Source organism: Monodelphis domestica, chromosome 6, assembly GCF_027887165.1.
Source record: "Monodelphis domestica isolate mMonDom1 chromosome 6, mMonDom1.pri, whole genome shotgun sequence".
Lineage (NCBI taxonomy): Eukaryota > Metazoa > Chordata > Mammalia > Didelphimorphia > Didelphidae > Monodelphis > Monodelphis domestica.
In genome coordinates, this window is record NC_077232.1 from 53806093 (window position 1) to 53950271 (window position 144179).

The 144179-nt window shown below is 37.3% G+C and overlaps 2 protein-coding genes across 2 annotated transcripts; both read right to left on the bottom strand.

Moving 5' to 3' along the window:
- Nucleotides 1–27330: 27330 nt before the first annotated feature.
- LOC130455004 (neprilysin) lies at nt 27331–30494 on the bottom strand. The gene has a single exon (XM_056802013.1). The coding sequence runs from the start codon at nt 30282–30284 to the stop codon at nt 28032–28034; it is 2253 nt and encodes a 750-aa protein (XP_056657991.1). The 5' UTR covers nt 30285–30494; the 3' UTR covers nt 27331–28031.
- A 14727-nt stretch (nt 30495–45221) lies between these two features.
- SLC17A6 (solute carrier family 17 member 6) lies at nt 45222–115496 on the bottom strand. Its single transcript, XM_003341467.4, has 12 exons — nt 113958–115496; nt 110231–110483; nt 108204–108322; nt 71365–71479; nt 69030–69117; nt 68852–68938; nt 61805–61947; nt 57763–57912; nt 51654–51786; nt 49854–49964; nt 49029–49156; nt 45222–47631 (listed from the first exon to the last, which is right to left on the bottom strand). Exons 1-12 carry the CDS (start codon nt 114041–114043, stop codon nt 47296–47298), a joined length of 1749 nt encoding a protein of 582 aa, XP_003341515.1. The 5' UTR covers nt 114044–115496; the 3' UTR covers nt 45222–47295.
- Between the last annotated feature and the right edge of the window lie 28683 nt (nt 115497–144179).

A 144179-nucleotide genomic window follows, 5' to 3' on the forward strand; every position in this document is an offset into this window, starting at 1 on the left:
ACCTCACTTTCTTCCTCTTAAAAAAGAAAGTGTTTGGACTAGAAGATCTCTAAGCTCCCTTCAGTCTCCAAATTCAATGAGCTTCTTGTTGAGATCAGTCAAAGGGAAACAACCACTTGTCTAATGAACAGTCAGGGCAAAAACACATCCATACCATTTCTGCCTCATGTTCAGGCTTCCAAGTTTATTATTAAAGAAACTAGGATTCTGGGAATTCATAGCTGATACCAAATGCAATGTCAGAAGAAAAAAAGAATCATAGAAATCATAGACTTCATTTATTTAGGGGATCTGGATGTTCACGATTTCATTCCAAACATTCTGTACATTCTAAATCATTTGCATTTTGATGGATAAAGCTCTCCTCCCTCTCCTTAATCTCATGGAATTGTAACTGAAGCTTTAACTGAAGGCTTCTTTGTCTCTTTGAGATTTAAGTTTCTTAAAAATTCTTCTAGACTCTAGTGACTCCTTGTGGAGTTTAACCCCATGATTCTCTGGAGGGTTATAGAATCTTCCAGGTTTGAAAGAAATTTAGAAATAAACATGAACAAACTTTGCTCATGTAGAAATCCCCTCTGTAGCATCACCGAAAGGCTGTCTCTGTTTCCTGTCTCTTTGACCAACTTTAGCTAAGAGAGGGGCTTTAGTTGGGAGCCACTGTCATCTCAGGGTACTTTTACATGGACCCCAGCCCCTGAATGCTTAGCCAAGTAGTATCTTAGCCTTATAAGTGGGAACCTTCCATTTTCCTCTCTTTCATCCTTCAAGAAGGGGCATCTCTCTCCTCTTCTACTTTATTGCATTTAGAATAGAATAGAATCATACAAGAGAGAGAGACAGCACACAGTGAATATGAACTTAAAGTCTGGAAGGGTTTGAGTTCAAGTGTTGCTTCTGATGCTGTTTGTGTTAACGGTGGGCAAGTTATTTAACTTCCCAGTGGAAAGGCAGTTAAGACTATAAATTGCGGGGAAGTTGCCAATTTTTATTAGATTGAGAGCTCTGTATTACCATAAAATCCTCAAAAGGTTCGGGTTCAGTTAAAAAAATAATAATATCAATAAGATTTTACTGTAGATTAATTTCTCGAAGTAGAACTCAAATTACAAGTAATAAAGGAAGGGTTGAGGAGTGTGGCATCTACTTGGTCCCTAAGGTGTTGCCTTGGCCTAACTTCTGTTAGGCTCTTCTTAAAGGAATGACCAAGGTCAGCTAGGCAATTAAGTGGATGGAGAGCTAGGCCTGGAGGTGAGAGGTCCTGGGTTCAAATGTGACCTGAGATACCTCCTAGTTATGTAATTCTGGGCACGTCACTTAACATCATTTATCTAACCCATTGTCCTCTTTTGCCTTGGAACTGATACTTAGTATTGATTCTAAGACAGAAGATGAGGATTAAAAAAAAGAATGATCTTATTTGGGGGGACAAGTTCTATAACCTACCTCTAAGATAGGAATATCAAGGTCTTTCCCCAAAATCCTCAAAATATCACTGCTTCAGAGCTTTCCCAATATCTGAGATTTTATTATTAAAGATATTATTGAAGATTCATTCATAACCCTCTTGTTAAAATGCAGACTCCTAAGAAGGGGATAATGAATGGTTAGCCATAAACATCTTTAAAAAGATACTTTTACTTTCTATCTTTGTAACAGCTCTAAGAAAGAAGGAAAAGGGTAAGCCAATGGGTTTAAATGACTTGCAAGAGTCACACAGAGCTACGCAGTGTCTGAGGCTAGATTTGAACCCACATCCTCTCAATTCTAAGCCTGGTGCTTTATCCACTGTGCTACTTAACTTCCCCTAGCCCTAAATATTTAAAGACAAACTTTAGCAAATCATCCTCTTCCCTTCGCTACCTCAAAGAACTCTGGTCTCTGTTCCTGGAGCTATAAGCTGCAATATGTGAGTTTTGATCTCATCTTGCCCAGAGCCTGCCTCTATACAATTTCCTGGATATTTCTACACTGTGAACTATCTCCTTCCCCATCCCCAACCTCAGCTTGTCTGTTCCTTTTCCTGTGCTGTCTTCCATCATGAGAATGCAAGGTTCTTATAAGATTCCTTTTAAGTTAAACTCATTACTCAGAGAATTGACTTACATGTAAATCATCTAAATTTAGTCAGCTAGCAATTATCTACCAAGATTGAGGAATGTAATGTTCTGATCAACTATTCTTGATTCTTTGAATTAGCATCTATTCTGAAGACAGGTCACTAATTAACAAAGGTTTAAAGTAAAATAAACTATATTATACCTGATCTATATAACTGTGAAGAACAGAATCTAATTTCCCCTGCATGATTAAAAAACACACTTCAAGGTTCTGTATTCCTGGATCATTAAGCAGGAGTAGCAGTTAACAGAGAGTTCTAGTTAAAAGAAAAAATGCCAGAAAATAAAGAGTAATAAGTATGGCTAAGTTGGTGTTCTGAGCCTCCAGAAAGATACCCCAGTTTTGAGGCACTTTGTGGGACAGCATCCATTCAATACATAGTGTATGAGCCCCCACCAGTGGGTTCAATTTTATGAAATCAACTGAAGGACACATTAAGTCAAAAGACATTTAATCAAATAGCAAAACAAAATAAGTGATAGGAAAGATTTCTCCCAGACACACAAGGAAATGCTATCCTAATAATTACCATATAGTTAATGAAGGAGGGGACATGCATGCATAGGGAATATGTAAGTATAGAATATGCATGCATGAGTGCATAGGTAGGGTATAGATATGACCAAGGAATAAGCATGCCTAGAGTAGATCCTGCTCCTACTGAAGAGTGACAGACATCCTCAAATAATACCATTATTTTATTCTCTGCTAGATATTACAACTGAGCTACTGTCTTCTGGAAATTTGCTTTCTGTTAGGAGTCTTCACTGAGCTCTCAACTGTCATATTCTGGTCTCCAGGTTTAATATGCCTTCTTTCCTTCACAAGAGGAATAGCTTATTTCACATTCTAGTAAACTATATCAAGCCAGCTAGCAAATAAGAATATTTTATTAATTTTTAATTAATTTAATTTTTAAAATAAATTTAATCAATTTAATAATTAGTATATATTATATAACATTATATATCTATAATGTTATATATAATACAAACTCACTTTTGCAGAGTGCCTGAAAGTGCAAAGCTCTTTAAATATATTATCTTACTTGATCTCTCCGAAATCCTATAAGAGAGAGGCTTTTATTATGCCTATTTAGGAATGTGAGAATTGAGACCCAGAAAAGTTAAGCATACAAGGTCACACAACTTGTAAATATTTGATGGGAGAATTTGTTCTAGGCCTTCCAAATTTCAGAACTTCAAATCTAACACTATCCATTACATCAAAACCTTTAGACATTTCTATATTTGACTTCTGACCATCTTGACGCTTCCTGAGACGTTTCAGTCTTACTTTTGGTCCAAAATTCCTTTTTATTTCTCTCATAACCTCAGTTGCAGAAAGATGGATATCTTTCCTGATCCTTAACTTAGCAAATATGGAAAAAAATCTTGAAAATGCTGGAGTCTAATTGTCCTTTTCAGCCTTATCCCTCATTGTCACACAAATTGATGAGGAAGTCAGAATGAAAATGTCTGTGGGATTGGTGTAGCTTGGTTAAAAGAAATAGTGCTAGATAAGAAAAAGAATGTAAAGTATGGTTAAGTCAATGTTATGTGCCTCCAGAAAGGTACCCATTTGGAGGTACCCCCAAGTCATCAAAATTGTTGCACTCTCTATGGTGAATTTCCTAGTTATTGAACCAGCCAAATCCTCCAGACTAAAATTGAAGCCCATGTCTGCTTCTTGAGAGAACCAGAGAAAATCTTTTCAGTCTCTTCACCAAGATAGACTCCAGAGAGTGTCCTTTTATTGGCAAAGTTTTGCCTTACCAAAATGTCTTCATAAAACCATAACTTACCCTTCCCAATCTTCACCTGTGCATATGATGTTGACCTGGGTCTGATGCTAATTCTCTCTGTGGTCAGGCCACACAATGACTCTTTAGGCTTTATTTTTCCATTCTACAAAATGGACATAATAACATCTCCTTCCAATAAGATAAACACATCAATTACCTTTTTTCTTTTTTCAGAAGAAGTAAGTCAGAGAGAATCATTAAGTGTCTTAATAGGTTGAGTAAACTACCGACCTCAGAAGAACCTCCCAAACTATTACCTGTCTCTAAGCCAGTTATTCCTTCTACTTTTTATTTTTCAAAATGAACTATGATGAAATAAAATGAAGGAATTTTACAGAGCTAAGGGCCGAGGCACTAATATTTCCAAGGTGATTCAACCAAGGGTTTAGCTCAAATACCTAAAATGTGCATTTTTCATTTTAATAGTTCTTCTATTATTGACATTAGCGCATTCACACTGTGCTCATTCATGAAATAAACGCTTAATTTGAAACATATTTTCCATTAGAGAAGTGATTGTGTAAGGAAAGGGAAATAGTTCCCCGAGTCCCTCTGTGTATATAGAAGGAGAAGTCTGGTTCTATTATATGGTCTACGCTTAAGATTTTGATTAAAAGATACCTTGAAAATCCCAAGAGATTCCACTCCAAGGCAAAGGATTTGAAGTGAGCACATTGGAAAAAGATCAGAGCCCTAAATATCACTTTTTAGTATCTTTTCTCACTGAAAAAATATAATAAACAATCCCCGTGAATGGTAAAACCAGCAAGTGCTTGCTTAATGATACCATCTGTTTTCCAAGCCAGCCTAAACCTCCTTTCTATTTATATGAGAATAATAGAATGTCAGAATTGGAAAGAACCCTGGGGATCACATAGACCAAACCACTCATTTTATAGAGGAGGAAACTGAGGCCCAGAGATGCAAGATGATTTGCTCCAAGGTTGTGCACTTTAAAAGTTAAATTCCACAGTACTTCTCTGCAAAATGAGTTGAACTACTTGATCTTTGAAGTTGCTTCCATTTTCAAAATTCTTGACTGCCATTCTAGTGCCCCAGACTGCCTTTGTTACCTTCTATAAATATTCATTCTGATATGTATATTCATTTATATATATATATATATATACATACATCTCTCTATCATCTACCTTTCTATCATTCTCTCTCTCTCTCTCTCTCTCTCTCTCTCTGTCTGTCTCTCTGTCTATCTCTGTCTCTGTCTCTGTCTCTGTCTCTCTCTCTCTCTGTCTCTCTCTCTCTGTCTGTCTCTCTCTCTGTCTGTCTCTGTCTCTGTCTCTCTCACTCTCTCTCTCTCTCTCTCTGTCTCTCTCTCTCTCTCTCTCTCTCTCTCTCTCTGTCTCTCTCTCTGTCTGTCTCTGTCTCTGTCTGTCTCTGTCTCTGTCTTTCTCTCTCTCTCTCTCTCTCTCTCTCTCTCTCTCTCTCTCTCTCTCTCTCTCTCTCTCTCTCTCTCTCTCCTTCTCTCTCTCTCTCTCTCTCAAAAGCTTTGTCATGGAATTCCAGGTCCTAATTTGATGGTGAAGAAACTCCTATAATGGAGATTTTAATGTAGCCTTAGTCCTAAAAGCTGAGTTGCCCCTCCAGAACAAGTGACCAGAATCATCCCTTAGGATTTTATATTAAGGTACAGGTCTGACCATACCACTCCCTTCTTCATTAAAATCTGCTGATTTCCCCATTACTTCTGGGATAGAGCTTAAACTTTTTTGTTTGGCTTTAAAGCTCTTTCTAATGTGTTATCAAACTATCTCCATAGATTGTGTGGGTTGCTCCACATTGCACATTCTTTCAAACAGCCAAGCTTGCCCTCATGCTATTTTTCACAACCAATGTTCCATTTTTTATCTCCCTAACTTTGCAGTTAATTCCTCATTACTGGATTGTGCTGTGTCTTTGCTCTTACTCTTTAGAATCCCAAGTTTCCTTCAAAGCTATGCCCAACCACTACTTTATATATGAGCCCATTCCTGATCCCTCCACCTTGTGTTTACTTGTATATCTTTAATATGTGTGCATGTAGTCTACACCTCTAGAATGCAAACTTGATCTCCTTGAGGACAGGGGCCATTTAATTTTTGTTAAAATTTTTGTTAAAATTTTTGTTAAAAAGAAGCCTTGTCTGATCAAACCTAAGAATCAAGTGTAATTGTGGGATTTTGACCAGTGATGTGAGAATGACCCAGGTTCCTTTGGATGTTATCAAAGCAAAAATGAGATACAAATAAAATCAGAATCAAATACTTTTAGCTACTCATGCATCTGGTGGTAAAAACAAACAAATAAATATACCCAAAAGGATTCCTTTCCCAGATTTCAGAAGCACAAACTTTTGTAGTTCAAGGGACAGGAGAATTGATTTGTTTTAACCCTGACCTGTTGTTTATTTTAATATTTCTACAATGAAAATAAGCATACAGGGAAACCTATACATAAGCAGAAAATGTTTGTTGAACTGTAGAATCTCTCTTCCTGCCACCAACTTCTTATAAATAGCTCTTATGCAGAAGTGTCATTTGAATTAAGAGTTAGGAGAATGCAGGATAGAGGGTGAAAACTGGGCTACTGAGAAACACAACAAAAAGGGATAACTAAAAAAAAAGAACATCTGGAATGACATGTGGTTTATATTGTTCAATGTTCTGGACAGTTCTGTGTAGAAATATATGTATATTTATGTGTATATGTCCAGTATAAATATATATATATATCATAAATAGACACATATGTATGTATATATATGTGAAGAGGCAAAGAAAGGAAGAAAGGAATGAATGAAGAAAGGAATGAATGAAGAAAGGAAGGAAGGAAGGAAGGAAGGAAGGAAGGAAGGAAGGAAGGAAGGAAGGAAGGAAGGAAGGAAGGAAGAAACGAAGGAAGGAAGAAACGAAGGAAGGAAGAAACAAAGGAAGGAAGAAACGAAGGAAGGAAGGAAGGAAGGAAGGAGGGGAGGGAGGGAGGAAGAGAGAGAGAGAGAGAGAGAGAGAGAGAGAGAGAGAGAGAGAGAGAGAGAGAGAGAGAGAAAGAGAAAGAAAGAAAGAAAGAAAGAAAGAAAGAAAGAAAGAAAGAAAGAAAGAAAGAAAGAAAGAAAGAAAGAAAGAAAGAAAGAAAGAAAGAAAGAAAGAAAGAAAGAAAGAAAGAAAGAAAGAAAGAAAGAGGGAGAGAGAGAATTAAACAAAGAAAGAGAGAAAGAAAGAAAGAGGGAGAGAGAGAATTAAACAAAGAAAGAGAGAAAAAAAGAGAGAAAAAAGAAAGAATTAAAGAAAGAGAGAGAAAAGGAAGGAAGGAAGGAAAGAAGAAAGAAAGAGAAAGAAACAAAAAGAAAGAAAATTCTCCTTCCTTAAATTCACTCTTCCAACTGCCACAAGTACTAGAGGTTAGGTCCCCAAATAACAAAAACTCCTGATTCCATCATGGTTTTTAGAGTAACTGAGAGTTTGAGGATTCAAATATTATTGTTCCCCAGTCCTAATTCATTTTAGTTCAGGGAACCCCACCCCCATTATCAATTAATCAGGAGAAATTTATTAGCATTTAGAAAAGAAGGTCATTTATTAAGCAGTTATAGAAAAGTCAGTTGTTACAGAAAATTTCTTTCTCTCTTTTCTTGAGTCATTTCAGTCACATCTGACTCTTCATAACACCACTGAGGTTTTCTTGGCAAAGATACTGAAATGGTTTTTCATTTCCTTCTCCAGCTCATTTTGCAGATGAGAAAATGGAGGCAAATAGGTTAAAGTGACTTGTCCAAGGTCACGCAGCTAGTTTAGTGTTGAGATTACATTTGAACTTAGGAAGATGTCTCTTCTTTGACTTCAGTCCTGACACTCTATCCATTGCTCCACCTGCCTGGCCCAGAAGTAGTCCCCCCAAATCAGGGGTATTACCTACACAAGCAGGCTGAGTGACAGCATATTTAAACTAAAGGTCCAAATTGTGTGTGTGTCCATATACATGTGAATTTGCATGTATACCTGTATATGTCTTTTGACTAAGTACATTCTTCTTTTCATCTACAGAGAAGATTAATTAAGGTGAAAGATGAAAAAATAGCAAGGCAAGAAAAACCTGCATAACAATGAAACTATTTTTGCCTTGGAAAAATGAGCTATTGTTTTCACCACTATCTCCCTTTTCCAAATCTCTCCTTCATGACCATGATCTCAACCTATAGCACAGAGACAACCTACAGCACAAAGAGTCAGGAGACAGTTTTATCTCCTGGTCTGCCATGAGGTGACCTTGGACCAGTCAGTTAGACTTTTCTATTTTTTTTTTCATCCGTATAATTGAGATATTAATACTCAGCCCCTCAGGGTTGATGTGAGAGTAAAATGGAATAATGTACATGAATGATAAGTGGAAATGGTTCAGTGGATTGAACACTGGACTTGGAATCAAAAAGATCTGATTCAAGTGAAATTTCAGGTATATATTCGCTGATCCTGATCAAGGCATGTAGTTTGTATGCCTTGGTTTCCTGATCTGCAAAATGAGGATAATGATAGAACTCATCCAAACCATAGGTTGTAGTAAGGCTGAAATGAGATAATATTTGTAAAATGCTTTGCAAATTAAAAAAAAAACATTAGTTCTTGTTATGTTGTCATGAACTAGTTTCTTTGTATATTGTTGAGTTAGAAATTAAATAGAAAAGGAGTCTGATTCACTGAAAATTATTTTCATTTTATCTTGACTTGTGATTTATAGGAACTCCATTTGTGAAAATTCCCTCCACCAATACACATGGACAACTCTTCCTGTAATTTCTAATCTTGGACATTTGCCTGGAGTGCTGAGAGATTAAGCAACTTCCACTGGCTGCACAGCTAGAAGGTGTCAGAGGCTCAACTGGACTCTAAGTCTTTCTGGCATCAAGCCTGGCCCTTGAGCTATTATGCCATGCAATCTATCACAAGAGCCCCTTAGTAAGGCCCATATGGTGTTTTTGTGGGTGATTGTGCTCTAAAATCTTTGGTCGGCTGTTGTTCAGACAGATGATTAGATTAGAAAGTTGGCTAGCAAAGGACCATATGATGGATATAGCATTGAACTGTTCCCTCAGCAGACAATCTTATGAACATTAAGAATAGAATAGAAAGGTGAAAGCAAATTGGATTGCATTTGAGAAGTTGTTTGTGTTTTTAATGATCCCCAAGATTCTTCTTGAAATAATGTCCCATCTTTTTTAACCTTGATATTTTTGTAATTCGATGAGGCAGTGAGTAGTCTGATGAATCACAATTGGCAGTCACTCAAAAGAAAACAAAGAGATTCATAGTAGGTATGAATAGACTGCTGCTTTGAACCTATGATTTACATAGAGGAGTATCATCAGAGTTGTCATCAGAGTGAGGCATAACCCAAAAGAGAGAGCAAGAAATTCATGTAGTGAGAGTAAAATAAAAACAACTGGATGTTCCATGTATTGGAGTAGTAACCATGTAATATGAAAAAATTCCTGATGGGTTTTCAAATGAAGATATCATTTAATCCAGCCAAGAACATTAAGTGACTTGTTCAAGGTCACTCAAATAGTACTAGAATAACAAGGATTTGAATCTAGGTCTTTGACCTTCAAGCCCAATCATTTTCCATTTTCTATTACTATGGAATGTATCATATATGAAGAGTTATTTAACAAAAGACCATGAGAAACAGTATAATTTCTATTGTGGATTTTAAATTAATTTATTGAAATAAAGACAGGCTCAATTTTGGTAACATAATGTTTTTGTTGTTGTTCACCTTTTGTTTAATTTTTTTTTAAATTTTAATTGATTAGAGCATTTTCCAGGATTACAAAAATCATGTTCTTTTCCTCACCTTCCCCAACCCCCTCCCATATCCGATGCACAATTCCACTGGGTTTTACATGTGTCTTAGGTCAAGACCTATCATTTTTAAAGAGGACCAGAGACATAGTGGATGTTTTGATTTGCTCATCAGTTTGGATTTAAGTGAATCAGAGTTGCACAGTCATTAATCTCATTCTCTCTTCCAGAATCATTAAAGTCTAGTGACAAAAAAAGGCAAAAGGACTGGTGATGGGCCAACATGCAGTGGATGACCTTAGATTGTTGTTTTTTATGTATGACCAAACTCTAAGTGTTTCATAGTATGCTATTTAACTGCCTCCATGGCCTTTGGAACAAATATTATCATACGTTCATTCTTCCAGGGAAAGTTTTTTACATGTTTGGGAAAGACATTCTTCCTAACCCACTGAGAGGTTGGAGGCTTGTTGGTTACTCTCAACCTGGTTTAGCCAGTCTGCTAATATGGTTTTCCTGGGCTGTGACTGCTTCCCATTTTAAAGCCATAGGTGAGAGTTGGATGAAAGGTGGACACCAAAGGTAGATAGTAGCCCCCAAAAGGATGTGGCAAGCCCTCACATAAAAATGCTAGTGCTTCCTTAACATCTCATATCCCTTTGGTGACATAATGATTGCAGAAGGAAGAACTGGGGCTAAAGACCCACTCTGGGGAAGTTACTAGCCTCTTTGTGTCTCATTTGTCTCATGAGAGAGTTGGACTCAGGGTCTTCTATAATCCCTTCCAGCTCTAAATCTATGATCCTATAACCAGTGAATGTATTATGGGAAAGATGTATCTGGCTAGCAATGCAAATGAGGTAGTGTGGAAGTGAGAAATTTGGAATGGTTTGGAGCAGGAGCTGGAGTAGCTGGGACTGATGACCTGTCATTCAAACGAGAACATTCTGTTCAGAATCTGACCAGGAGAAACCATTGGAAGAAGGGCCTCAGACCAACTGAAGTCTGAAGTCTTTGGCTTTGAAGACAGAAAAGTCAGGACTCTCTTGGCTTTGGAGACAGAAAGGAGGAGGGTCTCTTGGCTTGGAGACAGAAAGAAAGAAAGAAGGACAAAAGTCCAGCTCTCTCTGATTTGCTCTGTTGTGATACAGTGACTGAACTTCCAGACTTGTCAGCCCATTTTCCCAAATTGAACTATATGCCACCATCCTCCAACCTAAGACTTATTCTAGTATTAGGGAACCCCCAAACCCTCTTTCCCTCCATTTCTTATCTTTCCTTTCTTTCCCAATAAATCCCTTACTTAATTTAGAGAAGAGAAAGAGTATTTTATTTGAGACATCATGAAACTCACCCTGAGTTGATTTAAAGAAACCAATAGAAGAATCATCAGGAAGGGGGAGGGAAGAAGGGAGGGTGAAGGAAGGAAAGAAGGAGGGAAGGGAGGAAGAAGGGAAGAAGGAAGAAGATTAACAGCCCTGATCTTTATTTATCATTTACCATTCAAATAATCCCTTATTACAGTAGGCAGAAGTAAAAGGAAACCAATGCCTCTCCTAGTTTTTTTTTTAAATAAATCAAGAATTCATTAATGATGAGACTGAAATGAAAAAAATCCTTTAGTCATCAACAGTCAGGTTATAGCATCATTGGCAGAGGTAGGCTTAAAAACTATCTGGAAGAGCAGCATCATTAGGAGTAACTGTCCAATTTACTCCTTTTCCAAAGGCCTAGGGTTACCATGTTTACTGATATCATCTATTGCAGATACTGATAGACTTGTTCAGGATTTTTTTTCAAGTGTCTAACTTCCCTCTACAAGACAATCATCTTTCCATCCTTGACTTTGAAGAAGTGAGAAAGTAGAATATATGCTCTAAGTGATAAGAACTGGGTTTTTGTCTTTGAATGCCCTTCAGCTTCCTGACCATAGCAAATATTTCATAAATAAAGGTTAAATCAATGAATGAGGAAGCTAGCAAAGGCAATTGACTTTTAAAAATTATGTTTTTGTATTTTTTTGGTCCATTAGTCGGAATTTGTATCATATATTAATTTTTAGATTCTATTTATCTCTGAACTTACTGTGACTTTATTATACTCTTTAAAAAATGCTTATGCTCATAGGTTCAGACAGATTAACACTAGATTTCTCTCTCTCTCTCTCTCTCTCTCTCTCTCTCTCTCTCTCTCTTTCTTTTTCTCTCTCTCTCTCCCTCTCTCTCCTTATCTAGTACCTTTTTTGAGTTGGTCATTTAACCAGCTTCAAATTCTCTAAACTCCACTATTGTCTAGTCTTCTTTCCATCTGTTTTTCATCGATGTTTCCCTTTCCCCAACCAAGACAAGCATCTCTCCATGAAACTGCTATGATCATGAACTTCCTAAGCCTCATTCAGAGTTGCTAGGTTTATCTGTGACATTGAGGTAGAAGTAGATTCCAACTTTTAAAAAAGATTCTGGAAAATTCTCCATGTGGTATAGTGAGCATAGAGATGGACTTGGAATCCAGAAAATATGTTTAAATACCTCCTCAGACATTTATGAGATATGTGACCCTGGGCAAATATTAAAAGAGCTAGCATTGTATTTCTTTTTAAAATTTGCAAAGTACTTTACAAATATTGTCTCATTTTATTCTCACAACACCTCTCAAGGGTGGAGGCTATTATTATCCCCATTTTATAGATGAGGAAACTGAGGCAATCACTTGCCCAGGATCAAACATCTATTAGAGTAAATTAGGTCAGATTTTAAACTCGGATTTTATAGAATGTAAATCCAATTTCCCAACATTCCACCTATTTTCCTCTGTCCAAATTATGTCATGTGTAAAATGAGCATAAAAATAGTTCCTTCTTCATACAATTGTGTAGATTAAATGAAATAGCAGGCAAAAGTACTTTATGTACTTTATAACTATATATGTTAGCTATTATTATTAACTATCATTCATTCACATGAAAGCTTCACACAATTGTTTCTATTCTTAATGGGAATGTAACACACATATTGATGTTTTATATCAATTATACCCTTACAAGAAAGTTTCTACAAAGGGAACAGAATTGATTGGAAGGTAGAATTTTCTGGGGGCTACATATGAACCAACATTAGACCTGAATTGCCAAATTCACAAGAAATATCCCATCTTAACAACCAATTAGAGTTTTTCAGCTTTGTAAATGAAAATAATATAGCCTATTCAAATTCTGGCTCACCTCTTATTTTCTGAGTCATTCTTACATTCAGGAAGAGAAAGAGTATTTAAAAATGAGCTTGGCCAAACAGACTTGTATTCATAAATCTCTTGTGGAAGCAGCCTGCTGTACTGGATAGAGCATGAACTCCAAGTCAGGAAGATTTAGGTTGTTTCCTTCTCAAACTCTAACTAGCAAGGTAGCCCTAAGCAAATCTGTTAATTTTTCTGAGCTTAAGGTCACTCACCTGACAAATGGAGATTGTAGTTACCTGATGGGATTGTTGTGAAATCATTTACATGAAGTGCTTTACAAATCATAAGGGGCTATATAAATGGTAACCATTATTATTAGTTTATATATGAATCCTTTATAATTTTTAGAGATTAAATAAAGCCTATCCATCTTCAGTCTTGAGTACTTATTTGCCTGGGAACTGAGGATCTTTTTCCTGTTGTGGAAACCTACATATGAACCAGATTCTGATACTTCCAGGGGAAGCCCCGAACAGGAGCACAAACCAGCAGAATTCTTGAGAAATAGCCCTAATACTGAGCCTGATCCACATGTCAGAGTTTCAGTTCTGGGACACAGGTTTTATTTAGAATTTCTTAACCCAAATTCAAAGAGAAACCTGTATCTGGCTATACTTGCTGGCATTGTCAATCCATAAAAAAATTAACTTCACCCCTATGTGAAAGCTAGATTTAGAAAGTGAGATATGATTCCTCCCCCCCCCCACTTCCATTTCTTTTATGTTCCACAAAAAAAAGGAAGATGACTTTGAACTAGGAACTGGATTTATTTCAAAGATGTGATAGTCGGTGTTCTACCTTCTTCTTCCCTGGGTGTTTTGAGATGAAAGTAGACACCAGACTCAAAGTTTATATGCTTAGTTTGGAGCAGTATTCTATTGTCACCTGACCAGTCTTTCCCAGGTCCTTCCTCCTACCCTATAATTCAATGGAACCACTACTCCGGGTTGGCACTCTCCTGGGACCACCCAAACAAGATGTGCCATCTTAGACCAATTCTGGATGGGTAGATTCCAAGCTAACCCAACAGTAAAGAACAAGACCCATTGGCAGACGATAGACAAGGAATTTCACTATTCATATGACCTTGCCTGAGCTTCCTGCCTGCAAAACCCAACACTTTCTGCAGCACAGTTAGATGACTGTAATAATGGTCAACATTCAACCAGATTAGATCAATGGAAACTTCTTTCCTGAGTATGGTGCTATTTATTTCTAATACAGAGAATGGCTGGTCATAAAATAGTTAATTTTTGCTGCATGAGATAACCTTAATGCTCAGATGCCTTTTCTGTTTGAAAAAAGACACAGCATGTCTTTTTTGCAGATTACATAAATTTATTCCATCTCTGTTGTGGCCTTGGGGAGCTCACATATAAAACACCTATGCTATTTTGATTTGCTTATGATAATACATAGATTCTCCCACAACTCTTCAGAGGTTAGCTTTCTTCCTTTTCATTCAGGATCGTGCCTGATTAGAGTGGGGAAGATTGACCTTGTTTGCACAATGAGCATCTCTCCTCTTGGCTCACACAATCACAGAACTGAGGCAAAAAAGGACCACATAATTCCAAGAATTAATTTATATCTTTCCCAATAAACCAGAATAGGACCAGACCAGGCAAAGTTTCTCCTTGAGAACCTTTTATTCACTTTGCCCCCCTTACCCTTCAATACTCTTGTAATCAGCAGAAAGCATCTGATAAAATTAATTCATTTAAAAATAACACAGACCTACATGTAAATATTTACATTTGAAAGGAAGATGTCTGAGGAAAGCAAAGCTTAACTGAAAGGAGTGAATCTCTCTAATGGTGAAATTTCAGACTTTAATGAGAGAAACATTTTTTATTTAGTAGCTTCTTTGCATCTCTTGCCTTCTCATCTATGTAAAAGGCTAACTCTGTGCCTAGACCACAGATTCTTGTGGGGTTTTGTGATTTACTCAGATTAAGACACATCAGAAACATCCAAGCCAGACTCATGTACTAAAGGCATATTCTTGGCTGCTTTGAATCAGAGGACAGTGAATATGTGCTTGCAAGTATGTGTGTCTATGTGTGTCAGGAGGAAGGAGAGCAGAAAATAAGGCAGATTCAATCTGGACATTGACTCTCATATCATGTAAATCCTTAGAATAGAATCCAGGTGATTCATTCTAATAAACAAAGGATAGGGAGCACTGACCTCTCTCCACCAATACAAATCAGAGCTTAGCTTTGGCAGGAAAAGGTTAATTAAGTGAAGCGAGGAAGCTCCAGAGACAGAATTCAAGACATCTTTTGGGACTCCAAGCTCAGCACACCAGTCTCAATGCCATCCTGCCTTACTCATGCTGTTTATAATCTTTTAATTCAAGGTTGCAAATCATAAGCATTGTTGTTCATTAAATTATCTCTAAGGGTAAGAAATCAGTCAGCTCTGGCCTTTCTTCATTGGCATCAGAAGAAATAGAAAAGGGGGTGACTGGGTGGTTCAGTGGTCTGAAAGCCAGACCTAGAGATGGGAGGTGCTAGCTTCTGGCTTCAGATATTTCCTAGCTGTGTGACCCTGGACAAGTCACTTAACTCCCACTGCCTAGCCCTTACTGCTCTTCTGCCTTGAAACCAATACACAATATGATTTTAAGACAGAAGGTAAGGATTAAAAAAAAAAAGAAACAGAAAATACCTTTCTACATATGTTTATGTGTGTGTATATATAGAAAGTGCATATATATATATATATATGTATATGTATATATCTAGAGAGTTTCTATATACATCTAGGAACAGAGACAGAGAAGTAGAGGGGCAGAGACAGAAAAAAAGAGACACACAGGAGGGACAGACAGACAGAGGAGCCCGACACAGACTAGTCTGACTTCAGAATACATCATAAAGGACAAGTGGAAATGATGATAGTTAAGGAGATAAAAATTTAATGAACGTGTTATAATTAAATCTTTTTTTTTTCTCTCAAGCAAAATGGAGAACAATTGAAATGGGTGCCGAATTGAGCTATTTCCCCCATCACCTTTCCACCGTATTTTAGCTTTTAAGTTGCTGTGGCTCATGCTTCCACCTGGCAGATACTTCCCCATCCCTTTTCTTTTGGATGCCACATAAGAATGCATGCGGGTGCTAGTTAAAGTCCCTAGTTTCAGAATTTGGGGTGGATTGGGCTGAAGTTGGGGTCTTATTTCCTACAACGAAAACCTGGAAGATCAAATCCTCCAGACAGAGGGGTTTCAGAGTCAGCCACACTGGGAAGGGACTCCTCCAGAGCCCTTGCCGCCGCCCCTCCCTCCCCCCCGAAGTTTTTCTTTGCTCCAATTGGATACTGTGAGAATGGAAGAAAAGGAGAGCACTTCAGCACCACCAAGGATACCGGAAACAAAGAGACCCACGGAGAGCGAGTGTGGCAGCCTAGCTACCGAATGCGAGGAGATACCACATCAGAGCTCAAGAGCTCAGGGTCGGGGAAGCGGTATTGCAGAGGGAGAGAATAAAAAGTCAAAGCCATTAACGCAGGGAAGAGACTTGAATTGAACCAATGTATCCCTCCATCAGTTTCAACGTTTTATTTTTTTTTCCCTTTCTGGATCACGAGGGTTATTGCATTAATAAACCGTTAGCAAGCCGTGTTCATATTCGCTGAAACATCATTACTGAATGTCGCCATTTCTAAATTGTGATAATATAGGGAAAAAGCTGTTCAATTGTGACTGTTCATTTGGGTATAATGTATGGGTGCTTGCTCGTTTTACCAATACCATCTATCATAAAGGGGGCTAAGCTGAAGAGATAAATTAAACGGATTTTTGTTTTTATTGCTTTAAAGATAACAGAGTTGCTCAGGAATGAGCTGCAAACATGTTCTAATCAGAGCTCAAGTGTAAATCAATAATTCATCCTCATATATCTTCCTTCACTTTGCTGCCAATTGCAGACAAAATTAATGGGAGCCCCTGACAACCAAAAAGAGTAATAATTTTTAAAAAAGGCTCCACCTTATTTCCCCTGTAGAGCAGGAGATTTTTCAAGGCAAATCATTTCATGGCATCCATGGTATTTACTTGGGAAACAAATTAAACTGGGCTCACTGAGTCAGACCTGCTTTGTGTCGCCTTATCACTGAATAACCAGTTTTTCTGATTATGTGAAATTCCAAGTTCCAAAAGCTGGGGGAGAGTTACTATACCACCTGCTCTCACACAAGGAAGAGGCACACAAGAGAGATCATGGGAGCTTCCACATATTAAAGGAAACTCATTTCCCCAAATTTTCCTTTTGTAAGCTGCATTAATCCTTCTGGGCCACTAGAGGGATCAATTAGTGGAAACTTGGGGGAATAATATCTTGTCTAAAATAAACAGTGGTAGAGTGGTGGTCACCAGACAGGAATTAGGACTGGAAGGTAGAAAGAATGCTCTGTTTGGATTTAAAGGATCTGTATTCGAATCCCTGTTTGGACAGTACTTGTGTGATTTTGGAGAAATAATCTAACTTCCCTGGACCTCAGTTTCCTTATTTGTCAAATAAGGCAGATGAATAAAAAGATCCCTTCCAGCTCTCAAATCATGATCCTATGATCTTCTACTGTTCCTTTGAACCCAAGCTCTGACATTTACTATCTTTGTGACATCAGACAAATCATTTTAACTCTCTGGGCCTCATCGTTTTCAGAGGAATTGGCTCTACACACCTACCTCAATTCCAGATAATCCAGGCTTTTCAGTTAAATTGCTCAATCAGAGAGTTGGACTAGGCATCAATAAAATCTCTACCTTGCTATTGAGTCAATCAAAGCATAAACTGGATGGCAACAATCTGTCAAAGAAAGAGTAGGTATTTTTGAGTCATTAGATGAAAGTAAATTTAGCCACTCAGGATATACATTGTGTTTGGTTGAGGAGAATCAGTAAATCCTACAGAATTTAGTTAAAAACAGCAAGTTTTGTATTCAATTCAACCCAAAATTTCAATAAAAGGCAAATCTTCTATCTTCTCCCTCTGTTTCCCCCATGATTAAAGAATGGCCCTGTAAACTTCAAACCCAGATCCTGCATAACATAGAATATGAGGTGGGTGTGTAGGATGAGAACTATGAACCAACTATGAAAATGCCCATATGTAATTATTATAACTCAGAAGCCAGTAGTCAGTAGTCAAGAAAACCTAGCTGCACATAAGTGTGTTTCTTGCAATATTAGATGCTCCCTAAATATTCTTTTTTTTTTTTTTTGGTTGAGATCAGTAAGTAGCACAAGATTCCAGAAGAGGGAAAGGAGCAAATGGGAATTTGATCAGGATAGGCAAAGGTTCCTAAAAATAGAAAGTTTGAGCCACCAAAAATAGAAGCATCGTGCTTTGCCTTAGCCAAGAATTTCTTAATTATTTTTCCAACAAGAAGACCAATAGGTTCCAGAACATGAGTGTGTGTGTGTGTGTCTATGTGTTTGTGTGTGTCTATGTGTGTAGAAATGGATCCTTTTGGCTCAGAGAGGAGTGAGAAATAGTGACTGGAGATGGGTTTAGCTAGATCAACATTATTATTTTGCTACATTGCTGTGGAATAAAAGAAAAGTCAGGATCATATTGAAATGGATGAAACTTTTCCCTATCAAGGGGTAGAAAGAAGATAATAGATTAAAGAATTGCTATTTCCACTAAAGGAGTTTCTCTTTTTTTAATCTTTTCTAAAAAAAAAAAAAAAACTTTACCTTCTGTCTTAGAATCAACATTATGTATCAATTCCAAGGCAGAAGAGCAGTAAGGGCTAGGCAATTGGGGTTAAGGGACTTGCCCAATGTCATACAGCTAGGAAATGTCTGAGGTAAGAGTTGAACCCATGACCTTCTTGTCTCTGGGCCTGGCTCTCTATTCACTAAAACACCTGGCTGCTTGAGTTTCTTTTATAGAATGCCACTCTAAGGCAGTGGTTAAACAAAGTCGACTGTTAAATAGAATCAGGGGCTGCTAAACTATACATAAAGGTCCCAGTGAGCTACATGTTGACTTAAAAACCACATGTTAATATTATCTAGACTCTATTACATTTTAAGTAATTTTGGTAAATATTTCCTAGTAACATGTCAGTCTGGTTTGGACCACATATGGGAATATTATGGGTTGCATGAGTCACAAGTGTGATGCCTCTGTTCTAAAAGACAACAATTAGAGAGAGGTTTGGAAGATTGTTGCAAATGGGGACAGGCAGCATTTATTTAATTCATACAAAAACCTTTAAAAGAAGTTCCTACTCTATCTCTAGATTGAGGTAGAAGGAGAAGATTTTAGTTTCATACATTCAGGAAAACTTGATTAGTAAAGGTGGGTTTTAGAAAAATAGGATAATAGAATCATTTGTTGTTGTTCATCCTTCATTTTCAAAGAGGACCAATGATGATGTGAGGTGATGTCTTAACTCATTACAGGAACTGAATTTAAGTGAGATAGAGTTGCACAAAGTCACTAGCCTTATTCTCTCTTCTAGAATCATCAAAGTCCAAACAAAAGTCAGGACAACTGGTGACGGCTTGAAATTGGGTATATAACTGGCATCTTCAATGTCTGACCAAGCTCTAGGTGCTCCACAGCGCCTATTTCATCTACCTCCATGACTGTTGGAACAAATTGTTCTCATTGCTCCATTCTGCCAGAGAAAGACTTCATCTTCTTGGGGTAGTCATCCTCCTTACCCATGACCTGGTTTAGCTTGTCTTCTGCTGATATGGTTTTATTGGAATGTGCCTGCTGAGCATGTTACAGCTTATTTTGAACTGGAAGGAACCTTAGAGATCATCTGATCCAACCTTCTTATTTGGCAGATGAAAAAACTGAGTATCAGAGAAATTCTGCTGAATCATATAAATACAAATTAAAACTGGATGATTTTTCAAATTTATCTTTTGCAGAAAATGTACACATTTCTCTGTGAGGACAAATGAAGGATTCAAGAATAATTCAACAAGCATTTACTTAACATCTATTGTGTTTCAGGCATTGTGCTAAGTGCTAGGGATACAAAGAAGCCCAAACCTGTCCCTATTGTCAAGGAGCTCATAGTCTTATAGAGGAGACAACCTCTAAATAACAAAGTACAAATAATATATTTTCAGGATAAATTGGAGATAATCAACAGAGAAAAACCAATTGCCATTAAAAAAAATTAAGAAAGGATTTTTGCAAAAGGCAAAATTTTATCCAAGACTTAAGGGAAGACAGAGAATCCAGGAGAAGGAGATGAGAAGGGAAAAAATTCCAGGCATAAAGGAGGAGGGAACAATCAATGACAATATACAGTTGATGGGTTGTCTCAGGTGAGGAACAATAAGGAATCCATTTTCATTGGATTTCAGAGGAGAATAACGTGTAAAAAAATGCTGGAAATGTGAGAAGAGACCAGATCTTTAGGAAGATCTTTAAAAGTCAAACTGGATTTTATATTTTATTTTTAAGGTAATGGGGGGCCATGAGTTGATGGGTAGGAAAGCTAGAAGAGGAATGTGACATGTTCAGATCAAGACTTTAGAAAATCAATCAGACAGGTGAGTGGAGAATGGAATGGAGTAGGCAGTCTTGAATTCACTATTTCTGGAATATCTGGGAGAACTTGAGGCTTGCTTTTGATGTCATTATTTCACATATGGGAGAATTTAATCAATATTTAGAAGGGATGAATCCTGATAAAATTTTGAAATTGGTTATCCTGGCCTTCCCTTTTCAATATCCTTTACTTGATCCTCCAATTTTCATTCTTCATGCTGCGTCTGGTTTCACTACCCATTTCCTCCAAGCCCTAGAAGTGTTATCTTGGTAAATGTTTAACAACTAGCTCCCCAGGAAAAAAAGTACACAGGATATACTTTAAAGTTTAATTTTTTCCCATTACCCTCTTAAAGATAGATAATCAATAAAACAATAAATTAAGTCTGAATCTGTGTATTTCCAAGATGTAAATGCTCGCTTTAGACATTTAACAATCAGCTCTTGTAAGTTCCAGCATCCTTGCCAGAATATCCTAGAGCATATTTATTTGCACCATGGCTCATTTCTTTAAGATCCAAGGTTCTAAATAGCAGAACTGTTCAATTAATCTATGCTAATGTGGAAACAGTAGCACCTCTGGGCAGATGCAAGTTTTAACTATAGCCTTCTGGACCAGTATTTTTATTCTCTAACATTTTAGAAAAGGGGAGAAATTTCAAATCAGGCCAGAGAAGGAGCCAGGTCTAAACAAGATAGTTGGGGAAAAGGAGAACAACTTGCAGTTGCTAAAATGCTTAAGACTTATGAGTTATTCTTTTTATATATAAGGCCATAAACTGTCCCTGGGTATGTACTGTGGAATTCAGCATGGAAGGGACAACATTTTTTTCATCTCAATGGTGCCAGATCAGATTTTATGTTCTCTAGTCTTCAGCATTTTTATTAATGAAAACACAAGAACTCGACAAACATTTATTGAATGCCTTCTATATTACAAAGCATCTTGTAGTGCAAGGGGAGATAGTCTGTGTCCTGAAGGAGCTTACAATCTGCATACTAATTATCAGTAACCAAGCAAGAGCTGAAATATTGCCCTCTGGAAACTATTGATTAATAAAGGCAATTTTTCATTTCTCCATTTTTTCTTCCCATTTTTCTTGGAATAAATTCGATATTTAGAGATGATTACTCAACTGGACAGGCAAACCTATTGATATATTACCAGCTCAAACTCCCAACTTTAAAGCCTGAGTCATAAACTCTTGTGGCTATATCCTTGTAGGAAATGTAAAAGACCTTGTGCTAATAGACTACAGAAGTCTGAATATTAAAAATGTTCAGTTGCTTGGGTATTTATTTCACTTTGCTCATTTGCCCAATGTGAATTTTCTGATTTATGGTACCCCTATAATATTGCAATGAAAAATGTTCCATAAATTCAGTGACTAGATATATTATTAAATTTAATTATCCCTCTATGTTGTCTACAATCTTTAAATATTGCAGTATCTGGGATGTAGAAAAATGAAAAGAAATGGAAAGACTGCAAAAATGTTCATGTTCATCTAACCTAAGCAAAATTGAAAGTAAGAAAAAATTGCCTTTGGTCAGCTTTGCGGTTCTTTTCACATGCATGTAATAGGTATATAAAACAAAATAACAGAGTTGGAAGGGATGTCCAGGACAGATCGTGCTTGATCCAGAACGCCTTCTACATTCATTCATTCATTAATTTATTTGTTCACTTGGTCAGGCAACAAGGATTTATTAAGTATTTACTATTTTCTAGATGTTGTAAAAAGTACTGGGACTACAAAGAAAAGCAAAAGCAGTAAATTCCAGAAAGGGGAGACAGTATAGAAGCAACTCTCTGCTCAAATAGGATCTAGATAAACTCCCACTTTTGGAAGCCAAGATGGCAGAGTAAGGAACACCTTCAGCTTGCCTAAGCCATCTTCAGAAAGCCACAAAAGAGGGGGGAAACACCTCAAAATGAATTTTGGATCAGCAGAACCAACAGAAGATATAGTGATGCAGTGCCCCAAGTCCAAGTCAATGTGGAGAGAAAGCAAGATGGGTCATCTTGCTAAGGTGGGCGGGAAAATTGGATCCATAAGCCAGGGTGGAACACAGGTAAGGTCCAATACAAACTTCAGAGAAAAGAGGACAGCCCATGAAGGTCCACCCATGGTGGGAGGGGGCAGAACCCAACACAATCCAGCTGAAGCATCAACTAGACTGAAGAGCTGCATGTCTCCCCTTGGCAGACTGTAGCTCTCCCCATCAACGCTCACTCTGTGATCTACTAGATGGAAGAGCTGATTGCAGGCACTGGAATAGAATGCAATACAAGTTCAGGGTATCACTTTTTTTTTTCAGGAGTGGAGCTGAGCTTCAACATATAGGCAAAGTCTCTAAAAAGTCCCAGTCAATGAGCAAAAGACAAAGAAATGCCTAACCTTGAAAAAAATTTTCAGCAACAGAGAAGTCAAAATGCACTCAGAATAGGATAGATGTATGGACAGGTAGATGGGTAGATGACTAGATAGACATATCTCATCACTGAGAAGTCCTCTCAGAAAGAAGTGAGGGCACAGGACAAAAGAGCTGAGGAAGCGTAATGAGGAAAGTACTCTTGCAGAAAATAAGATTTGACCTGACTCTTGAAGGAAGTCAGAGAAACCAGGAGTCCTTCATTTAATCACTTGATAAATTTTAGTCACCTATAGTGTACAATACACTGTGATACCTGTTGGGAGTTAAATATTAAAAAAGATATAATCCCTATCCTTAAGAAGCTTGCAGTTAAATAGGTACAATAGGGAATATGCATAAATGTGTGTAATACAACATATATTGGGACAAAGGAGAAATTGAGGATAGTAAGATCATTTTCACCTGGAGGGATCAGGGAAGACTTCATGGATAAGGTAATTAAACCCCAATCTTGATCTTGAAGGAAGATTGCAATAGGAATATATACTACCAGTTGTTGGAAAATTAGTAGAAAGTTAGTAGACAACAAGTGAAAGTGGGGAATAAAAGAGTTCCCTAGGCTCCTTCTCAAAGAAAAGGCTTCATTTATATATATCCTTGGAGCTGATCTAGTCAATAACCATATAGTTTATTGGATTTATCTTCTGAACCAGACTAACCAATTATTGGAATGCCACTGCCATTTGTAACAATTAAGTATCTTAGCCACCCAAATTATGGATTCAAAGGGGCAGGAGGAAGATTGTAATTAATTGAAATTAGTGACACATGTAGCTGTTGCAGCTAGCATCCAGGATAAGCCTGTGGGGAGCTGCCCCCAACAAATAGACCTTTCCATGTGGGGTCACTAGAGCTTCTCTAGGAAGCATATGAAGACAGCTTTCTTCTTAGAACCATCAAAATGACTGCTAGACCCCCAGCAGAAAACCAAACTAGAAATCCTAAAAATTAAGGGAGAAATTAATAAAATCGAAAGTGATAGAACTATTGATTTAATAAATAAGACAAGAATCTGGTACTTTGAAAAAACAAACAAAATAGACAAAGTACTGGTCAATCTAATTAAAAAAAGGAAGGAAGAAAAGCAAATTAACCGCATTAAAGATGAAAAGGGGGACAGCACCTCCAATGAAGAGGAAATTAAGGCAATCATTAGAAATTACTTTGCCCAATTATATGGCAATAAATACACCAATTTAGGAGAAATGGATGAATATATACAAAAACACAAACTGCCTAGACTAACAGAAGAGGAAATAGAATTCTTAAATAATCCCATATCAGAAAATGAAATCCAACAAGCCATCAAAGAACTTCCTAAGAAAAAATCCCCAGGGCCTGATGGATTCACCAGTGAATTCTATCAAACATTCAGAGAACAGTTCATCCCAATACTATACAAACTATTTGACATAATAAGCAAAGAGGGAGTTCTACCAAACTCCTTTTACGACACAAACATGGTACTGATTCCAAAACCAGGCAGGTCAAAAACAGAGAAAGAAAACGATAGGCCAATCTCCCTAATGAATATAGATGCAAAAATCTTAAATAGGATACTAGCAAAAAGACTCCAGCAAGTGATCAGAAGGATCATTCGCCATGATCAAGTAGGATTCATACCAGGGATGCAGGGCTGGTTCAACATTAGGAAAACCATCCACATAATTGACTACATCAACAAGCAAACTAGCAAGAACCACATGATTATCTCAATAGATGCAGAAAAAGCCTTTGATAAAATACAACACCCATTCCTATTAAAAACACTAGAAAGCATAGGAATAGAAGGGTCATTCCTAAAAATAATAAACAGTATATATCTAAAACCATCAGCTAATATCATCTGCAATGGGGATAAACTAGATGCATTCCCAATAAGATCAGGAGTGAAACAAGGATGCCCATTATCACTGCTACTATTTGACATTGTACTAGAAACACTAGCAGTAGCAATTAGAGAAGATAAAGGAATTGAAGGCATCAAAATAGGCAAGGAGGAGACCAAGTTATCACTCTTTGCGGATGACATGATGGTCTACTTAAAGAATCCTAGAAATTCAACCAAAAAGCTAATTGAAATAATCAACAACTTTAGCAAAGTTGCAGGATACAAAATAAACCCACATAAATCATCAGCTTTTCTATATATCTCCAACACAGCTCAGCAGCAAGAACTAGAAAGAGAAATCCCATTCAAAATCACCTTAGATAAAATAAAATACCTAGGAATCTACCTCCCAAGACAAACACAGGAACTATATGAACACAACTACAAAACACTCGCCACACAACTAAAACTAGACTTGAGCAAATGGAAAAACATTAACTGCTCATGGATAGGACGAGCCAATAAAATAAAAATGACCATCCTACCCAAACTTATTTATCTATTTAGTGCCATACCCATTGAACTACCAAAATACTTCTTCACTGATTTAGAAAAAAACATAACAAAGTTCATTTGGAAGAACAAAAGATCAAGGATATCCAGGGAAATAATGAAAAAAAAAAACACATATGATGGGGGCCTTGCAATCCCTGACCTAAAACTATATTACAAAGCAGCAGTCATCAAAACAATTTGGTACTAGCTAAGAAACAGAAAGGAAGATCAGTGGAATAGACTGGGGGAAAGTGACCTCAGCAAGATAGTATACGATAAACCCAAAGATCCCAGCTTTTGGGACAAAAATCCACTACTCGATAAAAACTGTTGGGAAAATTGGAAGACAGTGTGGGAGAGACTAGGAATAGATCAACACCTCACACCCTACACCAAGATAAATTCAAAATGGGTGAGTGACTTAAACATAAAGAAGGAACCATAAGTAAATTGGGTAAACACAGAATAGTATACATGTCAGACCTTTGGGAGGGGAAAGGCTTTAAAACCAAGCAAGATATAGAAAGAATCACAAAATGTAAAATAAATAATTTTGACTACATCAAACTAAAAAGCTTTTGTACAAACAAAACCAATGTAACTAAAATCAGAAGGGAAACAACAAATTGGGAAAAAATCTTCATAGAAACCTCTGACAAAGGTTTAATTACTCATATTTATAAAGAGCTAAATCAATTGTACAAAAAATCAAGCCATTCTCCAATTGATAAATGGGCAAGGGACATGGATAGGCAGTTCTCAGATAAAGAAATCAAAACTATTAACAAGCACATGAAGAAGTGTTCTAAATCTCTTATAATCAGAGAGATGCAAATCAAAACAACTCTGAGGTATCACCTCACACCTAGCAGATTGGCTAACATAACAGCAAAGGAAAGTAATGAATGCTGGAGGGGATGTGGCAAAGTAGGGACATTAATTCATTGCTGGTGTAGTTGTGAACTGATCCAACCATTCTGGAGGGCAATTTGGAACTATGCCCAAAGGGCGACAAAAGAATATCTACCCTTTGTTCCAGCCATAGCACTGCTGGGTTTGTACCCCAAAGAGATAATGGACAAAAAGACTTGTACAAAAATATTCATAGCTGTGCTCTTTGTGGTGGCCAAAAACTGGAAAACGAGGGGATGCCCATCAATTGGGGAATGGCTGAGCAAATTGTGGTATATGTTGGTGATGGAATACTATTGTGCTCAAAGGAATAATAAAGTGGAGGAATTCCATGGAGACTGGAACAACCTCCAGGAAGTGATGCAGAGCGAGAGGAGCAGAACCAGGAGAACATTGTACACAGAGACTAATACACTGTGGTATAATCGAACGTAATGGACTTCTCCATTAGTGGCAGTGTAATGTCCCTGAACAATCTGCAGGGATCCAGGAGAAAAAAACACTATTCATAAGCAAAGGATAAACTATGGGAGTGGAAACACCAAGGAAAAGCAACTGCCTGAATACAGCGGTTGAGGGGACATGACAGAGGAGAGACTCTAAATGAACACTCTAATGCAAATATTATCAACAAAGCAATGGGTTCAAATCAAGAAAACATCTAATGCCCAGTGGACTTACGCGTCAGCTATGGGGGGTGGGGGGGAGGAAAAGAAAATGATCTATGTCTTTAATGAATAATGCTTGGAATTGATCAAATAAAATATATTTTTTTAAAAAAATGACTGCTAGACTCTTTTAGCCTAGAATTCTTGAGCTGGGCTTTGGCAGACTGTTGAGAGAGATATTCAATGAAAGAACTACCTGAATCAAATATTGTGATCTTGGAGTGCTTTGTTGGAATAAGATAAAAAAAGAAGCAGTTCCATCTCATAGCAATAAGCTTCCGTGTCCTCTTGTCAAGTTAATATAAAACTATTTGGGCTGTTGACATTACACACTTGTAATGACTGAGATCTTTTCCATAAAGAATGCTGAAGTTATAAAGAAAAAAATTTAAATGAAAGTTGAATGAATTTGCCTTCTAGACTTTTGAAGATTTAGGCATCCTTTCTTTTTTTTTTTTTTAATTTTCCTTTCTTTATTGAACATGATTATGACAAATTAATTGCCTTGGAATGAGAAAAAAGTGATTACAGGATAATGACTTCTTTTCAAAATGACTTCAAGCCCCAAATCCCCATTCTTCTAAGAACACTTTGAAGGGGTCTAGGTGAGGGCATAGATGGATCAGGAAGAAAGAAAAATCCAATACTTTCCATTGATAGAGGTGGCAGACCACACCTATTCTCTGGTTTCCAACTGTTGTGTCCTCATTACACAGCTGTTTTCCCACTCTATTCTTTGATATTTTCTTCCTCCCTTTGATTAAAAATATCCATCTACATTCATAGGCGATGAAACCTGTTTCCAAGTGAGAATATTCATTCCACTGACCAAATGGGAAACAGACATTAACCTGAAGCCACCATTTAAGAGTAAAGCATTATGTACACAGTTGTGATAGGTTTAGTGGATAGCAAACTGGGCTCTCCTTCACCCTTTCTTGAGCAGCTCACATACAATTTTGGCTGCACCGTCACTTTTCTTAACCTGAAATGAATACCTTGAAGCATCCCCCCTCTCAAACATCCTCTTATAATTACAGTGAGTTTGGTGCATATTTTTTTCCTGTGGTAGAAAGTTCCAGATTTTTTTCTGCTGTCCATGGAAGTCCATCTGTCCTTGGCCTTTGCTACTTCTTTCTAGCATCACCACACACGACACTTCTTTTCTGGATTCATATAATCATTCTTGCGACAGTTAAAGGCTTCTGAAAACTCTGGGGAGTTCTGCAAAGTTCCTATGATCCTGAAATTGCCTGGACTGTGAACATCGGTTTTGATGGAGTTGACAGCATATTCTGGCCTGTATGTCCCGCACCATACCTGAGCAAAGTTCAAGAAGAACAGCTGTTTGTGGTTGAGGTTAAGGCCAGGAAGTAACTTCTCTTTTCCGTTCTTTTTCACAAAATTCTGATAGGCCCTGTATGCTTGCCCAATGCCTCCATTGTCAGCAATGTTTTCACCCAGAGTGTTGATTCCATTGAGATGTTGTCCACCTGCTAAGTCCCACGAAAAGTTTCCATATTGGTATACCATACATTGAGACTGTTCTTTGAAATTGTTGGCTGATTCTTGAGTCCACCAATCAACAAGATCCCCATCCTTATTGAAGTTTCTACCATTGTCATCAAAGCCATGTGTGATTTCATGTCCTATCACCATGCCAATCCCACCATAGTTCAAGGAGCTGGGCTGTTGTGCACTGAAGAAGGGAGGCTGTAGGATTCCAGCTGGGAAAACGATCTGGTTTCGTCCTGAAGAATAAAAAGCGTTGACCACAGCTGCCCCACTTATCCACTCTTCCTTGTCCACCTTTTCTCGAAGCTTTTTGAGCTGCTTGTTTTGCGCAAACATCAGGTTTTTCAGGATATTCTCAAAGTATTCTTCCTCTTTGTAATTCAATTCGCTGTACTCTTTGTTCAATTTTTCTTCATTTGTAATGATGTCATCAGGATATCCAATCCTTTCCTTAATTGCCATCGCCTTATCTTCAGCTTTCTTTTTGGTCTCTGCATCCATCCAAGTGAGGTCGTCTAAAGTCTTAATGAAAACTTCTCGAATCTGTGCAATCAGATCTTCTACCACATGTTTACTGTTGCCAGCAAATGCTGCTTCTACGTAAAGCCGTCCAACAGCATTTTCCATGTTCCCATTGACATAATTAGTACAACGTCGCCAAGTGGCTGTTTCAGATGTTGTGCCATAAAGAGCCTTCCGGAAAGCATTTCTCGACTCCTTGTAGTTTCGGCTGAGGCTGCTTACGAGATCCATAATGAGCCGCCAGGACATAAAATTTTGAAGATCTCTGGCAGAATATTTGGTAAGAATGAACTTAAGTTTGGTTAAATATTCGGGAGCATACACAATCACATCTTCCTCATTTGCAACACTAATTTTCACAGTTGACATGATTGTATTTGTGTAATTTGCCCAGTTGAACGGCTGTCCATTGATCTCTAATGTATAGGTGTTTTGGATGTGGGCTAGGGTCATTTTATTATAGAGGAGCATTGGGTCATTCCGGTCTTCAGGTTTAGCTGTGGCGTTGGCAATCTCTTTTTCCAACTCCATGACTCGATTCATTTCCTGGGTAATATGGGTGTCGTTAATTGTCAGTCCTTTATCCTGCCGGATCAGTTTAGCCACAGCGATCATGAAATCCACATATGCTGTGCAGGCCTCCTTATATATGCCGGTGCATTCATAGTAGTCACGTGATGGCAGGCCAAGTCGAGGCTGATCAATATGAATAATATGATTTGTGGAGTTCTTATCATCTGTGCCAACAAAAAAATTGATCAGGACTTTTTTCCCAAATTTAGAGTTCAAATCTGCAATGGATTTTTCAGCTGTCCAAGAAGTACCATATACTGTTTCCCAGTTGTCCATTGTAACTGGCCAATCCTGGATCTCTGGCAAGAGTTTGAGCAATGGTTCACCACCTCTGCTGTCAATGGCAGATTCATTAATACAGGATCTGTACAATGTTTTGGCTTTCTGTACTGCTACTATATCTTCGGTTTTGGGCTCCTGGAGAACATCTTTCAGAACGACTTCTAGTTCATCTCTTAAAATGTCAAAGTTACTGTAACGTGAGCTGGTCTCTGGAATGACATTCCGCTTTAACCAGCCTCCACAGGCATATTTGAAAAAGTCTGTACAAGGGTTGATGTTGTCATCCATGTTCTGAATCAGCCGAGCAGCTGATTTTATGCAATCTGCTGATTTGCAAATTCCATCGTCATAGGTCGCATACAGAACGATCATGGTGATGGCTATGATGGTGAGCAGAAGCACGAGGACCGACAGACTGAGCTCCAGCGAGCTCCATCGATGCTTCGGCTTTGGCTTGGGGCTGTTGATTTCAGTTATATCCATCTGGCTTTCGGATCTGCCCATAACCTAAAGTCAGTCGGATCTGGGAGAAGTTCGAGGATGATGTAAATAGACACATCCCCAACCAATGAGATCGCGAAGACCCAGGGCTGCCCTGGGAACCCCGAGCCGTGCGCACGTTGGCAGCAGCGGGCAGCTGGGGGAAGCGCCGAGCACCAGGAGCCCGGGAGGAGGCGGTGGTGGCAGCAGCACCAGAGGAGGAGGAGGAGGAGAAGTAGGCATCCTTTCTTATCTTAAAAAAAGTCTCAAATATTTCTCTTCTTTTTATTGCCCAAGAAGGAAGGAAGGAAGAAGCCCTTGAGAAAATCCTTAACTTTTCTTTTTCTCGATCTCTCAGTCAAGAACTTAGAATTGTACCAATTGGTATTTGTATAAAGGGCTAAGCTTTGAACTATCTGTCTTAATCAAAACTCAATTTAAAATACACTTTGCTGATATTTAAATAGCACAAATTGCTGTGGTCCAGAAGTTTATCAAAAAGGTCACACACCAAGACATCTGGTGAATGGAAGAGAAGAAGAAAAAATCTGATGAACTTAAAAGCCCAGGAGGTAACAAATGGTTATAGTTGGCAACATGAAGTGATTTGGTGTGAAATAATCAGTCTCAGATGATGACAGCAGAATGAGGTCAGTGACTGTCTTCTATACTGGATAGTGAGATTGAACAAACCTAATACAACCTAACTTTTGTGTGTCATGGGCTTTTGGTGGTCTGATGAAACTTAAAGATATCTTTTCAGAATAATGTTTTAAATGCATAAAATAAAATGAATTGATTCAAAAATAAATCAATTACACAGAAAGATAATTATGAATATTTTTTCCAAGTTCATGGACCCCAGATTAAAAACCCTTACCTTTAGTGAAAGGCGTTTCCTGATAAGGAAATGCCTTCAATAAAAGATTTTTTTTGGTACTGTAATACATCTTTGTATTTACTACCAATAATTAAATCTTAGAGTCATGGAGTTTAGAGCCTAAAAGAGCCTTGGAGATCCAATCCCCACATTGTACACATAAAAGAGATTAAGTGATTTGCCTAAAATTACACAGATAGAATTAACAGATGAGACATGAACTCATATCTACTGACTCTGAACCCATAATTTTTTCATAATATCAAACTTAATTGGAAGTGGGATCTTATTGATATAGCTATTCCCTTCAACAGCAAATACTGAGACAAAAGGGCCAGATTTCATTTTCTACAAGGGAAAAACTTCCTGACAATATGAACTTTGCTAAAGTAGAATAGAAAGCTTGGGGTGGTAGTGTGATCACCCTCACTAAAATGTCTTTAATCCAAGGCTGAATATTATCCTACCTGTTTTGGACCTGTTGGGAAAGAGAATTTTATTTCCAGTACAAGTTGGACTAGAGCATTTCTGAAGTCTTTTCCAAAAATGAGACTATGACTTATCAGATGTATGATTGCAGAAATGTTACTTAATCTCTCTAAGTTTTAGATTTCTCATAGGGATAATGATACTTTTCCTAATTACATCACTCTCTTACCATACAAGAGGAATTTTATGAACTGAAATGCTTTATAAATAAAAGCATTGTCATTATTGATGATGGTACTTGTTGATCCAATACATTCCCATGCTGTTACAGCCTTACCCGAACTCATTTATAATCTATCTTCATCCATACTCCTCTTCCTAGACTCTGCCATATTGACTGCCACTAACTCCATTGCTTTCCCAATATCAAGTGCCTTTACTTTGGATATAATGAACCCATTCTTTACACTACTTGTCACTACTCCAGATTAGATGCCCACAGTGTCATGTAGTGGATAGAATGTTAGATGGGCTCAAGAAAGCTTGAGTTGAAATCTTACTTCATAAAGGTAACTGGGGCTTGTCCAAAGAATTGATTGATGGTTCAAACTGATTCTATTGTGAGGAAACAAGCTTTATTATAAAAGAATATAATAACAGAGTAGCTTGTAGAGTAAATAAGTAATTAAGGTAAGGTAAATATATAAGGAGGTAAAGTAAAAGTATTATTGAGTGAAGTAAAAGTAGAGAGTGAGAGAGAGGATGGGAGTTCTCAGGAATACTTTTTATCATGATTAGTGACTAAGGAAGGGGTCATTTGTTTGGGCAATTATTATCTTCTGTCTCCATGGAACTGATGTCACTTTACCCATGGTCCACTTTGATCTGCATGGCTTTACCCATGGTTCACTCTGTTTGCTGACTTCAGGGGAACAAACTATAATGTAAATGGGATGCTAATGATATATTAAATAATCTGAGGCAGCATTAAGTCAAGTCTTGTTCTTTTCTGTACAGACTCTAAAAAAGGCAGTGAATGTGGAAATTGAGAATTATTTGAACCTAGTCCTATGTGACTGGGCAACTGGACCACCTGTACTTGTTGTCCAAAGACTGACTCACAACCAAGTACCGAGGTTATGCCTAAAGACTGATGTGAGGAGTTTTCTCATAATTGTGGATCTAAGCAACTCATATATCTTGTCTGACAGGTAGCCTCATACTAATCAAATAGTTGTTTCTCTGTTATTTTGATTGTTTACAGCTACTTGGCAGGATTTGTGAGACATATCAGCCCACAGAGCACATGATAACTATAACGTTGAGCTTCTTTGGATCTCAGTTTTCTCATTTCTAAAATGAAGAAGGGGTATTTGATGATATCTGAGGCCACTTTTGACTCCAAATCTATGATCCTTTAATTTCTTTCATGAGGTATACCTGTGCTTGTTGAGAATTAAACATGGACACATGAAGGACCTTTGATTTGTGTCAGAGGTGGGAAATCCTCCCACCAGACAAATCACAACCATCTACAACTTTGTCATTCTATCCTTATTATCACCCTTGACGATATATGCTAATATTATCCTTATTTTACAGATGAGGTAATTGAGGAGGAGAGAGGTTAAGTGATTTATCCATATAGCTAGTAAGCATATAAGGCAGGATTTGAATGCAAGTCTTCTTGACTCCGAATCCAGCACTCTAACCACTGAGATATCAAAATTAATCATCTCTTTATTCAGGTCCCCTCTCTGACACTTATTGGCAATTCATAGGGGGCTAAATGCTTTGTCTTTCTGAGCCTAAGAAGACATAACATAGTCTTTAAGGTTGGCAAAACACTTTCCCATTTTTATTTTGGGCATTGAACTTGGAGTCAAAAAAGTCTGTGTTCAAGTCTATCCTCATACACTTGTTAGCTGTATGATTCTGAACAAGTTATTTCATCTTTTCCTGACTCAATTTCTTCTTCTATAAAAATAGCAATAATAACACCAAACTCAAGGGCTTGTGAGCATCACATGGGATAACATGTAAAAAAGCCATACAAATGTATGTATTTGGTTATCATTGTTTTTATCCACTACTCTAGGTATACACTCCTTGGATATTATTTCAAGGTCATTTCTTATTCAGAAGCTGGTATTGATTTTTATATGTTATTGACCAGCTTCAGCTCTCCCTCAAATGTCTGTAAGGTGTTAAGTCAGCTAGGATGGAAAGATCTAATTTCCCCAATGAAGCCATCCTTTAGATTAAACCTCCAGCTCCCTATAAACCTAAGTGCTATGGGTAGTAGGAGACTCTTTCATAGCAACAGCGACAGAAACCAAGCTCTTAAATGAATTAGGAGCCCAGTCACACAGCACTGTTCCACTTGTATTTTGTTCCTGTCTCCAGCGCTCAGTACACTGACTGCCCCTTTGTGTACACAATCTGCCTTCTGATCCTTGAGGAGATCAGCAGCCTACTTCGTCTGGCTGACTCCCTGTCAGCAGAATGGGGGGTGATACACATTTGGGATGCCTTCCATGACTCTAATACATGTACGTTGTTTTCCTCTTCTGGCCCTGGAGCAAGATGATCATGTTCTTGCATGTCTTTGGGAGAGGATGCTGAGTGACTGTCAACCATGTTAAACCAAGCCTAACATTTTTGGGGAACTAGGAGAGGGCATCATATGCAATGGCACTGAAATCTCTCTCTCCAAGAAGTAACAGGAAAGGGATTGGGTTTTGTTTTGTTTCCTTTTTTATCTTTCTTTCCCCTTCTTAACACAACGCCCAATACATGTACAGTGCTGAATAAATGTTTGATGTCTGAGTAAGGAAACAGCAGCAATATATAACCTCTACGCCTAATTGGGAAAACTCTTCAGGATGATGGAAAGTAAGACCAATCTTCATATAATTATATAATCGTAAGTTGTGTCTTGGGAATGGCCTTAGTAGTTGATTAGTCTGGTCCCCTCATTTTACAAAGGAGGAAATCTGACCCATAGTTAAATGATTTAGTCAAGCTTACCAAGCTGGTCTTTGGTACCACCTCTGTCTCTTCCTTCCACCATTAATGCTCTCTACTTTCTTTAGCGTATTCCCTCCTTCTTCAAGACACCACATTTGAGGGGCTTCCTTTGATATTGGTTAGGTCATTAGATTTAGAGTAAGGAAGACCTAAGCTGGAATCCCCCTTCAGACACTTACTAGCTATGTGACTTTGGACAAATCATTAGACCTCTCTGTCTCAGTTTCCTCATCTGCAAAAAAGAGGGATAGAATTCAATGTCTTCTTAGGTCCCTCCACTTCTAGACCTAGGATACTATGACTTGAGGGACAGCATGATGTAGGAAAAAAAAAAACCCCACTGAACTTAGAGGATGAAGAAGTGGGTTCAAGTTCTAGGGCTTATATCTAGGGCAGTTACGTGGCACAGTGGCTAGGGCACAGAGGCATTCACTATAAAGCTCTTAGCCCAGTTCCTGGCCTGTAGTAATTAGTAAGTAAAAGCACCAAATAAATATTGTTATTAATTATTATTGATAACTATGTAACCTCTCATTCTCATTCTCGTCCTGGTCCTTCTTCCTCTTCTTCCTCTTCTTCCACTTCTTCCTCATCTAGTCTCCCAGTTCTTCAGTTTGCTTGCATTGTGTGCCTCAGCTTTATTTTCAAGAAAAATGCTTTGTAAAATTTAAGATGCTATAGACATGTGAATGGCTGTGGACTCCCCAAGACCTCCACCCTATTGAAGCTTGTCTTCTTTGAATAAATTTCTTCCTGATTCTCTAACAGAATTAAATTCCCTTCTAAGCCTGTTCTATAGTGAAGGACAGCCAGCTAATCTAAAATGCCAATCTATACTAATCTGTTCTTGGCTGCTAATGACTTAATTGGTGACTTCTATCAAATGAGATTTTTCTCTTTTAACTGGGAGACCTCTTTGAGAGATAATCTCTTAACCCAAAAGACATGGCAGGATTTTCTGACATTTGGGGCAGATAGTCAGTGGAAGGGTATTTGGAGTTAGGCAGGCATTTAGGCACTCATTAATCACACCACATGTAGGTGACCACTTAGTCCACCAAAAGATAAAGCCATCCTTGATTGAAAAGTTAACTTGGGCCATTTGTACCTTAATATCAGGAAAGACTGCAGTATAAATCTTGTGTTATGGTCCCTTAGAAATACACCATTGACTGTCTGCCCTTTGATCCAGCCATAGCACTGCTGGGCTTATACCCCAAAGAGATAATAAGGAAAAAGACTTGTACAAGAATATTCATAGCTGCACTCTTTGTGGTGGCCAAAAATTGGAAAATGAGGGGATGCCCATCAATTGGGGAATGGCTGAACAAATTGTGGTATATGTTGGTGATGGAATACTATTGTGCTAAAAGGAATAATAAAGTGGAGGAATTCCATGGAGAGTGGAATGACCTCCAGGAAGTGATGCAGAGCGAGAGGAGCAGAGCCAGGAGAACATTGTACACAGAGACTAATACATGATGGCATAATCGAAGGTGATGGACTTCTCCATTAGTGGCAACGCAATGTCCCTGAACAATCTGCGGGGATCTAAAAAATACTATCCACAAGCAGAGTATAAACTGTGGGAGTAAAAACATCAATGAAAAGCAACTCCTTGACTACCGGGGTGGAGGGGATATGACTGAGGAGAGACTCTAAATGAACACTCTAATGCAAATACCAACAACATGGAAATGGGTTCAAATCAAGGACACATGTGATACCCAGTGGAATCGTGCGTCAGCTATGGGAAAGGTGGTGGGAGCGGGGGGAGGAAAAGAAAATGATCTTTGTTCCAATGAATAATGTTTGGAAATGACCAAATAAAATAATGTTTAAAGTGGAAAAAAAAAGCAATACACCATTGTCAGGATCTACTCAAGGTATCAATAGGCCATGATAAATAATAATAATAATAATCTCTCATTTCCTCAATGGGGAAACTCCCTTCACCTTTGCATATTACAACTAGCATATGACTTAGTAGATAAATGATGAGAAAATTTTCTGATCTATATAGAACTTTATTTTGTTTGACTAGACATTTTGTAATGGGTAGGAAAGGAAGGTGGTGATGGTGGGGTGGTATTTTCTTATTTTGTCACTGGTTGGGATGAGGGGGAGATGGGGAAGAAAAGAAAGCAGGTCTTCATAAAAGTAAAATTTACTTTAAAAAAAGAAAAAATATATATGAATTTTGCTTGAGTTCAAAAGAGGTTAAGTGCTTTTTTTGTTACCACATAGAGACTAAGTGTTGGAAGCAGGATTTGAACATACTTTAGTCAGGAAGACCTGATTTCAAATTTGCTAGTTATGAAACCAGGGTCAAACTGTTCCTGTCTCCAACAGGATTGCTTTCCTCATCTGTAAAATGATAATTATGCCAAGAAAAGCTAACTTAAAGGGTTGTTTTAAAGTCCAAATGAGACAATACATGTGAAGTGCCACATCATTATTAGTTATTATTATGCCATTCTGCCTATCAATGTTTTCAATATCATTATATTAATCAAATCCTGCTCCTGAGGCTTACTACTTTTGTGACCTTGGGCAAGTTATTCAATAGCTCTAAGCCTCAGTTTCCTCATATTTAAAATGAACTTGGACTAGATGGTCTCTGAGATCCCTTCCAATGTAGACCTATGATGTAATGCCTCATTTTATAGAACTTCATAGTTCACACAGTGCTTTCATAAATGTATGAACTCATTCAACCTCTCAGTTACCCTGTGAGATGGGCAAGGATTATTATGAGAGAACTAAGATTCAGAGATATTGAGTGACTTGCTCCTGGTCACACAGCTAACAAGTTACCTTATTGGAATTAGAACCCAGAAGTTCATCTGAGCTTTCTTCAAGTTCTCTTCCTATTATGATTTGCTCCCTGGGATTTATTTCATTGACATCCTGTCACTTGTTGGAAGTTCAACTAGTTAAAGAAAGGGAATTCCAAGATACTGGACACCACTAGATCCACCTCTGCCTTCCATTGGTTCAACCTAAGAAAAAGATTCTAGGCTACCGTGTGTGAATATGAAATGTCTGCTTCTGATCTTGTACTGCTGAAACAAGTCATTGTCACTAGGAATACAAGGATGGAAGAGGGCTCCAAGCAAAGAATTGAACCTGACCAAATGGGACAACGCCTCCAAGTATCCCCCACCCAGCAGAGATAATAACCCTAAGAATAGGTAGTTTACCTTTTCTGTTCATGTTGAGGGTGGCCAGGATGATATGTATGTGCATGGTTTGTAAGTAAAGAAAACCCAAGTGAAAAGAAAATGATGAGGTCTAAAAACAATGAATTCTAAAGAACTTACAATCGAGCTCACATTCAGATAGGATAAATTTCCCACTCTGTTGTCTCTATAGGTTTTATTGAGGGAATAAGACTAACTTGGAGGCAAGACTACTATCAGCATTCTCCCAAGAATGCTTGATCCTGTGATACTGTGTGTGTCTATGTGTGAGATAGAGACAGAGAGAGAGAAAGAGAGAGAGAGAGAGAAAGAGAGAGAGACAGAGAGACAGAGAGACAGAGAGACAGAGAGACAGAGACAGAGAGACAGAGAGACAGAGACAGAGAGACAGAGAGAAAGAGACAGAGACAGAGACAGAGAGAGACAGAGAGAGAGAGACAGAGAGACAGAGAGAAAGAGACAGAGAGAGACAGAGACAGAGACAGAGACAGAGAGAGACAGAGACAGAGAGAAAGAGAGACAGAAACGGAGACAGAGACAGAGACAGAGACAGAGAGAGACAGAGACAGAGAAAGAGAGACAGAGAGACAGAGAAAGACAGAGAGACAGAGACAGAGAGAGAGAAGGAGAAAGAGGGAGAGAGAAAAAGAGAGGAGAGTCAAAGAGAAAGAGAGAAGGAGAAAGAGAGAGAGAGAAAGAGAGAGGCAGGGAGAGACAGAGAGAGACAGAGAGACTGAGACAGACAGATATCACCAAGGACTCAAAACTTTCTCCTTTTTTTTCAAATTTGACCTTGATGCCTTACTCAGGTTATTGAAAGAAGGAAAACGGAGTAAGATAACATTTTTATTTTACAGTGGCTCCCTGTTATTCGCTCTCCCCAGAGGCAAATGTGACAGTTACAATTGGGTCATGCTAACTCCAGTCCATTATATAACAGAGAGAGAATGAATGCACTTGTCTACTTATCTCCAATCTATTTCTATGGCCTAGGTCCTTACCTCATTCCTGAATATTGTGTGGGTGGAAAGAGGAAGGATGAATATACTCTTTTTTCCCCTCTCTCTTAACATGCAGGAAGAAGCAGGCAAATGTGGTCTGATGGAACCAGAAGAAAGTATCTGTTCCTTCCCCCACCCTTTATTGCTCCCTTCCATGTCTTCTGTTAGAACTAATGGCCTTCAAATCTCCAGGAAGTTTCTAAAGCAGCATTAATTTTGAGAGAGGACAGAGCAAGTAAGGTGAGTAGTGGAAAAACTGCTAGTCTCCATTCTGCTTCTCCATCTTCCTTCTCTGTCCTCCCCATATCACTCCAGAAGATAATAGCAAGAATCAACTTTTATTATATGGCATTTTGAGATAATCACATTAATTGTCTTTTGCTAGGTTGGGACTAAAGCAAAACCATTCTGGACTCACTAAAATCCTATAATAAGACATCAATTAATCAGCAAGGGAAATAGAATAATATCTTTAGAACCACAAAAGACCTTAGGAGTCATCTAGTCCAACATCATCACCTTAATAATGAGGAAACTGAGACCCAGAGAAAGGAAGCCAGTTGGTCAAGAGTCATGTACATAGGAAGAGGCAGAATTGACCATCAAACCCCAGTTCTTTAATGTCAAATCCATCATTTTTCCTACTGTACTGTGGAAAGGAAACAAGACTGATAGTTGGTGGGGGAAGGGGCAACTGGGAGTGGCAGTTGGGTCTAGTGACTAGCACTTCCTTCCTGCCTGGCAAACTTCCTTCCTGGTGTTGGAGGTGGGAGGAGCATTGACTTGCCGGTCTGGATTAGGAGTGCCTCTACTTGGTTCAGCCTGAAGACACAGGCACAACTTGCTCTGAAAGTCAGAAGGGTTCTTGTTACTTTCTGTCTACTGCTAAGATTCTGAGATGGACAAAACCAGCACAGATATAGTGTAGACTGGAGTGGGAGAAACCCTCCACCAGCCTGTGAGGCCTGGCCTCAGCTCCAAAGCTGAGGAAGACTCCAACCTTATTTAGGGGCCTCTCTCTTCCCTTTTTCCTTCATACCTCTCCAATCTGAATTGGTTATTAAAATTTCTCTTATTAGAATATTGCAGTAAGATAAGTGGACTATCTTTTCTGGGCATAGAGGGAGCTGAACATCAGCTCAGTCATTCAGTGACAAAAGGCCTTATCGGACCCCTGCTGCTGCCTTTCAGCAGGGGGGCATCTCTCACCTTTGCCTCACCAGCAATAATATTCCATCTCTCCCTTAAACTCCTCCATTCCCTGCTACAAACCTTCCTCATCCCCCGTTTTTCCAAATTCCCCATCTTTCCCAATAATTATTACAGTACCATACTGCCTCTTGAGGAAATGTGGTATTTTATAGTATAGGTAATAGAAAACAAGAACTACATTATTATTTTCTCACTTGTAAACTTTTGTTGGCTCTCTCGGCTATCATACTCTAAACTCTTTCATATGGTATTAAAGAACCCAAATATTCTAGCTACTTCTTATGTATTTATACTATCTCTTCCAGCTTTTCTGTCTCCATTCTTCATACTAATCAGTTACATCTTCTCTACCCAGCAGGCTTCTTCCCATCTTTGGTTCTTTGTGTTTCCCTATAACCTCTTTTTTCTCCTAGTTCATCTTTCCAAACCTACCTGTTTGCCAAGAACCAGTTCAATCCCACTTCTTCCCCAGAGCTTTCCCTGACTACTTCATCCCATCCCAAGTTTCCCTCTTCTTAGAGACTCAATCTAGCATTCAAATAACTCTTTTGGTGCTTTAAGGACTTAGGATTTCATAAATGTTCGTGTCCTTCTGCTGACACAAATTATAACCTTTTAAGAAATTAGTAATTTCCCATTTCCTATAGATGTACAAATCATCATCCTATGACCAACCTGGTAATAATCCTCTTTGAATTTATGTAGGTAAGTTCTCAAAGGACAGAGTTCTTCACCAGGGCCATTTTAAGGTCTTTTCTAACTATTGTACCTTCCAGTTTAATGAGCAAAGTCTTTGATGACTTTAAGTCACTTCCTTACATGATGAAGCATCAGGGTAGAATTTTAAAGGAGGAATAAATCCCTTGGTTATATATATATATATACATATGCATATATATATATTAATATAAGGCTAATATAATGATATCATAATTATATAATGCATTATATGATTTATTCTGTCTCTGTCTCTCTGCCTATCTCTCTCTCCTTCTCTTTCTCTGTTTTATCTAACCCTGTGATTTTATTTGAATTCCCAGTAAGGGAACTGTCTTTATTAATGCTGACTGAGCATATTTCTGCAGCTTTTCCTCTTAACCTTGCTTGAGGCATTCAGAAAGAAAGTAATTTTCCCAAGGGTCACAGAGGTGGAACCCAGACCCAAGTTCCCAGTCTCTGAAACTGCCTCTCTAGCCACTATAGCATGCTACACCAATGCGATTTCATGTTATAATATAAATAACCACTTGACTCCATACTGAATTGTATTTATTCCCCAGTTGTTTTGTGGATAGAATTAGGGCAATCTCAAAGGAGAGACTCAAATAAAAGAGTTTATATTATTATAGATCTAGACAGATTAAAACTCTTTGAACTCAAAATCAGAAAACCATTACTTTGGTCTTCAATCAGTCATTAACTAATGTGTGACCTTAGGCAAGTCATTTCTTTCTAGGGGTCTGTCTCTTCCTCTGAAAAAGGAGAGTATTGGCTCTGATACTTTCTATAACATTTAAACTAGGCTCTTCAAAGAAAAAAAGGAAAACAAATCCACCTATGAATGCCATTCTTAAAACAACTACTATTTTCCCCGAAGTCAGCTAAATTTGACAAACATTTACTAAGCCCCTACCATGTGCAGTTAAATACTGAAAATACTGCTCGTTCATCACCATGACTGCAGATAGAGTCATGGAGAAGAACCAAAGTGAGGGCCATTTTTGAAGATCCCTCCAGCAAAGAATCCTTACTTTCTTTCAAAGCTCATCTCAATCACTTGCTTCATGAGGATTCTCCTGTTTCTTGTAGTCACCTTGTATCCAGTGAAATGTTATATTTTTGTGGGTGTTTGTATATTTACAGATTTACAGATTACCACCCTCAATATATCAGATCTTTGAGGGATTACTTTTCTCTATATATCCTCCACACCAGGCAGAGTATCTGGCTGTGCAGTAAGGGTTGTTGTTCAGTCATTGTTCACTGGCATCCTACTCTTCATGACCTTACTGAGTGTAGTTCTTGGCACAGTTGCTGGAATTTTTTGTTGTTTCTTTGTCCAGCTCATTATACAGATGAGAATTGTTGTACTTAAATCAATTACTCCAGATTTTACCTGGGTTGGACATTTGGTGATGTGCTTTAAGACTATAGATTTGGACATGAACCCAGTGGGGTAGGAACATAGCTGGGAAGGCCAAGGACCCATGCATGGGGCCATAATAGAGAGGGGAAGATACAGGATCAAACAAAATGGTGGTCATCCCAACCCTGACATCAGGAAGTTTCCTATTTTAAGTATTATCTTTGCTAACTAGATACTAACTAAGCAGTTGATAAATACTTGTTGACTGCTACAGCCTAAGTAATAGACTTAAACAGCTGTCAAAACAAGTGGGTGACAAATTATTTGACCAACATCCACAAATAAATCTATTTTGCTGGTCAGAGGTGGCTGCAAGGAACAGGAGAGCCCTCGTGAAGCAAATGATAATTGAGTTAAGCTCTGAAAGAAAATAAGGATTCTTTGAGGCAGAGGGGAAGGAAGAATGCATGGTGCTGGAGGTTGAGGAGATGACAAGCTGTCCAAAGACTCCAAGATAGAGTTTGATGCAGGAAGAATAGCAAAAAATATGTTTAATTGGATTGTAGAGTGTAAGATGGGAAATGTGTCTAATAGATCTGTGTTGGAAGTTATTTTAATAGAGCATAACTCAACAGAGATTTTTCTGTTCTTGATATAGCTTTTGCAAACCCAGGGGCACCTCCACAGGTTCTGAAATAAAGCTTTGTAGAGGAGATGCTGTAGATACAAACACAAAACTTACTTTCATCCCTACTTTTGATAGTCTTATTATATTCTACTGTACACTCTACATCCACACACTTAGATTCTATATTTCTACATGGGCACTTCTAATTTGTGTGTGTTGATTTTTTAAACTTAATGTTTAATAAGCAAAATTTAAAACTTCAAAAGAATGTGTGTGGGGGACAAGGAGGTGATTCAGTGAAATGAATGCTAGATCTGCAAACAAGAGGTCTTGGGTTCAAATCTAACCTCAAACACTTACTGTGTGACACTGGGAAAGTCACTTAATCCCTATTATCTAATCTTTACCACTCTTCTGTCTTCAAACCAATACACACAGTATTGATTCTAAGACAGAAGGTAAGAACTTTTAAAAATTCATGTGTAACTGTAGAATTTTTTTTTGCATAAACCCAGGAAAAGTCACTGAGCTTCTCTCAGTGCAAGTTTTACCCTCTGCCAAAAAGGGATAATTATAGTGCCTTCTTCACAGAGTTGTGAGGATCCCAACGAGAAAACATAAAAAGTTCCTTGTATGCTTAAATTATCATCATCATCATTATTATTACTGTTACTATTATTCCTGGATAGATTAAACATGGGGATACAAATATGTAAAAACTACTGGAAAGTATAATGATTTTGTCACCACACCATTAAAATGGCTAGAATCATGAACTGTTCTTAAAAGAGTTAATCTATCCTTACACTAGTGGCTATAGACTGGATATTTCCATCCTGTGTTCAAAGAACTGAACAAAACCTTTTCCTTTTTTATCTTCCAGAAGCAGTGGGTCCTGATACAATCTTTCAAAAGGAAAATCTTTTCTTTGTGACATTTCATCTCATTCTAGTGTCTTTTAGCTTCTCAGCTTCACATTGAAGGAGAAATCTATTCTGATGTATATACCCATATTCCCTGGTGCTTATTGTTCATTTTCTACCCTGACTTCTTAAAATATTTTTCCCTAAAGTGGCTGCTGTATTCAATTTCAGTCATCAAACATCCACAAAGGTGGGGATAGTTCCATCTGTGCATCAGACATGCATCGAACAAAATATCAGGTAGCTGGGGTTTGCATTCTCTCAGCTCACTCATAAACTCCCAGCCAAGCGATATGAATCGAAAACCATTTGGACTATGGAGACAGACCATTTGGATGCTTTGGGGCAAAAGAAAAGAAATTGGGAACCATTTCTGAAAAAGAGCAGTCTACTAGAAGTAACAATAGACCAAAGTTTCAAGCCATCCAAACCCAAGTTCTATGAATTTGTTTTCTATTAATTTTCATCTCTGTCAAAATTGACATCTCAGATTTATTCTTTAATGCTGATTCTTGGCTTCTAAGGCATATTCCAGATGCCAACATCTGTTTGTCAAATCGAGTCTAATGAATGACTTGCTTAAACTTATGGATCTAGAACTAAAAATATCCTAAATGGAATTTAGTCCAACACTATCATTCTAAGTGCAGCTAGGTGGTACAGTGGATAGAAGAGTGGCCTCCGTATCAGGAAGATTCATTTTTATTAGTTAAATCTGACCTCAGAAACTTCCTAGCTGTGTAATCATGGGCAAGACATTTAACCTTGTTACCACAGTTTCCCCATCTGTGGAATGAGTTGGAGAAGGAAATGGCAAACCATTCCAGTGTCTTTACTGTGCGACCCTGGGCAAGTCACTTAACCATACTTGCCTCAGTTTCCTCATCTGTAAAATGAACTGGACAACAAAATGGAAAACTGCTTTAGAATCTCTGCCAAGGAAACACCCAAATGGAGTCACAAAGAGTTGGACATGACTAAAATTACAGAACAATAGATCATTTAAAAATAATAAAACAGGCATGGAGAAGTAGAACTAACTTATCTCAAAGATTCAAGTAACATCACGAATCCATATTGCAACAAAGAATCTTTGTACTTAAATCAAGTACTCCAAATTTTAGCTGGGTTGGGCATTTGGTGATGCACTTTAAAACTATAGGTTAGGACACAAACCCAGTGGGGTAGGGACATAACTGGGAAGGCCAAAGACACAGGCATGGGGAAGATACAGGATCAAACAAAATGGTGGTCATCCCAACCCTGACATCAGGCAGTTTCCTGTTTTAACTATTACCTTTGCTACCTGGATACTAAGCTATTTCTGGAATGCTAAAAGGCTGTGAATGTTTTAAGAATCCTCTAAATCTGGCAGCCTGGACAAAGCTTTGGTCACCTTGCCCCAGTTACAGATATATAGGGAATGACATCTTTTCTGTGTCAACCATCAAAAAGAATCAGCAAAAAATGGAAAACCATTTCCTACTAGACATGTTTGCAGAGAATTAATCATAATCTAAACCCAAGTTCAACTGTAAAATAAAGAAATAAAACTAAAATGACTCACACTTTTTTATATAAAAGGATAAATAGAGCATTTTATTAACACTTTTTGCAGCAACAAAGATGACAGTCCACATCTTGTCATTCAACACAGCAAAAGCTATGACCACAGTTTACATCACTTTGAGGCACAAAGCAAAAGATTATCTGATTTTGCCCTTAAGGTCAAGAAGGGTTTGCATTATTTTTTAAACAATCTTCAAGTTTTATATTTGCAGTAGCAGGGCCTCCAGTCACTAGCACAATACAATGAACAGATAAAAACTCAGAATGGACTATTACACACACATACACACTGATAATCATTGGATTTGAGTTGGGAAATACACTGTCCTTATCCATTTTGAAAAGTTAGGAAATGATTTGGTGTTTACTTTATGGTTCTGATCATTCCAGCCACCCAAAACATCTACAACAAGCAAAATGAAGATATTAATATACAGACGGAAGGATGATGCCCATTATAATGCATTGCACTTATTGCTTGGTACACAAATGTTGCAATTCTTGTTGAATTACTGTAGGAAGTGCCAACGGGCTGTCTCTTCCTGATGCTAAAATTCTACAACTTTATGAAAGTAGAAATCACAATCTCCCAAACCCAACAGAAGTTGTATGTCACTTTTGGTTTATGTGAGGATTGTTGCTTTTTCTTTTGTGTGCATATGTGTAGGTATAGACATATATGTATATTAGATATAGTCATATAATTTATTGCCCTCTATTTTCAAAGACATACATTTTTAAATGGGATTTGTAAAATAACAAAAATTGTCTATTAAGTTAATATTTTTATATTCTATGTAGAGATCTGTGGCACAAGCCTAATACAGTATGGAATCATGAAGGGAAGAATGTCTAAATTGTTTTCTATTTCCTTTATCATTAAAACGATCTTTTAAGGGCTACAACTCCATAATAAATTTATTAGACTCTTAAAGGTATATGTGTCTTTTCTACGAGTTTTTACAACCAGTACAAAGTTGTAGTAAAAATACAATGAAGTCTATTTTTTTAAAAAGTTATCAGACATGCTGCATGAAAATTCAGATCTTTAAAATGTAAAGTATTTTATACTGTCCGGTAAATGAATGGAAGAACTTGAAGCATACCCCTCACTTTGCAAGACCTCAAACATGAAAAGAAAGGGATTCTCTCCATGCTTGGAACTCTAGTTTTCATTATGAACCACTCCAATATATTCCTCTCTGTCTCACCAAATCTTTTACAAAAAAATTTTTTTAGCTAGATCTATTATTTATTGGTGTGTAGAAGCCCCCAGTGCAGAAACTTCCTCCACCAACATAGATTAGTATCTCTGATGTAACTTTTCATCTGTGAGAGTTATCTAAGGGTTTTGAGAGGTTAAGTGACTCAACCAGGGTCACACAGTCAACAGATGTCAGAGGCAGGACTTGAACCCAGGTTTTCCTAACTGGAAGTCCAGTTATATCTTAATATCCTCAGCACAGAATAGCAACTCTACAGAATATTCTATTACCTATTGCCTATTTGGTGTCCTTCTGGGGGTTGCCAGAAATCTGAAGTCTTTACCTTACAGCCAGCAGGCACTGCCTCCCTCTGACTGAATAAATATGGATTCTTTAACACAAAGTCCTGTCGATATATCTCTTTCCATATAGTGTAGCAAATATATAAGTGCATTTTTCATGATCAAGAAGCTTTGGCTTTTTCACCAGAGTGTTTGATGTGCCATGTGCCAACCCAGATAGTTGTGCTTTCATCATTAGTTATGAGTTTGAGCGCTTGTGTCTATAGAAGAAACTAGTTGCTTCTATAGTTTTGACCAAGAAATTTCAAAATGTGTAGTGCAGAAATGGCTGGACCTGAATGGAGGTGATGCCATGTCTTAATGGGGACAGATGGTCATTTGAACAAATGGTCACTTGATGGGATTGATTTTTTTTTGTTTTTTTTTAAGTTTTTTAAGTTTTTTTTTAAATACAGCAAGACCTGTCATTTTGATATGTGTCAACATGTTTACACCACATCTCTTGTGCAAACAACCACGATGGATTTAATCACAAACACTACAAAATAGATTCAATGGTTAGCTCCGTTAAGAATAATCTTCTCTTTCCTTATAGATGTATGAGTCTTGAACCTCTTCTTGTACAAATTCTTCTTTCTTTTCCCATCCATTGGGCCAACCACCATTGGCCTGTGTTGTCGCCCCATAGGACTTCGTGGTACCATAATTTACATAATTTTGAGTAATGTCCCCTGTTTCTTCATCAAGTTCATCTTCATGAATAAAGCCACACTTTTCTTCACTGGTCTCTTCAGGATCTGCCCAGGGTTGTTTCTCCCCCGAAGCAAAGATTCCATAAAATATGACTCCACCGTAGTGGACTAAGGCTGCAATCAGAAAGACATACTGCCACTCTTCCCGGGACTGTAATAAAGAAAAATGGGAATGTGAGAAGAACCTAACAGAGTTTAAAAGGTCCAGTGTTAATTTAGAACTCCAAGTTTTGTATTGCTTTTGAATTCAGAAAAAAAATTCTATCAATGATCAGCGTTATTATAAGTAATATATTTCTAACATGAGTGCTTTTATTTAAAAAATTATCTGTTCTGAAATAAAAAGGCAAGGAATATCTATAACCTGCCTGAGATTTAAAATCATAATTGAACTAGAGGAAGACATTTAGAGCACTGGATAAATTTTTAGGAGAGAATTTGTGTAAGTACCTGGATAAGAATTACATAAGATGAGAAGATTTTCTTTGGTGGTGATCTGCAAGGGTGAGAACACCTATACTAATCAGAGTCACGGGACCTCAGAGATGATAGAGTCCAACCTGTACCTGAATTAGATTCCCCTCTACATCATCCTACATCACAACTGGTCATTAAACATGGTGATGAGATCATGGAATGATTAAGATCATAGAATCATAGACTTAGAGTTGGAAGAGACCAAAGAGGCCAGTTAGTCCAAGCTTTTCATTTTCACTGATGAGAAAATAGAGACCTGGGGAGCTTAAATGATTTGTTTGTCCAAGGTCACACGGGTAGTTTGTGTCAGGGAAATATTTGAATATATACCCTCTAACCTCAGAGCTAGTACTTAAAATACATAATTTATACAGTGAATTCCCTCTTTTTAAATGAGTTCATTTGCTCTTTTGCCTCCCTTGACCTGAGTTTTGAGGCTCTAAAGTTAAAATACAAGCACATTGCTCTGCTTTTTCTCAGTGTAAATATGTGAAAAAGAACCAGTAGATATTATGTAAAAGAGTATTTAAAATTAGCAGACAGCAAAAGCTCTTTATAAAGAGAGCCATTCAAAAACATTAAAGATTGGAGTGGATGTTCCATTCATAAAGCCTTCAAGTTTAGAATGGAGGAGCACTGATCAGACATTTTATAGCAGAGATGCCTACTTTTGACAAGAATTTGACTAAATGACATTTGAAATACCTTCCAACTCTCCAATTCTGTGAATTGAAAAGAATGGCTACAGCCAACCTCAAGAGGCATTAGAGAGTAGCAAGCAGTCTTGGAGATTTACAAAAGAAAATCCCATGCCCCACTTGACCCCGCAGATGTCTTGTGATGATGGAATATAGATTCCATATCAAACTCATTTGAGAGGTGTTGAGAAGAATGTAGATTGAAGGTATCCAATGAGGTGGTCAACCTCTGACTTTAAGAGGTGTCAATGGTCCTTTATTAGGGGTTTCATATCCTTTACCGTAGATAAGAACATTAATAGGAGGGAAAAACTGGAGAGTTCTCTGCTCTTAAAAATGTGAATGCATGCTCTATTTCCTTTTGATCACCTACCTTGTTCTTTGTCATTGCACCGACAATGATAGGGCAAACCATTCCAGACAATGTACCAACACCATTTGAAATGCCCATTAAGATACTGGCATATCTTGGTGCAATATCCAAGTGATTGACATTGAATCCTGAAACAAATACCCAAACTTTTACTCATGAGATTATAAAACCATGCTTCTCAATAACAGAGAATAATAAGCTTAAATTGTTGAAAATTTGAATAATTTTTCAGTGATTTAGGGGAAAAGATAAGTACACAACTAACTACCGTATAAGAGAGATGATGCTAAGGCTCTAAAGGCTGACTGTCTAAAAGATATCCTGTGGAAAATTGAATGTGATCAGTAGTACATCATTTTGTCTTTGTATCCCCAGCACCTGGCATATAGAAGATGTTTAGTAAGTGTTTAGTGAACTGAATTATATAATACATGCCTGAGGACATAATCAAGACTTGTCTTGATTTGGAACATGTTCAAAGAATGTCCTATGTACAAGGAGATGAGAGGTAAGTCTCTTTTACCCTGACAAATACACACACATATATATATTCTATATTCTATCTTACTATATTGTTCTCATTGCATAATGAATGGAGAACTGGACCTACTCATTCTAAAAGACTTTCAATGCATTAAAAATCATTATAAATAAAAAAAATGATAACTTCATGAATTCCATTTTTTCTCCCTTTGAAAAAACTTGATGAAAACTTTAGTAAATGGTAAGAATATAAGATTTTCTCCCTAAGGCAAAAATCAATCTATCACTACAATCTTGAAAGGAAATGTCATGAATGGAAAAAAGACTAAATTTGTATCTTACCTGATATAGCAAAGCCACTGAAGCCCACCGCAAGCACTAAGAAGGAGATAGCTACTCCCCGAGTGTGAGAATAACCCACAACCAAGAGCAGGGTGGCTTCCATGCCAAAACCTAAGAAAACAAACAGAAAGAAAGAACTTCATTGGAAATTCAAGACTAGGGTGCAGCTGGGTGACCCAGTGGATTGAGAGTCAGGCTCAGAGACAGGAGGTCCTAGGTTCAAATCTGACCTCAGACACTTCCCAGCTATATGACCCTGGTCAAGTCACTTAACCCCCATTGCCTAGCCCATATCACTCTTAGAACCAACACACAGTATTGATTCTAAGACAGAAGGTAAGGGTTTATAAAAAAAAATTCAAGACTATTTCACATGAGCATCCATAAAGCCTGAAGAACATCTCATTTAACATATAAATGATCCCCTATAAAATGATCACTGATTGTCCAATTTTGAACTGATTTCTAGAAGGAAAAGAGTGATTCAAAGTATGTCAAAGGACACCGGAGAGCAATCTACTACTTACAGGTTATATCTTCTTAGATATTAGTTCATTTTAATGGAGACACATTAGCTTAATCAGAGGGGTAGGTGCAGGAGGGAGAAGGGGAATGAATCTAAAGCTTTCTTCTTTTGAGATCAATGGAAAATATCCATACATAATTGAATTTAACATTCTCAGGCTATATGTCCTGGAAGCTAGAACCAATTTCTATGTGGTTCTAGTATTTTATTTTTTCTCAGAAAGATGAGAAGTGATTAAAATCCAGCTTAGTAGTATATATCCACATATTCCTTTGCACTGGACTGAAAGAGAGTTTGGGTTCTTGAGGCAAAGGACCTGGGTCCTAATCTCAACTCTGAAGCTTACTACCTTGGAAAAATTCCTTAACATCTTTGAGCCTCAATTTCTTTATCTGAAAAAGGGGGTGGGTAGGACAAGATGGCCTCTGTGTTTCCTTCCAAATCTAGATCTATGGTGTTATTGTTATAATAATGATAAAAATTTATATTTGTATAACACTTTAAACATTTGCCAACCCCTTTAAATGTGTTATCTCTTTGGAAACACTTGATAACTCCATGAAGTAGACATTATAGGATTAATTTATCCCATTTCAGTAGTGAGGATATTAACACTTGATGAGTTTGAATGACAGAGCTAGTCTGTGTTAGAGGTGGGATTTGAATCAAGGGTTTCCTGGCTCCATGTCCAACATTCTATCCCCTTCCTTGCTGAATTTATAAAGGAAGAGAAATGTGACTAACATCAGTGTGAATGTTAACATCTTGTTTGATCTTCAACATGGTACTATAAAAACAGTAATGTAGGGACCCCATATCTATCAAGCTAATATATGGCGAGTCATGATTTCATCTGCACTATTATCTCAAGTTCCAAAGTAGAATCTAGGTAGGGTCTAGCATATTTGAAAAATCAGAAGATATATTTTAAAAATGAAGTCTAGAATATACTTTATTTTAAGTGGGTCCAATGACTATGATGCTGAGATTCACATACAATCAGTTAGAGAGAGCACAGTGGGTAGCATCCTATACCTCAAAAGGACAACCATCCTGACCTTCCATAGCTATTTGGTCAGTAAAAGATGAAAGTCATGAAAATTATTTGTTGGTTATCTAATTCATTGAGGAGCACTGAAATGAGTTATATGGAAGGTGAAATAAAGAGCTAGATCCAAACAACTTCTAATATTTAAGATGAATGGACACACTTAACTCATGAAAAGATGGCCCAGTAGAGCAAAAACAAGGGTTTGCACAATAAATTGGCTTACCTCCACAATTCATGATCTTCCTCACTGTAGTGGTAGAGAGAATCTGCCGGCTTCTTAGAAAATCAGCAATTTGCCCTCCAATAGGCACAATGATGGTCATCACTAGGTGAGGCACAGCAGATAACATTCCAACCTGATGAAAAACAAATGGGGCAGGGGAGAAATGGATATTAATTAACTAACATTAAGATACGATGACTTAGTTTCCTGACCTCTTGTGTTTGAAGTTGTGTGTGGGTTATGTGTGGAGAATGGATATAATGAAAAAACCTGAAAATTGACCCTCTAGAATGAGTAATCACTTTTATTGAGCTGGTAGGTGGCTGGAGAAGAGAGAGATTATTGATTTTATTCCTCAAGTCAACCTTTACCACCACCATTGTGAGGGTCCATTTTTTTTGCTTGGATTCTCTCAACTTTGTGGCTGGGTTATATTTAGCTCAGAACTACAGCATTCTGAACTTGGCCAAAAATCTTGAAAGTAATAAGAGATGTGAATGCCGAGAAGAAACCGATTAGCTCTTAAAGCCAATCCCTGGATGCACTGATCAAAACCAGAGTGGATAGCCATTCCCATTTGAACAAATAGCTTTTATTTCAATTTCCAAGAATGGACAGTTTTCTTTACCCTGACCTACCCTGAGGTTTCCTTTGAGATTAAAAGCAATCAAAAAGCCTAAATGAGCATTCTGTACTACTTTTTACTCTTTCCCCTAGACTCTCCTGACCCTTCTATCTGCTTGAGAGAATTTGATTTTTGAGTCACATGCTTAAATAGGAAATTCTAGTTTCAATCAATTAATCTCTTCCCATGATTCTTTCATTATAGATTCCTAAATTTTTTTGAAGTTGTGTTTTTATTGGTTGCATGTTATATCTGTAAATAATACAAATTCTCTAATTATGTCTACAAAACTGGATGCTTTATAATCATTTACTGTGAAACAATGTTGTTCTAAAAAACTCATTAAGATAAAGCATAGGGGTGGGGTAGGGATGTAGCAGAGAGAGAGAGAGAGAGAGAGAGAGAGAGAGAGAGAGAGAGAGAGAGAGAGAGAGAGAGAGAGAGAGAGAGAGAGAGAGAGAGAGAGGGAGAGAGAGAGAGAAGATAAAAGAGGGAAAGGAGAGAGTGTGTGAGTTTTATTTTGGTCTAGAACTGGGACTTTACCAGTAAGGAACTCCTGATACAAAAATGTCTTCCTTGGATGCAGATAATCATCTCATCTGTTAGTCTATAATGCTTGGGAGTCACCTGAGGGCACTGAAAAATTAAGTACTTGCCCACTGCCACATGGCCAACATGAAGGTAGGACTTGAATGCTGGTCTTCCTGACTTCAAACTGATCTTTTATACACTACAAAATGCTGTCTGTACCAAAAGAGAAACTTTAAAATTTTTGTTTGGCAAATTGGTAAATTCTAAAGTCTTTAGCATATCATTGAAATTATAGAATTCTAGAGCTGTAAGAAATCTTTGTGGTCACCCAATACAATACCTTCATTTTTTAGATGGCATTGAGATCCAGAGAGAATTGACTTAACCAAAGTCATTGATCCAATTAGTGGTAGAGTCATAACTCGTCTTTAATTTTCATGATTCTATCTAGTGTATTTTCCACAACAATTAATAGTAACTCTGACTAATGTTTAATATTGTTCTAAAGATAACAAAGAACTTTCCATACATTATCCTATGTTTGTTCCTCACAGCACTGCCATAAGCCACAAATTATCTCATTTTGTAGATGACAATGATCTCAAAGATTTTCATACCACTTTAAAATAACATATATTCTCATTTAATCCTCACAAAATTCTGCAGTGTGTGTACTCTTATCATAGTTGTATAATAGATAGAACCCTGGAATTAGACTCATGATAATCTGAATTCAAATCTGGCCTTGGACACTTACTAGCTATATGACACCGGACAAGTCACTTATTCCCTCCCCTCCCTCCTTTCTGTATATCCCCAGGGATTAGCATAGTGACTGGCATATAAAAAGTGCTTAGTAAATGTTTCTTGACTAATAATACACCTGGATGCCTCAGTTTCCTCAATGGCAAAATGATAACAGCACCTACCTTTCAGGGTTGTATGAATGAAATAAGAAGCTACTTATAAAAGCACTTGTATACTGCCTGGCTAATGCTATATAAATACTTATTCCCTCCTCTCCCTCCTTTTTATTTATCCCCTAGGATTATCACAATGATTGGCATATAGAAAGTACTTGATAAATGTTTCTTGACCAACAATATACCTGCTTCCTCAACAAAAATCTTATGTGCCCCTATCTGGTTGGCCAATTTCATTTTAAATGTATATGTGTGAATATATGTTTATATATGCCTCAGAAAGAGGTGAGCCAGATTCTGAAGAGACCATATTTGCTTTATCTCAACAAGACTAAAATATTCTAATTAGATTTTAAGTTTAGTAATGGTGTTCCAATAGAAATATATACATTGCCCAGAAGGCTCTATCTTCAGATAAATTGTCTTTCTTCCTTTGCAGAATCGTGTCTCAGAGAAGTATCAATACATTTTAAAAAATCAATACTCATGTCACATAGTCAATATCATAATTTATTGGCATTCTGCTTTCATATCCAATGGTGCAATGCCAATTCTGTGTTGGCTATATATTTAACACAAGTAGATGTGCTTGTAAATTCTGACTATCTCTTATTTCTAATATGCACAGAAAGCTTCTTAACAATTTCTCTCATAATTTAGCATCATTTTCTCTTGGAAGAATGAATGTCCTTGATATTAGATAGAAACCCCTTTCCCCATCAGGAAAAAAAGAACTTTGTGCAATGACTAGTACATGGTAAGTGCTATATAAATGGTTTTTCTCTTCTTCCTCTGCCCCTGGGCAAATCAGTAAACCTTTCTAGGTCTCTGTTTTCTTACTCTATTAAATGAGGGGGTTAGACTAAATAGCCTCTTGGTCTCTTCCAAATCTAAATCTCTGACCTTATGATCTCTAAGATCTTTTCCAACTCTAAAATTCTGATTTTAACTAGCAATACTTTGGGTCTTCTAAATTGCTACTCTAATATTCTGCTCACTTGCCTTTATTTTATCTCAAAAGCAGGAATGCCACAACTACTGCATATGTTCATGCATCCACTGAAGAAACCATTTGGTTACTCAGTGTCTCACAAGAACAAAGTTGGTTCTACTCAAACAATATAATGGAGTGGTTTTCATTTTACTAAATTGACTTTTTCTGCACTAAATGGAGCATCTCCTTTGACATAATATAGATTTAGCCTTTGGGTGCTTTTACTAGGGGTCTCTTGAATCTCAAGAACATTAAACTCCTTTTTTCTCATCTATTTTCCTTCCACATTAAACTCCTGTTTTCTCATCTATTTTCCTTCCATCACATAAGCTAGTGCCTAATTATTGGTATTCGCTTGTAACACAATCAGAGCCTCTTATTGCCGGAACAATGATACTGTTGATGATCACAGGTTTTACAATAATAATGTAAATTTATTTTCTATCTTAAGCTCATCAGATAGTTGTTACTACACCCATTACAGGGGATGAGAATGAATGACTCACTCATCTCTACTACTTTATGCCACATGTCCAATCCAAAAAATCCATATCTTGCCAGGTACTGGCAAGCTTCCCAGAAGCAAAGAAAGTTAACTGAGCAATTTGATAGCCTTTTTCCCCCTAAAAGTTAGAGGGAAAGGAAATGACTCCCTTTCCTGATTATGGATGTGTGGCTAAATCCTGTTATCTACCCTTTCACGTCTATTTACTTGTTAGCATTTGTCTTCATCTATGGATCTATAACCCTCAGATGGTGGTTAAAATAATGTTTCTATGAGGTCATCTTAGCTGCTGAGATGGTCTCTAATATATATATAATATTTCCTGTTAATTAGATCACTGAAACGTATTGGAGTGAGTCTGTATTAAAGTAGAAAATGGTTTCTGACTGAGAATATAAAAATTAAGTCACTCATTTGACTATATACATAGTCCCAAGGGAGGTCTGATTTAATTTAGTTCTTTATATTTAATTGTTGGGCCAAAACAATTAAACTCATTTATCATAGAATCACATCTCAGAGTTAAAGGGGGCCTCAAGCTATCTAATCCAAATCATACCTGAAAAAGAATATCCAGACAGATGGACAGAGACAGAGAGAAACAGAGACAGAGGAAGATAGAGAGACAGAGATAGAAAAAATATGCCCGAGAGGTCTTCTTATGTATTTTCCATGAGGGGGAACCCACTATTTCTTGAAGTTGCCCAATCTACTTTGGGATAGATATAATTATTAATAAGCATTTCAGGCCATCATAAATTGGACCCAATGTAACTTTCACCTATTGGTTCTAGTTCTATCTTCTATAAATAAATAAAATTAGTGTCAACTGCCTTCTTCATGATGGCCCTTCAAATAACTTGAAGGTAGCTATGTTATCCCTCCTGAGTCAACTCTTTTTCAGACTAAAGACTCAGCTATTCCAACTGATCCTCAAATAGAATGAACTGGATACCCATAGCCATGCTGCTTGCCTTCCTCTGGACTGTCCAGAGCTTGTCAACATCTTTCCTGAAATGCAATGACCTGAACTGAAAACAATATTCCTGAGGAGAGTTACCAAGTCTGAGTATCATGTACAAAGAACACAGATAAAACCATAAAGGGGAATCAAAGAAATATGTAATAGTTAATTTCTTTTTGGCATATAGATTTTTTCTTATGCGTGCCCTTTTAATCATGTAGATTTATATTTCCAAGACAAGCACACTATTCCATTAGCATTCACATGTGTCCCTTATGGACTAGGTTGATAGCTTCATCTCTATCTTGGTGTGAAATCCATCCTGGCTTATGAAAGTGGACTATCACTGGCAGAATTGGTTTTAAGCAGTTACAGCCCACAGTGTTCCCTGGAGTGTTTGATCTACTACAAAGAAAAGATGAGCACAATGGGAAGTAGGTATCTTGCATAGAGACGAAGAAAACAGTTTCCTTAGAAACAGGAATTACCAAAGAGCTCTCAGATTGGCTGCTCCCCATCAAGTTTTCTTCAGTCCATCTCCTGAAGAATTCATTTAGGGACAGTCTTAGTACAGATACTAGGAAGCTATGATGTGAATGGGTAAGGACATGAAGACCAAGATGGGGACAAAGGAGATAAAAATTATAAAGCACTTATCACAATACCTGACACAAAGTAAGTACTGTATAAATATTGGTTATTATTATCCTCATAAATGCTTTGTATAGTCATTTATCAAAGCACAGACATACAACCAAATGCATTAAGTTAGAAAGGTTTTTTTTTCCTTTTAATAAAATTTCTAAATTTTATCTTTCTATATAGCATAAATTTGTTGAAGGTGTGTGTGGCTCAGACCTCCTTTATCATCAATGTGGGGAACTTCTGATTTGAAAGTTTTCTCTTCCAAACAGAATGGCAACTAATCTGTAACTTATAAGACTTACAGGATTTGTTGAAATACTGAGAGTTAAAAGTAACTTAATTATGATCACATAGATAGTATGTATCAAGGTCAAGACTAGAACTCATATCATCTTATACTGTCAGACTTCTATCCATCATTCTGTGCTATGTATGTAAATATACTAGGTCACTAAAAAAGAAATCTTTTCCTCTCCTTTCTTCCCTTCCTTTCCTCTTCCCTCCCCTCCTCTCCTCTCCTCTCCTCTCTACTCTTCTCTTTTTCTTTCTTTCCTTCTCCTCTCATCTCCTGCCCTATCCTGTCCTATTTATCCCACTTTATCCATCTTAATCTATCATATATTGTAGAATATTTCAAGGTTCCTGAAACCTACTTATTTAACAGGGTTTGGGTATTTGCTCCAGATGGAAAAGAAAATAAATTAGCAGACCTGAAATTTCATTTGAAGAGAATACAGAAAAGGACAATAAGAATGATAAAGGGGTTTCAAGATGATGCCACCTTTGTTACTTCACAAGGTTCATATAGAACTATATCTTGAGAAAGAGCTGGGAGTTGTTTTTCATACAAATAAAATTAAAAAAAAAACAACTTTGAAACCTGCCAAAAATCATGCAAATAAAAAAAGACCTATTTACATACCTTGCTGATCTCAAATCCAAAGACCTCCTCAAAGTAAGCTGGCTGACTAATAAGCAACAGGTAAAAGGTCCAGCTTCTGCAGAAGTTCGCAACAATAATTGCATAGACTGGCATAGATGTAAAAAATTTTCTCCATGGAGTCTTGAATTTCTGAAACACCACAAAAAAGAAAGTCATATTTATTAATTAAACAAAATGCTTTCATTAAGCAGTCCTCAGGGTATACAAAGAAGAAAAACAAAAAAAAATCATTGCAATATTGAATATAATCCTTAGCAGCATGAATGGTCATCATAATAGTATAAATATATTAATATAAATAGCATACAAATGTCAGACTAAATTGTGCATTAAGGTGGTGCAATTTTATAAACAAGATATGCATATATAATCTCATACCTTATGTCCAAAGGAAAATTTTCAATTAGCAATAATAGCTAATTTATAAAAAAAGAAGGCTCACAAAATCCTTTCCTTTAGCACTATTATAAGGTAGATAGGCAACCCAAATATTGCTACCCCTCCCCCAATTTTTAGATAAAGAAACTGAGATTCTAAAATGCAAAGTGGTTTGACCCTATTCAAACAACTAATAAGTATCAGAACCAGGTTTAAATTCCTCCCTTCTGACTTTAGGTCCATTCCATGATACATGGCACTATTACAGTTTAGTGCATAAAAGCTGAGGAATGCTGGTGAATATTTAACAACAATCTCTCTAGGAAAAAAAATACATGCAAAGCACATTTTAAAATTTAATTTTCATAATCAATACTTTCCTAAATCTAGACAAGCATTAAAATCACAAATCAAGCCCTGATTTTTAGCCTTAGCAAATTTTTGAGGTGTATGCTCACCCTGAAAATTTAACAATCAGCTCTCAAGATCTGGTTTGACCTGAATCCATCGCACTTATGTAGCTCATTCAAATGTTATTTCTACTGTCAACTTTAGCTTTTAAAACTGTGTCATAAAATTAACTGAACAGATAGGCATTCAGCAGATCATTTAATCTAATGACCAAGAAAATTATTTCTGTCCATCATAGACCTCATACCATTGTGGCCTATCTTTATCTCTTTATGCAGTAGGCACATAAATAACATTTAATTTTAGTTCTCCACCTTTTGGAATCATTGCCAAGTTTTCATAGCCAAGTTAGAGTTTGAATGTCCAGATTTATAAAATAACATAAAAGAGCATCTTGACACTTTGGCATAATGGAGTCTCCTGAATCTAAATATAAAATCTACAATCTCCATTATTCCTCTTCTCTTTGGGGTTGTTAGGGGTTTCACAGTGTAATGGGGAAAGCTCAAGCCTATGAGTCAGGAGACCAGTGTTCCATTTCAGATTCTTAAATTAACTAGTTATATAATGTTGAGTACAACACTTCATGTCAATGGACATCAGTTTCCTCATCTATAAAATAAGAAGGTTGAGTGTCCCAGATAATCTCCCAAGTCCCTTCCTGCTCCATACTCCTAGCTTAAAAGTAGAGAAAGCTACAAAAGAGGAAAGTAGAAGTGGAATGTTAAGGGTGCTTGGGTTAGAGTGCTTTATTTTTATTTGGGTGGGTTGGGGAAATAAATAGTATGCTAATATGAATAGGATAGTGGTTGCAGACATGGAACTGCATTTCCCCAAAGAAGTCTCACTCATAATTAAACATAATTATATACACAATGATTTCTTTCTTATCTTGATGAAGATGGGTCCATTTCTTTGCAAAGACAATTTCAAAATATTATGAAGTATAAAAGATTGAAGCAAGAGTCTTGTTCACCGTGGGGATAAAATGTGCAAAATGAATACCTCCTTTTGTGTCCCATACCAACGGGACATCAGAAAGGTTCCAAATAATTAGGATGCTACAGAATGGGAAGTATAAAGAATATGGGAAGCTTCTACTTTGGTGAATTGTCATGGGAATAGGCATCCATCAAAACTTTAATATTCAGTTAGCATGAATGGCTAAATCTGAATCATTCCAGCTCAATCACTATACAAGATCTAGAATTTTTGTCTCCTTTTTTTAAAGATCACTGTGACTAGCACTTTAATGTTTTTAATTGAGTCCAGAACTTCTAATGAAATATTAAAAGAATGTTATCAAACATATATTATCAGAAAATAAGGCAAGCTAGTCATGTGGCAAAAATTAGGGAAAACTGATGGATAGCTCGTTTGAAACATTGCTATCTTGGGACATTGGTACTGGGGGTGTCCAGAGACTTTGAAGAGGACAGTATAACATTGACTGAGTCATCTACATCTACAGAAGACTATTTGATATTCATAGTGATGATCTTCTAGTATCCTTAAGTGCATTTTGATGAATCAAAAATGGATTAGAATAATAGAATTTTAGGACTAAGGGAGCTCTTTGAGATTATATAGTCTGATTTTTAATATTAAAAATTGAATTATGTTCAGGGTGGTATTGGAGACTAATGTAAATTACTACATTTTCATGCTTCAGAAATTAACCCTAAATGTGTAGCATATATGAGTACAGGTAGTAATCATACAACTATAATTTTAATTTAATTTTTTAATTAGTATAGATTTATTCTTCTCTTTCCTTCCCACCTTCCTGAACCCAATTGGGAAAAAAGAAAGAAAAATGCAACACATAACAACACTGCTGGAAAACAAATCCCCACATTGACTTGTTCTCTTTCTCTCTCTCTCTCTCTCTCTCTCTCTCTCTCTCTCTCTCTCTCTCTCTCTTTTATTCTATATCTCAAAACTATCACCTGTCAGTTAATGTTTGGATACCATGCTTCATCACTGGCACTTTGGAACAGAAGTTAATCTACAATGATTAGAGCTATAACTGTAATATTTGACAACTAAAATAGCTAATCCTCTGATGATATTATAAAACAGGAAGTTTATCACTTGCTAAAATTGGTGCATACATTTTTAAGGCAGACTACAGTTAACAGACTTTATAGCTTCATAAACAGCCATTATTCTTTGTGTATTTTGAATACAAAAGTAACTATTAAATAGGAATTTTTAAATAGGGAATCTTCTATGGTTTGAAAGTAACCAGTACAGTTACATTCAGTCAAATAGTTGGCATAGGGGCAATTTTTAGGCAAACTCCTGACTTGGACTGGGGCACCTCCTGTAGAGCTAGACTCATGTTTTTCTCTTTATTGAGGCACGTTTGCTTTGCTGAGATGATATAGGGAACTTATGAACCCCAAATGATAGGTCTATACCCCCAAGATGACTGTCAAATGAGAGTCAGGAGTTTGGGTTCTTGTTAGGAGTAGCCTGCCACTCTGTGGCCTTTAAGAGTAGAGAAGGGAAAAAGTTTTAGAAAAGAGTCCCTCAAACAGGATGAAGTGATTAGCTCCTCTGAATAAGAGTCCATCATCCACATGACTCTCAGGCTCCAGTCAACTTCGGGGCACCTCTAATCATTAAAGATCAATAGGGCTTTCCCCATGTTTTCCTGACAAGACTCTTTTGTCACTAAGCAAGAACCAATATATATGTGTAATACCATCATACCAAGTCTATCAATTAGTGGCTCCCCTCATCACCCCTAGATGAACCAATTATTGACACTATATAGCTGCTGTGGGGTTTTTTTGTTTCTTTTAAAACCTTTACCTTCTGCTTTGGAATCAATACTGTGTATTGGTTCCAAGGCAGAAGAGTGGTAAGGGCTAGGCAATGGGGGTTAAGTGACTTGCCCAGGGTCACATAGCTGGGGAGTGTCTAAGGTCAGATTTGAACCTAGGACCTCCTGTCTCTAGGCCTGGCTCTCAATCCACTGAGCTACCCACATGCCCCCAGCTGCTGTGTTTTTAAACCATTTTCTATCTATGATCATAATTAAAGTTTGATAGAGAGTTGCTAAGCAAAGATAACTAGGAAAAAAAAGCAACAGATGAATGAAAAGGAATTGGGCTTTTTAACGATAGTATTAGAACTCTAAAAAATTCATTTTCTTGAATATCAGTCTGAAAAAGAGTTTGGGGGAAAAAAAGAGCAGGCATATACACTGTAATAAAGTCCTTACTTCCATCGCCCCTAAAAGATTGGCACTCTCTCCAATGCTTTCTTCTATGTACCTTCGTTCTTCATCTGTAATGGTCGGGTGTTTAGCTGGGCTCTCATAAGACACCAAAAGCCAGAACATATACCAGACCATTCCAAAGCTCCCTGTTGAAAAGAAAGAAGACAGAGGACAGGATGTTAAAGGAGAGAGTTTAAAAATAGGCAACATACATATAGACGTTTCCAATTTTCCTGTCGAATTGGCATTTTTCTCTTGTTTCATTAGCATGTTGAAGGCTCTGTGAATCAGGAAGACTGGCTGTTTTAGGTAAGAATTCATTTTACACTGCAGCTCTGGCTTACATCAGTATAGCAATCTCATCACCCTTCAGCAAAGAGGAGAATGGCACTGTAATTGCTCTCACCAATACACACATTCCACAAGGTGAGAAAGTAGAGCTTGTATTAGTAGCCTTCAGTCATGCCAAGAACTCATGAACTGGTTAAGGCAGCACAAAGACTTGTAGTCACTAGAGTCATACAAGGGAAGCTCAGTCATTTCACCCGGGGATTTTAAGAAAGCATCACAGCAAGGCACAGTCCAACTACAAACCAAGACAATTCCATGGAAAGTGAAAAATGAAATTAACCTGGTTGCTTGACATTAGATAAATGAATGGACATTTTTATGACCTGAATTAAATCTTTTTAAAAATTTAAAAATCCGTTAAATTCAGTCAAACCAAATTATTGCACAGACATAATCTATGTCATCTCTATATGACTATTGGTAGAACAAAAAAGTAGGCTTTAATATTTCATTGGCATGGGTTCCCTCAACCAATCTTAGAAAGTTAAAAAAAAAAAACATTTGGTTAGGTGGCTCAGGGGATTGAGAATCAGGCCCAGAGACAGGAGGTCCTGGGTTCAAATCTGGCCTCAGACACTTCCTCGCTTTTTGACCCTGGGCAAGTCACTTTACCCTCATTGCCAATCATTACCACTCTTCTGCCTGAGTGCCAGTACACGGTATTGATTCTAAGATGGAAGGTAAGGGTTTAAAAAAAAAAAAAAACATTCATCTGTGTATAGTGGGGGGGGGGAGGAGTATTCAGGGTAGGGTAACTGTTAATTCCTATTTCCCTAAAGCTTCTACATCAGTTCTTACAAACTGTGTGTGTGTGTGTGTGTGTTGGCAGTGATTTGGGGGACCCTGGACTTCTAATTTCATCAATGTCTATAGAAATCTTGATGTGGAAAATCCCACCATTTATGCTCTCTGCAAATGATAGAGTTAGAAAATTGACTGAGAGAAACAAATTAAATGGCTTGCCCAAGATCAGTCAGCCAAATTGTGTCAAGAGAGGCACCATCTATTAAAACAAAATTCAGCATCTTCTCTTGTTCTAAGTGCTTGAATCACAGAAGTGAGGCACAGTAATTAATGTAGTGACATTCTATATTTCATGTAAATAACCCTTGTGTTATTTCCAGTACATGATATTATTACTTAGTGTATTGCCAAGGCATTCCATAAATGAATGGCTATAAACTCTCTCCCTATGAGCCCTGTGATTCCTTTTTCATCTTTTCCTTTTTAGCAATCTCACCATTGAAAATGCTCTCTCTGCAATATTTGTATTCATAGTCATTAATAATAGAAAGTTGACTGATGTATTCCAGTTTTGCAATTGCTAGACATTTTAATTCCCCTCTCACTCCATTCTCTTGGTAGCTTACTTCCTTGAGGAACAAGGTGAATGTTCCTAATCTTTCCTGCCCCATTCTTAGTCTCCACTGATTCTCCTTAACACAGTTATAGTGAGGTTTGTAAGGAAGTTTAACAGAAGGGATCACTAACAAAATATATAAAACAGGCTAATTAACTAAAAGGACAAAGGATTTGGAAGGGGAATCAGGGAGTGACTTATTCCTAACCCACCCAGATATTAAAATCTTAGCCTTCCCAAATAACCTTAACCTAACTAAATAAAGGGGATAACAAAAGATAAAAGGTTAGTAAAGTCCACAGGGCCCAGATTTTCACAACTCCAGAGTCATTGGTTGGGTCAAACTGCAGTATCAAGATGAGTCCTCACAAGGTTCAGGAAGGGAGGACTTCATACCCAGTCACACTGTCTACCAGTGTGAAAAGGAACACTCACTCAACCTCTCCTTAAAAGATTATCCAATTCCCAGGCAGCTCCAAAGTTGGTTTCTTTCCTGGAGACACTTCCACACAGCCTCTCTGTCTGCTTCCCAGAGAGAGAATGAGCCAACTGCCAGTACCCCAACTCCCTTAGAATGCTGACCCAGCTGTACCCCAAAGAGATAATGGACACAAAGACTTGTACAAAAATATTCATAGCTGCGCTCTTTGTGGTGGCCCAAAACTGGAAAATGAGGGGATGCCCATCAATTGAGGAATGGCTGAACAAACTGTGGTATATGTTGGTGATGGAGTACTATTGTGCTAAAAGGAATAATAAAGTGGAGAAGTTCCATGGAGACTGGAACAACCTCCAGGAAGTGATGCAGAGCGAGAGGAGCAGAACCAGAAGAACATTGTACACAGAGACAAACACACTGTGGTATCATCGAACGTAATGGACTTCTCCATTGGTGGTGGTGTAATGTCCCTGAACAACTTGCAGGGACCCAGGAGAAAAAAACACCATTCATAAGCAAAGGATAAACTATGGGAGTGGAAACACCGAGAAAAAGCAACTGCCTGAATACAGAGGTTGAGGGGACATGACAGAGGAGAGACTCTAAATGAACACTCTAATGCAAATACTATCAACAAAGCAATGGGTTCAAATCAAGAAAACATGTAATGCCCAGTGGACTTATGCGTCGGCTATGGGGGGTGGGGGGGGGAGGAAAAGAAAATGATCTATGTCTTTAACGAATAATGCTTGGAAATGATCAAATAAAATATATTAAAAAAAAAAAAAAAGAATGCTGACCCAGCCAGCTCTGTGGAATCTTGGTTTTGCAGCATCCCATGCTGCTAGCTTGCCCGGCTAAATTCCTTTCCTACAACACCTAGACTGGCTTGCATCTTTGTTCTGTTCCAATCAATTACAGAATATTACTATTACTCTCCTGATCTATTTGTCCCACAGAAGAGGGGGTTTTATATTTTATTATATTTATATATATTCATATTTTCAAAAATCCAATTTGGAGTGCCTGAAATTTGCATTTCCCCTGTCAGCTATGAACATTCAGTTCCTGCTTTCTGTCTGGGTAAATTCATTAAATATATTTCAAAATATTTTATTTTCAAAAACATGTAAAGTTTGTTCTGTGTCGATACAGGATATGACAGTGGTACTCATTGCATATGATCTAACTTTAATATAGTGTCAATTGTCATGGATGGTACATAAAAAAAAGCCTCTATAGTAAGTTAACTTATGGCTGAGGACCTTTCCTATCTATTTCCATCTTACCTTTCTCCACCTTATCTCATATTTTGTATGTCAACATTGTCTACACTCTGATCCAAATGGATCATTTTCTATTCCCTAATCAGAACTTGTACTTTCCCAAGTCTTTGCCTATGAGATGTAGCATGATAAAAAGATTTCAGATCCATGGAATTTAGAATTAGAAGACCTTATCTCTGCCACTTAAAGGCTGTGTGAATTTGGGCCAATTACTTAATCTCTCTGGACCACAATAGCCTCATTTGTAAAATGAAAGGATTAGATTTTATTATCTCTAAGTTCTTTTACAGTTTAAATCAATAAGCCCAGTCTTTTCTTATACCTTTCCTTAGGCCTCTAAAGATCTCCTTTCTCTACCCAACTGAAGCTCTTTCTCAACCCTTTAAGTCTTCCTGGTCTTTTTTTCTCAATGAAGAGCACCAATCATTTGGTTTTGAATCTCTCTTTGGTGTTCAGACAATTCAGTCCTGTCTGATTCTTCATGACTCCATTTGGCTTCAGATGTTTTGTTTTGTATTTTTTGCAAAGATATTGGATTAGTTTGCCATTTCCTTCCCCAGCTCATTTTTTAATGGATGAGGAAACTGAGGCAAAGACAGTGAAGTGATTTGTCCAGAGTCACATAGCTAGTAAGTGTCTAAGGTTGGATTTGAACTCGGGTCTTCCTGATTCTAGGACCAGGGATCTATCCAATATGCCACCTGGATGCCTCTCTCTAACATACTCATCTCTTAGTATGAATTATTTTTATCTACTTTCCTTTCTATCAAACTAAAAGCTTTCTGAGGGCAAGGAATAGGTGCTATCTAAACTTTGTCTTTTCCAGTGACTAGTGCAGTCTTCTGATAATCAATTTCTAAATTGAATTCATTTCTCCTGTTCTCTAAGTAAATGAACAATTGAGTCATTGATCTAATGAGATCATGAATCTTCTTACTCCTCAAGTAATACAAAGACATAGCTAAATAGATATCCTATAAATTATTCACAATTTCCACCATTTTCTGGTATTTTCATCATAAAGCAGTAATAAAATGGGAGAAATTATATGAACTTCTGGGACCTGATCCTTGTCACCTTTTATTCATTTTCCAATTTTCACCTTAATTTATTAAGGAAAGGAGGCAAAGTTCAATCAGTGCCAATTGAAAACTAATTCTCTGTCAATTTCTTCTTTCCTTTATCAATTTGTCTGATTATTTTAAAGCTGTCACTTAGAGAGGAGAAAAGAGTATATTTTGGCTTTGAAAAAATAAGACTTGTAACTAAGGAGACAGTACAATTGAATGGAGAATGCTATGTTGACATCTCGGCATGAGAATTTGAATCCACATAATTAACCATCTGTGTGATCTTGGATAAGTGCTTAACCTCCATGGACCTCAGTTTCCCTATCTGTAAAATGGTGTTAGACTAGATATTCTCTAAAGAGCCTTCCCAGCTCTGCATTTATGATTATATGATTCCCTTTTCTTTCAAGTCTAGTAAGAAAAACTAGATTCATATAACCTGAGTTTACTACTGGTATTTCTATGTGGCTATCCAGTGTCCTGGGATATTAGGAACCTTGTATCTATTACCCAAAGGAGATTAGAAGATCACAGTAATGAGGATGAAGGGTGAAATATAGTCAGGTAAGTGCATGAAAACTCTACTTCTTGCTAGTATCAAGGGTTAACAAATTCCTAACGGCTTTGTGATGTGTAGAATTATCCTGGAAACTTCAGGATTCATCTGATAAAAAGTGATGTGTGGCCTGGAAGTAACCCTGCAAATGTTGCTATACAAGAAAAGTTCAGCCCAGTGACCAGTCCCTGCAGATAACAGTGAGGCAGTAATAGGAAGCCCATCTCCTTCCATGTTGCCAAAGTTACATCTTGGTTTACCCTTCAAGTGGTTGATGAACATCTCCTATTTCTGGACAGAAGTTTCTTCTTTGTTACCCAATCCCAGAGACCTCCTCCCCTCTTTCTTGAAACACTATAAAACCCTGTAACCTTCTTGTCACTAAGTCTTGAGTCTATCAAAAAAAAAAAAACCCATATGGGTGTCTGTATTCTCACAATTGAAGAAAATAAGCACATCTGCTGGGCACACTGGCTCTTTTGATTTTCAGAAATACAGGATAACAATTTTAAGGTTAACATCAGGATGAAAAGCTAAATTAAAAGATAGTATGTATATATTTTAAAGTTTTGTTGATACTTTTTGTAATGTAGAAACAGAGAATACCAATAAATCTTTAAAAATAAAATATACTGTTCTTTTAATCCAGCCTTTCATTATCTCTAGCAAAAAGCAGTATGACAAAATAAAGAGTAGATCTGAGTCAGGAAGACCTGGGTTCAAACCCTATCCCAAGTGACCCATGCTGGCTGAGTCCCCCAGTCCAATCATTTAACAACTCAGCATGTCAGGCCACTTTCTAAGGTTATAAATCCTAGAACTAGCACCAATATATATTGGTAAAAGACGTTTCCTTAGGAGATTGCCCTGAGCCAAGTGAAATCACAGGTTAAGTCTTCTTCTTATTGCCCTCTTTTGAATACACACACACACACACACACACACACACACACACGCCCATAGAGGCACAGATGAAGAACAAAGAATATTTTGCTCAAGAAGCCTATTTGTCAGCTTAATAGTTATTTCCAAGAAGAAATGAATGATACAGGAAGAAATAAGGGTGAAAAACATTTTTCCTTAATCTCAAAATATTATGGTGAGAGAGACATGACAGATGTAAATACAACATGACTTGCATTGTTCAAAAGATCTGTGATTTCAGCCATATGGGTATTCTCTTCGCTAGCAGATTGCAAACCCTCTGTTCATTAACAAAATAATTTTGTGAGTTACTATGGCCAAAAATAAAATAATGTATTACTGGATGGCCAGCCAAATGTTATTTAACTAGTCTGGTCCTTAGTTGACAATCTCAGAGTACATCTCTGGGATGACACTTTACAGCATTTCCAGTTCAGTATTACCTGACAGAGCAAGACGTTTTGAGAGGCAAGACGAGAAGGGACAGCTTGATATAGTGGAAAGAGCCAATTTTTTGGAGTCAGATAATGATGACCTGAATTATTTAAGAGCTGGGTCAAGTCAAGACCTCTCTGGACCATTTGTTAAACTAAGAATATTGTCCTAGATACCCTCTAGGGATCCTTCCAACTCTCAATCAGAAGAGTATCATCATAAATAGTCATAGTTGTTTTTTTTTTGCTTGTTTGTTTGTTTTTTAAACCCTTACCTTCCATCTTGGAGTCAATACTGTGTGTTGGCTCCAAGGCAGAAGAATGGTAAGGGCTAGGCAATGGGGGTCAAGTGACTTGCCCAGGGTCACACAGCTGGGAAGTAATAGTCATAGTTTTTGAGAATCCAAAATCAACTGTTCTACAATGGCCACAGAGGAGGATTTAGTGAAAGAAATAGTACTTTGTCAAAATTCATCATCACCAAATGCTATTTTTCATTTAAAATACTTTTGTTACTTTTTCTTCAATTTCTACTTATTTCCATTAACCCTGTGACTAATAATGACTTGATCCTCTGACACTTCTTTGAGAATAGAGTAGGCTTGCCTTAAATGAAAAAGGTTTACATACCATAGACATAAAACACTGAAGACCATCCAGTATATTGCACAAGAATCCCGGCTAAAGGCATCGCAATCACAGCTCCTGCATAGGAACCTACAAAAAATGGAGAAGTAGATAAGAAATGAATAGACATTTTTTTTTACTTAAACCCATATTCCATGGAAAAGAGGAGTGAGCTACTTACCACAGAAGGAAGTGGTTGCTAGTCTGCTCCTTTCTAAAGGAGGGGCCCATTTGCTCCATATCCCATGGCAGGCAGGATAAGTGACTCCCTGTGAAGGGGATGGAGGAGAAGTCACCAAATACTTAGAAACTGAAAAGCAGACCCTCTTGACTTTCTTGTGTTTTACCTACAAACTAGTCCCAAGTTGTTCCACAACACAATTAAATGTCGCTCTTTGTCTTCCCTGTCCTCTCAGACACTTAGGTTCTCAAGAGGGAGGAAGCCTATTTTTAGGCAACAATTACACCCACCTTCCCTCTCCAAGGTTTTCCCATCACTTCAAATTTAATGTAGCTCCAGCTTAGAGAAAGGAAGCTAAGACTTTCATCCAGTCCCACAGTTCTTCTGCCCCTACAGGCATTTCTCTACAAAATTTTGGAAGATCATCTCTATGCAGATAATTGGTTCTAAAATGAAAGTGACAGCCAAGGGCCACTGCTGATTCCTGCTTCTTAAAGGCCATGTTTATGGAGCAAAGTAATTACTGAGTTTTGTCTTAGCAAAACATTTCCCTTTGTCCATTATTTTTTACTTTATCCACTAACCAGAGGGACAAGGCCTTTTTTTCAATGATTTAAAACTTTCCTGTCCCTCATAAATTAACATTAAATAAAAACGACATTGTCTAAACTCAAAATTGCTATTAAGTTATTCTTTCTATTTCTAAACAGTGGAATTCTGGTTAATGGAACACTGGTTTGAATAAAGAGAACAAGATATGAAATACCAAAGGCAAAAAAAAATTCTTTTATCTAGGAAAAAATCATCATTGGCTCATTGTTTTCTCCATCAATCTCCCCATTTGAAATATTTTATTGTCCCATTTCAACAAAATTGTATCTGCAGAATGCCAAAGCAACTCATCAATTTTTTGAAGCAGTTTTTTGAAAATCACACCCATGATTTACTATCATGTAGAATATCTTGCATTCGTAGCCTCAATGTTATCTTTCGCCTTTCACACTTTCCTATGGCAAAGCCAATCAGCTACCAAGCCTTGTAAATTCCTCCTTTTTTCTACCCACTGCCATTGTTCCAATATGGGTCATCTTTATTACTCTCTCCATTAAGCCTTCCCTGATATATCAAATCAGTAATGAACTTTCCCTAGGCTCTAGAAAGGTAGTATAATGTAGTAGAAAGGATGCTTAGTTTGGCCTCAGGAAAGCACCGGTTCAAATCTCACTTCTGATTTAGCTATATGACAACACAAGTCTTTTAATCTCCCCTGACCTTACTTTCTTCATCTGTAACATGGGAGTAAGAAATACCTGTAATAAAACAAGGCACTATATCTATGATTTCACTGGTGAGAATTGCTAGGTGATGAAACTGCTTCTATAACTGCAACTATTCTGTAACTGTAAAGTTTTAGACAGTTGACTAAAGAACCAAGAAGTCAAATGACCTGCTTAGGATAACAGAGTCAGTATGCATCAGAATCTGAACACTGGGCTTCCTGGCTTTAAGCTTGGGTCCAACCATTATATCACATCACTACCTATAATGAAACTCTAAACAGAGTTTGTTATTATATGTTTCTAATTATTTCCCATGTAAAATAAGTGATATGCTGACACAGCCCTTTTGGGGGAGTTTATAAAGTGCCATTTATACATATACATTTTTGTATTATGAACCTCATCACTATAATGTAAGATAGACATCACAATGCCCATTTTACAGAGGACTATTAGGTTAAAGGAAATTAACAGGCTTTCTTATGGTCACAGAGCTAGTGAGAGAGGTATGATGTGAATTCAGGTCTTCTTGCCCCCAGAAAACAGAACGTGGAACCAAGAATGGTAATTGCAAAGAAAAACATTTAGTCTTGATATAAGGAAGAAGAAAACCTTTTTTGACAATTAGATACATCCTAAACTGGGAAGGGCTGGCTCCAGAAGTAATGAGCTGTCCTTCATTATCTTTGAGAAGAGGTTAGATGGTCACTTGTCAGGAAAGTTATGGGGGCATTATTTTCTGGTGTAGATTGGACCAAATGCCACGCAGATGCCTTCCATCTTTGAAATTCAGTGATTCATGACTGAGAGGCCAGTATACATACCCTACCTTCTAGTAAGACTCAGAATTCCTTAAAAGTCAGTATCCTGACTCATCAAATTCTTTTCTCTACCTCTGGGGACTCTTGACACTTGGCACAAAATAAAACCATTGTTTAATGGAGCTAAATTGAATTTCAACTAGTAGGTTTGGCACTGTGTAGACTTAGTCTTATATCAAGTCTCCATTTACCAGTCAGAAAAGATAATCTTTTTGTTGTTCTACAATTCCATACCTCAACAAGCCCCTGTAAGATTCTAACAAATATAACACAGCCATAGTGCACTCTAGCTGCCGATGGGATTAGCATATTGAGGGTGGAGGTGAGGAGTATGGCAGCTCCAAAAACCCTGCAAAAGAAAAAGGAGAGTGGAAGGTTTAACATTACTTAAAGAACTCGTAAGTGCTAAAAAAATTCACATTTTTGGAATAAATTAAACACCTGTTGGGAATTTATCTTTAATACAGATTTTAAAAACTGAAAATGTTTTATACTTTACTGAATGATGATTCCATCTTCAAACATTCCAGTGGTTCTGGGATCCCATTAACTTTATTATTCCCTTCAACAAAGCAGATTGTAACTCATCTATCTCTACCCATCCTGTATGACTCATGCCCATATACTCCCCTAAATTTGCCACAGGAAGACCACTCAACATAGTAGATGACTTCCTCACCTTCCATCTCAAGGATATCAGTGGAGTATAAGAGCTGTCCACCTGCCATCCTCTTGTCCCCATTATGAATGATTAGCAAATTCAAATAGAGAAATAAGCCATATTTCTTTAAATACATTTTATTATTCATATATAATACTGAAAAGAAGTATATTCATATTTGACAAATTTCATTTAAATAATATATAGTCATATGTATGTTTGTAAATCTATGTGCATAAATATAATATTAGAATATATGCATATATAATGATGCTATTCAGGAAGAATTCAATGGTACATGTATATAAAAGGCACTCTAGGGCCACTTAGGTGGCTAAGTGAATAGAGAGTCAGGACTGAAGAGAGGGAGGTCCTAGGTTCAAATCTGACCCCAGATACTTCCTAGCTGTGTGACTCTGAGTACCTGAATTAACTCCAGTTTCCTGCTTCTTATCACTTTTCTGCCTTGGAACCAATACTTATCAGTTCTAAGACAGAAGGTAAAGGTTTTATCAATAAATAAATAGCACTATTAGTACATTTGGGGAAAGATAGAATCTTATTTTCAATGTGCCAAGAAAATTTGTTATGTTGAAAGAAACCCTCCATTGAAATATCTTTGTAAAGGCAGCAAGAACAGTACCAAAAGCAAAGGGACCTAAGTTCAAATCCATGATCTGCCAGCTACATTCAGCTACTGGCCCATAAGCCACATGGATATTTATACCTGCCCTGTCTATCTCACTGGATCATGGGGAGAATCAGATACAATTATGAAGTTAAAGATTTTTGGAACTACAAAGAACAACTTGAAATTATCATTTTTTTAAAATGAGGTTTCTCTTATGCCAGCATTACTGTTCAGTGTTTTGTGTTTTTAATTTAACTGTGTAAATAAACACCATCTAGTAAACAGTTTTAGAAGATATTGACAGAATAATGTAGTTAAAACCCTTAATCCACTTGAAAGAAGAAAAAAAATAGCCCATATTTTAAAGCAGGTTGTAGTGAAGTTCAAATTGATCAGAAAAGCCATTCTTTTAATTTAATAATTTGAGTAAATCATTCTGATCAAGATGCTCAGAGACATATGGCTTCCAATTGCAGGCTTTGTGCTTAGTACAAGTTTGATCAGACCCATCTTGGGGCCTTCCATTCATGATAGAGCATGTGGTCATAGCCTTAATTTGTATAGATGGGCACATTAACATGTAATTATTTATTGAGCATTGGATTAAATATCATTGACTAGCTCCCAAAGTTTAAGGATTAGTCTTAGAAATTGTTGGATAAGGGAAAAGACTTTTTCTATTTCATTATATTGCCTTACCTATGCCAAATGCTTTTATTTAATTAATTCAAACTACAATCTATCTTTTCTCTGTCTCTGTCTCTGTCTCTCCTTCAACTCCCAAGTGTAATCTATTTTTGTAGACTCCCTCCAATGAAGAGAATATTCACTCTACATGACCATTTTACTCTTTCCCTGAAAAAATATTCAGGGTCTGGATTCAGTCTATGCTTTATTCTTAGATTTCAAAACTATGGATCAGGAAACTGAAGTCTAATTCTGATTTCACCAATGACCTTATACAAGTCATGATCTTTACCTACTTTAAGTTTATCTATCTATTAAATAAGGAACCTGGAATAAATTATTTCTAAGATCTCTACTAGCACTGACACTATTTTCTTTGGATTTACTAGCTAAGAATAGGACATGTTTTGCCCAATTAGTCTAACTCCTGCCAAATTCTGGTTGTATGTAGGCCATTTCTTGCTTTTTAAAAATAAATGTAATTCCCATAGCCTTTCTCAAAGAAATCTGAATGTGGATCTCTTTTATTATATAATAAAAGCTGAATTTAACTCATGGCTTTATAAAAACAAATAGTGCTTCATGCCCCAAAGATAAAACTCTAACTTCAGATCTCATTGGAGCCTCCAGGTTGTACAAAATAATGAAAGGATTATTTCCTTCAAGGACTATGGGAAGTTGGGGGCAAGGGATTGAGCAAAGTATCCCCAGAAAAAAAGCTATTTCCCTGGGAGTGAGGAATTATTGAGGAGTGAACAATATATTTCTAGATTTATGTGGGATTTTTTTTTTCTGTAGGAGAATTTTGGGATGAACAATGAAAGGAGAATATACAGAGTAGCCAACAACTATAATTTCACCCCTAGAGCCAGTCCATCATGAGTAGTCTGTTAGCTTTGTTATAATTATTTTTCACAGATTCATTCTAATCTTCTAAATACTTATAAAGATATATTTATATAGGAGACATTTTTATGACAAAGGCAAGTCAAGGCACTGTATAAATTTTACTTTGCTAATGATTTTTAGAATATTCATTAACTACAAGGACCAAGTTTTCCCTTGAGAAGTATAATTTACATCCAATTTAGTTCAACCTAATATTAGCCCATATTCAGGTCATTCAGAAGACCAAGGAAAGAAGTTAATCTTGTTTGACATGAATGGGGTAGGTAGTGATAATGGATGATGGAGAGAAGAAAGAATTACTAAGAACTTATTTTCTTTCTGTTTTCTCTCCCAAGAAGAATGATCTTAGAGTGGGGAGAAAAGAACAAAAATTATTAGAAGGGTTTTGAAATCCAATTGTCATCAAGACATGTTCAAAGAGCACTAAGATGTCCTCAGTGAGTCTAAGTGCTGACAAACTAAATTCCAGATTATAAAAAGAAGTGATAGGTGTGGTTAATTGGTCAATATGAGGAAGCTTTCAAGAATTAAGATGAATGAGAGATGAACCAAAGAACTTGACACAGACATTGTCCTGTGAAGTGTGGAGATTGCTAAAACTATTAGTGAGCTTAATTTTGATTCTTTATATCATAGAACATATTAAAAGGATATCTCATGAGGATTTAGAAAGTTGTAATTGCTAAGAACATTTCTAATTTTGACTAGATTTGGTTATAGTTTATTAGACTGGTAAATCTGATTTTAGAAACAAAAATACAAAAATGTTGGCCATGAAGAGTACTTAGTAATATCATCCAAGAAAATAAAATTAGGATATCTTAAAAGAAAGAAAATTATTGATTATTGATGTGGAAGTTCAAATTCTGTGTTCAGTTGTACTATGAACTAGTTAAAACTAAAACCAAAATCAGTAAAAAATTAGACAAATGGTTAAGATGAAAAGATACTACCAAAACTTTCAACAACTTTAGCCCAGCCTTTTCAAATAATTCATCATCAATGACAAAAATGTGAAATGGAAAAATGGAAAAAACAGATATTGACTTTGTCACCATTTTCTCTAAAAAGCTCAACAAATATGAAGCTATCCAACAACAAAGAAGACAAAAGTATCAAGAAATATGTGATCTTCTTTCCAAATGATAGACATAGATGCAAAAGTAAATGCTATATTATAACATAAAGTCATTTATTAAAAAACTATGGAGTAAAGTTTTCATTGTTTTATGGGGAAATATTTATCATTATTTCCTAAAAGTCCTCATAAATATTGATGTAAGAACCACATAGGTCACATTGCCCTAAAAAGTTTTCACAACTGTAATTGCCAAATGGACCACACATGCATATAAAAAGAAAAAAAATTGTCAATGTTTCAATAACGATCTGTTTCCATCATTGTTGATAGTCATTATTGACAACCCACCAGTCCATGATGTATCAAACAAACAAAAAATAGAAATTACTTTAAAAAGAGAGTGGAAAAAAGAAGCTGATCCAGTCTAAGTACAAACTGAAGAAATCTATGCCAGAGGTGTATTGAAGGATATTTCAAGGAATGGAAGGTAACAAAAATGGGGTGCAGGGAGGTTGGATTATGAATTATATCAACTATCACAAATCACTTAATCACTATAAAAGCTATGAATACATATGCCTAGTTTAATTAACATCATTTATAAAATCATAATGAGAATAATCTATAGGTACATCAATGTTATTCTTGATGAAAATATAGAAAAAGGCCATACTTTAGTAAATCGTTTTCATTAGCAGACCATATCTATATAAATGAAAGAAAGGAATAAAATGTTTTCACAAAACCATATGTTTACTATTGACTGATAACAAAGCACATTTTACTTAGTAGGGCAAAACGCAAAGTTAAAGGCTATCTTCAAACAAACATACTCAAGTTAAGATTATACAAGGTTCCTTGGTAAATTTACCTGCAAAATATACTCCTTTTAATGACCCCATAATTATTGACATCAAGCAAAGCACAAGACAAAAAAAATGGAGTCCCAACAAAGGAGCTCATGACTGTCAAGAAAAATGCTATTCTTTGGACCTAATGAAAAGAGGACCACCTAAACATGATGAAAAATCTTTCAGTTGTCCTGGTTTGTAGATTATATTGTCTTAATTTTCATCAACATATCATGACACTTCCTCTATGAGAGTCATGATTACTCAAATATAATGGCTTAATAATTCATACATGTAAAACTAAAATGATGAAAAATAAATATTTTTCAGACTATAGTTTGGAAGATAAGCCCACTGAACTAATTCATCAAGTCATATAGGTGATAAAGGCATTGTGGGTGGACAATTAGGTGTAAATTGAATAAGAGAATATTCGAGATAGCATTTAGAAAGTTGCATATGCATTTTATTATATCTGAAAGAGAAATATTCAAATGATTGTTCTAAAATTTTATTGTAAGTCTCAGAACCGTGGAATCTTCAACAAAGCAAAGTTTTTGGATGATCCTAATGTCATAAAGAGGTTCACAGAAGTTACTAGTAATCTACAATACATTTATAATCATGACCTGTCTACACCAAAGAATTGGTCTAAGGAACATTATTATGAGAAAAACTATGACTAGAAAATGGAAGTGGGCCAATCTTGTGATGCTATTGAAAAATAAAAAAGAAATAGCTCAAGAATTACACTGATTTCTATGAAATTTAAAAAGACCCAAATGAAGGTTTTCAACATTATGAGCAGATTATTAATTATGAAGCAAAAAAATAGCAGAAGGTGGATAAGAATCATACAGAAAAAAAGGTGTGTCAATTCATGCCAATGGAGAAGATATCCCAAGATCTTTTATCAGAATCAAGATCTTTTTATATAGAATATAACAAATATAGTCAGATGAAATTTAATAAGAATTGGTATATACACGCATATATTTATGGCTTTATGTCAATTCCACAAGTACAAGATGTAGGTTGTGTGCCTAGAGAAAATGTAAAAAAGTGATAGTCTTAGTGAACTGCAAACTCAATATGAATCAACAGTTTTGTTTGCAGCCAAAAGAGCAGTTGCTATTTTAGTCTTTATTAAGAGAAGCACAGTATCCAGAATAAGAGAGGAAATAGTTCCAAAAAATTTTAATTTGGTCAACCTGACCTAGAATATTACACTCAGTTCTGGATAAAACATTTAACAAGATCATTGGCAAATTATCTCATATCCACACAAGAATAATCAGAAACTAGAGAGGAAACTTGGGAAAAGCCATATGAAAACCTATTGAAGGAACTAAGAATGTTTGGATAAGAGAAGACAGTAGGGTGGTCATGATTGCCTTCAAGTAGTAAAGAGAATAAAGAAGAGAACTTAGCATTGTTCCACTTAGCCCAGAGAGTGGAAGTAAGGATAAACAAATGGAAGCAGTGGAGAAGCACAGTGTAAGAAAGAAAAAAACCAAACAGTTTGAGGTATTCCAAAGAGAAATGGTCTGCCTCTTCGGTTTGTTGAGTTTCACTTCACTTGAAATCTTAAAGCAGAACCTGAGAAAATGAAAATCACTCTAGTATCTTTGTCAAGAAAATTCCAAATGGAGTCACAAAGAGTCAGATATTCCTGAAATAACTGAAGAAGAAAAAGAATGCCCACTTGTCTGGGCTGTTGCAGAAGACATGGGAAGCTATGAGTGCTAGATTCAAACCTGACCTCAGATATTTATTAGCTGTGTGATCCTGGGCAAGTCACTTAACCCGGGTTGCCTCCATTTCCTCATCTGTAAAATGAACTGGAGAAAAAAATAGCAACCACTCCAATAACTTTGCCAAGTAAACCTTAAACACAGAGTTGGACACAACTAAAAAGGACTGACCAACAACAAAGAAGGCATTCCTTTCTTAAAATATTCACAAACAATAAGAAGTGGTAGATAAGGTAGGACGTGATAGCAGTGTGTGTGTTTGTGTGTGTGACAAGAAATGTTTAAATAGGATTTTTACATAAATGCAAATGTTTTCAGTGCCATGAAAATCATGCAGTGTTTTCTGTGGTAAGGTCAAGGCATTTGTCTTAGAGGGATGGTGCACAGTGTTTGGTGGACAGAAATGCAAAGGGGGTTCAGTTTTCAGATGTAGGGGGAAACAACTTGGAACCTTTTCAAAAGTATACAAATAAGTTTTCCATAACTTGTACTTTAATACATTTCTAGTACAAAATATATGGATTAAAACTCCAGGTATCTTAGTGAATGCTTAGACTTCAAACCAATAACTATAGCTATTGAAACAAAACATGAGTCTTTTTAAGGAATAATAATAATAGCTAACATTTATACAGTGCTGACTGTGTTCCAGGCACTCTCTTAGGTGCTTTACCACTATTATCTCATTTCATCCTCATGAAAACCTTGTAAGGTAAGTGCTATTAATATTCTCATTTTACAAGTGAAGAAATTGAGGCAAAGAGAGGTTACATGATTTGCTGAAGATCATACAGTTATTAAGTGTTTGAAGCAGAATTTGAACTCGGGTATTCCTGATTCCATATCTAGTGCTCCATTCATTGATTCAAGGGGGAAATAATTGATGATCAATGTGAAGAAAACATAGATTTTGATTTTAATCACACAGATAACCTTGGCACAAGAATGCCAGTAGAAATAAATCCCTGGCAAGTTCTACCAAGTAAATGTTTTTTTAGTACATGCCAGGTGGCACCTATCCTCCAAGGACCAAGGTTACTAAATTTGGAAAGTCTCATAAACAGAAGTCAGTCCACACGAAGATAATTGTTTGGTCTACTGCAGTGCATGAAGGCGATTCTTGAGAGCAGTGAATGACACATATACTTCGAGGAAATCATTCAAATAAATATCAATAGTAGGTGCTACAAACTTAAGGCACATATGCAATTTTAGTTTGAAGGCACCCCTGTGGTCTAATCTCCTCATTTTACAAATGTGAAAATTGAAGCCTACAAAGGCAAAATAATTTGTCCAGACTCCAGCAACACACATGACAAAACCTGGACCAGCTCTCTAGTCTATTGACTAGCAATACAATGGCTTTTCTCCTTCCCTTCACTAGTCCATTAAAATTTTTTTTCCCATAGTTCATATATAGGGGCATTTCATGCTTTTTGTGGTATCAACAATTGGAAAATGAGGGGATGCCCTTTGATTGGGGATCAATTTCACATACTCTTCAGCCTGGCATTTTTCTCTAGTTCCAGTCTCTGTCACACTAAACAAATTGTGGTATCTGTTGGTGATGGAATACTATTGTGCTCAAAGTAACAATGAACTGGAGGAATTCCATCTAAACTGGAACGATCTCCAGGAATTGTTGCAGAGTGAAAGGAGCAGAACCAAGAGAACCTTATGTGGCACAATCAAAAATAACAGACTTTTCTACTAGCAGCAATGCAATGACCCAGGACAATTCTGAGAGACCTGTAAGAAAGAACGCTATTCACATCCAGAGGAAGAACTGTGGGAGTAGAAACATAGAAGAAAAGCAACTGCTTGATCACATAGGTAGATGGGGATATGATTGGGGATGTAAATGCTAAACAATCACCCTAGTGCAAATATCAATAATATGGAAATGGGTCTTGATCAATAACACATGTAAAACCCAGTGGAATTGCATGTTGGCTATGGGAGTAGGGTAGAAGGAGGGGAGGGAAAGAACATGAATCATGTAACCATGGAAAAATTTTCTTAATCAGTTAAAAGATCTTTCTTGCTAAAGTTTTCAAGAAAGGAATTAGAAGAGAGGGCTTTCAATATGAATCCTGAAGGATTCATATGATTTCAATGAGATACAGTATTCTAATTGGAAAGAAAAGAAAGGCAAGAGGCAGAAAAGAATGGCATATTTATACACAGGAAATGTTAAATTCCAATTTTACATGAATGTGTAAAATATATGGAGGGGGTGCAGTAGTGAAATATAATTCTGGAAAGGTAAATCAGGGCCACATAAGATATGGATGGAGGAAGATTCATCATCGTCAGAGTTCTGCCCAGTGCAAAAGAGTGGAAAAAGAATAGAAGTGGAAGAATAGATGTTTGGCAAAAAGGTAAATAGTTGTAAAAGGAATGAAAAGGGAAAAATCAATCAATGAACAAGTATTTATTATACATTTACTATGTTCTAGTGTGGTAGAGGCATGGAGAGAGAGAGAGAGGACTTTTAAGCCAAGATGCAAGAACCAAGGCTGGGGACCAGACCTGTCTCAATCAAGAAGGTTCCAAACGGAATGTTCCCAGGAGGAGAAGCAGTTGAGCTGGCCAGGAGAAACTGGGAAACTTGGACTCTGTCTCTCTCTGGGAATTGATGGGTGAAGGACCCTTGTAGGGTTGGTTTGGTTTTGGGGGCTCTCTGACCAAGGGAGAAACCTCTGCTCTCTCTCTCTGAGATTTGACTGACCAAGAATTGGAGGAAAGCCAAACTGAAGGAGAGACTTTTTTGGTGGCTTTGTGAAGAAGAAAGAAGACTTTAAACAGTTGTCCTCCATCCATCTCTCTGTCTCTCACTATTTCCACAGCCCTCCTAAATTCTCCTTATAGTTTAGGGAAACCCTCATCCCTCTTACCTCAGTTTCCCATCCTGTTATCACAATGAACCCCTTATCTGAGAAAGGAAATTAGAGTATTTTATAGTTTACTCAAGGGGGAGGGAGGAAGCCAAAAGGCTTCCAGAAGTGAGCAGTTAAGGGAGGGAGTGAGGGAGGAATAGGGAGGAGGAGGTTAGGAAACATATTGATCTACTAGTCATCAGTAGGGATCAGTAGGCAAACCCCAGCACATTCCCCAGTATCTATTTAGAACAATCCCCTGTGGCAGCATCCCTGTGGCAGTAACTCGATATCTGTAGCAAGTGTCCCCTATCAGCAGCTCTCTCTCTAGTCTCAAGCCAGAGCATCCAGTCACTGCAGCAACAAGTAATAGTGTCATACAGATCACCTTTTCTATTTCAATAAGAAATAGTTTCTACAAATTAACTTTTTCTATTTCAAGTGGCACCTCTAGTTTGACTCGAACCCCATCCTTTTAAGGCAGGAAAGAAAGAAAGTAACTTTGTTCAGGCAAGTGGTTTTGGGGATTGTGATTATGGCAGTAATTGCCTGCTTTTGGGTTTACCACATTGTATACAATAGGATAAATCATATGGTAGTGGATACTCTGGAATATGTAGGCAACATTACAAGGTCTATGTTACAATTGTCATTCCAATATGAACTAGTTCTCTGGCAAGTCTTGGCACAAGTATATGTAATCTTTATGGCTGTGTTGCAGACAATCTCAAGTGAAGAAAGTTTTCAGATTCATGGTTCCCCTTAAGGCAGAGAAGGTTATGGCCATTGACAACAACTTAGACAAGATGATTAAGGCTGTTTGAACAACTGATCAAGGAAAAAGGACTAGATCTAGTTATGGGCAAGGACAATGGGCAAACAGAGAATGCACTTCAGGAAAATGAAGGTGACAATGAAAATGAAAACCAGGCTGCTAATGACTCTGAGAAAATCTGTCCTTTGAAGGCAGTCACCAAGCTAACTACTAATGCTGGTGTGATTCACTCAAAAGCCCATAGACCATTCTTCACACAGGAACTTGAGTCCATAAAGTGCCATTTCCCAAAATTTGTGGACAATCCTTTTAAGTCCCAAAAGGAACTGAAGACAGCATTCAGGATCTTTGATCCAGACTTCGAAGATGTCGAATTTCTGCTATCAGAATTTTTCAGCCCCCATGAACAAAGGAAATTTTTGGAGAAAACTAGATCTGAGAGCAATTTGACTAGCTGGCCAACAGTAGAACAGAGGGGATATGGATTTTGCAAATCCCACCTGCATGTCATACCTTAAAAGGTGGAGGGATGATTTGTTGCAAGCTATTAAGCAATGCTGTTCTAAGCCAAATGCATGGGCCAAGTTTGACAAAATCAGGCAGGATAAAGGGGAACATCCTGCCACATACATAGACTGTCTGTCAGAAATGGAAGAGTCAATCTTAGAGCTAGAAGCCAACAGTAAAGAGATAGCTGGCCATGTACGTAGGCAATTTCTTAGGGGATGCACACCCAATTTGAGAATATTCTTCAAGAACTATTTCCCTAAATATGTCTCAGTTTCCCTAATTGAATTGAGAGAGGCTGCAGGTTACCTATTTGAAAACAATTCAGATCAAAGTAAGTTCTTAAGATCTGAATAGAATAAATATATTCAACGAGCTTACATTCTAACTGTAGCGACAATGTGGATAAATATTAATATATACTGAACAAATAGAAATAAAATAGAAATATACAAAATAGTTAACTGCAAGAAAATTTATATGGGAAAGAAACAGCATATGTGGACATCAGTAAAGGTTTCATTTAGAAGATGGTACTTGAGTTGCATCTTGAAGAAAGAGAGGGATTCTATAAGGTGGGAGTGAAGGCAAGGAGAAGATGGGAGATGGAATACTGTCTATCAGGAACATAGCAAGAAGTCAGTTTGGCTAGATCAGAGAAGGTAGGAGAGAAAGTGATGTACATCAAAACTGGAGAGAGCTGTGGCCAGGTTGCAAAGGGTGTTAAAAGCTAAAAAGAAGAATTTATATTTGATCCTAAAGAAAGCCAGTGGAGTCTGCTAAGAAGTAAAGACATTTGAAAAGATCGATGGGAATGACTTTGTGAAGGAAAAATTGTTAGAATTTGGTCATTGTTTATATGCAATGGACAACTGAGAGAGAGAGGAAAGAATCAAGGATAATTCCAAGATTTCAAGCCTGAGTGAATAGAAGAAATAAGGAAGTTAGGGGAAGATGAGCACTTGAGAGAGAAGATGGCAAATCTGTTTTGGTATGTTGAGTTTGATATGCTAAAAGGTCATCCGGATGAAAATTACTATAGGCCCATGTTGGCAACCCTATGGCATGCATGCCAAAAGGGGGCTGCTCCCCTCACCCTCTCCACTGGACCTGAAGACATTTTTCACATCACCCATCCCTCTGCTCAGCAGCCCAAAAGGTTGTGTTTCCTCCCTCCCCTGCCTAGGCTAAGGGGGTAGCTCATATGTGGCATGAGAGTCTCTAAAAGGTCTGACATCATTGCCATAGGCATTTAGAACTACATAAAAGATCTGGTGCCTAGGAAACATGGTCAGTTAGAGATAAAGATTTGGAGATAAAAGGTGATAGTTAAAACTACTGGAAGTGATGAGTTTACTGAAGGAGGGGTGTGTAGATAGAGATGAGACTAGAATACAGCACAGAAGCTTGAAAAATACTCACATTTAAGGAGTGAGTGGTTATATATACATATATATAATACATATATATATATATATATGAAAAAAGGAGAACCAGAAGAAACATTAAATGAATAATCAGAAAGATGAGAAAAGAACACATTCATATAATATACTAGAACAGTCTCTAAATTCCATAAATCTATTAATGGACAAGAAGATATCCAATACATGTGGAACAAATATCTTTGATTCAGGTGGTCCTGTAAGCAATCCTTTTAAGGATCCCACTACAATCCTCCAAGTAATAATTTGCCTTAAGAGAGAAAATAAATCACTACCAGCCCAGGCCAGTGGTTAGACTGTCGGAGAACGTCACTATCTGATCTGAAATATCCCAAGAGTGTTCCTGAGTTTCCTTCCCTTTCCTTCGTGAAGATGGATAGAATTTAGGTAGAGAAGTGCATGAGTGAAGGTGGAAAGAAGGATTTGTACTTAGCTTATCAGAAATGATAGAAGCTCATAGTTAAGAAGCATGTCATTGCTAGATATTTGAAGTAGGGCAAGAGGACCCTGTGAAGCCCCAACACTCTGATTAAGCTAGCTATTACATGGATCACTTGATCAATACCATTCAAGGCTCAATGTGGATTTTTTTGGCATGAGTTTGACCCTCTCCCCTGGCGAAATTGACCAGAGTAGTACTAAAACTTGACTTTATTTTGGACTGTAGAGACATTTAATTCTCAATATATTGGCATCTAAAATAGAGAAAATCCCCACAAACACCAAAATATTTGTGGCAGACCTTTTTATATTAGCAAAGAAGCAGAGACAAAAGAGATGCCTATCCCCTGGACCATAGCTAAACAGTTGTGATATATGTATCTAATTGGTTCTGTTTTGGACCTGCTCTTTTTTTCTCACTACCTTTTTTGACTTGGTCACTTCATCAGTTCTCATGGGTTCAACTACTCTCTCTATGCCGACAGCTCTCAGATATTATGTGTGTGTGTATAGATATACATGTAGTATGTATATATATATATATATATATGCAACCCCAAGCTGTTTCTCCTACTTCTGATCTTTATAATGAATTGCCTATTGGATATTTTGAATTAGATGCCTTAAATTCAATGTGTCCAAAAGAAGAGGTTATTACACTATACTCTTGCAGATTTCCCTAATACTTTTGAGATCTTATCACCCACGCTTCCAGTCACAAAGGTTTGAAACCTTGGTGTCATCTTCAAGTCCTCACTTTTATTCATCTCATATATTCATTCAATTATTAAATCTTCTGGTTTCTATCTCCTTAATACCTCTACTCTCATACAAGTTTCTGTCCTAGTTCAACCCTCATAATTTTTTTTACTTGGACTAGTTCAATATCCTCCGATTTAGTCTCCTTATATCATGCCTTTCCCCACTCCAATCAGTCCTACACATAACCACCAAAGTGTTTTCTGAAGTACAGATCTAATATTGTTGCCTCCCACAATAAACTTCATTGGCTCTCAATTACCACTAAGATCAGATATAAACTATTTTGGCATCCAAATCTTCACAACCTGGAATCTTCTGGCCTTTTTAGACTTCACACACATTACTCTCTATGCAAAACAGATAATCCAAGTATACAGTCCCACTTGGTATTCCTCACACATAGAATATTTCATCTATGCTTTTCACTGGTTGACCTCCATGCCTAGAGTGTAGAGGTGAGGACAGAGTAAATCTCAGAATCCCCAGTTTCTCTCAATATTTAGCTTTACCACTAGCTTCTACATGATGCTTTTCCTAAACCCCAGGATAGTAGCATATTTACTTCCAAAAATACCTTGTAATCTTTTTGTATGTTTCATGTATATACATGTTGTCTCTGTTACAATATAAGCTCCATAGAAATTGGGACTATTTCAGTATAATTTTTGTATCCCCAAAACATAGAAGAGCTCTTGGAAAATAACAAGTACATAATAAATATGTGTTGATTGACTAAGTGATTGACTAATGGCAAACCGCTGGTCCATAAGAAGCAAAAACTATGAGACAAGCTGGGGAAGATTTAGATAAACTGACAACAGGTGAAGAAAAAAAGAATCACAATGATCTCAAAAAAGTAAAGAAAAAGAAAAGCAGAAATAAAAATCCCTGAACACTAAAAATGGAAATTGAGTATAAAAAATCATCACACTTAGATTTGAAAAAGAGAGAAGAAAATGCATCTCCATTTCTTCTTTGCAGAAGTGAGAAATTATGGGTTTGGAATACTATGTACACTGTCAGACTCAGTACTTCTACTGTTTTTCTCTCTCCTTTTTCCCCCTTTGTCCCATGGTATGGTTCTCTGAATAGTTTAGGGAAGGCATATATTTGGAAATGAAGGTGATATTAAAAAACAAATAAACAAAACATACCAATGAGATAAATACATATAGAAGCAAAGAATGAAGTATGCATTTATTAAGTACCCACTTTGTGCCAGACACTATGTTAAGTATTTTACAAGTAACAACCCTAAAATAACAGGTATTATTATCACAATTTTGCAGTAGAGCTGGGTTTGTACCCCAAAGAGATAATAAGGAAAATTATTTGTGCAAAAAAATTCATAGCCACACTCTTTGTGGTGGCAAAAAATTGGAAAACAAGGGGGTGTCCATCGATTGGGGAATGGCTAAACAAATTGTGGTATATGATGGTGATGGAACACTATTGTGCTATAAGGACTGATAATCTGGAGGCTTTCCATATGAACTGGGAGAGCCTCAATGAACTGATGCAAAGTGAAATAAGCAGAACCAGAAGAATATTGTACACAGAAAGTACAACATTGTGGAATAGACCTTGCTGCTAGGGGTAATGCAACAAGCCAGGATGCTTCTGAAGGACTTACACAAAAGAATGCTATCCACATTGAGAGAAAAAAAACTATAGGAGTAGGAATGCAAAAGCAAAACATATGACATCATTTATCATATGTATATATGGGTATGTGATTTGGGGTCTAGATTTTTAAAAAAGTACTCTATAGCAAAAATGAATAATATGGAAATAGGTATCAAGTGGCAACATCTGTACAAGCCACTGGAATTACTCATTGGCTCTAGGAGCAGGGAAGGATGGGAAAGAAAGTAGTAGTCTCTCGGTAACCGAGAATGACGATTGTCTTTGGGCGTTTTTGCACAAAGACACTTGTGCGTGAAAGAGATTTAAGTGGAAGAGTCGATGAACAGAGACAGTCCCACTCTCTCAGCGTTGGAAGCCCGGGTCCAGTGGCACAAAAAGTCGTTACACCTGGAGACTTCCTCAGCTGCATTGGATGGCCATGTTATCTTTTGTGCTCCAACACGCCCTAAGCACATATTGTAAATATATATGCACATACATATATATAATATATTTTGATACTGATGGGAAAGAAAATGAATCATGTAAACATGGAAAAATATTCTTAAAAAATTTTTTAAAGACTACATTGTAAAGAAAAAAATTTTTTGCAGTAGCAGCATATAGAGGTTAAGTGATTTGCCTAGGGTCACTTACCTAAAAAGGGTAGGAGGTGGAATTTGAATTCATCTTTCTGACTCCAGACCTATCATTCTAGCCACTGTGCCACCTAATGGTTTCACTATGACTATCATTCACAATCTTTTTCCTGGTCCCTTAAAGTTTTACCTATATTTGTTCCTATATTTAGGTAGAAAACAACCTGATCCATTATATGAATGACTAGACAGTACTTTTGCAAAGTTATGGCCAATTTGCATTTGCCATTAGGGCATCTGCCTTTCCTCATGAGGAAAATAATAAACAACTTTTTTCTTTTACTCTTAAAAAAAAATGACCATACATCTTTCCCTATTATAAGAATGAATTACTCCCTTTGGAAGCACTGGGCAAAATTTCTTCTCTCATTTAAAAGTGATTCTGACTTCTAAATGTGTTCATTTCTTGCAACCTGGACTGATGCTCAACTGAAAATACTTGACAGGAAATGATAGGCAAGTCATTAAGGAAAATTGACAATTATGCTTACCATAGGACCTAGTTTGAGGGGGGAAAGACAGTGGATTTCTATTACTCCTAAAGTGGATTAAGTTCAAGATAGGTCTCTTTTGTTTATGCCTTCATCCCAATAACCTTTTTTAGTCCACTAATCATTCTTTTCTGAGTGAGTTTTTTTTAATAGGGACGGACTGCTGTTCTATGTATTTTTATGCCCTTACAAGACTCACTGTCTCAGAGTAAGCACAGATCAACAGCCCTGGACAAGCTTACAGAATGCTCCTGTGGATAAATCCTCACTTGAGATGGTTGATGAGTTCAAGTACATGGCCCAGTTTGTCCTCATCCTCATCGCCTCCAAACAACACTGCAAAATCTTCTGAGTTCAACTTCTATTACACTTCCTGTCCATCAAAAAAAAATTCTTTTTCACTCTGAAAAAAAGTAATTTCTTCTGGTCTGCTTCCAAAATTAAGTAGGTGATGGATTGCTCTCTTAAGAAGTTTTGCCACCTATAACTATTTACTATGGATGTGCGTATTATATCATGGTTCCTTTGCAGTCATAAATTTCCTTTTATCTGGTTCTACCCAAGGACATATAAAATGAAAACATTCTCCAGCTTTAAAGTACAGTGCAAAACAAAACAAAACAAAAAAAGATCAAGCCATCACCATTTTTCACATTCTCCATCACCAATCTCTGGATCTTTGCATTAGCAATCCTTCACACCTGAAATACACTCCCACCTAACCTCTGCTTCTTAGAAGACCTTACATCCTTCAAAATTCTATTCATGAGACCATCTATTTGGACCTTTTCCTGAGCTCCATGACTATCAGTGCCTTCCTCTCCGGCAAAAATTACTTTGCATTTATTCTATGTGTGTATGTGGTCTTAAATCAATGTGAGCTTCTTGAGAGTAGATTTTTATGGGGTTCTGTACCCTACAATAACTGGTGAATAGGAACTTTTGCTTGTAATGATTGATAGTAAAACACAAATGGCATTATGTGTGATGACACTTGGTAAACTAAAACACTAAACAATCATAAGTATAATGTGCCCATTCAAATTATTACCATCATCTTCCAAGCACCTGAATCAGTATTTTTTTCAAGGAGCTTTTAGATGTTACACTTGGAGTATCTAGAGAAGTCCATGGTTTGTAACAAAAGCAACTTGATGTATATGTAAATTACTACTCTTGGAATCAGACTAGGTTTGAATAATAGCTAGAATTCATAGAGCACCTTAACATTTGCAAAACACTTTACAAATTTGTTATTGTATATTTTCATTTTTTTAATTTAAATTTATTCATCCGTTTTTTTTTTGTTACATTAAAATGTCCAAGTAACTCCTTCCTTTTTTCCTCATCTTCCATTAAAGAAGGCATCATTTGGCAAAAAGGTATGTGTACATATAAAACTATATCTTTCTTATTTCTATTTATCAGTTATTTCTCTGGAGGTGGACACACACAAGTAAATTCTTCAAGCACTATTTCTGTTGCACTTGAGTGCAACTCTTAGTGACCCAACTGGTCATTATTTGAGTGATTTGCTATTTCCTTCTCCAGCTCAATTTTACAGAGGAGGAAACTAAACAAACAGCTAGTAACTGTCTGAGACTAGATTTGAACTCACAAAGATGAGTCTTTGTGAGTCCAAATGCAGCACTTTATTCACTGTGTCACTTCACTGATGCTGTTACCATTAAAAATTCCTGCATATTATATTGGCTTAACTTTAAAATCTCAACTATTTCAAAACATTATAATCCAAACTCTACATGGAATAACATTAAAACTTACTATGTCTTTCAAAATTCATAGTTATAGGGAGAAATAAATATTTTAAATGGGCAATCATTTTAGCTTCACAACCTTGGGAAATAAGTATCATGAGTCTCATTTCATAGATGGCAAATCTGAGACAAACAGAGGGTAAGTGACTTGCCTAGTGTCATCAAATTTGAACCCATATCTTGCTGATTCCATGCCTAGGGCTCTATCTACTTTAATACCTCCTCCTCAGATGGGGATAGAAGATCATAGTTTTAGAGTTATAAGTGTTCTCAGAAGTCATACTGATTTTTCCCTTCTCCAGCTCTTTGATCCTGAAAAAGTCACTTAACTTCTCAGTCTTATCATTTGTAAAAAGGAGAATAGCACTGACACCAAAGTGAAATAAATGAAATAAAGGGTTTAAGATTTGTTTTTATTTATCATGTTTACTACTTTCCAGGGACTATGCTAATCTAAGGATACAAAAAGAGACAAAAGAAACAGTCTCTTCCCTCAAAAAATTTACAGTCTTATTGGGGGGGGGGGCAAGAAAAAGCAATATATATATATATATGTGTGTGTGTGTGTGTGTGTGCGTGTGTGCGCGCGCGCTATATACAGGAGCTCTGAAAGTGATATATAAAAGTCATCCATTATCATAATTGTCACAACTCTTAGCTCTCTAAACTAAGAGGTATGAAATTAATTTCCTTAGAGCATATAATTAGGAAATGTTTAACAAAAATAAATAAAAATACAATACAATAGAAATAATGTTAATTTGTGGTTTCCTAATTCAATATGTAATAGAGTAATTTTGAGTTTGGCATAGCTGCTCTAGGCAACTCTAAGACTGTAAGTAGGAAAAAAGGTACCAATGTTTCTCCATGGATCTATATCTATATTTCCCCATTGGGAGTTCCCTATAGTTCTACAATCACAGGTGCACTTCCTATCCCTGTCAGCACAAGAATTATTTTGATTGGCATTTCCATATTTCTACCATTATGATCATCTTTGGCTAAAATGTATTTCCATGTGTTTTCCAAATATGGAAAATATTGTAGAACTAAGGAAATTCAGGACAAGTCTTGTTTTTGACTAAATGCTCCACTGCTGATGTTAGTGAATGTTAATTATCTACATTTTTGACTGCCTCCTAAATTTGGGGGTGGAAGGTGGACTCCTGTTAGGAAAGGAGTGAAGAATTTTTAGCTTTTAGTTTTCCAATATGACACAGTAGTCTGTGTCAGATTTAGCTCACTTCTTCCCAGAATTTTGACTGTGTAGACCAGAGAGGTCAAGCCATGTGAGACTCACAATACTCCCATGTGTGGCCCAAACCAGATTAAAATGTAAATGGGAAATATTTGACAAAAGGTAGGTTATTCATGTGACTATGCATTTTTCCTTCTCCAAACTGTCTAGAATCCTTCATCTTAAGAGTGGTTGGTGGGGAGGAGGGATTCAGGGATGCTTTGCAGTATAACACTAGAAGTGAAGTTTCAATTTGATAGTAAATATTTACATACTTTTTAAGCTTATTTTTTACATTTACTTTTATTTAATTTAGTAATTCATTGAGATGATACTAGGTACTTGCTCATTATTTCTTCAAAGCCCAGTCATTAAGTTTGCTTTTCAATAAGGTAATATATCTGATAATATTTTCTTGAATTACAGAAATCACATTTCTCCAGTTCTAATGCAATCATTAGTGAATTCTGAAATTTTAAAAGTCTTTTACTTTCCCCCCTGCTGTCCTGGAAATAGGAATAACAAATTAAACCCCCAATATCTTCCTTTACAGAGAAATGGTGAGAATTGAATTGGATAATGTATATGTAGTACTTTGTAGTACAAAATATTTCTCTCTTGTTTTATCTCTTGTTCAGTGGAGTTCAGATAAAAATGTCCTCTAGCAAGTCACTAATCTAACTTATTCTTTTATATTTAATATTCTATGGACATATGGTATTTCTCATAGGTGGGTAAAATTAGTGACGTTTATAATTGGTCAAATGTATTGGGATTCTCCTGTAGGTCTCACTGAAATAATCTTTAGTGTAACCCCAATATCACTCAGACAACAGTAATGATATGGACCTCAGCTTATACCCACATGATTTTAGTCTCAACAAGATCTTCATATTTTGAAAGCTTTTCATCCTATGTAGCTTAAAGATAATGAGTATTTGTTATGGTGACATCTATTAACCATGTTGTTTTTAAGTTTTATGGATCATTTTGTTGTTGTTCAGTCATTCAGTCATGTTAGACTTTAAAGGACCCTACTGACTTTTGTCCAAGGGGTTTTCTTGTCAAAGATACTGAAGTGGTTTGCCATTTGCTTCTCCATTGTATCCCCATTTAACACCAGAGGAACTGAGGCAAATAAGTGTTATGTGATTTGACCAGAGTCATATAGCTATTAAGTGTCTGAGGATGGATTTGAACTCAGATCTTCCTGGATTCAAACCTGGTGTTCTATACATTGCACTAGCTAGTTGCCATGGAGCAGCAGTTCTGTTTCAAATAATGCTCTAATTCAACTTTATCTAATTAAATTCTCAAGTATATTTTGAAGTATTTTTTTTTATATAGGGAGTGTCATTTGTCACTCTTAAAAATAATGAAGAATCATTGTTTCCATCCCACTTCTTAATTTTTTTTATTGGGTTCAGATAGAAATAGTTATGGGACAAGTCTCTATCCTGCTTTTATTCTGTATATATATATATGTATATGTGTACATATATATATTTATATGTAATTTTACTCACTTCCATAAGTGTGTGTGTGAATATTGGCTTTCTATAGTTGAATCAAAATATTCAGACATAAGATTATCCACTGTAGCCTCACTGAAATCATCTTTGATAAAACTCCTCTATAAGGCAAGACAACAGGGCATAATTTTACTTTATCTGTTGTCATCTAATGCTGATATTATCATTGCTAATTTCAACAATCATAACGGTAATCAAATTCTCTCATATCTTTGTTCTATTTCTTTCCATTGAGGATATATAACTTTGAATACGATTGCCAGGTTTCAAGAAAAAAAAAATCTGATTTCATACTGTGAAGCATTGCCTAGGAATGAGAGCATCTTCTAAAGGATTATCACACAAAAGCTTGAATGCTGTAAACCATTTGGAAAATTTATGAAATAAGGATCTCGAAGATATTTAAACAATACACTTCCAATAAGAAGCATTCAGAAAATGAAAGATGAATCCCAAATGGCAATGAACAATATTAATTTCCAAACATTGAGTTGAAACTCAATCATTTCTTTTTCTTCAATAGAGAATTCAAGCAGACTTCGAAAACAAACAAAAGATAACTGACCTATTGCAAATAGACATCAAATAATTATTTTTATTTTAGTGAACTGTCACTTTGGGATTTTTACTCCCCTTCCCCAACACATGCATCCTCCCATACTAAATGCTGGACTCTCTCACATTAAAAAGAACAACTGCCATAGAAACTCTAACAATGTATATAACATTCTGGTCCTACAGTATCCCACCTCTCCTGAAAGGAGGGAGTTGTGTTTCATCATATATTCTCTTTAGGATCAAAAATAGATAGTTTAGGGGAAGATAGGTAATACAGTGAATATAGTGCTAGGCTTAGAGAATGGAGGACCTAGGTTCAAATCTGACCTCAGATACTTTCTTGCTGTGTGACCCTGGGCAACTCACTTAACTTTGATCTCCCAGCCCTTTCCACTTTTCTAATTTTTCAAATTGGTATTATGACAGAAGGGAATGGTTTTTTCATCTACCTACCTATATACCTATTTATGTACCTACCTACCTATCTATTGATCTATCTATCTAGATGGCTTCTTCATTTGTCTTTCTTTTAATGCTTAAACTACATATTTTATTTTTAAAAAACTACTGAGACAGAACATCAAAATGTTATCTGAATCACAGCCAAACAACTTTGGTTGGAGTATCTTCTTCTCACAACTGGAAACAGAAATTAATGTATTCAAAATGTCCTCCTAATGTGAAATAAATGTCCAGTTGGATTTTAACAATAGAACCAAGAGGAACAGAAGCTAAGGAATATAACTGGTATGAAAAAATGACAAAATTTGCTCTCATAAACAAGCTTTTATAGACTTAGACCTAGGAGAGACTTCAGACATCATCTAATACAACATCACTATTTTACAGAGAAAGAAACTGAGATCCATAGAGTGAAGGGCCTATATCTCCCAGTCCAGGGTTCTTTCCTTTCATTGAACCAGAGGAAAAAAAAACTGGCGAGTGCTCAGATTTTCAATGAATGTCCTATCTATTAGCCCAGTGAAATAAAGGCTAGACCATATTCATTTATTTGAGAAACCCTCTATAACGTGAAAATATTGGAAAGCTATTTTGGATTACAGTTCTTTTCCTCATTTCTTCTGTGGCAAGTGACACATTGATGCCATTAAGAATTTCCAAGCTTCAAAAACAGATAGATACTCATGTCCTTATTTTTCTTTGTTGCATTTGATGTGGAGATTGGAAAGTACGATGTGAAAGACTACAGGCTTTTTCTTTCCCCTCTTGCTGAAAAAAAAAATCTCTCTGTCTTAAGGTTGTGTCATGTTCTCTATAACTCATGAGTTTAGGTAAGGGGAAGTCAGATATGCCTACATTAATTTGCTAACAGCTGGAGAGGCACACCAGAATTAAAGACTGATCAACCAGCATTAGAAGGGAATCAAAGGCAAGTCATCTGTAACTAAGCTTTACACATTTTGAGAATATTCTTATCAATATGGCCCATGGTGAGTTACTCATGAACTTCCCATTTACACCTTTGATTAGCCCATAGTCCCAACACCTTGATGCCCTCTGAATGAACATGGAGCCCCCATGGAGGCTTATTCTGAAAAGTGACAAGAACATGGGTGGCATGCCATTTTTATAGATGATATCAATCTATTTCCATTGTACCTTAGTGCAGGGCTGATGTATCTGACCCTGAGTAGAAGGCTAAGCCTCTCCCACAGGGTGAATTGGAGCAGGCTGATTCCCTGCTGCTTAATCTAATCAAATAGGGGCCTCTCTGTTCCTCATTTTGCCACATCTGATGCCCAACTCTTATATTAAAAAAAAAGAAATACACATGCACAAACGCAATTCTCTAGGTCCCTTGGTACATCATTAAGTTGTAAAAATGACTTCATCACTCATGACAGAGAAAATAGATGGCCCCAACAGCGACATATGGCAGCAGGAGAATCACTCCACCAGCTGCCCACCTGACATACTCCTCCCCCCAGGCTCCTCCCTACCCCAGAGAGGTTACCAGTATCTTCTCCTAGCCATCTAAACTGCAATGCAGCACGTGTGCAGCCCTAACAAGAGGAGAAGGGAAAGAAAAAGAGCAGAGGCATGTGCCAGCCCCCAGGAGCCCTCTCCACCTCTGCAGGCAAGCAAGCTAGGCTTAGTTCATCATCTAACTCAGGCATGGCAAAGTGTGGGGGTAGGGGTCCAGCAGGGTCTTTCTCTTCTTGGAAGCAAAGGAAACCAGCCTAGAATCTCATATGTTTTACTTTTCTGGGGTCAGAAGTGCCTCTATCTATACATCACAGATAGACAGAACAGATTAGGCAGATAAACAGAGAGATAGAGTCACCTCTGACCCAACATGTGGGTAAAATCCATTCATTCCCAGTGAAATGCCAACCCTTGTCCCTTTAGTTTTTGTTTTTTGCTTAGCATCTTTTTACACACAAAAGGATTTCAGAATTGTTTGCCAGCCAGAGGGTTAAAGATGCAGGAAACATTGTTTTGTAGGGGATATTATTTCTAAATTTAAATGGAGAATAATTCTGTTTGATGAGGATTCTCAATACTGTATTATTCTTGCAAATAAATTAGCTTATTTTTCTTCTTTTCACTCCTTTGCACACCAAATAAAGCAGACAATTATTCATATATACACAACCACCACTCCCATTACCACCACTATAAATCCTCTTTATTTTAACCTTGAAATGTATGTGGTTTTGTGGATAGAAAAGCTGCCTCCATCTCTTTCAAAAACCCTACACAATTCTTCATAAAAGGATTTTATAACAATGACCATGCCTGGAAGATCACATTTACTCAAGATATTGGAATTTTTATTTTTAAAATGTAAATGCTTATTCATAATAGACTTTTAAAGCAATGGATTCACCTATTTGTTTTAGGGATAAATGGCTCTCCATATGAATCCAGTAGTAGGAAAATGTCAGTTTTAAATCAAGATTTGATAAAATGTTAGAAAATTCCACTGAAAAGCTCTCATTTCTTCCTTTTTCCAACAATGGGTCACAGTACCCTCACCATTATCAAGGCTCTCGAATCTCAGAGGAAGCTATGAAAAGTCTAAGGGCTACAGGAATCTGTGCTCTTCCTTAAATAAAAGAGAAATTCTTAGCCTATCTCCCTGTTGGTTTGACTTTTTTTTATCAAGAAGAAAGGAATGTCTATCATGATTTTATGAGTGGACAAAGAGACCCAAAGAGTTTAGGATCTGATGTAGTTTAAAAATTACTAAATTTCCCAATCTCTCCTAACACAAATCCTGCTGGTCTCTCTGGGGCCATTAAAAGCTTCTCTTTCTAATTCTTGGATTTTTCCCCTGGATTTGAGGCTCTATCGATGGTAGTAACTCATGCAGTCAACAGCTTCGGGAAATAATGTGTTAGTAGATAGAATGCTAGAACTGAAGTCAGGAAAACCCTACTTTGAATCCCAATTCTGAGAATCTCCCATTATGGGAAGTCTCTGTATGACTATGGAAGAGCCACTGGATTCTCTCTCAGCCTCAGTTGACAAATATGTCAAAAGTGAAATGTTTTTAAAAGTAAAATGGAGATAAGCATCCTACAGACCAACAAGATGTTTAAAGGGTATGCAGGCACCATAAATTACCACTGATAATCAGAAGCCCTGCCTCAGGTACTGCCATCTTAGCTTTTGCTTCAGGTAGTATGATATAACATAAAAAGGTGCTGGGTTTGAAGTCAGAGGAACAAGATTCAAATCTCAGGATCCAGGGTCAGCCACCACTTCATTTCTCTAGGCCTCAGTTTCCTCATAGGGAAAATAAGAGAATTGGAGTAGGTGTCCCCTGAGGTCTCTTCCAGATCTAATTCTGTGATACTTTGCTAATTTGGAGGAAGGAGGTTATTTGCTCAAAATAAAGGTTGGATTAGAAACATAAAATATATCCCAAACTACAAATGTTGGATTTATAAAGCAGAGGGTAGTGATTGTGCCTGTGGTTTCATTGTTGTAATGTGCTTTGTCAACTAGTAAAAAGTGGGTCAATTATTTCTCTAAATTTAGAATCTAAGAGAGTTGACTAGAGCAGTAGTGCCAAAATCCAAATAGACATGGGAGCCACAAAATCATATAAACGAATCACTGTAGATGTATATTGACTTAGGAACTATATGTTAATATCATATATATGTTATTGCATTTGATTTACTTTGTTAAGTATTTCCCAATTTAGTGAATAGAGTGTTAGTCCTGGAGTGAAGACTTGGGTTGAAATTGTGCTTCAGATAGTTCCCAGCTGTGTTACCCTGGGCAAATCACTGAACTCTGATTGCCTAGCCCTTCTTGCTCATATGCTTTAGAATTAATATTAAGACAGAAGAAGAAGGTTTTAAAAAAATGTTTTCCCAATTATATTTTCATCTCATGCCATCCTGGGGAGTGTTGTGGGAACAAGCCATGAGTTTAACATTTAATGGCTAATAGACTTGCTTAGAGTGGCACAGAGAATCGATGTTAAAGATCAAATCTGAACCTAGAGATCCTTTCTTTCAAGGCCATTTCTCTATACCACACTGACCCCTCTACAAGACCAAATTTGATTTAACTAAAAAAAAAGAAATAATTTTAGGCTTTAGCTGAAAACTTCAGCTCTGGGCTCAAATGAATTTTTCTAGCTGAGTTAATACTATACAAATGCCTATGGTTTAAAGATGACATACAAGTATTTTAAAGGAATAACACAGAATTATTTTTATCTGTCCCTGAACTTTAGCTGCTTGTGTGAGTGGTCCTGAAATGAAACTATTTCAATGATACTCTTTTAAAAGCCTTCAAATGAGATCTAGAGCATGTTCAATGGACATTAACTTCAACAATGAATAATGTGGTTGAAAAGATAATTTAATAAGGTAGAAAGCTGACACTTGAAATGAGGCCATTTTTTTTCATAATGGAATCTTACAATTTACAATTGTAAATGTTGAAATCAGATTAAAAACAAAAACAGAATTGAGAGAATGAATAAGAGCTAACATTTATATAGTGTGCTTCAAGGTTTGCCAAGTGCTTCAGAAATATTATTTCATTTCCATCCTCACTACAATTCTGGAAGATAAATGCTCATTATCCCCATTCTCCATGTTAGGAAATTAAGCCAAATCATCTCTATGTAGATGATTACTAGATAGATGGATAGAGATAGAGAAGATAGGATAGATAGATAGATAGATAGATAGATAGATAGATAGATAGATAGATAAATAGATCAATTGATTGATAGATAGGAAGTGAATAGAGACAGATTGTGATGAATGGATGGATAGATAGATCAAAATATTAGAACTCATCTTCCAGACAAATGATTGTTTGAGTTACTTTTTTTTTTTAGTTTTACATTGTTATTTGTCCTGGTGGATTGCATTTAATGAGCTATAGACTGTTCATGCAAAGATGTTGAAAACTGCATAATGGAATGCACTAAAATTATATTTGTTTTATGAAACAACTTCCTTTTGGAAATGCTTGTTTTCTGTTTGTTGCTTACCCCATTTGAAAACTTCAAAACCTGGTTGCCTCAGTGAAACAAGTACCCTTGCTTGGACCATGAAGTGGTAACAAGATTTTGCCACAAATTTGGCAAGATAGCATTTGCAGCAACAAAGGTACTGGAATATGAATCAGGAGACCCAGATTCTAGTATCGATTTAATGCTAACTGTAGGACTTTAAACAAATCACTTCTCTCTGGGACTTTCCTCCTCTATAAAAGGAGAGGGTTTTCTATCAATAGTCACATGAAAATGCTCTAAATCACAATCCATTAGAAAAATGCAAAAGCACCTATTAGATTGGCTAACAGGACAGAAAAGGAAAATAAATATAACCTCCTTGAGGGACTATTTGTGGTTTTGTCTTTACCTTTTCAGTGTAGCTGTCTGCCACATTGTTGATTTGGGGTAGGCTAAAATCTAAATGCCCTTCTAGATCAAATATTTTATGACTCTGGTTCAGATATACAGAGGTCTTTACAATTCTTCAAAATGTCTTCTAAGAAATTTTGTACTTTAAAATGCTTACATGGAAAAGCAAAGGTTGCCTTTCTTCATTGGTTAAAAAGCAAACAAATCAGATTAGCCCTTATTGTCCAAATATGTCAAAATATATTCTTTTTTCTTTTTTATCTCTTTGTCCCCATTTTTAAACAAAACATCCTTCATCAGTGACTGTATTTTTTCCTGCAGAATAAAATACCATCCCATCAGAGTGATCAATCCTACAGCTGCAAGTGTATCATATCACTTTAAGAACAGCAGAAAAAAAAAATGATGCAAGAATTCCCCTTCTCTGGGGACTGATCTCACTCTTTCCCCAGCTCTTCTAGTCTTTCATCTTCATAAATAAGAAACCAGGTGTGGATTCTGCCCAACCTAGCCAATGAACCAGCAACCTTAATTGTAACCAGGTATGGGGCTGCTTTGGACCCAACCAATAGGAAGAAAGAACTATTGCTATTTTTTTTCATTAAGAATGTTTCTATGAGAAGGTGTAGCCACTGAGTAACTTTCCCTTGATGCTCTGCCTCCAGACACCTCAGTTCCTCCACTTCAGTATAGTATGCATGAAGACACCATGGCAAATACCCTCCAAAGGGAGAATATTTTGCACCTAAGGGAGGGAGTCTGTCCCTAGTATCCTAGCCAAGGGGAATCTTGTGCCACTTTTAGATAGTTTCCAGGAAGAAGCAATTTTGAATGGGTATTCAATGTCTATTGATGGAAAATGAATTGAAGTGAATCTCACAACTTCAAAATCGCTTTCCTGACAATAAATGCATCCCCCCCATATTTCTTATATAAGGGATTTCTTTCAGACTATGTTTTTTAAATAATTGCTTACATATGATCAAGTTTTCTGAACAACCAAAGAGAGACAGTTCATGTAAGGTTAAAAAGGATAATATAAATGTTAAGGCAAATCATAACTTTATCACCCACTTTGATTTTTTTTTTTTTTTTTTTTTTTTAGTTTTAATATTATTTTATTTGGTCGTTTTCATACATTATTCACTGGAAACAAAGATCGTTTTCTTTTCCTCCCCCCCCCCCCCCCCCCCCCGCCTTTCCCTCTCCCATAGCCGACGCATGATTCCACTGGTTATCACATGTGTTCTTGACTCGAACCCTTTTCCCTGTTGTTGGAGTTTGCATTATAGTGTTCATTTAGAGTCTCTCCTCAGTCTTATCTCCTCCAACCCTGTGGTCGAGCAGTTGCTTTTCAGCGGTGTTTTTACTCCCACAGTTTATCCTCTGCTTGTGGGTAGTATTTTTTTTTTTTAGATCCCTGCAGATTGTTCAGGGAAATTGCATTGATACTTATGGAGAAGTCCATCACCTTCGATTGTACCACAATGTATCAGTCTCTGTGTATAATGTTTTCCTGGTTCTGCTCCTTTCGCTCTGCATCACTTCCTGGAGGTTGTTCCAGTTCACATGGAATTCCTCCACTTTATTATTCCTTTTAGCACAATAATATTCCATCACCAACATATACCACAATTTGTTTAGCCATTCCCCAATTGAGGGGCATCCCCTCATTTTCCAATTTTTGGCCACCACAAAGAGCGCAGCTATGAATATTTTTGTACAAGTCTTTTTGTCCATTATCTCTTTGGGGTACAAGCCCAGCAGTGCTATGGCTGGATCAAAGGGCAGACAGTCTTTTATCGCCCTTTGGGCATAGTTCCAAATTGCCCTCCAGAATGGTTGGATCAATTCACAACTCCACCAGCAATGAATTAATGTCCCCACTTTGCCACATCCCCTCCAGCATTCATTACTTTGCATAGCTGTCATGTTAGCCAATCTGCTAGGTGTGAGATGATACCTCAGAGTTGTTTTGATTTGCATCTCTCTGATTATAAGAGATGTAGAGCACTTTTTCATGTGCTTATTAATAGTTTTGATTTCTTTGGCTGAGAATTGCCTGTTCATGTCCCTTGCCCATTTGTCAATTGGAGAATGGCTTGATTTTTTGTACAATTGATTTAGTTCTTTATAAATTTTAGTAATTAAACCCTTGTCAGAGGTTTTTATGAAGATTGTTTCCCAATTTGTTGCTACCCTTCTGATTTTGGTTACATTGGTTTTGTTTGTACAAAAACTTTTTAATTTGATGTAATCCAGATTATTTATTTTGCATTTTGTAATTCTTTCTAATTCTTGCTTGGTTTTGAAGTGTTTCCCTTCCCAAAGGTCTGACATGTATACTATTCTGTGTTCGCCTAATTTTCTTATAGTTTCTTTCTTTATGTTCAAGTCATTCATCCATTTTGAATTTATCTTGGTGTAGGGTGTGAGGTGTTGATCTAAGCCTAATCTTTCCCACACTGTCCTCCAATTTTCCCAACAGTTTTTATGAAATAGTGGGTTTTTGTCCCAAAAGCTGGGATCTTTGGGTTTGTCATATACTGTCTTGCTGAGGTTGCTTGCCCCCAGTCTATTCCACTGATCCTCCTTTCTGTCTCTTAGCCAGTACCAAATTGTTTTGATGACCGCTGCTTTATAATATAGTCTGAGATCTGGGACTGCAAGACCCCCTTCCTTTGTATTTTTTTTCATTAATTCCCTGGGTATCCTTGATCTTTTGTTTTTCCAAATGAACTTTGTTATGTTTTTTTCTAAATCAGTAAAAAAAATTTTTGGGAGTTCCATGGGTATGGCACTAAATAGATAGATGAGTTTGGGTAGGATGGTCATTTTTATTATATTGGCTCGTCCTACCCATGAGCAGTTAATGTTCTTCCAATTGTTCAAGTCTAGTTTTAGTTGTGTGGAAAGTGTTTTGTAGTTGTGTTCATATAGATCCTGTGTTTGTCTCGGGAGATAGATTCCTAAGTATTTTATTTTGTCTTGGGTAATTTTGAATGGGATTTCTCTTTCTAGTTCTTGCTGCTGAGCTGTGTTGGAATTATATAGAAATGCTGATGACTTATGTGGGTTTATTTTGTATCCTGCAACTTTGCTAAAGTTGTTGATTATTTCAATTAGCTTTTTGGTTGAATCTCTAGGATTCTTTAAGTAGACCATCATGTCATCTGCAAAGAGTGATAATTTGGTCTCCTCCTTGCCTATTTTGATGCCTTCAATTTCTTTTTCTTCTCTAATTGCTACTGCTAGTGTTTCTAATACAATGTCAAATAATAGAGGTGATAATGGGCATCCTTGTTTCACTCCTGATCTTAATGGGAATGGATTTAGTTTATCCCCATTACAGATGATATTAGCTGATGGTTTTAGATATATACTGTTTATTATTTTTAGGAATGACCCTTCTATTCCTATGCTTTCTAGTGTTTTTAGTAGGAATGGGTGTTGTATTTTATCAAAGGCTTTTTCTGCATCTATTGAGATAATCATGTGATTCTTGTTGGTTTGCTTGTTGATGTGGTCAATTATGTGGATAGTTTTCCTAATGTTGAACCAGCCCTGCATCCCTGGTATAAATCCTACTTGATCATGGTGAATGATCCTTCTGATCATTTGCTGGAGTCTTTTTGCTAGTATCCTATTTAAGATTTTTGCATCTATATTCATTAGGGAGATTGGCCTATAGTTTTCTTTCTCTGTTTTTGGCCTGCCTGGCTTTGGAATTAGTACCATGCTTGTGTCATAAAAGGAGTTTGGTAGGACTCCCTCTTTGCTTATTATGTCGAATAGTTTGTGTAATATTGGGGTTAACTGTTCTCTGAATGTTTGATAGAATTCACTGGTGAATCCATCAGGCCCTGGGGATTTTTTCTTAGGCAGTTCTTTGATGGCTTGATGGATTTCAATTTCTGATATGGGATTATTTAAGAAAACTATTTCTTCTTCTGTTAGTCTAGGCAATTTATATTTTTGTAAATATTCATCCATATCACCTAGATTGGTAAATTTATTGCCATATAGTTGGGCAAAGTAGTTTTTAATGATTGCCTTAATTTCCTCTTCATTTGAGGTGAGATCCCCCTTTTCATCCTTGATGCTATTAATTTGCCTTTCTTCTTTCCTTTTTTTAATTAAATTAACCAGTACTTTGTCTATTTTGTCTGTTTTTTCAAAGTACCAGCTTCTAGTCTTGTTTATTAGCTCAATAGTTCTGTCACTTTCTATTTTATTAATTTCTCCCTTAATTTTTAGGATCTCTAGTATGGTTTTCTTCTGGGGGTTTTTAATTTGTTCATTCTCAAGTTTTTTGATTTGCATTTCCAATTCCTTGGTCTCTGTCCTCCCTAATTTGTTAATATATGCACTCAGGGATATGAATTTTCCTCTAAGTACTGCCTTGGCTGCATCCCATAAGGTTTGAAAGGATGTTTCGCCGTTGTCATTTTCTTCAACGAAATTGTTAATTGTTTCTATGATTTCTTCTCTAACTAAATGATTTTGGAGTATCATGTTATTTAATTTCCAATTAATTTTTGATTTGGGTCTCCATGTACCCTTGCCGATCAATATTTTAATTGCCTTGTGATCTGAAAAGGCTGCAGTTAATATTTCTGCTTTTCTGCATTTAAGTGCCATGTTTCTATGACCTAGTGTATGATCTATTTTTGTGAATGTGCCATGTGGTGCTGAAAAGAAGGTGTATTCTTTTTTGTCCCTATTTATTTTTCTCCATATGTCTATTAATTCTAATTTTTCTAAGATTTCATTCACCTCTTTTACCTCTTTCTTATTTATTTTTTGATTTGATTTATCTAAATTTGATAGTGGTTGGTTCAAGTCTCCCACTAATATGGTTTTACTGTCTAATTCCTCCTTCAATTCTCCTAGTTTCTCTATTAAAAATTTGGATGCTATACCATTTGGTGCATACATGTTGATTAGTGATATTTCCTCATTGTCTATACTTCCTTTTAGCAGAATATATTTACCTTCCCTGTCCCTTTTGATCAGGTCTATTTGTACTTTGGCTTTGTCAGATATCATGATTGCAACTCCTGCCTTCTTTCTATCGGTTGAGGCCCAAAAGGTCTTACTCCAACCTTTAATTCTAACCTTGTGAGTGTCAACCCGTCTCATATGTGTTTCTTGAAGGCAACATATGGTAGGGTTTTGTGTTCTAATCCAGTCTGCTATTTGTCTGCGTTTTATGGGTGAGTTCATCCCATTCACGTTCAAAGTTATGATTGTTATTTGTGGATTCGCTGGCATTTTGATGTCTTCCCCTAGTTCTGACCTTTCTTCTTTAGCTTTCTCCTTTTGAACCAGTGATTTACTTTAGGTCGGTCCCCCTAGTCCCCTCCCTTGAGATGCTTCCCTTTCTAGCCCCTCCCTTTTTATGCTCCCTTCCCCTCCCCCCTCTCCTTCCCTCCCTTTTTGTGCTCCCTCCCCCCTCCCCCTCCTTAATTTTCCTTTCTTTCTTGCCCTAATGGATAAGATAGAAATCAGGATCCCACTGGATCTAGATGTTCTTCCCTCTCAGATTTGATTTCACTGAGAGTAAGGTTTAAGTACTTCCACTTCACGCTCTCTTCCTCTCCTTCTCATATGAGAGTTCTTCCCCTCCCCTTCCCATGTGTATCTTTATATGGGAAAGTTTATTCTATTGATTCCCCCCCTATTTCTTGAAGTTAATCTTAGTATTGTCACGGTTCCCCCCTCCCTTTTCCTTTTTTTGCCCCAACTTTCCCCAAATCTTCTTGATTCCCCAATCTTTCCCTATGCATGTTTCTTCTAACTACTCTTATGATGATACAATTTATGAGAGTTACACAAAACATTTTCCCCACATATTAATATATATAATTAGATGTAAATGTAGTCCTTATAGAAGAGAGTTTGACTTAAAGAGAAAGATAAGATTTATCTCCTTTTCCCTTTCTTTCATATTTACCTTTTCATGTTTCTCTTGCTTTCTGTGCTTGGATATCGAACTTTCCACAGAGCTCTGGTCTTTTCTTAGCAAATGCTTGGAAGTCTTCTATTTTGTTGAATGCCCATACTTTCCCCTGGAAGTATATAGTCAGTTTTGCTGGGTAGTTGATTCTTGGTTGGAGACCCAGCTCTCTTGCCTTTCTAAATATCGTGTTCCATGCTTTGCGGTCTCTTAGTGTGTTAGCCGCTAAGTCATGTGTGATCCTTATGGGAGCCCCCTTATATCTGAAGCTCTTCTTCTTGGCTTCTTGTAGGATTTTCTCCTTTACTTGGAAACTCTTGAATTTGGCAATTACATTCCTAGGCGTTGTCTTTTGGGGATTTAGTATAGAAGGTGTTCTATGAATCCTCTCTATTTCTATTTTGCCCCCTTGCTCCAGAACGTGGGGGCAATTTTCTTTTATAATCTCCTCTAGAATAAAATCCAATTTGTTGTTTACCTCTGGTTTTTCTGGGAGACCGATGATACGGAGATTTTCTCGTCTTCCTCTGTTCTCCAGGTCCGTGACCTTCTCAGTGAGATATTTTCTGTTTTCTTCCAATTCATTAATTGTTTGGGTTTGCTTTATTGATTCTTGCTGTTTTATCATCTCACTTTCTTCGAGGTCCTTAATTCTGGTCATTAGGGACTGGATTTGCTTTTCAGCCTTGTCTGCCCTTGTATTGGCTGCTTCGAGTTCTTTTTCCAATTGAGCAGTCTTATCTGTCAGACAGCTGATCTCTTTCTCCCATTTTTCTTTCCAGAAGGTTTCCATCTTTTGGATAAGTTCCAGTTTGAGATCTTCCAGAGCTTGTTGATAGTTTCCATTTTGGGAGGCGTGTTCTGAATTTTTTTGGATTTCCTCTTCATTCTCCTCTTTCCCTTGGGTACTTCCACCATAAAAGTTTTCAATAGTCACTTTTTTCCCTTTCTTCCTGGAGGCTTGATTTTGGGCCATGTGAGCCATCCCTTTGGTGGTTTTATTTCCCTTTCCTTTTTGGTCTGGGGTCTGGGTTATAAGAGTGGTTTTTCTGTGAATTTAGGTTGCTTCAGACTAGTTCTTCCCAGCCTCAGAGCCCAGGTATTCAGCTCCGCCCAGATAATCAGTGCGCGTTGTTCAGCGCAGCCCGCCCCAAGTCCAGGTCCGCTGGATTCTCCAGTGAAAGCGCCCTGAGACGTTTTTTCCTGGCAGTCCCCAGATCCCAAGGACCCTGGAGTGCCCCCCCAGACAGAGACGCTCCCCACTCACTCGCTGTCCTGGTGAGCGCTCAGGTAGCTCACTCTGGTTTAGTGGGGGAGGTGGGGTGGGGGAAGGGCAGCTCAGTTCACTTTTCTGTGCAAGCTTTTCCTTCTTATTTTAGTGTGGAAATGTTCAAGCCCCACGTACCTTTGCCTCTGTGGGGTACTGGGGAGTCCTTCTGTTCCTCCAAAGGTGATTTTATGCTCCTTTGATGTAGTCTATTTCGTTCGGTGCTGGGGAGAGGAAACGTGCGGCGTCTAGATTGCAGCCATGATTACCCGGAAGTATCCCCCACTTTGATTTTTAAAGAAAATTATGCCAAAAAACCTTAGAGATTGGATCAATATTAAGCATGTTATATACTTAAAAACCATGTAGCACAGTAAATAGAGTCTTAGAAAAATCTGGTTACACCTCAGACACTTTTTGGTTGTGGGTCATCTTAGACAAGTTATTTATTACCTGGGTCAGAGATTCTTTATCTGTAAATTAAGGATAATATTAGGATCTTCCTCACCAGTGTAGTTGAGATTATTAAATGAGATAATGCATTAAGGTGCTTCCCACAACCTAAAGCACTAAATACAGTCATTTGGTATCATTTTAGTTGTGATTTGTTATGAAAGCTACAAGACTGCATTTTAGATGAGATTTCTCTCCACTATCCTCCATCTTTAAAAGGGCATGTGTGGTGGGGGAAAGGCGGTAAATCCCAGGTGTTTCTTCCTGGCAGGAAAATCTCAGTTTTTAACATTTGGTGAGCTCAATTATTTAACTTTGGTTGAAGTCCTAAAGGTCCAGGTATTGTATTTGACATGAAATCTAGGCATTTTGCTTATGCAACTAAAAGTAGTTCCAGAAATGGAAAATGCACTTATTTGTAGATATTAAGCATTTTTAAAAAGAAATGTAAAAAAAAATCAAGCCCTTTCTTTTTCAGAGAAAATAAGAGCCTTGACGCTATAAGCTAGACTGGAATTTTAAAAGCTCTGTAATTCATAATTAAGCCTACCAAAATGAATTTTCTCCCTAATGACTTCAACTTAAGGTCACTTTCATATATTAACCATATGTATATGGGGGTTTTGGTCTCTCTCTTTTTCTCTGTTTTAGTCTCATCTGTGTGAGCTTGTATGGGGGAGGGGTTAAAAAACCTGGGTAGAGACAATTCAAAGTCAACTGTATGATTTCTATTCATTTATTCCAGCCTCTTGCAGCTCTGAAGGGATCCCCTGAAATCAGTGCCTGCTGCCTGCTAAGCCACAAGTAAATTTCCAGGAGTCCCGCTCAGGACCCAGGAGATCTCCAAGCTGTCAGAGGCTGGAAGACTTGATCATTGTGTCAGAATCTTAGGTGAACAGGACTATGGATAAGAATCACCGAAGGATTGGAGTTGGGGAGACTGAAAAGAGATGAATTGAGTTCTGGTACTGAATGGAGGTAGATAGGACTCGAATGAGGAAAGCGTTGAAAACTGCAAAGCGCTTTATAAATGAATTATTGTTGCTATTCTTGTTGTTATTTTTCTTCATTTTTTTAAAGCACGATTCTCTTTGGGAGACAAGAAGAAGCTGACCTTGGACGGGGATTTTAGAATCCAGATCCCAAAGCAAGCAACAACTTTGACACTTTCAAATAGCACCAAGCTGAAATGGTTCCTTTCTCCACTTCATCTCCACTAATGCTTTCTTAATGAATTTAGGGCCAGTTAATAATCTATCGCCTCCCCCCACCCGAAATAAACCCGAGGTCCCCAGAAGTCCGCGACCTCACCAGCTGTTCCCAGGCCCTACGGCTTTTCGCTGTCTCTGGGTTCCTAGGTTCAAGGACAGTCCCAGAGGCTAGGAGGTCTAGGTGGGAAAGGGCGGGGGGGGGGGGGGGGGGGGGGGTTGAGCTAGGGAAGGCGCTAGGACCTCGACCAGCTCGCTCGGCCCTGGGGACAGAGCTGAATGCCTTCTGTCTTCCCGCAGTTCTCCGCGGAGCTAATTAACAGGTGGAATCGCACCCGGGGTGCTTGAAAGCTCGCCAGACACCATAGAAACAAAGCCTTAAGACCCCAAGCACCATCTGCTCGGCGGGCTACGGGCGGGCGGCGGGCCTAACAAACCCAGAAGGAGAGCTCGGCTGTCCGTCTGACCAGAGGGCTAGACCTACCCCTGTGGCCCAGAACCTGTCTCACTAAGGAGCGAATACTACGCTCTTGATTTTTACCAATAGCAAGAAAAAAGGTAGAAAAGGGGGTGAAGGGCGGGAAGAAGGCGAAGGCTACTCAGGATTTCGATAATAACGAGGTTAACCTACAATATCCACGCATGAACCTAGGTTTGCTCTGGCCCAGTCCTTTCAGCTGGAATGGGCGAAGGAAATCCTTGTTAATCATAGCCTGCAAGGAGGCCGTTTTGACCCAATGGTATGAAACCCAAAGCCGTCGGGGATCTCCCTGTCCCCGCCTCCATTCCCTAGCTAGGCGGGTACTTCTTGGTCGCTCAGTCTCTCTACCCACCTCAATTTCATACTTAGGACTGACCCCAACCCAGCTAGGTCCTGACCCCCGCAGAGCGCCGCCTGAATACTGGAAAAACCCCATTGAGGAAAATTCACTGGATTCCTTTATCCATGTGGGTCAGATCCCTCTAGCCATCCCTCACGTCTCTGAGATCTCGGGTTTCCACACACTCGCCCAAACGTCCAGGGACAACCCAGGCTGGCTCCCAGTTCTCGTTAGTTACCTGTTGGCGGCCAGGCGGGACGCGATGTAGCCTCCCGGGATTTGAGTGATGATGTAACCCCAGAAGAAGGACCCATGGATCATCCCTACGGTTTCCGGATCCCAGTTAAATTTGGCTTTCTACCAAGGCCAGAGATAGCAGGAGAAAGAGGAAAAAAAAGAGAAGAAAACGAGGAAAAGTTAGTTTGCTAACTTGAAGTGTGGAGAGCCTTTGCTAATTTCATTTTACAGTTTGAGCTGGGAATGCAGACAGAAATCAACTGCGCAGTGTGACCCCGAATTAGCTCTAGGAGTGAAAGTCACTGCTTCAAGGGATCCTAAAACCTTTTTTTTTTTTTTTGCTCCTAGAACACCTAGTCGCAAGCTTACGGGGCTGGGAGTGGAGGGAAGTGCTGAATTGAAGACATCCTTTATTGTAGGTGCCCCATTGTGGGACATTCGGGGTGGAGACAGAGGTCCAAAGGAAGGAAGTCGAGAACAGAGAACAGGAAAGGGGTTTTTAACTTTACACCCCCTAGCGATGTAATGAGTATTTGCTGAAGCAGGGTGAATTCAATTGAATTGAGAACGAGGAGGGGCTTATAGTGGATCTATGAAGGAGGAGCAGCGGAAGATTAGTGATTGCAGCTAAAGCTTCTCTAACTGAGGTGCTGAGAAGGAGCTGAGGAAAGGAGGCGAGACGCCTCCTGAAAGTTCTGGACTATACACCTAGAGTAATTGGCGGAGAGCAAGGCAAAGGGTAAACGCTGAAACCCGAGGATCCCAAAGGGAGTCAATTTTATTCTGAAAGAAACTGGTTACTAGTTAGAAAGAACGAATATAAATGAAACTAGCGTATGAAGGTCAAAGTTAAGAGCCAAGCTTTCACCCAAAGACCCAAGGGAGTCTGCACTCCTCTGTTAAAAAAAAAAAAAAATCTATATAGTCAGCGAGCTCTCTCTCAATCCCAATGCCAGTGTGGGATAAGGTTGCTGGGGGGAGGGGGGAAGAGGAGGTGAAACATATAAGGTGTAGAAAGGTTACTGATGTTTTTTTGAAAGGCAACAGCGATTATTTTTTTCTGGCCATGTGCTGTCTCCAAGGTTAACTTGGTTCACCATTTTTTAATATAGTTTTATATATGTGCATGTTTCCCCTACTTCTTCTGGAGGGCAAAGTCTCTTTTTTTTTGTCTTTAGGTTCCAAAAAGATAGCATAATATCTGGCACATAGAGGCAGCTCATCAGTAAATGATTGTGAATTGACTGATTAGTGACCTAGCCTCAGAATTCATCTAGTCATTCTGCTTAAATCCTAATTTGTCTCAGATTCCCTCTATGAGATCTAGAACCAGTGAAAAAACTACAGCACCCCTGGAGTTTTCTCTTGTTAAGGTTTTGTTCCTGTACTAAGGATTGGCAGTAGGGTTGGGATGAGAACATGAGGTCTAATGATCTTATTAGATAGCTCTCTTAAAAGTATAATGAATGATGAAAACTAAGAAAAACCTATTGGATTTCTTGCTTTATTATATAATATTCTGAGAAGTGGAAAGCTTGTGGCTGGAAAAGCAACCTCAGATTCAAGAAGACATGGGTGCAAACCCCTACTCTTGACATCTATACTGGCTGGATGAACCTGAGCACATTACTTAAATGTCAAGCAACTTTCTAAAATCATAAATCACAGAAAAGGTGTCCATCTGATTTATCAGAGGAGATTATCCACTGGGAATTCCCTGCCAAGTAAATCCAGTCTCCTTGCCTCCCTCATCTAAAAGGATTTAGATAAATTTATTTCCTTTTTAAGTGGCTGGACAAAACACTGTATTGGGAGTCCAGGACATAGATTAAAATCCCCCTCTTTTGGGTTATGTTTGGAAAGTTACTACCTGGGCTTTATTTTCCTTATCTGAAAAATGTGGGTTTGGACTAGATGGGCTCTAAAATTCCTTCCAGTTTTGAACTGATGATCTTAAACCCAGTGGGCTGTGGAAAGAGCCCTGAAGAAAGAAAAGAAGAGGGGATTAGTGTCCCCACAGGGGCCCACCTCCTTGATGATCTTTCCCCCTCGGTGTATGGTGCTGTTGTTCACCATGTCCACAATGGCAACCCCTAAGTTGCAGCGGATGCCAAAGGAAATGCAGAAGCCCAGGCCACTCATGATGGCGATGATATAACGGCGTGGCAGGCCAAAGCAGGTACAGTCACAGAGTGGCGTCTTCTTCTCCTGCACTTCCAGGGGCTTTCCATCCTCAGTGAGCTCGATAGTCTCCCCAGTTTTCTGCTTCTTCTCAAGCACCCTAAAGTGCAGCGGAATGGACAGAGAGCCAGAAAATAAATTTTTAAAAAAGAAAGAAAAGAAAAAGAAAAAATGAAAGGGAATAGACGGCTTCAGGGACAGCATCCAAACTGTGACATCACGGAGCAAACGGAGGGATTGGAAGAGATGGAGGGACCCTGTTGCTCTCCTGGTCGTGTTCACTTAGCGCCCTCTCCGGGGTGGAATTGGGGAGGGGTGCTTTCGTTATAAGACCTCTGGGGAGTAGGGATATGGTCTATCTAAAATCAAGGCTTCTTAATCTTATTTTTTATTTTTACTGTGGACCCCCTTGGTGAAGTGCATTGACTTCTCAAAAGTGTTTTTAAAAGCATAAACTATATAAGGTTATAAGGAAAGCAATTATATAGAAACAATATTATATAATTAAAAAAAACATTTAAACTGCTTCGGGATCTCGGGTTAAGAAGTCTTTAGAAATTATTTTTGCAACTAGGGGTCGCGGGTGGGGGGTGACAACATGGAAATCGATTTACTTCTCTTGCTAATATTTTTAATCAAACGCCTTTTCCTGCTTCCAGTTTATAATACCTGTAGGAAGTAAATGTTCTAAGTCAAAGGAATTGCTTTGTTTTTATTTTTGTGTTCCTGGAGTTTAAAGAGCCCCAGGCCTTGCACTCTGAGAGTGCTTAAACAATGCTGGTGGAATTGAACAGAATTGAATTGGCTTTCAACTTGAATACTTTTCATCCCCTAGGGACAATCTCCTTCACCCACTCCACCTCCATCCTCTGCATCAAGTAATTCCTGTAGCTCTTAAATGCACAGGATGTTTCCTGCTCCGAATCCTCCCTAACCCGTGAACCCGATTTCCCACACTCCTAAGTGACCTCAATGTTGTTTTCTCTACAGAAGTTGCTAAAGCTAGGAAGGCAAACAGAAAATTTGATAGTTTTGTGCTAACAGCTCCGTGGTACCTATTTTGAACCACTGGCGTCTTCTTTCTCTCTCCCTTTTCGCAGTGTTTACACCCCGAATCTTTTGTGTTACTATTACTCTCTGTACCAAGTTCCTGCCTTCTTTTTCCCAGGTTCCCAGACCCCAGCTAGCCTGCAAGAGAAACAGTTCTATCCTCTGACTTCCCTACCAGTCCTTGACCTTTCCCAAAGGGATGCGGGTTTTCTGGGCGGGAGGTGACGTAGCCACGCCCACACTCCTAGTAGCAAAAATGTTCTGGGCTGAATCCATTCTAGATCTGGATTTATGAAGGGGAAGGACAATGCAGGAGTTCATGTGTCACACCTGCAGCAAGCTCTGCCCAGTTCTTTTTCCTTCGAGTCAGCCCCACCTTGGGAGCTCTAATCCTTGATTCTGATTTTGCCCTTCATTTCATCCTATAAGTGTCTTTTCTTAAGATGGCGGGGAGGGAGTTGAGGGAAGGGAGAGAGAGAAGGGCCGCTGGAATAGACAAAATAAAAAACAAACTGTCTAATGCCCATATATATTTAATGAATTATTCACATTTCTCAATTACACACAGGGGAAAAAAATGTGATGGGACTATTTCTAAACACTAAAATGCAATTTTATCCACACACACCCTCAAAAAAACAGTTGTGCATATGGCAATTCTGCATTCAATGCAGACCTTGCACCACTTTGGAAATGTCATTGTCGACAATATTTTAAAATTCCAAGCCTTTAGTAATCAATGCCCTGAATGAATTTGTTTCAAAGGGATAAATGCTTTCTTGCATTCTAGGAATGATCGTTTTCTTCAGAGTCTAATCTGAGATTTCTTTTCAGACAAAGACACCCCCCACCTTTAAAGGGAATATCTCTCAGTAACATTTTGTTGGAATAGTTTCAAATATCTAAAGGATATCTTTGCTTAAACATAATATTTTCGATTTGAAATAAGCAGGATCAAATTTCATTTTAATCAATTCAACCATTTTCATATATATCTAATGTATCTATGTGTATGTACACACATAGATGTGTTTATGTGTTTATACACATAGATATATGTATGGTGACTTTAATATGTGATTACATGGATGCAATTATTAAATCAATTCAAACAAGTCAATGCTAACAATGATTTTCAAGCATCTTCAAAATACATGAAAAAATGATGAATTCCTTACTATCTCGAAAATAAATTCATGGCAATGTTTATAGTTAAATATTAAAAATGATTCTTAACCCTAAGTTTTTTAACCCAATGTAAGAATGGGGGGGGGAGGGGACTCCCATAATACTGGGGGAGAAGAATGAAGATTCAAATGATGGTTTTCAAAATATATATATGTTGGATTTATATATCCCCCATTCAAGTTTTCCCTTAGAAAAGGAAAACTTCCATATGTAACCTCCACTTTTGAAGGGAAAAGGTCTTCTTAGGTGTCCTCGGTACCTGATAGAATGTATCTGAATGAGCAGTTCTCAGTGGTAATGTAGGATTGCAGTGGAAAATGCGGAATGTTGCCGCATAGATAGATACAAGTCCTGACCAGAAGTGGAGCTAATCCGGACCTGAAAGAACCGGGAGTATTTGAGCTACCCGCCTTTCCTTTTCTCAAAACTTCCTATTAATTCCCTAAAATGTTCTCTTTCTTAAACATGGAAAGGAATACTGATCCAAAGTCCATTTTCTTTCTGTTTTTGTCTGCCTTGTTTCCTTAGGGTTGATCTCTCTGAAGAATACCCCAATAAAAGAGACAATCTTTTTTTTTTTTTAATAAGAAAAGAACACAAAAACAATCCCTTCAGAGGCATCCAAAGTTACCTGTTATAATAGGAATCATTGGCCAGGTACTATAGTGAGGATCCGTTTAAAAATCGTTTGTATCCTTCCAGTTCACTCAGAAAAAAAAAAAATTCTTTTCATAATGCACACCCCTTTCAGCATCCCCATACCAGAGACTGATGTCTGTGAGAGGTCGAATAAATAATTTAAAAATACATAATTGTTTAGGTCTCCAACCCAGAAATTGGCCAGCTATCAAATATTGACATTTATATTTAGTGCTTTTTTTTTTTTAATCCAGAAGGAAGAGCTCCTGAGGGATTACTAATCGAATGCCTTAATGCTTTTTGCATTGAAGGTATCTAACTCCAGCTTTTTCCAAGTAAACGATTAGAGAACAGGGAAAGCTCATTGATAGGGTGTGGAGTCTTTCCCTATTATAAAGGAGATGAATTCTGGAGTGAAAAGGGGAGAAGTATCTGCCTCTAATCATCCCATACATATGGATATGGTCTCTCTCTCTCTTTCACACACACACACACACACACACACACACACACACACATACGACAGATTGCTTCTATGCCACATTCTTTTGCCAACCTTGGGTGAGCCCCAATGTTTAACCAAACAAATGTTACTGATCAAATTACAAGCCCTCGAAGCGGTTTCAGTTAACTGAAACCTATCTGACTCTTTCTCCAGGAAGAAAACCCATTGAACGCTAGAGTCGGTTTCTCTTACCTGTAGATTTGGCCGAGAGATTTTCCAGCAAAATTCTTCAGTCCCTCTTTGCCAGGGGTCAAAATCCTTTGTTTTATCGACTCCATCCCTGCAGCAGTGGCTCCTGGTGTATTCTAGGTTTGAGCTATGATAGGCGATGGTTGCGCATATTGGCTTAATCGCTAAGGTAGTGGTTTTTTTTTTCCCTCCTCTCTCTCTTTCCTTCCCCACGAAATGGCTATTGGTGCGCCTCTGGGAAGAAGAATGTGAGTGAAAGGGAGGGAGAGAAAGGGTATAAAACGGAATACAGCTACATGCAACCCACGGCTCTCCTAATAGGAGAATTTCTAGACACAATTAGAAAGTCTTATTTGAAGGGGAGGATCCGGTAACGGAGAGAGAGCACGCAAAAACCTGATATTTGGGCGGTTACGAAGAGATCCTTCTTGATGGAAGTTAGTCCACTTGGAAATTATTTATAATCCCGATTTTAAAGCTCTTTTAAAAACTGCAAGATTTCAAAATAGAAAAAAAAATCATGAAGCTCTTCTATAAGTGCAAAGTGAAGATGATAGCAATATTAATCCTCTTCCGTAGGAATCAGAGTAGCTTGAGAAAGAAGTGATGGATGATTTTAGCTCTCAGGTGGGCAGTACCAACCCTAGGGTTTCATCTTCACGAATGAGCTTCTGCTTCTTTCATAGGGAGCAATTCAGATATGCGGTAGCGTAGAGTGGAGATGGAGAGAGAACTTAAAGCTTCTTGGAACGGGAATCAATGAAAAGCGAAAACGTGGTTTAGTGAGGCGAACAAGCCTAATTTTGGACAGAGCACGAGAGTTTTTCAGCACTGAGGACAGCTCCTTCCCTCTCTGGCACTACCACTGGCTTTCAGGACCACGGACAGGACACCTTGCAGGGCAGAGGGAGAGGTTCTTTGAGTCCTCTGCTTTGACAACTTTCTAGGGGAGGTAGAAGGACAATCTTTCCAAAAGACCATCCTGGGGCTCTTCAGGAATGGATGCTATGGAAACCAACTAGAAAGATGTCATCATCTCATTGGTTTGCAGAGAGAATGGTGCAGTTGACTTGGCAAGGAAGGAAGAGTTTATTAAAAATTGACAAGTTACTTTTCGTCTCCCACGTCTCGCCCAACACGCTGACGCCAGCCGGTCCTGACCCTGTTGCAGTGAGGGAAGATTACAACATATTGCACTTGGGTTTGCCGCATGCTTGGAGGCAAGGGAACTATCTTGGTTTTGCCGTTGGGCAAGTCCAATAATTATTTTGTAAATAGATTTAGTTACAGCCTCTGGAAGAAAATAAGGTAAAACTGGAAATATAGCTGAGCTCTACTGATAAATGTTATTAACAGGTTCATTTACCTTAAATACATAGGACTTTTCCATATGGGATTCTAAACCTTACAAATTCAAAATGCTTTCCAGATAAGATGTAGGACTGATTTGTGACTTAGTACCTCATTCCCAAACACAAGCTGTTGCTTTCTCTAGAAATAAAATACTGTTGATATTTTAATAAAGCAAAACATGGAAGACTAGAACAGCTTCTGTTGATATATATTTGAATTACACTCTTTTCCCTTATATTTGTGCTGCCCTCATAGCATTGAGCTGTGTATAAGCATTCATCTAAGGCTTTCAGTTTCAAATGGAAGAAAATAAAATGTGCATGGACCCATTTCATTTAAAATATACTTTCAAAGCAGACATCTACCAGCTAAGAAATAAATTATTCGTACATTTTGCTAGCTACATGAAGGCCTTATACTGTATGCATTTTGATCAGACAACTCAGAAAAGCAATTGGCCTTGGACCACATTCTGAAGGTCAAAAAATGGGAACTTCTTTTAGACCAGTAGAGGGAGTAGATCTTCAAATTGGCAGTCTTTAGGAATTAATATTCACTTCTCAGAAGGATAGATCTCAATAACTAAGCATTCAAAGAAGCAGTATGAATGATATGAATGGCCAAAGATATGAATGAGAAAAAAGAAGTCAAGTACCTTAGACTTTCAAGAAAAATTAAACATTAGTTTTCACCTAATCCCATCACTAGAAAGAATATGTAAATGCATATATATGTATATATAAATCTATACACATATACATATATACACATTATGTGCATGTACACACACATGTATTTTTCAAAGGGCAATGCATCAAATATTCTATAAAATGATCATTACTACAGGGCCATTTTATGTCTAAGCCCTTTGTGCTTTTCCTGACCAGATCCAGAAAGTTTGTATCCAAGTTTCAAAGTCAAGAACTACTCCCTTTAATTTACAAGCTGAAGCATATCTGCAAGATAAAAAAGAGAACAGGGCTCACTGAAGCTGACTTTATGTCTCCTTTATCCTAAGCCAGAAAGGCTAAGCCTCAAGACCAATATTTTACTCTTTTAATTATAGAGTGAAGCATATCTGGAGGAGACACTTCATGGAGGAATATACAAAAACGCTAACATTCTTTTAGGTCAGGTTACCTGTGCATACTCTTCATCAATTAATTTATTTCAAGGTAGAATTTAAATCAATATTTCTTCTATTATACAGTTCTCAATCTTAATTATTCAGTATTATTTTTAGAAGCTACCTGACAATATTGATATTCCATTCTTATTCTAATCACCTGTTCTTCTCCGTACTACTTTGCATGTTGTTGTTTGTCCTTCATTTTCAATGACCAATGGCCTTCATAGTTTAATGCCTTGACTTGCCCATGAGTTGTTTTTAAGTGAGAGTTGTACAAACTTTAACCTCACTTTCTCTTCCAAAGTCAATGAACTCAAATGGCGAGACATAAGTCAGAATGACTGCTGATTTTCTGGGATTAAGTGGATGATTTTGTCTGAATGACCTCTAAGGCACTCTCTACTGTTCTCCAAACATATACTGCACTTATTGCTTTTGATCAAGATGTTATCTATTACAGAAATAATCCATACTCTCCCATACAATCTTCATTTGATGATCTACTCGTCCTTTAGATCCTGACTCAAATGCTTCTTCTTCTAGTAATTCTGCTCTGATGTTCATATTTCTGAATTACTTTTACTTCAGTTTTCACTTTATTTTTCAACAAACACTTGGTTTAGACTATATGATGAGATGATTTTACTAGATTGTGTCCTCTGTGCATTTTATAGCTTCTTGGAGCCATGGGTGAGAATTGCATGAAAGACTGACACCAAAGGTGGATGAATAGCCCTGAAGAGGGCTCTTCAAGCCCTCACACCAGAGGAGATAGTCCTCCCTAAATACCTTATTCACCCCAGCATTTTTCAAAGATAGTTAGATGCAAAGATAGTACTTTAAACCACTCCACTGTTCTCTTTGGAAGCCAGACTTTGTTACCTATGAACATTTCTTTAATTTTTTAATTTTCAATAAACATCCTACCTCTACTTTAATTAAACAGCTTTCTTTTGAGTATACCATAGTCCTTGAAACCTTCTTCATGGGAGATCACCCTTACTCCTACATTTTAAAGACTTGGAGATAGTGTGAGCATATTTTTGCTCCCCATTATGACTTTCAGATTATTACTCAGGCATAATCTCTTGATATTTATTGTTTTGAAGTCCATGTTATCCTATTCCATTCTTTCTTCTTCTCATTTACTAACACACGTTTTGGAGATGCTAATAAGTAGCTCATGACTTTATATTTCAATTGCTATTCATTGTATTCATTCTTTTGATGATGAATATTGAGGATTTCACTGTTCATGTTACCTTTTTGACAATATCTCTAAAAATCTGGCCACACAATTCTTCAATTTTAATTTTTTTGCCACTCTACTCCACTTAGATTCTCATCAATATAACTACAACTTAGACCTTGCAGTCTCTCAGAATTGAAAGATCTCTAAAATCTAAAATTTTGAACTTATACTTTAACTGTAACCTACTATCCTTTTATATCTTTTTCCTCATTCTTACTAAGCCTATTCTAAAAATGACCTTGTCTCTTTAATTATCAAATTCACTAGCTCATGTTCATCTTCTTTACTTTGCCCTAGCTTTGCCCTAGGGCTTGTCATTTTAATCTTTCAGTAGTTACTACCCTAAAATCTTGTGTCCCTTTAATCTTCATTCTCAACCTATGTATCTCAGTCTATAGTATGTAATCCTTATAATCTAGTTCTATGTTGGCAAACCTATGGCATGTGTTCTGAAGGGTGCTGTTCCCCTCCCCCTCTCCACATTCCCCTGAGGACATTTCTCATCACCCATCCTTCTGCCCAGCAGCCCAATGGGAGCTCTTCTTCCCTCCCCTGTCTGGGGTAAGGTGGGGGCACTTTCATGTGACATGAAAGTTGCAATTTGTGCACTCAGTCTCTAAAAGGTTCACCATCTAGTTTCTCTGATCCTACTTTATTTCAGAGATTCATAACCTTTTTTTAAATTAAAACCCTTACCTTTTGTCTTGGAAGGCAGATGCTAGGCAATGGGGGTCAAGTGACTTGCCCAGGGTCACACAGCTAGGAAGTGTCTGAGGCTAGATTTGAACCTAGGACCTCCTGTCTCTAGGCCTGGTTCTCAATCCACTGAGCCACCCAGATGCCTCCCATAACCTTTTTGAATGATATAGATCCATGGCTCTGGTGAAGTCTGTGGGCTCCTGAGAATAACATTTTAATGCATAAAAGAAAAAAATATTATTACATAGTAAACCAATTCAAATTTAAAAAAAGAAATTCATAAGCATAGATTAAATTTTATTGTTATTGTTATTGAATAAACTGATAAAAAATCAACCTGATTTCATCTAGTACAAGTTCATTGTACTTAACCTCAACTGAGCAGTCATTCACTATCCTTCCACTCATTGTTCACAGCAAATTTTTGCTTTGCTGGTCTCACCAATGACCATACCTCTAGACCCTGTTTTACATCTTATGATCAAGAACCTAGAAGTGACTTAACATGAACTACCTACCTCTGCTCTCCACCTCTATTGCTTTGAACTGATGATTATTACATCACTCTCATTTCCTCCCTTTTCTTTAATCAGAGAAAAATAGTACTACTTCTCACTAATCTCATTCTTTCAAAAAACATAAACCCTTACCTTCTGCCTTGAAATCAGTAAGTATTGGTTTCAAATTAGAAGACCAACAAATGCTAGGCAATTGGAGTTAAGTGATTTGCCCAGGATCTTACAGTTAGGAAATATCTGAGTTCAGATTTGAACCTAGGACCTCCCATCTCTAGACCTGGTTCCAGTTACTGAACCACCTAGCTGCCCCTGCCTAATCTCTCTTCCTGTGCTCTTGATTTTATTTTATTTTTTTAAAATATATTTTATTTGATCATTTCCAAGCATTATTCGTTAAAGACATAGATCATTTTCTTTTCCTCCCCCCCACCCCCCATAGCCGACGCGTAAGTCCACTGGGCATTAGATGTTTTCTTGATTTGAACCCATTGCTTTGTTGATAGTATTTGCATTAGAGTGTTCATTTAGAGTCTATCCTCTGTCATGTCCCCTCAACCTCTGTATTCAGGCAGTTGCTTTTTCTCGGTGTTTCCACTCCCATAGTTTATCCTTTGCTTATGAATGGTGTTTTTTTCTCCTGGATCCCTGCAAGTTGTTCAGGGACATTACACCGCCACTAATGTAGAAGTCCATTACGTTCGATTATACCACAGTGTATTAGTCTCTGTGTACAATGTTCTCCTGGTTCTGCTCCTCTCGCTCTGCATCACTTCCTGGAGGTTGTTCCAGTCTCCATGGAACTTCTCCACTTTATTATTCCTTTTAGCACAATAGTATTCCATCACCAACATATACCACAGTTTGTTCAGCCATTCCCCAATTGATGGGCATCCCCTCGTTTTCCAGTTTTGGGCCACCACAAAGAGCGCAGCTATGAATATTTTTGTACAAGTCTTTGTGTCCATTATCTCTTTGGGGTACAGACCCAGCAGTGCTATGGCTGGGTCAAAGGGTAGATATTCTTTTGTCACCCTTTGGGCATAGTTCCAAATGGCCCTCCAGAATGGTTGGATCAATTCACAACTCCACCAGCAATGAATTAATGTCCCTACTTTGCCACATCCCCTCCAGCATTCATTACTTTCCTTTGCTGTAATGTTAGCCAATCTGCTAGGTGTGAGGTGATACCTCAGAGTTGTTTTGATTTGCATCTCTCTGATTATAAGAGATGTAGAACACTTCTTCATGTGCTTGTTAATAGTTTTGATTTCTTTATCTGAGAACTGCCTATCCATTTCCCTTGCCCATTTATCAATTGGAGAATGGCTTGATTTTTTGTACAATTGATTTAGCTCATTATAAATATGAGTAATTAAACCTTTGTCAGAGGTTTCTATGAAGATTTTTTCCCAATTTGTTGTTTCCCTTCTGATTTTAGTTATATTGGTTTTGTTTGTACAAAAGCTTTTTAGTTTGATGTAGTCAAAATTATTTATTTTACATTTTGTGATTCTTTCTATATCTTGCTTGGTTTTAAAGCCTTTCCCCTCCCAAAGGTCTGACATGTATACTATTCTGTGTTTACCCAATTTACTTATGGTTTCCTTCTTTATGTTAATTCACTCACCCATTTTGAATTTATCTTGGTGTAGGGTGTGAGGTGTTGATCTATTCCTAGTCTCTCCCACACTGTCTTCCAATTTTCCCAGCAGTTTTTATCGAATAGTGGATTTTTGTCCCAAAAGCTGGGATCTTTGGGTTTATCGTATACTGTCTTGCTGAGGTCGCTTTCTCCCAGTCTATTCCACTGATCTTCCTTTCTGTTTCTTAGCCAGTACCAAATTGTTTTGATGACTGCTGCTTTGTAATATAGTTTTAGGTCAGGGACTGCAAGGCCCCCATCATATGTGTTTTTTTTCATTATTTCCCTGGATATCCTTGATCTTTTGTTCTTCCAAATGAACTTTGTTATGGTTTTTTCTAAATCAGTGAAGAAGTATTTTGGTAGTTCAATGGGTATGGCACTAAATAGATAAATAAGTTTGGGTAGAATGGTCATTTTTATTATATTGGCTCGTCCTATCCATGAGCAGTTAATGTTTTTCCATTTGTTCAGGTCTAGTTTTAGTTGTGTGGCGAGTGTTTTGTAGTTGTGTTCATATAGTTCCTGTGTTTGTCTTGGGAGATAGATTCCTAGGTATTTTATTTTGTCTAAGGTGATTTTGAATGGGATTTCTCTTTCTAGTTCTTGCTGCTGAGCTGTATTGGAGATATATAGAAAAGCTGATGATTTATGTGGGTTTATTTTGTATCCTGCAACTTTGCTAAAGTTGTTGATTATTTCAATTAGCTTTTTGGTTGAATCTCTAGGATTCTTTAAGTAGACCATCATGTCATCCGCAAAGAGTGATAACTTGGTCTCCTCCTTGCCTATTTTGATGCCTTCAATTCCTTTATCTTCTCTAATTGCTACTGCTAGTGTTTCTAGTACAATGTCAAATAGTAGAGGTGATAATGGGCATCCTTGTTTCACTCCTGATCTTATTGGGAATGCATCTAGTTTATCCCCATTGCAGATGATATTAGCTGTTGGTTTTAGATATATACTGTTTATTATTTTTAGGAATGACCCTTCTATTCCTATGCTTTCTAGTGTTTTTAATAGGAATGGGTGTTGTATTTTATCAAAGGCTTTTTCTGCATCTATTGAGATAATCATGTGGTTCTTGCTAGTTTGCTTGTTGATGTGGTCAATTATGTGGATGGTTTTCCTAATGTTGAACCAGCCCTGCATCCCTGGTATGAATCCTACTTGATCATGGTGAATGATCCTTCTGATCACTTGCTGGAGTCTTTTTGCTAGTATCCTATTTAAGATTTTTGCATCTATATTCATTAGGGAGATTGGCCTATAGTTTTCTTTCTCTGTTTTTGACCTGCCTGGTTTTGGAATCAGTACCATGTTTGTGTCGTAAAAGGAGTTTGGTAGAACTCCCTCTTTGCTTATTATGTCGAATAGTTTGTATAGTATTGGGATTAACTGTTCTCTGAATGTTTGATAGAATTCACAGGTGAATCCATCAGGCCCTGGGGATTTTTTCTTAGGAAGTTCTTTGATGGCTTGATGGATTTCAATTTCTGATATGGGATTATTTAAGAATTCTATTTCCTCTTCTGTTAGTCTAGGCAGTTTGTATTTTTGTATATATTCATCCATTTCTCCTAAATTGGTGTATTTATTGCCATATAATTGGGCAAAGTAATTTCTAATGATTGCCTTAATTTCCTCCTCATTGGAGGTGCTGTCCCCCTTTTCATCTTTAATGCTGTGAATTTGCTTTTCTTCCTTCCTTTTTTTAATTAGATTGACCAGTACTTTGTCTATTTTGTTTGTTTTTTCAAAGTACCAGCTTCTTGTCTTATTTATTAAATCAATAGTTCTATCACTTTCGATTTTATTAATTTCTCCCTTAATTTTTAGGATTTCTAATTTGGTTTTCTTCTGGTGGTTTTTAACTTGATCACTTTCGAGTTTTTTCAATTGCATTTCCAATTGATTGATCTCTGCTCTCCCTTGTTTGTTAATATAAGCTTTCAGGGATATGAATTTGCCTCTGATTACCGCTTTGGCTGTATCCCAAAAGGTTTGAAAGGATGTTTCGCCATTGTCATTTTCCTTGATGAAATTATTAATTGTTTCTATGATTTCTTCTTTAACTAAACGGTTTTGGAGTATCATATTGTTTAATTTCCAATTGGTTTTAGATTTGGTTTTCCATGTACCATTACTAATCATTATTTTTATTGCCTTGTGATCTGAGAAGGCTGCATTCATTATTTCTGCTTTTTTGCATTTGTGTGCTATGTTTCTGTGACCTAATGTATGGTCAATTTTTGTGAATGTGCCATGTGGTGCTGAGAAGAAGGTGTATTCCTTTTTATCCCTATTTATTTTTCTCCATATGTCTATTAATTCTAATTTTTCTAAGATTTCATTCACTTCTTTTACCTCTTTCTTATTTATTTTTTTATTTGATTTATCTAAATTTGATAATGGTTGGTTTAAGTCTCCCACTAGTATGGTTTTATTGTCTATTTCTTCCTTCAATTCGCCTAGTTTCTCCATTAGAAATTTGGGTGCTATATTATTTGGTGCATACATGTTGATTAATGATATTTCCTCGTTGTCTAGAGTCCCTTTTAACAAAATATAATTACCTTCCCTATCCCTTTTGATCAGGTCTATTTTTGCATTGGCTTTATCAGATATCATGATTGCCACTCCTGCCTTCTTTCTATCAGTTGAGGCCCAGAAGGTCTTACTCCATCCTTTAATTCTGATCTTGTGGGTGTCAACCCGCCTCATGTGTGTTTCTTGAAGACAACATATGGTAGGGTTTTGGATTCTAATCCATTCTGCTATTCGTCTACGTTTTATGGGTGAGTTCATCCCATTCACGTTCAAAGTTATGATTGTCATTTGTGGACTCCCTGGCATTTTGATTGCCTTCCCTAATTCTAACCTTTTCTTCTTTGGCTCTACCTTTTAGTCCAGTGATTTACTTTGAATCAGTGCCCTTTGTCCCCTCCCTTGATGTTTCCCTTTTTAGTCCCTCCCTTTTTCTTCCCTCCCCCTCCCCCCTCTCTTTCCCTCCCTTTTTGTTCTCCCTCCCCCCCTCCCACCCTTGGTTTTCCCTTCTCCTTACCCTTGTTGGGTAAGATAGAATTCAAGATCCCAATGGATCTGGATGTTTTTCCCTCTCAGAGTTGATTTCCCTGAGATTGAGGTTTAAGTAACCCCCCCCCCCTTCCTCTCCTTCTTATAGGAGTTTTCTTCCCCTCCCCTTCCCATGTGAATCTTTGTGTGAGAACCATTATTCTATTTGGTCTTTCTTTACCCCCTATTTATACATTACATTTTCCCCACATGTTAGTATACATAGATTGGTATAAATGTAGTCCTTATAGAAGAGAGTTTGAGTAAAAGAAGAAGATAACATTTTCCCCCTTTCCTTAATATTTACCTTTTCAGGTATTCCTTGCTCTTTGATTTTCGGTATCAAACTTTCCACAGAACTCTGGTCTTTTCTTTGCAAAAAGTTGGAAGTCTTCTATTTTGTTGAATGCCCATACTTTCCCTTGGAAGTATATAGTCAGTTTTGCTGGGTAGCTGATTCTTGGTTGGAGACCCAGCTCTCTTGCCTTTCTGAAGATCATGTTCCATGCCTTACGATCATTCAGAGTAGAACTTGCAAGGTCTTGTGTGACCCTGATTGGTATTCCTTTATATCTAAATTGTCTTTTTCTGGCTTCCTGTAGGATTTTTTCTTTTGTTTGATAGCTTTGGAATTTGGCAATTACATTCCTGGGAGTTGTCTTTTGGGGGTTTAGTGTAGAAGGTGTTCTGTGAGCTCTGTCAGCGGCTGTATTGCCCCCTTGTTCTAGAATCTCTGGGCAATTTTCTTTGATTATATCTTGTATCACCATGTCCAGTTTGGTGTTTATTTCTGGCTTTTCTGGGAGTCCAATTATTCTTAAATTTTCTCTTCTCCCTCTATTTTCCAGATCTATCACCTTGTCGGTGAGATATTTTATGTTCTCTTCTAATTTCTTGGTGTTTTGGCTTTGCTTTATTAGTTCTTGCTTTAAAGCCTGGTTTTCTTTTACAGTTTGGTCAAACTGGTTTTGTAGATGCATGAATTTCTTTTGCATTATTTCCCACTTTTCCTCCCAGAGGGCTTCCATCTTTTTGGTCATTTCTGATTCAAATTCTTCATGGGTTTGTGGAGAGTTTCTATTTCCTTTGGAAGATTTTGGAGAATTTTCTTGTATATCTTCTTCTATCTGCTCTGTATTTTGTATTTTGGCTCCATAGAATGTGTCCAAAGTCGTCCCTTTCTTCTTATTTTTCTTGGTATTTTGGGGCTTCTGTGCTTCTGTGGAGTTTGTCATCTCTGAATGTGGAGGATTAGCTTTTCTTATCTCTGTCTGGTGATCAGAGGCTTTAGTCCTAGGCAGATGTTGGTTCTATGAGCTTTCCCTGGGTTAAACTGAATATGTCTCACTGGAACTGGAATGGAAGGGTCGGACCACGAGGCCACACTCTCCCCCGGCTCGCTTTCTAGAAGTTGCCTTCAGAATCGCTGGCCGTGAGGCTGTTTCCTCGGCCTGCGGGGGGATGGGCTGCAGCTTCCCCAAGCTCTGAGGGCAAGGACTTTCACTGAGACTTGGATAGCAGGATCCAGCCGGTGAGGCTGTCTTGCCCGCCCTTAGGGTTGCTGTTGTTTCGACCAGCTCTCTGCAGCGGAAGCCCCAGGCAGTAACTTTCACCGGGACTCGGGTAGAAGGCCCTGAGGGTTGTTGTTCCGAGGACCCTGCTCTCTGAGCCTGGCCGGGCTGCGGCTTCCGGGAGCCTTGGACTCTGCGCTCCTACACCTGAGGTCCGAGTGATCTCGGGTTCTGGCTTTTGAGGGGAGCCGTACCTTTTGAACCGGGTCCAGGTCCAGGAGGAGGGTTCCCAGGGTCTGTGCTGTTGATCGTTTTGAATTTCGGCGCCTTAGGAGCTTATAGTTTGAGATCAGTCGGGAAGGGTTTTCCGGAGATCTGAACGTTAGCTTTCTCTAAGCCGCCATCTTAACCGGAAGTCTTGATTTTATTTTTTTCTCTCTCCTTCAGAACCTTTCTCCAGCAGTGATTGTTGAAGGGATACCTTCCTTGATGTGTCCATATCATGCATCTTCAATCTCACCTTACCAATGGCTGCCTACAAATATGTGTAGATCACAGTCTTCCTAAAAAGCTTTCATTAGCCACTTTAACATATCCAGTTGTATTTTTATCTTACTCCTCCCCTTCACCTACAAACTTCTAGAGAATGCTAACTAAATTGCTATTTTTCTTAGTCCTTTGATGTGTATGTTCACAAGGACCTGTCTTTTGCACTTTTCTCTATTTGATCCTTGACAATTTCATTAAACCTAATTTCAATGGCTTCAATGGTTTCAATGGCTATTTCTTATACATGATTCTCAAATCTACATCTCCTGTCCTGCCCTTTCTTCTGAACTCCAGATGTCCATCAGTCATTTCCATGTGAGATAACATCAGAATCAACCTGTCCTACACAGAATTCATTAACTTTCCCTTGATCCTCACTGTGATATCACTCACTATTCATGTCTTCTGTACCACAGTCCACCTAATCTCTCCCACTTATAGACTTGGAGTTATTGGGCAGTGACTCTTTAATCTCTTATAACTCTCATATCCAATAAGTCCCCAAGTTCTGTTGATTCTACTTCTGCAACACTTGTCCAATTTCTCCAACATTTCCATTCCAATACCCTTCTTCAACATCTTCTTTCTATGCCCATTGATGCAAATCTTGAACAAGCTTTCATGATCACTTGTCTAAAGTCAATAGCCCCTTTTTAAGTTTTTACATCTCTACTTGACATTCACCTTCAATTCATTCCTCCTACCACTATTGGCATATTATTTCTTATGTTATATGTCACCTTTCTTATGCATATATAGCCATATTACTAATCCTAAAAGAAAAGTTCTTCAGTGTTTCTCTCAGAGGCAAGTTCAAACACTTCTAATTGTCATCTAAAAGTTGTCCATAGCTTCATATGACATTATGATTCAAAGTTTATCTCATATACCCTCTCTTTGCTTCAGGTACTCTCTCCATTGCTTTCTAAACCCATAATGAGCTTCTTGTTTGCTTTTAGTCAAACTATTCTCTGTTCCAGGAAGGATCCACACTCTCCAATCTAATAATCACTTGATGATCTCCTATTCATCTTTTAGAGCTTATTGTTTATTGTTATAAAGTTAATTGTTAATAATAAGTTATTATTGAAAGAAGATTTCTCCACTGGTTGAAATTTTCTTTCAAACTAGACTTAGCTCAGTTATCACATTCTTTGTTTGATCTTTTTTTTTTATTCTTCAACTGATAGTAGTTCTCCTTCCTCAAATTCCCTAGAGCACTTTCCCCCTTCAATATCTCTCTTTTTTTCCTAAGTTATTCCACCATGTATTATACTTATGTGTGTCCATGTTATATCTCCCTATTAAACAGTAAATTCCTTGATAGCATTTGGTTTTGTTTTAACCTTTGTAGCTTTACAGTCCAGCATAGTGATTTACATACAAAGGGTTCCAAATGTTTTTTAATTTGAAACTTTAGGGAAAATATGTTTCTCAAACTACTGTTATCTGAATATCCTAAAATAATTAGGAATTATATAATCATAGAACTGAATGAGACTTGGGAGGTCAAATTATTGCCTTCATTTTATTTATTTATTTAAAACCCTTACTTTCCATCTTAGAATCAATATTGTGCATTGGTTCTAAGGCAGAAGAGTGGTAAGAGCTGGACAATGGGAATTAAGTGACTTGTCCAGGGTCATGTAGCTAGGAAGTGTCTGAGGCCAGATTTGAACCTAGGATCTCCTTTCTCTAGGCCTGGATCTCAATCCACTGAGCCACCCAGCTGCCCCCTCCCCTTCATTAAAACAGATATAAAAAGATAAAGTAACTTATTTACAGCTACGTCAGTAGTAAATGGAGAACTGGAGTTTAAACACAGGTTGTCTGATTCAAAATTTAGCATTCTTTAGGAATCCAAAATGTTAGAAGGCCTAGTGGCTTATAGTTCATTTATCTAGGAGAACATCAAAAACTACCTCACCAATATGACTACATCCTTCTAATGATGAAATGGTCATATCAGTCTTTCTAAATCAAATGAAAGCCTGTTCTTTCTGCATTCCTTTGGCACAGAGAAATATAAATGGATGAATGCAAGTAACAAATATTCTAAACAACAATGTAAAACTAACCTGTATCCTATCTGTATATGTTTTTAGAGAGGTAATTTAAGAATGGTGCATTGTAATTTATTGAATATTTATTAATATCTACTCTGGTACTTGGTGCTGGAAAAGCTCTAAAATTAAACTTAAAAACAAATTCCTGCCCTAATGGAACTCATAATTTGGATATGGGGCATAGCCATTTTGAACTTCTTCACACCTTCCTTCACTGGATGTTTTCTCCCAAATTCCAAGGACCTGTAATTTGATGTCAATGGTAAATTCTATTCTTCTTCACTGGTATTTTCAAGTTTCAGACTCTAAACACATTTTCATGATTTCCAATGCCCTTTAGCAAAATAGTAATTGGAAAGAAACAGACTTACACAGAAGTAGCATAAGTAGTCTACTAGGTATGATGGATGAGATCCTAGAAAAAAAACCTCCTTCTGCTTCTGTCAAATATGTCCTCCACCTATCTAATATAGGGTCTAAAATGTCAATTGCCTGAATCATATTCTAAAGGGAAATAATTAATATAAATGGATCAATGTGGGCAGCTGACCTATTTTATATCCTGAGTTAAAATCTACATAATGAAAAGAGCTCTGGACTGGGAATCAAAAGATATCAAATCTAGTCATGCCTGTAACTTGATTGAGTAAATTAGTTCAAATGGTTTTACCATTCTATGCCTCAGTTTCTTCATCTGTAAAATGAGAGGATTAGAGGAGATGACATCTTAGGTTCCTTCCAATTTTAATATCCTATGATTCCACTGTGCAGCCCATCAGATACAGATATAATCTCTATTCCCTCAATACCCCCCAAGATTTTAATGTTTTAGACAATGTATTAAATGAATATTAATTTAAAAACATTTAATTGTGTGATGCAGAAATGTGTTTCCTGTGACCAATTCCATCATCACTTAAGAAGGTACCTTAGAGCCAGATGTTTGACTTTTACTGCTGTAGATTGTTATTAGTTCCATATACAACTATTTAAGTAACCATCTTAGATATTAAGACAAGGCTTTACAATTTTATGAACATTTTTTCATGAATACTGTTTCTTTTGTTATCATGCAAATAAGGCAACATGTTGTAGTAGAGACAGAGTTTGGTTCCCTGTCAAGTGACCTGGATTCAAATTGTAATAGAAAGATTGAGAGGGGAAGAGGGGGAATGGAAGGAGAGAGGGAAATGGGGAGAGAGGGTGAATAAATTCTTCCCCTCTCTTTTCTGGGAGAGAGGTAACCAAGTCTTGTACCCCTTACAGAGGGAATATGTCTCCTCAGAGGATAGTTCTGGGAGATGGAAGACAAGAAATGGAAAGATTTGCTTTGATAAGATGACCCCTTTGGTCCCAGCTATTGTTGAGAGGCAGGATGGATTCTTCTGCCTCTGGTCTCCTTAGGGACACCCACTGTCACTTCTCTTCAGAAAGCTGGGGTCACCCCACTATCAAGGAGAGATGTTGTTCCTTGGGTTAGGCAGTTTGGATCACTGGGATCCTGAGCTAACCTTCTCCTTTTGGGGAGAGATGTGATTATCCCCAAATCTTTTGTCCCCTTTACTAGTGTTAGAAACCAGCCAGACCTAATTCTAATGTAATAATCAATTCATTTAGGTTCACACAGAGAAGGAGAGGTAAGGGTGCCAGGCAAGAAAACTGGGGAGTAGGAAACCCTAATGCTTGCCCCCTCTGGCAGACTAGCCCTGCCCAAGGTCTTGGAGTGCCTTGAACCCTCTTCCCGCCAGCTGTTGGTTTATTCCTATTCCTCAGCCAACTAGCTTTTAATTCAAGAGTCCAGGAACAGGTTAGGAAGAGAGAGAAATCTCATGGAAAGATCTGGATGGCTCTGATCAGAGTGAGTCCAAATCCAAAGCCCCCTTGAGAATTCAGGTAGCTGTTCTTAAAGTCTTTGTGGAGGTTTTTTTGGGTCCCAGAAGGAATAAAAGGTCTCAAATGAATGAGCTTTTTCTCAGCTTCCAGGAAAACCACTTTCCTCCTTTACCTCCCAGACTGGAAGACAGTTGACCATTGGCTTCAGAGTTCTAACCCCTTTTGAACTCCCAGGTTTCTCTCTCTGCCCCTCCTCTGCTGCTCTTCAGTTGATCTCTCCTTCAGCCTGGCTTCTCATTGCAACCCCCTGGATCTCTCTTTCTTACATTACAAATACTCCAAAGCTCCATCACTTACTACCTGTATTAGGCAAATTACTTAACATCTTTGAGCCTACATTTCCTAATATATGAAATGAAATGTAGTGGGACTACACTACAAAATCTCTTCTAGATCAAAATCGATTATCCTATTACATATATGTAATATATGCCATATACATAGTATATAGATTGGTGTGTAGATCTGCACACATGCACACCAATATACATGAATATATACAATTACTTTTTTTAGTTAATTTAGTTAAATTAGTTGAAAACTATCTTTATAAGTTATTAGAGAATATAGGAAAATAGTATTCCATCAGAAGCCTCTAGACCTGACGTCTATTCTGTTTCTAATTCTTTCACTGTCTATGTGGCCTGAGGCAGATCACAAACTTCCTGACCTCACTTTTCTCATGTATAAAATGATGTGTAAGATTGAACAACTCTCTAAGATAACTTCCAACTTGACCATTTTATTGATCATTTAGGGATTATTAAAATGTCTTTCAAATATTGCCCTCTAGTGGATGGACACTAAGAAAAACATGATAGCTATTTATTCTTGTTCCTAGCAATGTCTATATTCACATTTCAGATAAAATTCTATTTTTGAGTAGATAACTTGTATTGCCCAAATTTGTACACAAGATAACACATATCATCTAAAAATGTCTTTATAAATTAAATACATAAACTTGAAATATTTTATCTTTAACTAAATATCTCAGTATCACTACATGTAACTTGGAGTCTTTGGTCCATGGCATAGAAGAAACACAAGGATTGACATTTTATTTCCATAAATGAGATCATGATAAAATACCATAAGCATTATTTTAAAACATACACAATCTACAATTGGATTATAGATTCAGAGCTCAAAGGGATTTTAGAAGCCATCTAGTCCAAACCCTTCCTTTTATAGATGAAATTACATCCCATGGAGGGAACGTGACTTGTTCCAGGCTCACATATCTGATTTTATAACAAATAAAGGATTTTAAAAGAATTTATTGTAGCATGACACATCAAAACATGGGGTTATTTAAGTTATTCTCCAAATCTTGTGAAAGAAATTTTCATATCAAAAATGTATTTGGAGAACAAAATTGTATGTCCAACACATCATAGTTGCAACTGGCTAATTTAGGATTGATATTGTATAGAATTCAACATTTTGTTTCACACATACAATTATCCAGCTCTTATCTAAGCATAATTAATTAAGTAGTATACACTTTATTTTTGTCCATATTTTCAATTTCATTGGGAAGGAAATTCCTCTCATCAATGGAGATCAGTTACTTATGAGCAATTTATTGTTCTAAAGGAGTATCTAGATCAATGAGAGGTTAAGTAAGTTGGCCAATGTCTGGCAGCCATTAAATGTTAGAGGCAGGGCTTGAACTGAGGTCTGCCCTTCTATCTATTATGCCATTATGTCTTTCGAATGCTTTCATAATGGATATAAAGATTACCCCACCTCCAAAAGTGGAAAATATGGGTGGGAGAGACATCTGTTAAAGAAGTATCCTAAATTTACATTCAACACCAAAAGTTAGGTCCATTTTAAGTCATAATTAAATACTTCTTTCTATTTAAAACTACATTGCAAAATTCATCTGAGTTACTACAACTTTCACAGTTGATTTTAATTACAATATCACTGATAAGGTGTACATTGTCTTGGTTCTGCTCACTTTACTTTGCATCAGTTCATATAAATCTTCCCGAGTTTTTCTGGTTTAACCATTTTTTATAGCATGATAGAATTCCATCCAGTCATTACCATAAAAAAGAGCTGCAATAAATATTTTTGTATATATCTGTCCTTTTTCTTTTATTTCCTTGTGGTATAGATCTTGTAGGGTTTTTTTGCTGGGTTAAAGGTATGCATATTTTATAGTCCTTTGAAAATAATTCCAAATTGTTCTCCAGAATAGTTGGATTAGTTCTCAGCTCTACATTACTATGCATTCATATAACTATTTCCCCTCTAGCATTTCTCACTTTCATTTTCTGTCATTTTAGTCAATTTGATGGATATGAGCTAGTACCTTAGAATTGTTTAATATGCTCTTTTCCAATTATTAGGGATAAAGATTATTTTTATATGACCATTAATAGCTTTTATTCCTTCCTCAGAAAACTGTCTATTTATATCCTTTGACTATCAGTTGGGGGATGGCTTATTAAGATGACATTTCAATTATTACTAAGCTCATTTTATAAAGGAAGAAAGTGAGCCTCAGAGACTTTCTTAGTTATATGCCCAGATATTCTCACTTAAAGTCCAGTGAAGCATCAGTTCTCTGTCAATTATGATAATTATATCACACTACCAGTAATAACAGAGTTTAAATCAATGGGAATTAATGGAGTTCTTCCAATATCAAGGAGGAAGGCAGGAAACAAGAATTTTAAAGCACCTATTATGATCTAGATAGCATAATAAACACTTTGCAAATGTTATCTCATTTTATTCTCACAACAATCTTGTGACCTAGTTGCTATTTTTGTGCTCATTTTACCATTGAGGAAATAAAAGCAAATAGATGTTAAGTGACTTGCTCAGTTACACAACTAGCAAACATTTGAGCCAGAATTTGAATTTAGGTCTTTCTAACTTTAGGCTCAGTGTTCTATCCATTACAATGCTAAGAGGGGAAGTTTAAATTGAAATTATGCAGGCCAGGAAAGATATCAAGGAAAGATATCTTTCCTGACTAGAATATTTTGTAGAAATAAAAAGTAGAAACAGAATAGGTAAATTATTAGAAAAGCTAAAATCAGGGTACAGGTGTATTCCAGGGGAGTATAGAGGAAAATATACCAAGGAAAATAATTATCCCCTCATAGAAATGGATAAAAGGCTAACAAATGCCTCACTGAAAAGGTAAAAATTTCTTTCAAATCTTCATTTCTGATTTAGCATTGGCTCAATCTTAGGATCAGCCTGGAGTCTTTATTCCAGTCTTTTTTTTTAAATAAGATGGTTCATGTTGATAATTTATGCAGAACTTTTCATACATTGTCTTATTTGATCCTCTCACACATTTGTAAGGCAGTTAATCAAATATCATTTTCATTTAATAGATAATGAAATGAAATCTGAGTGAGGCCATAGTGATGCATTAAAAAGCCAGGATATAAACTAAAAAAAAATCCTCAGATTTCAGACCTTTCTATTATAACATATTGGCAATAAGACTGTCAAAGTAGGCTAGAGGTAGCACATTCCATTGAAAATCAGATGTCAAGAATTCTCCTTAGCTTTGTCCTAGATAGCAAGTGAGAGAGCTGGTATTTTTCTATTTGAAAAGCAGTTCTTTAAAGGGGGACCTAGCTACCATGGATAGCAGGCTATAAATTGGTCAAACATATAGATCAAACTGAATTTTTTAGCTCTGGGCAGCAGTTTCTCCTAGTCTGCTATTTAAACATCTACTAGAGTTCATCCCAGGCCACAATGTTGTTTGTGACAGGCATGATCTCTAGTCTAGAATGGAATCTGGAGGGATTCTCCATTGAAGTCTGGAAGAAGCAAAGGTGAAGAAATTTCATTCAAGGATCCATGCTGTTTTTTTAACTTAAGGTCAAAACTCTATTTTGGTTTTATGAATCAATATGGTAGTATAAGGTAGTTCATTATTGAAAGGGCCTTGGGCAATTTGGAATTATTCCCAAAGGGTGCTAAAAGACTGTCTGCCCTAAAAGACTGCCATACCACTGCTGGATTTGTACCCAAAAAAAGTTAATAAGGAAAAAGACATGTACAAAAATATTCATAGATGCACTCTTTGCAGTGGCAAAAAACTGGAAAATGAGGGGATGCCTTTCAATTGGGGAATGGCTGAACAAATTGTGGTATTTGTTGGTGATGGAATACTATTGCGCCCAAAGGAATAATGAACTGGAGGGCTTCCATGTGAACTAGAAAGACCTCCAGGAATTAATGCAGAGTGAAAGGAGCAGAACCAGGAGAATCATGATACACTGAGGTACAATCGAATGTAATGGACTTCTCTATTAGCACCAATGCAATGATCCAGGACAATTCTGAGGGACTTAAGGGAAAGAACACTATCCACATCCAAAGGAAGAACTGTGGGAGTAGAAACACAAAAGAAAAATAACTGCTTGATCACATGGGTAGAAGGGGATATAATTGGGGATGTAGACTCAAAGTGATCACCCTAGTGCAAATGTTAATAATATTGAAATAGGTCTAGATCAATGACACACGTAAAACTCGGTGGAATTCCTCATTGGCTATGGGAGGCGGTGGGAGGAGGGGAGGGAAAGAACATGATTCATGTAGCCATGAAAAAATATTCTAAATTAATTAATTAAATGAATAAACTTTAAAAACATAAAAAAGAAAGGGCCTTGGAGAGGGATGTGTGTGTGTATGTATGTTTGTGTTTCAATACTGGACTTATGATTTTATCAGTGTTGGAAGTGTTCAGGGAAAATTTTTCTTTTCCATTTCAAAGCAATGCCTTCTCTTCAATGTAGGGTCTTAGAGAATTGTCCTGGGCACTGAGGCAAGTCACAGAGCCAGTATTTATCAGAGATAAGACTGAACCATGAACCTTAAACCTTGGATTATTTTTACTTCGGAAGCCAGCTCTCTACCCACTGTACTTCTGGGGGTCTGGAGTTAAGATCAATTCATTCAAAAATTTAAATTCAAATCAACTCATATCAACAAAAATTTATAATACATCTACTCTATGCAGAAGGATGTGCCTAAATTAGGTAGGCACAAAGTTCGGGTAAAGAGAGGATACATGCACACAAGAAGCTTACAGGTGAGATGGAGAATAAGACAGATGTTTGTAGAGTGTGAGGGAGTAGAAATATGTAACTTGCTTCCTATATGTCCATCTTGGATCACTTCTGTAAAATGATGAAGTTTGATTAGTGATATGTAAGTTTTGTCCAGATCTAAACTTATGATCAAATGGTAACTCCAACAGTCATGCATGGCCAGTGCTTTAGACAGGAACTAAAGTGAAGTCTATGCATTTCATTTAATCCTTCCAGTGAACATAACTAATTATCCCAATGGATAATGCTGACTTTTTTTTTCTTTACCTGCTGTGGAATCAGTAATTATGAATCTGGAGTCCAAGGTGATGTCTGGCTGATGAGTTGCTAATTCAGGGATTATGACTATATTCATTATTCCTATGCATCCTTCATTCCATAACTGTGACTCATGTAGTCATTTTCCTAGGTGGTGCTATGAATAGAACAACTGAACTGGGGCCAGGAAGACCTGAGTTCAAATATGACTTCAGACACTAGTTGTGTGACCCTTGATAAGTCACTTAACCTCCTGTTTACTTCAGCTTCATCATCTGTAAAATGAAGATAATAATAGTACCTACCTCCCAAGATTGCAGTATGGATCAAATGAGTTATTAATTGCAAAGTACTTAGCATAGTACTTGGCACATCAGAAGGGCTATATGAATGATACCTGTTATTATTATTAAAACATCTGATGGACTAAAAGAGTTGGGAGAATATCATCAATCACAGCAATAAACTTGTTGTTCTAGAAAAAGGATTTGGTCCTGGGCCAGTTTCCTCATATGTGAAAAAGAATGAGAAGAGTAGCATGATCCAATAGTTTGAGCAATGATTCTCAATATTTATATTGCTCTCAGCATGATATTTTTTGCATTGATCAGTTGCAGAATCTTGAAATGCAAGTATGCAACAACCAAAAAAAGGGTTCCTAGCTAGGCAGGCTTCCAGATCTTTTATTCAGTCCTTGGGATCCCCTTACTTCTTCTTTCCCATCGCACCATCCTCTTTTTTTTTTTTTCACTTCCCCAGAATTTAGAATAAGTGTAGTTTTTATCTTGGTAAATAGTTTTTACCTTGGTAAAAACAATAGTTGTTCCTGAACCTTTTCTAAAACCAGTCAGGAAAGGTGAGGTAAGAAACTGCATTTGGCTGGGGAATATGGAAGTTTCAGGGTAAAGAAGATCCACATTGGCCCAGGGCAGAATGGGATGACTCGGTGAAAGATGATGGTGTGCAATCTCTTGCATTTCAAAAGGGCATTTTGTTTTGGTTGGCTTCTGATGGTTCATAACATTAACTGCAAACTCAAAAGCCATGGAATTTATAATGGAGGCCAAAGTGCTTTATCTATAATTAATGAAGTTCTAAATGGACATGTGGAGAACAAAATTTCTTCGCACACCTACAGAAACTCACAGCACACTAGTACTCTGTGGGACATCCTTTGAGAATCACTTAGTTGGGGAGTTAGCCTTGGAATGAAAAAGGCCTGGATTTCAGTCTTGTCCTGAAACAAACTGTGAGGTTACTTAACCCTTCAGTGACTCAAGCAAGTCTGAGACTATAAGTTACAGAGGAGTTCCTGAACTGCATTGATGAAATGTAAATACTAGGGGTTCAATATACTTATGAAATAATCTGGACTAAAAATGCAGAGCGGGGTTGGGAGGGTAATTTGGTAATAGCATCAGTTACCTCTCAGAAACCACCAGGGTTGTTTCAGCTGGTCTGATTAGCTAGGCAGTTTTCACTGTGCTGTCTAAATGCTCCACGTGCCATTCTCCTGACACTATATACTTGGTCTAGGAAGATGACCATCTCCATTAGAGGAAACTCATTCTTTAGTCAAATATCTGAGAGTAGCAACATTTCTCTGATAGAACAGATTAGGTCTCTCCACCACCCTCTTTTCAATGAAAACATTTTCTTCTCATTTTTGGATTGGAATAAATATGAGCAAGATGAGCATATATCCTACAGCTATTTGGCTTTGGGATGAATGGATCCACCTCAACCCCCCTTTTAGAATCCAGAAACTGGAGGTAAACACTTTAATTTGAAGCAAGGATGATGTCCTGCCTATGAGATATATTGCAAAGAGCAATATGTAGAAAACTTGGACTTGTTTCCAAACACTTCCCAATATAGATTCTCATCTGGAATCATGGAATTTTAGACTGAAAAGGGACTGTGAGATCATTTGTTAAGAACTGAGCCATACCAATGCGAAAGTATATTTTGTATTCCCTATATATACCTGATATCATGGAATTTGCCTTCTCAGTGGGCAAATGAGGGATGAAAGAGAGAGAATATGGAACTTAAAATTAAAAAAGCAAAGAATATTAAAATTAAATAAATAATATTATTTAAAGAGAGAATTAAGCCATAAATAATGTTTAAAAGTGTAAGATCTAGAAATATTTGGGAGACCTGGGCTGTAGCGGCTTCATCATCCTGTGCCTATTTGCTCACCTACTGAATTAATTGAATTAGAAGATCTCTGATGTCTATCTTCTTCTAGGTCAGTTATTCACTCTTGTTAGAAGGTAGGTATCCAAAGGGCAATGACTCATTTTTGGTTTTATATCCCCAGTACCTAGCATAGTTTATGCACTTGGGAAGAACTTCATAAATGCTTTTTGATTTATTAAATGATTACTTCTTTCTTTAACATTCTATGATCTATGCACTAAGAGACTTCCCAGCTTTAGCATTCTAGGCTCCAAGGGTCTTTCCAGCTCCAACAGTATATTCTAGGTCTCTTCAAGCTCTAATAATCCATATTTCAAGTTTCCTCCCAGCCTTAATATTTTATGTTCTGAGATTCTTTCTTTCTTTAACTCTATCCTCAAAGGTGGAATGTGACGGGTCTTCAGGGCAGACGAACTCTGGTATGAGTCCTTGATGAGCCCTTTTCAAAGCTGCTCATTTACTTTTGGTGACCACATTTCACCTACCTCTCACCTGTTAGGTTCAAGAGGCTAGAGCATGCCCATTGGCCACAGCCTGATAAAACCATCTCAGCAGAACAGTTTAGCCAGTTTGAGATTAACTGACAGAATTCAAACCCATCAGAGAGTGAGTGCAGGGAGTGTCATCTAGCTCAAACATGTGAAAACTTCCCCTAGCAGAATGGACAGAAGAGAACAATCTGTTCTAATCAAGAAGGCTGGGCAAGCACTTAGCACTAAGTGGAGCACTTACACCTTGGTTAGACAACTTGGACATCTAGGATGACAAGGTCATCCTCTGCATTCCAGAATATTGCCAAACATCTTGACATGTGTCCTGCCACTGGTCTTTGATGATTGTAGAAGAGAGAGTGAGATCTCTGACTTTTCACAACTCTGTCTCACTTAAATTCAACTCATGGCCAAGTCAAGACATCACCCTTATGATGTCATTGGTGTTCTTTAAAAATGAAAGACAAGGGAACAGCGAGGTGACTCAGTGGATTGAGAGTCAGGGCTAGAAATGGGAGGTACTGGGTTCAAATCTGACCTTAGACTCTTTCTAGCTGTGTAATCCTGACAGGTTACTTAACTCCATTGCCTAGCCCTTACTACCCTTCTTTCTTTGAACCAATATGCAAAACTGATTCTAAGAGAGAAAGTTAAGCGATTTTTTAAAATGAATGACAAGAATCAACAAAAATCTTCTGGGGTTCTTTCTAACTCTAACATTCTTTGTTCTTCAATATCTTTTAGTTTTAATTGTCTGTGTTCTAAGGTCCCTCCAAGTTCTAGCATTTTATATTCTAAGCTTCCTTCCAACTTTGATGTTCTGTGTCTATTCTAATGCTGTGAGTGCTTAGCTATCTCCCAGTTCTAAGATGTTATGTTCTGATATTACTTCAAGTACTTACATTCTTTATTGTCATCTACTTCAGCTCCAATATTCTATGTATTAAGGTTCCCCCAAGGTTCTAATATTCTATGTTCTAAAGTTCCCTGCCCCAAGTTCTAATGTTCTACATTCTGAGGTTCTTTCCAACATTAATATTCTGTGTTATATGTTCTAATTCTGTATGTACTAAGCTACCTCTCAGGTCTCACATTTTTGTATAGTGAGCCATGATGCCAGCTTCTTCAGGTTCTGCCAACTTCAGCAGTCTACAACTGTCTTCACAGGTGTAATCCATCACAAGAAGATACACATTCCACCCTGCTTGTGCTCATGGCTAAAAATAGCTATGCTGAGCAGGCACAGTCTTAACAAATGGGAAATGGAGCCATTGCTCCACAGCCTCTGACAGAGAGTCTTATTTAGAATACATAAACTATTTGAGCTGGAAGGGGCCTCAGAGTAATTTATTAAAACCTGGGCCATAAATAGTAGTTAAAGTCCAGGCTTAGGCATATTCCCGTGAGAGGGTGAGGGCAGCAGGCTCCCTCAACTGATTACTCTATTTTCTTGTTCTCCCCATATGTAATGTTAGACTTTGGCTGTGTATTTATGAAAATGTATCCACTGAAAAAGGGCATAAAAGTTATGCGTGTATATGCATGTGTACATATGTGTTTATGTTTGTATGCATATGTGTATTCATGATCATAAAGGCTGGCCCTGAGTAACAAATAGGAAGCATTCTAAAAATTAATTTGTAAGTTCCTCATGTGGAATTCTGGATGAATTTTCCCTTAGAAACAGAGGTAACAGGATACTTTGTGGCCAGCTTACAAGAGTCTATACAATAAATAATGTGATATATGTATTAGGGTATTAGAAAGTCCTTATGTAGGACTTTGCATCTTCCTGTGAATGATATGGACCCTTCCTTGGCACCTGAAGAAATATAAATATTAGTGATGGTAGAAGAATTTATTGGCTCAGACTATATTATTATAAAAAGGTTGTGCCACACAGATACCCCACCTTGTGCTATTATATGTGTAAGTATATAATGAATATATATGGAGTCAGTTTCCATTTAAGCCACTTTTCCCTTTTATGAGCATAAGTCAGAGGTGTAAGAGTAGACTCGACTCCTGAGGAATGCATTACCTTGACATAGCCCTCTAGAGATTGATTGGTTTTATCCTTCTTTCTCAGTTGAGCCAGTGGTGAATAAACAAATGTTCCTTGACCCTGGGAGGCTAAACTGAGCCCTGTAGAGGTGATAGAAGAGTCTGACATGCTTCCAACCTTGTGGCAGCCAAAAAAAGGGGGAAATATGTGCTCCTAGTAGTTCTAGCCCCCTAGGAATTTCTTGTACAGCACAAGCCTTCAGATCAGGAAGAAGATCACATAGATACTTTCTAATGCCTGAAGAATAGTAAGTCTAAACCATTATGTGGAAAAATCTCTGCTGTTACCATGAATTATTTGGATACTGTAGATTCAATGAGAAAAGGGGTTGCCTCTCTAGCAAAAAAGTGTGTTTTTCTTCCAGGGAAAAACCAAGACCTCAGAACAGTAGTATAAGACTGGAAACCTATGAAGTCTGAAGTCATAAAAAATGAGATCCATCAGAATGTGTCAGAATTGCCCTTCTAGCAGCCTTGAGTGTTAGTCTTTCAAAGGTCGTCCAATCCTAAGGAGTTTTACTAGAGAGACAAGGGGAATGATATTAACTATTGATGCATTGTGGTGAGTCTTTTGAATTTTCTACATTTTTTGTATGCATTGTTACCTTGAGTTCTTATATAATTTCTGAGGACTTTTCCCCTTACATATGTGGAAATCTACTCATGCACTGTGTTAAATATGTATTCTGAGTTTTCTCAGAGGCAGCTCTGGGTGAGGATAGCACCAGTCAAAAAGCAAATGAATTGAGACTTTCTTCTGAAGCTATAACCAAGTTTGTATGAACCAAGAGTATGAGCTGCTGGTCCATGGATTGCATACAGCAATGTGTTAGTTGTATTATAGAACCCACCCATAAGCTGTAAAAACGTTTCATTAAGAAAATATGTTCTTGGGGGGGGGGCAGCTGGGTGGCTCAGTGAATTGAGAGTCAGGCCTATGGATGGGAGGTCCTGGGTTAAAATCTGGCCTCAGACACTTCCCAGCTGTGTGACCCTGGGCAAGTCACTTAACCCCCATTGCCTAGCCCTTACCACTCTTCTGTCTTGGAGCCAATACAGAAGGTAAGGGTTTAAAAAAAAAAGAAAATATATTTTTGGCAGGCAGAGCAAATATGATGAGTAGTAGAGGGAGCAACTCAGTAGAACTCTTCCCAACATTTCCCTCAAATAAACTTTTGGAGTGAAAAAGTCAAAAAAAGGTCAAAGTGAGACATTTTTTCCTGCCTAAGACAACTTAGGAAGTCAGCAGGAGAGGTCTGTGACACCAGGGTGGAAGCTGGTCCAGAGTCCACACAACTGTAAGCATGAACAGTGAAAGAAACTGGTTCAGTGGAAGAAGCAGCCTTAGGTGTGCTCAGCCCGGAAACAATAAAGGGGTTAGAAAACTGGTCAGAAAGAGGTTACAGGGAACCCTTTGCTGGCACTAGGTGCAACTGGTGATGATTGGCAACTCTATTGGCTATACAGTTTGGGGCTATAATTCCAGGGAAGAGAGGAGTATATTATGTGGGAGTAGAAGTCCTGGCCACAGTTCCATGGTAGAGAGAAGCACTAACCCTTATAGCTGCAGGAACAGAGGATCTGGACATAATTCAGAGGTCAAGAGAATTGCTGGTGCTTTCAGTTTCAGAGGACCAAGGGCCCATTTTGTGTAAGAAAACAGATGATAGACCAAAAAAGATCATACATCTCCCAGAATCACTCTTGGGAAGTGTCAAAAACTTTGAGTCAAAAAAAGTGTCAAAAAAAATTGAGATAGTACATCTTCATCTTTAGGTAAGTGGAGTTCAAAATGTTTAGAATAATATTTTGTTTTTCCCCAATTATATTTTTAATATTCATTTTCTTAAAAAATGACTTACAGATTCTCTCCCTCCCTTCCCTTCTCTAAAATGGAAAGCAATCTGATAAAATTAAAAGTCAAGAAATGGACTGGAAAAATGAGTAAACAACAACAAGAACATGAACATAAAGAGCTAATATGGTGACAGAGAAGACTAAGGCACAAACTCAGAAGAAGATAAAAATGTGAAAATAGCTACAAGCAAAACCTCAAAAAATGTGTTTAATTGGACACAAGCCCAACAAGAATTCCTGGAAGATTTCAAGAAAGAGATGAGTAATAAGGGAAAACTTGGAAAAGAAATGAGACTGATATGAGAAAATTATGAAAAGAGAATTAGCAGCTTTATAAAAGAGTCACAAAAAATCCTGAAGCAAATGATACCTTTAAAAAATAGAATTGATCTAATGGTGAGAAGCAAAAAAAATTCACTGAAGAAACAGCAAAATTGACAAAGTTGAAATAAAAATCCTTCCTGGATGGAAGGGAGATGATAACCACCTACCTAGTGACCTCTTCAGGGCCAGTAAAGTACAAAACCCCTTGGGCTCTAGAAAAAGTTTATTTTTTATGATAGGAGTAAAGGGGGAATGATAAATAGGTTCCTAAAACTATAGATCTAATCTCCACCCAACCTTTTTCACCTCATGGTGAATTATATCTTTTTCTTGAGAATTCACTCAAGCTACTACTCCTTATTCCTAACCAAGACCCAGAAAACCCAGTTATCTGACTATTCTACTATACTAGTTAGAATGGATTTTCAAAAAGATAATGAGGAGATACTCACAGATGTATTTGATGTATTTGAGCCCTTATCTAAAGCCTGGGGTTGTTCCTAAGTATACCCAGAGTCCCCGATGACCAAACCCTGGGGTTTACTGTCACCAAGTGGATTTCTGACAGATGGATTCTCAGGCAGATGGTCTCTGTACTTCAGGGAAAAAGCAGTATACTCCAAGGCAAATTCCAGAGCCCCAGGTCAAGGAGAAAATATTACAAACAACCAGAAAAATGAAATATTGTGAAGCTACAATCAAGGTTGCACAAGATTGGGGCAGCTAAAGGGCTCAGTGAATAGAGTATCATACCTAGAGATGGGAGGTACTGAGCTCAAATCTGAATTTAGCCTAGCCAAATAATTTTTATTTGCTTAGTCTTTGCCATTCCTTTGCTGTGAAACCGATACTTAGTATAAACTCTAAGACAGAAAGAAAGAGTTTTTAAAAAGATTGCCCAAGATTTAGCAGCCTCCACATTAAAAGGAATAGAGGGCTTAGAATATATTGTTCCAGAAGGCAAAGGATCTAGGATTAGAACCAAGAATAGCCTACTCAGCAACACTGAATATAATCCTTCCGGAGAAAATATGAATACTAAATGAACTTGAGGACTTTTAAACATTTCTGATGAAAAGACCACAGCTGAATAGAAAATCTGGCATTCTAACACAAGGTTTAATAAAAGTATTACAAAGTTACATATGAAAAAAGAAATCATAGGGGACTCAATAGGGTTAAACTGTTTATATTCCTATATGAGAAGATGATACTTTTAACTCCTAAGATCTTTGTCATTATTAGGGCAGTTAGAAGGAGTCTACATAAACAGAAGTCATGGGTAGGAATAGACTATGTTGAGATAATTGGAAAAAATAAGGGATGAGAAAGAGGGATGTGCTGGGAGAAGTGGGAAGGGAGAGGTAGAATGAGGAAAAATTTTCACATACAAAAGGCACATAATGAAGAACTTTTATTGTAGAAGGGGAAGTGGAGGGGTGGTGGGCAATGCTTGAACCTCATTTTCATTGGAAACAGTCCAAAGAAGGAAGAATACACACACACACACACACACACACACACACACACACACACTCATTTGGGTGTAGGACTCTATCTTACTCAACAGGGAAATAGGAAGAGAAGGGAATAAGGGAAAATCTATGGACATTAAGGGAGACAGGAGTCAGAAGGAAGATATACTTTTGAGAAGGAAGGAATAGGATAAAAAGAGAGACTGTATAATAAAGAAGAAAATGGAATGCAGGGAAATGCAGTTAGTTATTATAACTGAATGTATATAGAATGAGCTCAACAGAAGTGGATGGCTGAATGGATTAGAAACTAGAATCCAACAATATGTTTACAAAGAAGCATTTAGGAGACTTTAATCACTATCCCCAAGAAAAATATTCAACATACAAATCCATATCAATTTGAATCAGAGTACTTAAGGCAGAATAATCTTTTATGTATGCTTTTTAATACTTTTTTGGGAAGCTGATCAGTTTTTTTTACATTATTTGCAACATAGAAGTTTACAGATTACATAGGACAAATACAAATTACAGATTCTTTCACTACCTAATCCTATTTGGTGGACCAAACACATTTTCCTTTAATCCATTATTTTCTGCTCTGGAGTCCTTTCTCTCTTTGTGTAGCCCTCAGCCCACACAAATGAATTCATCATCTCCTCTATCTGGGTTTCTTGACTAGGCATCCAGAATCTGCTGTTTTCAAGTTGCATTATGATTTGGTTTGGTGTACTCTACAATTATTATGAGCAGATATCA

What these genes read in the sequence shown, in the direction of transcription:
- SLC17A6 (XM_003341467.4), bottom strand. Translation starts at nt 114,043, where the DNA reads ATGGAGTCGATAAAACAAAGGATTTTGACCCCTGGCAAAGAGGGACTG. An exon ending in AGCAACCACTTCCTTCTGTG is followed by an intron (nt 68,939 to 69,029) that starts GTAAGTAGCTCA and finishes CATTTTTTGTAG; the next exon opens with GTTCCTATGCAGGAGCTGTG. An exon ending in TTCAGTGTTTTATGTCTATG is followed by an intron (nt 61,948 to 68,851) that starts GTATGTAAACCT and finishes TCTTTTCAACAG; the next exon opens with GGAGCTTTGGAATGGTCTGG.
- LOC130455004 (XM_056802013.1), bottom strand. Translation starts at nt 30,284, where the DNA reads ATGGGCAGATCCGAAAGCCAGATGGATATAACTGAAATCAACAGCCCC.